General features: G+C 40.9%; 3 protein-coding genes across 13 annotated transcripts in view; 2 read left to right on the top strand and 1 right to left on the bottom strand.

Annotated features, from left to right (window-relative positions):
* Positions 1-13314: 13314 nt before the first annotated feature.
* On the top strand, positions 13315-76467 carry LOC134205611 (proton channel OtopLc). Of its 9 annotated transcripts, none has more exons than XM_062681018.1 (6): positions 13315-13642; positions 25358-25579; positions 73730-74206; positions 74271-74488; positions 74551-74940; positions 75248-76467. In XM_062681018.1, exons 2-6 carry the CDS (start codon positions 25485-25487, stop codon positions 76318-76320), a joined length of 2253 nt encoding a protein of 750 aa, XP_062537002.1. In that variant the 5' UTR covers positions 13315-13642; positions 25358-25484; the 3' UTR covers positions 76321-76467. The 9 variants fall into 9 exon arrangements, with proteins under 9 accessions (XP_062537002.1, XP_062537001.1, XP_062537000.1 ...); XM_062681017.1 differs by having other exon boundaries at positions 25195-25579; XM_062681016.1 differs by having other exon boundaries at positions 25138-25579.
* Positions 76468-113600: 37133 nt separating this feature from the next.
* LOC134209169 (RING-box protein 1A) lies at positions 113601-114824 on the bottom strand. 2 transcript variants are annotated; one of them, XM_062685154.1, is made up of 5 exons: positions 114689-114824; positions 114511-114615; positions 114416-114443; positions 114167-114288; positions 113601-113839 (listed from the first exon to the last, which is right to left on the bottom strand). In XM_062685154.1, the coding sequence occupies exons 2-5, from the start codon at positions 114589-114591 to the stop codon at positions 113741-113743; spliced, it is 330 nt and encodes a 109-aa protein (XP_062541138.1). In that variant the 5' UTR covers positions 114592-114615; positions 114689-114824; the 3' UTR covers positions 113601-113740. The 2 variants fall into 2 exon arrangements, with proteins under 2 accessions (XP_062541138.1, XP_062541145.1); XM_062685161.1 differs by having other exon boundaries at positions 114677-114695.
* A 7385-nt stretch (positions 114825-122209) lies between these two features.
* The window catches only part of LOC134205609 (fl(2)d-associated complex component-like), a 24790-nt gene continuing 14049 nt past the window's right edge, over positions 122210-132950 (top strand). For both annotated transcript variants that reach the window (XM_062681012.1, XM_062681011.1), the window contains exons 1-2: positions 122210-122668; positions 132067-132950. The exon at positions 132067-132950 is cut by the window's right edge and continues 749 nt beyond it. In XM_062681012.1, coding sequence (XP_062536996.1) covers positions 122504-122668; positions 132067-132950 — 1049 coding nt within the window. In that variant the 5' untranslated portion in view covers positions 122210-122503. The remainder of the gene's footprint in view (positions 122669-132066) is intronic.

The raw sequence follows: 132950 nt of genomic DNA, 5'->3' as shown, positions 1-132950 counted from the left end.
CAGGAAGCTTCTCCAAGAATTACTCCAGGAATTTCTCCGGAAGTTCCTCCAGGAATCTTCTCCAAGAATTACTCCAGAAATTTCTCCGGAACTTCCTCAAGGAGTTCCTCCGGAAGTTCCTCCAGCAATTCCTCCGGAAGTTCCTTCAGGAATTCCTCCGGAACTACCTCCAGAAATTCCTCCGAAACGTCCTCCAGGAATTCCTCCGGAACTTCCTCCATGAATTCCTCCGGAACTTCCTCCAGGAATTCCTCCGGAACTTCCTCCAGGAATTCCTCCGAATTTCCTCCAGGAATTCCTCGGGAACTTCCTCCAGGAATTCCTCCGGAACTTCCTCCAGGAATTCCTCCGGAACTTCCTCCAGGAATTCCTCCGGAACTTCCTCCAGGAATTCCTCCGGAACTTCCTCCAGGAATTCCTCCGGAACTTCCTCCAGGAATTCCTCTGGAACTTCCTCCAGGAATTCCTCCGGAAGTTCCTCCAGGAATTCCTCCGGAAGTTCCTCCAGGAGTTCCTCCGGAAGTTCCTCCAGGAATTCCTCCGGAAGTTCCTCCAGGAATTCCTCCGGAAGTTCCTCCAGGAATTCCTCCGGAAGTTCCTCCAGGAATTCCTCCGAAGTTCCTCCAGGAATTCCTCCGGCAGTTCCTCCAGGTATTCCTCCGGCAATCCCCCCGGACTTTCCTCCTGCAATTCCCTCCGAAGTTCCTCCCTGAATTCCTCCGGAAGTTCCTCCAGGAATTCCTCCGGAAGTTCCTCCAGGAATTCCTCCGGAAGTTCCTCCTCCAATTCCTCCCGAAGTTCCTCCAGGAATTCCTCCGGAAGTTCCTCCAAGAATTCCTCCGGAACTTCTACCAGGAAATCCTCCAGAAGTTCCTCCAGAAGTTCCTCCGGAAGTTCCTCCGGAAGTTCCTCCAGGAATTCCTCCAGAAGTTCCTCAAGGAATTCCTCCGGAAGTTCCTCCAGGAATTCCTCCGATGAGTACCTCCAAGAATTCCTTAGGAAGCTCCTCCAAGAATTCCTCCGAAAGTTCCTCCAGGAATTCCTCCGATAAGGACCTGCAGGAATTCCTACGGAAGTTCCTCCAGAATTCCTCTGAAGTTCCTCTGGAAGTTCCTCCAGGATTCCTCCGGAAGCTCCTCCAGGAATTCCTCCAGAAGTTCCTTCAGCAATTCCTCCATGAATTCCTCCAGAAGTACCTCCAGAAGTACCTCCAGGAATTTCTCCGGAAATTCCTCCGATGAGTACCTCCAGGAATTCCTTAGGAAGTTCCTCCAGGAATTCCTCCGAAGTTCCTCCAGGAATTCCTCCAGAAGTTCCTCCAGGAATTCCTTCTCAAGTTCTCCATGAATTCCTTCGGAAGTTCCACCAGGAATTCCTCCGGAAGTTCCACCAGGAATTCCTCGGGAAGTTCCACCAGGAATTCCTCCGGAAGTTCCTCCAGGAATTCCTCCGGAAGTTCCTCCAGGAATTCCTCCGGAAGTTCCTCCAGGAATTCCTCCGGAAGTTCCTCCAGGAATTCCTCCGGAAGTTCCTCCAGGAATTCCTCCGGAAGTTCCTCCAGGAGTTCCTCCAGGAATTCCTCCAGAAGTTCCTCCAGGAATTCCTCCGGAAGTTTCTCCAGGAATTCCTCAGGAAGTTCCTCCAGGAATTCCCCCAGAAGTTCCTCTAGGAATTCCACCGGAAGTTTCCAGGCGAAATCCAGGAGGAGTTTCTGGAGGAACTTCCCAGAGGCTATTACGGAGGAATGTCCAAAGGAATTTCTTGACGATCTTTTAAAAAATCTAGTGGAGGAACTTTTGGAAGAATTCCCTGACGAACTTTTGAAGAAATTTTGGCGCTTGAAACTGGTTCACGCCGATCCACGCCACCGCTGATCACCAACGGCGTGACGCCGCCGCCGCTGCCTGAAAATGATTTATCACGCCACTGCCGGTAAAATTTCAATCAGCGCACAGGCTTACCTGGAAGTACCCGGAGGTTGGCCAATTCGATCGAAAATCACCGAAATGGACTCCAGTGTACTTGTTTTGCAAAATCATGAAGTTTGACATGTCGCAAGATGGGTTCCAAGATTAAACGAAAATTGGCCACTTCCCCAAGGGAACCAGGTCCTGGAAGTACCCGGAGGGTGGCCAATTCGATCGAAAATCGCCGAAATGTACTCCAGTGTACTTGTTTTGCAAAATCATGAAGTTTGATATGTCACAAGATGGGTTCCAAGAGCGAATGAAAATTGGCCACTTCCCCAAGGGAACCAGGCCCTGGAAGTACCCGGAGGGTGGCCAATTCGATCGAAAGTCGCCGAAATGTACTCCAGTGTACTTGTTTTGCAAAATCATGAAGTTTGATATGTCACAAGATGGGTTCCAAGAGCGAATGAAATTTTGCCACTTCCCCAAGGGAACCAGGCCCTGGAAGTACCCGGATAGTGGTCAATTCGATCTAAAATCGCCGAAATGTACTCCAGTGTACTTGTTTTGCAAAATCATGAAGTTTGACATGTCGCAAGATGGGTTCCAAAAGCGAATGAAAATTGGCCACTTCCCCAAGGGAACCAGGCCCTGGAAGTACCCGGAGGGTGGCCAATTCGATCGAAAGTCGCCGAAATGTACTCCAGTGTACTTGTTTTGCAAAATCATGAAGTTTGATATGTCACAAGATGGGTTCCAAGAGCGAATGAAAATTGGCCTCTTCCCCAAGGGAACCAGGCCCTGGAAGTACCCGGAGGGTGGCCAATTCGATCGAAAATCACCGAAATGGACTCCAGTGTACTTGTTTTGCAAAATCATGAAGTTTGACATGTCGCAAGATGGGTTCCAAGATTGAATGAAAATTGGCCACTTCCCCAAGGGAACCAGGCCCTGGAAGTACCCGGAGGGTGGCCAATTCGATCGAAAATCAGCGAAATGGACTCCAGTGTACTTGTTTTGCAAAATCATGAAGTTTGATATGTCGCAATATGGGTTCCAAGAGCGAATGAAAATTGGCCACTTCCCCAAGGGAACCAGGCCCTGGAAGTACCCGGAGTGTGGCCAATTCGATCGAAAATCGCCAAAATGTACTCCAGTGTATTTGTTTTGCAAAATCATGAAGTTTGACATGTCGCACGATGGATTTCGAAGCCGATCTGCCAGTGACCATTTTTTCCGGGAGGGAGGTAACCCCAGTACTCCCCGGAATATATCCGGAACCATGGCCATTGCACAAAAATTGACATCGGTTCCTAAAACTATAGGAATTTTGTGATCGATTCCAGAAGATTGCTTGAAAATCCGTTAGAAATTGGCTGAGCTGCATGGTTTTGAATTTTGAGTTTTGTCGTAAAATGGGGGTTGGGGACGTACGTGTTAAATTTGTCTGTGCATATCGGGGTGGGTGGGGTGGTTGATTGTTTGACTGTGTTTGTGTGTTAGTAAGCCGCAAGGCAGCCATTCTGAATGACATGTCATGAAGCCTTAATTTTAACCTTTTGGACCACAACGACTGTACTTTTTTTTTACTTAAAATTCAAACTTTTTTACAAATACAGTCAGAAAATTTTAAAGGTCTACCGATCCGTTTTTGAGCCACATTTTTGCGAAAATTTTAGTTTTTTTGCTTATATACGTATGGAATAGCGTGCATGTCTCCATCACTTTAAAATGCCAATCAGTTGAATCAAGTTGTCGAGCTTGTAACTGACCAAGCATGATAAAGTTTTTCTTGTTCAATGTTGATTGTATGATAATGTGTCCATCGAAAATACGTTGAGGAGATAGAATTTTAATCTCTGAGTAAAAGATCAGATTTTAACCATAAAATATACTCTGCGATACAAGTATTTTTTTTGCAAGACACAAAACAAACCGAAATATTTTTTTTTGTCGAATATCGGAACGAAACAAACTTGTACCGTGGATAATCAAATTTCGTACGAGTATTATGGTCTCTGTTCCTTCCATACTAACTGTTAACGATAAGATGATACACATGGAAAACAAATATCTTACCTAACAATTGCGGCTCCACAAAGTGTCACACACGACTGAGCCTGCCAAATAATGAAATGGTAGAAAAAAATCAAATTTCGGACATATTCAAACTTCGAACGCTTCATTTTGAATGAGGGATTAACTGAAATATTTCAACGAAATGTTTCATTAAGCAGCAACTAAAGGAGTCATAATTCTAGCTTAATCACGGCTAGTTCCATCAAGTTTCGGTATAAATTATTACGTGTTTATTTAATGAGTCATTGAGTCAAATTGAAACCTTCCGCCAAATGAAGCTTCTTTGCTCAAGCTGCCATGTATGGAGTGAAAGTAATAGGAAGCTTGCCCCTAAACTCTATTAAAAGAAACGCTACAAAAGCAAGTTTACAGGTTTTATAACAACTGAAAACGATCTTTATTTATGGGCAATGTCAAAAATAGATTCTAAAATTTTAAGAACTTTTTTGTGGAAATTAAAATATTGATAAAACCAAATGTTGACCTTATTAAGAAAATTATTTTGAGCTTTTTAGAGGAATGTCTTCACTTGTCATAAGACGAGTTTGTACAATCCCATTGAATTCCACCACTTAATTGTATCTTGACAGATACGTATTTCGACCTCAACAGTAAGGCCGTGGTGGAATTAAGTGGTGGTGGGATACAATTAAGTGGTGGAATACAATGGGATTGTACAAACTCGTCTTATGACAAGTAAATGTTAACTTTTATTTCATGGCAAACTGAGAAAATCTGGAGTTGTAAATGTGTAACTTAGAGATTAAATATCCAATTCTTGAATATGTTTGGTCAGTTAGAACCCTAGCAGCACGCGTGATCCACATGGGTTACGACAACTCATATGTGACCAGCTTTGGTTACTATAAACTTGCTGCAACATTTTTTCTTGATATGTGGTTCTCGGGAAGGTCAACAACATTAATTAACTGACTCAGTTACTGTATATAAGCGTATATAAGCAAAAAACTAAAATTAAAAAAAAAAATGTCGTTCAAAAACGGCTTGGTGAACCTTTCCAATGTTTTGACTGTACTTTTCATTCGTACCAAAAGGTTGCAAATCGGTCTATTGGTTCAAAAGTTATGAAATTCTGAAGTTATGAAATTCTTAAAACACCTTTTTTTGTTTATGTATTTTCGACGGGCACATTATAATAAAATCAACATTGAACATGAAACCAATCATGCACATTTGAAGTACTTTGTTGAGTTTGGTTAGTTACAGCCTCGACAACTTGATTTAACTGATTGGCATTTGATGTAATGGAGACGCATGCCATTCCATTCGTATAAAAACAAAAAGCGAAATTTCAAAAAAAAATTGCTCAAAAACGGCTGGACGGTTTCAATGTTTTGACGTTTGAATTTTTATTTCAAAAAATAAAATAGTACGGTCGTTGTGGTCCAAAAGGTTGGAAAAGCTTACTATTTCCTTCGAGCGATATTTTTTCTACAATCTATAATTGAAAATCTTTTCATTCGTGCCAAAAGATTGCAAATGGTTCAGAAGTTATGGAAGTTTGAAAAAAATAATAATTTGAAAACGTCGTTTTTTTTTTACCACCCTATTCTGAAAATGGTCACCCTAAGAGCGAAACAAAAAAATACGGATCTAATTATTTTCGGTAGAGATCATTCATTCACGTTCTGAGCAAAATTGGAGAACTTTTTTTTCGACTCTATTATTTTTTATGGAATTTTATTGCTGTATAGCAATAGACAATTACAAAAATGTTCACAAAAAATGTCTTTAAAAAATTAAAAAAAAAACTTCCCACAAATAGCAATTACGAGCAATAAAAATAAGAAAAATTCCATGGAACAAAAAAGCAATAAAGTTGAATAAATTTCCCATGAACAATGAAAATTGAAAGGCTGCTGTACTTTCATTACATTCTTTTTTTTTGTTTTTTTTTGTCGTGACCTACTACTACTTTTTTGTCGTTGAAACTTGAAGCCTGCTTTTTGAGTTAATGTTCTCATTAGAACTGCCATAGTCATTGCATCAATGCTTACTATGGCTGCTATTGCATATATTGCTTTGATTTCTGAGTCTAAACTCATGAATGAAAACTTTCGAATATATAATGTTTGAAAAATAACATAATGACATGAAGACAGTGAATCCTGAAACCGAACACACCATGTTACATTGATATCGAAATAGGGAGGTTATTAAAATGTAGAAAGTTAAAATATATGCAGACAGATCGATCAATCAAAATAATATTTTAAAAGGGATGATTTCGTCTGGTATTGTACTGGATGTTTCAAGAGTTTGACAGTTTTTTTGTGTGGTTGTTAGAATGGCAGCTGTCCCTTGCTATTAATCTACACTGTACCCCGCCCATATTGGCTTCTATGAGCCTCCCGTTTTTCATCATCACACAGACGTTCCTAAGCGATGTTGCTCATGTGGTCACTGTTGTGGGCCGTGTTGATGAAAACAAGGATTTTTATAACAGCCCACCCTCATCATTATAAGCACTTAGTATTGTCAAACTACCATTACTAACATCAACATCACTCTTTTCTTCCTCTTTACCTTTACAAAAGTATATAAGTTTTTCTGCCACTACGAATCACTTCACTCAGTATAAGCAATGAAATCACTCATCATATTCATCTACTATCATTACGTTAATTTTAGCATAATCATCATGATCACCAAATATTATTGCGGTCATTCTTGCGGTATCGTTCTTTCTTCACTTTTACAACTATCATAACTCCCTTAAGCAGGAAACCAGCCTCAGGAACGAGTCACCGAAAAATCACCAAACAGTCAAAACCAAATTACTAAATCGTCGGAACCATCTTTGTTCATAATTCCGTTCAACCTTTCCAAATTCACGTCACGACTTATACTATGTTCACACTAGGGCCTTGTAACATGTTATTCGGCTATCTTGATGAGCTTTCTTTCGTCGATAATTTGAATAACATGTTATTCAGGCCGTAGTGCAAACTTAATTTTAATAAGTATATAAGTCACTGCTTACGATTTTGTTGAACATATATTGCAGTCGTGTGTTTAATGATGAGTCGATTCACTTAATGTAGACCCATGACTGCCAACACCATCTAACACCGCTACACCGCTACATCCTACCGTCCTAAACAAAACTTCAGCATAATTTTCCACCTATTTCCTTAATCAATTTTTAGGTTATTGTTTTGATAAAATATACACACACATTCACAGAACCATATATACATTTTTTCACAAATGTGCATATATATATATATATATATATAAACAAAGTATGGTTATCATTTACAAAGTAAACACATATGATATCCAGTATTTTGCGCTCGATAATGGCGGCCGAGTGAGTGCTTTTTTGACGTTCAAGAGGTAGAAAATATTTACATAATTCAATCAATGTATGCCTTGATTCACTGGAAAACATTGGCACTCATCCTGTATCAATAAACAAACTAACTGTCATAAATTCTTCACGATATTCATGGGTTTGTTCAAGAGTTTGAATAAAGTTCAGTACTTTTATCATTTAAATTTTAATTTGTCTCTAGGGATGTAGCATCGACAGAATATCGACAAATGTGTAATGATTATCATCAGTCTATTTGAGGGAAATGAAATCTGCAACCAGACACCTGAGTGAGTCTATCCAGGTAGTGTCAAAAAGGATTCACTATGTTCGACTCACTAAAACCAACTTCCCTTTGTACTAGCTAGTTTCCTCCGGCCCGCAATCAAGCAGAACTCGAAGAGGACTTTTTAGCATTCTGCACACTGGTTTGCGAGTACATAGACACCTGTTGTATTTCCCAAAAACATTCCGCCAGCACCAGTGCCACAATACTACTCTAGCAGTTGCTGGCTAACTGAAGGCACTTCCATTTCTATACCTCATGCAGCCATGCAGGTCACTTTTATGTGTGACACCTATTATTTATTTATTTAATCAGACTAAGGCCGAAGTGGCCTGTGCGGTATATAAGAGTCTTCTCCATTCGGCTCGGTCCATGGCTACACGTCGCCAACCACGCAGTCTACGGAGGGTCCGCAAGTCATCTTCCACCTGATCGATCCACCTTGTGTGACACCTACTATAGTTATAATGCTTAGCCCTGTTACAATTGGCATGCTACAAACCATTAATACCTGTAGTATCAAGTCATTTTTACTGATATTTGTAAAGGAATTCAATCAACATATTTATTTTCGTCGCAAACAAAACCAGCTGAAAATTCTGGAAAGTAAAGCCCCAAACGCAATACAACGGAACGGCGACGAAACGGCAAATTTGACAGAAAATACATGGGCTAACTGTCAAATTTTCCGTTTCCGTCGCCGTTCCGTTGTATTGCGTTTGGGGCTTAATTCCTGGTCTGATTTTGGACTGTTACTATTACTTTGATTCAGTGCGAATTCGGACATAATTCATGTTTTTATTCTGACACAAAACATGCACCCTAGCTTATAGACTTCGGCATCATTCGCCGACAGCCGATACGGAATTATATCCAAGCCACCTTCCTCTCCGTTGGTTCACCTTGTGGAAATCCGCCGACACCAACAAAGCCACCGCTACCCTTAATAATTCACAGTGATCCCTCGCGTCCGAACGCCTTGAGATCTGGGTTACCAAAGAGGTTTTGATCACCCATTCCAAAGATAGCCGTTGCATTGGCTCTTGACCAGCAGTTTGCTGCCGGTTTCCTTCCGAAACTGAGGTCTGAGGTCAAAAATAGTTCTTATAAAGCAGAAGAATGCTTGTAAACTTGCAGTTATCCTAGAAAATAAAATGAAATTATAACCTAAAATGCATAAGAAAATCGCCTACCAAATTCTAGAATGAAATAATGAAAATATTTGACATTTGATTTTTTGTTGATATCAGATGAGTGCCAATATTTTCCAAAGAATAAATGCCTACATTGATTAAAATATGTAAATATTTTCTACCTCTTGAATGTCAAAAAGGCACTCACTCGGCCGCCATTATCGAGCGCAAAATACTGGATAGGCAATGGAATAAAAATATGATAAAGTTATAAGTTATTTGCACTTACCATGTATGTATTCTTTTTATTTACTTACCACTTATTAGCTTTAAGATCACTCTGACGGAATCCAAGATTGAAAGTGCTCGTGTTTTCAGGGGCACACCACTCGATATGGAAGCAACGCACAACTGTCATTTTTATTATTTCACGCATGCTGCGACGCAGCAAAGCTAAATCAACTAAAATGACAGTTGTGCGTTGCTTCCATATCGAGTGGTGTGCCCTGAAAACGCGAGCACTTTTAATCTTGGATTCCGTCAGGAGTGACCTTAATAAGTGTTTACCGTTCCAGATTCTTCCGATTCCTGACGATATTAGTAGGATCATGCTGCATTTGGTGTTGGCTGGGAGTCTTGTTAATTTCGAAGCTCCATCATCGGGTTAGATAGTGAGGAAAATAATGAAAAGAATGTTTATTAGTAAATGTCATTCTATTTTTTATGAGGTTTTTAAATGGGATTCTCAAATTAGTGTAGTGTTATATTTAATATCAGTCGGATTTAATTAAGTAGCTTGTTTTTTTTTTAAATTTCGGTTAGAGATTTATATAATAAGTGATTAATTTGGTTACAGCATAGCTGGGCCTTTCGACGATAATATCGATTAATTGAATAATTTTTCCTCAATGTGGTCCACGTTGTCTTGTAACTGATCTAGCAGGAAATAATGAGCACTCCATTTTATAACTTATTTTTAACATAAACGTTGACTACGATAAAATTATGAGAAGTTTCTTCTAAAGTAACTCTCTAGTACAGGATGCTAGACTTGGATCAGCTAAATAGTATCTTCAAAACTATGTCGCATAGGACATTAAACTACGGAGCCAATGTTGAATACATTCAAATGAATTATAGATTGTTGTGAAAGGAGGTGTCTGTATCGATTACCTATTTTGACATTATTCAGTTACAACACAATAGGAGGCTAAGCACAATTGACTGACTATTAAAAGGCTCTTTATTCAATAAATTCAGTCGAATTATACCACACCTCCCTTAGCTTCTATCCGCGACATGTAGCACGCACCCTGTCGGTCATTGAGGAAACCGAATAGGAGTATACGAACTTACAATTCAATTCCCAAAATCTATACCACTTTCTTCATGTGTATTCAAATAGATTCCAACCCCCAGTTCGTAGACTCCTACCAGCACAGATTACAATTCTCCTAGAATATATCAATATTTGTGGAGAATTATAATCCAAAGCCCAGGGCGATCGATCAATCAAAATAATATTTTAAAAAGGGATGATTTCGTCTGGTATTGTACTGGATGTTTCAAGAGTTTGATAGTGTAATATTAAATGCAATTTTCGGCATGTCATCCAATGACCTGCCTTTCAATGTTTTTTTTCTATTTTAGAATCAGTCTTTCATTTAGGTTTGTTTTTCAAAGTCGAAAACAATTTAATTTAAGATTCGATGGATAACATACAGTGGCAAAATGGTACTGTGGTATTATATTTCAACAATCCGGAAATTAGATTCAAAGTTGCAGTCCTTCAAATTATAAAGGGCTCCTATAAAATTGTCCTATCATGCAGAATATCTCAAGTTGTTCAATAGGCATCGGTTCACTGAGGCCACAAGGTCTACAGCCTACCTCACGCACAGTATTGTCGGTTCGTGGAAGATAATATCATCAGCAAAGCGTGCGAGACAAACCGATCGATCACTTGAAAGCATGTCTTTGAGTAAACTTGCTTCAATCTGAAGTTGCGATTATTATGTCGGTACGCAGCGTCATTTGCATTCACGAACCTTATTCGCCGTATAAAACGCATTCGTAAAGTGAATGACGCCGAAGCTGAGTGAACCCACAATCAATCTATCAAGTACGCAGGGGCACTATGGGAAAATAGCAGTCAAACCGGTGACTCAAAATAATAGTTAACCTTTTGCTACTCAATATATTTTGCATAATTCATATCTACTCGGAAATTAATTCATTTACTGTGATAAATTTCCATGAGTTAAAGCATATTGTTTAATAAACAAAGAATCATATCCGATATCTTCCGGGAAAATCCCCGATCTCAACAACATACTCTTGTATATTTCCGGGAAAATTCAAATTTAATAATCTCTATATATAAAAATGAAATGGTCTGTGTTCGTATCCGCATAACTCGAAAACGGCTGGATGGATTTTCTTCATTCCTTCAGCAGATGTGTTCGTTATCGTTTCCGATGGGTTTATATAGTATTTCTTCATGCGAAAGTCAAGGGTAAGGTAGAGTAAATCGTGAAAAACTAAAATTAAGATTCGTTTGGATATTTCGCATGGGCAGTTCACAACGCGCATTTCCGCCTACTATGCAGGACAACGTCTGCCGGGTCGACTAGTATGTAATAATTATTGATTTTCCGACCATTTCAAATGACCTTTAGCAGAGTATAAGTTTATTTTATTTATTTCAAAAGGTGATTGTTTTGAAAAATAGTGATTTATGAAGCACAGTAACCAATTGATCCCAAACACATGCCACCTATCAAAGGTTAGTTTTCGAGAAATCTTACAGCTTTTACGTAAATGTACGTAAGCACATTGAGCACACAAGAAAGTAAAAAACATGCAGACTATCCAACCGGGAGCCTACCTTAAACTACTGATAAACTGCGCGGCTACAAAGTAAAACCTTACTGAAAGTAGCTGCAAGTGCTCCTGAAAATTTCCAACCTGGAAATTTACTTAACTCTCTGGCCATGACAGTATCAGTTTTAATATATGGAGAGATAATACCTATTCAACAATATTTATTTTATTCAATGAAGGGCAGCCACAACTATCTGGCGCCTGCTCGCCATATATCTTCCGTCTACACAGAGGTATGATCACTACAAGACACTCTACTGATTTCCCTGTGAAAGTCCTGCATCTCGGTATTCTTACCAGATCATATCGTCCCATATCACTCCGCACAAAACTATTTCTTCTGGTTCAATAATCCATTTCTTCTGCAAATGCTCGCATTTTGAATTATTGTTTATTGTTTATTGTTAATTGTTAATTGTTTATTGTTTATTGTTTATTGTTTATTGTTTATTGTTTATTGTTTATTGTTTATTGTTTATTGTTTATTGTTTATTGTTTATTGTTTATTGTTTATTGTTTATTGTTTATTGTTTATTGTTTATTGTTTATTGTTTATTGTTTATTGTTTATTGTTTATTGTTTATTGTTTTTTGTTTATTGTTTATTGTTTATTGTTTATTGTTTATTGTTTATTGTTTATTGTTTATTGTTTATTGTTTATTGTTTATTGTTTATTGTTTATTGTTTATTGTTTAATGTTTATTGTTTATTGTTTATTGTTTATTGTTTATTGTTTATTGTTTATTGTTTATTGTTTATTGTTTATTGTTTATTGTTTATTGTTTATTGTTTATTGTTTATTGTTTATTGTTTATTGTTTATTGTTTATTGTTTATTGTTTATTGTTTATTGTTTATTGTTTATTGTTTATTGTTTATTGTTTATTGTTTATTGTTTATTGTTTATTGTTTATTGTTTATTGTTTATTGTTTATTGTTTATTGTTTATTGTTTATTGTTTATTGTTTATTGTTTATTGTTTATTGTTTATTGTTTATTGTTTATTGTTTATTGTTTATTGTTTATTGTTTATTGTTTATTGTTTATTGTTTATTGTTTATTGTTTATTGTTTATTGTTTATTGTTTATTGTTTATTGTCGGTATGCAGTTCACATCGCTTACCATGGAACGATCTAGCCAACATTCCTCTATACCAAAACTGTTGTGCTTTGGTTGACTTGCAACCATTAGCAGACCGTCGAGTGATGCTTCAAAGGATGTTTATTTTCAACGTCATAACCTGCAATCATCATGCTAGCCTCATGGCAAATATATTATATTTATGTCTTAATGATGGTTATCCTAATTAATACTGATGAAGATCATGATGAGAAAACATTGAACATGGCAGAACTACCCCTTGTAAAATTACAACGAATCGTCTGTCGGGAAAGATTAAAATCAAATCCTGGGGCAACCTCATTGAATACCCTAGTTGTAGACCCACCAACGCTCCACGTTGTCGGTAATTCGTTCTCCGAAAAGGTATTGTTCGCACCAACGCGAAGCTTTTGTTTGACGTCCTGCTCCCCTTTCTCCTCCACCAGCACCAGACTTCCTCTGCACATCTGTCCACCGCCTGGCAGTAGTTGAGTTTTTCAACAGGTCTTTTCGAGCTGCTGAGGTAATGTCCCGCTTCAGTATCGCTCCATATCGACACTAAATTTGTCAGTTTATGGTAGTGCCTCGTTGGTTGTCTTGAATGAAACACGCTTCAAGTCTGTTTTTGGATAGTGTCGGCGTCGTCGTCGTTGTCGCGCAACCCCAGAACTCAGATCGATAGTTTTTTTTTTCGTTTTACATTTCGTGAGATTTCCGAACGTTATCGCGATATTTGCTGGCCATTTGTGACTAGTGGATTTATGATCAACACTTCTGTTGAGCGGGTGGTGTGAAATGACGTCGCGTGTTAATTCGATCGTACGCCCTTTGAGGACAAATGTGATAAATGAATTGTCGTGACATCAATATTAGGCTATCATTGCATGTATAATCACAACAATCAATTGTACAGGTACATCTAAATTTCGTGGAAAGCAAAAGTGATTGTGAACAGAGCTGGCATCTTCTGCAATGTTTTAGGGAATCCCAACGGTTGTTAAATGCCTATTAGATACTAGATTTTTATCGAAATCCGTTTTCAACACAGTTCGAACATAATATGAAGTTTTTGAAAAATAACTGAGTGTATGAGGGTATGTGTGTTGTTGCTAGAATCCAGTTCCGGTGACCCCGGTGGACTATTTTGCCAGGTGCACTTATAATGCATGACTAGGACGCAAAGACTACTACCCCTAACAAATTTACATTTGCCATTCACCTGAATCAACCATTAAGCCTAATTGATGAGTCAGTGGTAAGAAATTAATGGAAATTTTTACCTTTTTAATTTATACTTTTCACACGTGACATATAAACGCATACTTTTTCCTAGGACATGATTTTATCTGTCTGTTCTATTAAAGTTTGAAAGAATGGTATTATGTCGTTTCATTGAGCATCCAGAACATTAAACTCTCATGTGTAATTTATCCGTTTAATTTGTTTAGTGCACGCCTTTCTAATTCATTATCATTGAGTGGAAACGAATAATTCAAATTATTTTCAAACCTGATATGGAAGCACTTTAGAATTATGTTCCGCTAATTGCACATTTCTATATACAGACTTTCAAAGGCACACCGCTCTTTCAATTTTGTCTAATTGTGAGAAAAAAAGTGAGAAAATAATTATTTCGACCGTGAATCGATACTGAAGTTCAAATACATTCTTGGATCTTCTTATGAGGTCTGTTTTTTGCCCGAGAACTTAATTAGTTGCGTTTGGTATAACGGAATCTAATCGCCACACAGAGCTCAAATCAGTCAAGGTTTTCAGTAGATCCATCAAATATGTACCTATCCGCTTTATTCTCAATTTATGATCGCATTGGCGTTTGACGACTCATGTCGTCAGGTTTGAAATCAGCGCAAGGTAAAAAGCTTGCGTTTTTATAATTTACTCCATTAATTTCCTTAGCACAATAATTTGAAAAAAGAAACAAAACAAACAGCAAATTATAGTCGCACCATATTGTTCCGGTAATTAGTCATAATTATTGACAGTGTGAGGGATGTTTTCAAACTAACTTTATGGGAATTTTCACCTACCACGGACAATCTAAAGGATAAACCCCTTCTGTGGATCTCATTCGTCAATTAACTTTAATTTAATGAGACCAGCAAGCGTCCTGCGAAACGCGGGACGCCTATCTGGATTGCGTCACTGGTTTGAAAGTGGATCCTCCAAAAGTGCATTTCGCATAGATTTTGGCCTAAAAAAATTGGAAAAATGTATACCACAATTTGCACACAAATAATCAGTCTGGGATATTGAAGGATTCTTGTAATTTTTCTTCGAGCGTACCTATCTCAAAAACTCCCCAAAAATCTGAAAACATTGGACATTCCGAAAAAAGCCAAATTCAAAAAGCTTCTACAAGAATTCTCGGAAATCCTGAAGTAATTTTAGAACATCCTCCACTAATATTAACATATTACATGTAAGTTCTGAGTTCCCCCAGGAATTTATTCTGAATTCCTCAAGGAATTTATTTTAAATTCCCTCCGAGAAGTCACTCACTCAGGAACAACTCACGCCTGTTGAAATTCAGAAAGATTTTTTATTAATTCAGAATGAATTCCTGGGGGAATTCAGAATGAATTGCTGGAGGGAATTCAGAATGAATTCCTGGGGGGAATTCAGTATGAATTCCTGGGGGGAATTCAGAATGAATTCCTGGGGAATTCAGAATGAATTTCTGGGACAATTCAGAACGAATTCCTGGGGGTATTCAGAATGAATTCCTGGGGGAATACAGAATCAATTCTTGGAGGAATTCAGAATGATTTCCTGGGAGAATTCAGAATGAATTCCTGGGGGAATTCAGAATGAATTCCTGTGGGAATTCAGAATGAATTCCTAACGAAATTCAGAATGAATTCCTGGGGAATTCAGAATGAATTCCTGGGGAATTCAGAATGAATTCTGGGAATTCAGAATGAATTCCTGGGGAATTTAAGATGAATTCCTGGGGAATTCAGAAAGAATTTCTGGGGAATTCAGAATGAATTCCTGGGAATTCAGAAAGAATTCCTGGGGAATTCAGAAAGAATTCCTGGGGAATTCAGAATGAATTCCTGGGGATTTCAGATTGAATTCTGGGGGGAATTCAGAATGAATTCCTGGGGGAATTCAGAAAGAATTCCTGGGGGAATTCAGAAAGAATTCCTGGGGGAATTCAGAAAGAATTCCTGGGGGAATTCAGAAAGAATTCCTGGGGGAATTCAGAAAGAATTCCTGGGGGAATTCAGAATGAATTCCAGGGGGCATTCAGAATGAATTCCAGGGGGCATTCAGAATGAATTCCAGGGGAGATTCAGAATGAATTCCAGGGGGAATTCAGAATGAATTCTGGGGAATTCAGAATGAATTCTGGGAATTCAGAATGAATTCCTAGAATTCAGAATGAATTCCTGGGGAATTCAGAATGAATTCTGGGGAATTCAGAATGAATTCCTGGGGAATTCAGAATGAATTCCTGGGGAATTCAGAATGAATTCCTGGGAATTCAGAATGAATTCAGGGGAATTCAGAATGAATTCAGGGGAATTCAGAATGAATTCCAGAATTCAGAATAAATTCAGGGGAATTCAGAATGAATTCAGGAATTCAGAATAAATTCAGGGGAATTCAGAATGAATTCCAGAATTCAGAATGAATTCAGGGGAATTCAGAATGAATTCAGGAATTCAGAATGAATTCAGGGAATTCAGAATGAATTCAAGAAATTCAGAATGAATTCCTGGGGAATTCAGAATGAATTCTGGGGAATTCAGAATGAATTCCTGGAATTCAGAATGAATTCTGGGGAATTCAGAATGAATTCCTGGGAATTCAGAATGAATTCCTGGAATTCAGAATGAATTCTGGGAATTCAGAATGAATTCCTGGGAATTCAGAATGAATTCCTGGGGAATTCAGAATGAATTCCTGGGAATTCAGAATGGATTTCTGGGATAATTCAGAATGAATTCCTGTTCAGAATGAATTCCTGGAAAAATTCAGAATGAATTCCTGGGGGAATTCAGAATGAATTCCTGGGGGAATTCAGAATGAATTCCTGGGGGAATTCAGAATGAATTCCTGGGGGAATTCAGAATGAATTCCTGGGGGAATTCAGAATGAATTCCTGGGGGAGTTCAGAATGAATTCCTGGGGGAATTCAGAATGAATTCCTGGGGGAATTCAGAATGAATTCCTGGGGGAATTCAGAATAAATTCCTGGGGAATTCAGAATGAATTCCGATGGATATTCAGAATGAATTCCGGGGGGAATTCAGAATGAATTCTGGGGGGAATTCAGAATGAATTTCTGGGGAAATTCAGGATGAATTCCGGGGGAATTCAAATGAATTCCTGGGGGAATTCAGAATGAATTCCTGGGGAATTTAGAATGAATCCCTGGGGAGAATTCAGAATGAATTCCTGGGGGGAATTCAGAATGAATTCCTGGGGGGAAAATACCTGGGGGGAATTCAGAATGAATTCGTGGGGGGATTTCAGAATGAATTCCTGGGGGGAATTCAGAATGAATTCCTGGGGGGAATTCAGAATGAATTCCTGGGGGGAATTCAAAATGAATTCCTGGGGGGAATTCAGAATGAATTCCTGGGGGGAATTCAGAATGAATTCCTGGGGGGAATTCAGAATGAATTCCTGGGGGGAATTCAGAATGAATTCCTGGGGGGAATTCAGAATGAATTCCTGGGGGGAATTCAAAATGAATTCCTGGCGAGAATCCAGAATAAATTCCTGGGGGGAATTCAGAATGAATTCCTGGGGGGAATTCGGAATGAATTCCTGGGGGAATTTAGAATGAATTCCTGGGGGAATTTAGAATGAATTCCTGGGGAGAATTCAGAATGAATTCCTGGGGGGAATTCACAATTAATTTCCAAAGGAATTCAGAATGAATTGCCGGGAGAGTTCAAAATTAATTCCTAAGGGAGTTCAGAATGAATTCCTGGGGGAATTCAGAATGAATTCCTGGGGAATTTTAGTATGAATTCCTTGAGAAAACCAGAATCAATTGCTGGGGGAATTCAGAATGAATTCCTTGGGAAATTCAGAATGAATTCCTGGGGGAATTCAGAATGAATGCCTGTGGAAATTCAGAATGTATTCCTGGGGGATTCAGAATCAATTCCTGGGGAATTCAGAATCAATTCCTGGGGGAATTCAGAATGAGTTCCTGGGCTTGTTTAGAATGATTTTTTGAGGGAATTCAGAATGAATTTTCAGGGGAATTCAGAATGAACTTTTTGGGAATTCAGAATGATTTTTTGGAGGAATTCAAAATGAATGTTTGGGGGAATTCAGAATGAATTCCTACGGGAATTCAGAATGAATTCCTGGAGGAATTAAGAATGAATTCCTGAAGGAATTCAAAATGAATTCCTGAGGGAAATAAGAATGAATTTCTGGGGAAATTCAGAATCAACTCCTGGGAGAATTCAGAATCAATTCCCGGGGGGAATTCAGAATGAATTCCTGGGGAAATTCAGAATAAATTTTTGAGGGAAATCAGAACGAATTTTTGGGGGAATTCAGAATGAATTTTTGGGGGACCTCAGAATGAATTTTTGGGGGAATTCAAAATGAATTTTTGGGGGAATTCAGAATGAATGTTTGGGGGAATTCAGAATGAATTCCTGGGAGAATTCAGAATGAATGCCTGGGGGTTACCAGAATGAATTCCTGGGTAAATTCAGAATGAATTTCTGGGTTGATTTAGAATTAATACCTGGGAAAATTCAGGATGAATTTTAGGAGTTCTTCTTGGAGGTCTTCCAGGATTCCTTCCTGGAGTTTCTTCAAAAATTCTGCTTGGAGCTCCTCTAGAAATTACTCCTGTAGTTCCTCCAAATATTTCTCCTTTGATTTTTCAGGAATCCCACCTGAGGTTCCACCAGATGTTCTCCTAAAAATTCTAAATTTTAAATTTGGAAAATTCGGAAAGCAATTTAAGGAGGAAATTAAAAAGGATATGCTTGTGGAACTTTAGGATGCAAAAGCTTCAGGAGACATTCCTGAAGGGCCTCGAGGAGAAATTTCTGATGGAACCAAAGAAAAAATCACTGGAGAAGTTCCAGGATGATTTTCTGGAGGAACTCTCGAAAATATCTGGGAGGAGTTATCGTAGGTATTCCAGGAGGAATTTCTGGTGGGATTCGAGAAGGAATCCTTGGAAGAGTTTTATGACACATTTGTGGAAACAACTTCAGAGTGGAATTGTGCAGGAACTGCAGGAGAAATCATCAACAACATAAAATGAGCGAGAACAAAGCGGTCTATTAAACTCCCCCTTTCTTCTTCTTCTTCGTTTATGTTTGTGTGGTGCTGTTCTTTTGTACACACACCCATCTACCTGGACAAGCATCCCAGCTGGGCATCCCTAGGGCTATATGTCCAACCTATTTCTGATTTATACTCCGTAGCGTTTACAATCGTTTCGTTCTTCCACAGTCGGTACGGTTTTTATCCAGTGTTTTTTGTGTCATTTTGTCGGGAGACTCGCAATTTTTTTCAATTTTAACGTCTGTTAGACTTGCATTCTTGTAAAGCCCGTAGACTTTTCCCTATTATTAAAGGGATGTGGAAGAGGTGGGAATCGAACCCATGGCCATGGTTCAGAGTCACACGTGTAGACAACTAGCCTACGGACAAACCAACACCAACCTCCAACATCAAACCCCCTCGGTGGCGGCCGCCTATCCGAATTAGTTTTTTATACAAGTGTGATAGACTTGTTTTGATGGCATAACAAGCCGAAGAGGTTTTTGCCTCTTTCTTGTCGTTGTTCGTTATCTAATGAGAGCGATTTCTGCAAACCTTGCCTGGCGCAATAAAGAGCATACTGCTTCCGTGGTCAGCTTCACACACAGCGCAATAGATGTCCTACCGGTTCTGGCTCCTTACATAGTATGTTCCAACATTTAAATCTGGTAAACACATAGTGTCTTTATATCGATGACGCCTCTTCCTCGTACTGCACGTGGTAGGGTGACTCTTTCAATGGACGAATAAGGATGGCGCATGGTGTGATGCTTGGTGAACGCCACCAGTACTGCTCGTTCTATCGCCTTCAAGTCAGTCTTGGTCCACTTCAAACTGTAAGTTAACAAGAGCACAGTAAACGTGTTTAACGCCTTCACCTTATTGCTGGCCGACAAGAAGCTGTTCAAAATACCGTTGACACAATGCAGAAACGTTTCCTGCAACTCTTTCTTGATCATCGTGTGGCGAGTTCCCTTCAGTTCCGGGAAACCTAGAATCTTGAACGTTTCGCCACAGTTTTCGCTTTCAACCATATTTCAAATCTTCTCCTGTTCGATGACACGGAAACTGGTGGCTTTCTCCAGGTGACCCCGGCGTGGATGATGTATCAACATTCATCGATTCCAAACTCCATCCGGATGCCGTTGCTGTATACCGATTTAGCATATTAGTGCAGCTGCACCACAGATTCCGCAAACAACTTCAAATCTTTTTTTTTTTTAGACATGATGACCGTGCATTTCGTAGTTGCTACTCCGTGATCGACCAGAACAATCGCAATTGCACAAGGAACCAATGGATTAAAGCATGGGATTTGCTCTCCAACCTCAATGTGCATAGTCCGGGAGCTTCATTATTTTAAATGGTAGATAACGGCGCTGGCCACGTCCTCACGGTTGATCGGGGATGGGACGGGATTGATGATGCAGCACTCGCCCACTGCAAGCCGAGAACACCTCTGCACTCGCCACGAGTACCTGTGGAATTTTATTGGAATCTGGGGGTTAGGTTTTATGGCAGAGGTTAGTCTTGGTTAACGGGTTGCCAATGTGATAGTAATGAAAGAGTGGTATATTCTAATTGGATGCCAAAACGAGCTTTTTCGCTCATTTCGAATTCTAACAGTAACTTGCTAGAACTAATCAAGCTGTAGGTATAGGAATAGAAGATGGAAACGGTATGAAAGCTCATTTTCAGTTCTAGCGATTGCTAGAACATGAGAAATATATGAAAGATACAAAGTAGGAGGAATGGAACGGGCCTGGGATTGAACCCACGACCTCCTGCGTATGAGGCAGAAGCGGTAGCCATAGGACCACCAAGCCCGCTATTCCGCAAACAGCTTCAAATCTTCCATAAAGAAGGTGTGGGTAACGCTTGTACTGCTTTCCAAACTCTTTAAATTATAGTCTATCTTGTACAATACATTGTAGTACCTTAAAGAGGTACGAGTAGGGTACTGAGGTACGGTACGCCTTCTTAGGGAGCATCCATAAATTACGTAACGCTTAGAGGGGAGGTGGATTGCCCAAAGTGTGACAATCCATACAAAAAATTTAAATGATTCAAACAAAAAGCACAGACAAACAGACATAACACTCATGAAATTCTCATCGTTTACTGATTTACTGGCGAGTTTAAATAATTATTAGTTGTCCAATCGGTCACAAGTGGCGCGCATCGTATTTGCTCTAGTTTGACGTTTGCTCACTAACGCCATCTGGTTCGGGATTTGCCCAACTAAGTGAAAACAACAGATGTTGGTAGTGTTTGTAAGACGATAAATTGCATGAGTAAATGTACAATGTGTTATGCCTGTTTGTCTGTGCAAAAAGTGTTACATAGAGGGAAGGTGGGTTAAAAATGGCCAATTTTTGCGTTACGTTATTAATGGATCTTCTCTTATAGTCGGTATATGCCATGCTCAAGTTTCAATGCTTGTTGGTGGCCTGACCAACAACGACTGCACCAATGATGATGGGGCAGCGGGGACTACGCCCAAGGGCTTCAAGACCCCTCCTCACGGCCTCTGCGAGTTAGGGCTCCTGCCTAGGACGTGGTCTGGTTTGGCAGTGGACTCTGTTAAACCTCTACAAAAAGCTACTTCGCACACTGGTGCAGATTGCTACTTACGTTGGACAAAACCTCTAGCACTCTCTGTGTACGTTTTAGAGTTTTGAAGTCTTTAGCTTACTATCGTGGGTGATTCTAAGCTTCATTTTGATTACTTTTATTTTTATCTAGATAAGTTAAAACCAGAGTGTTAATGAATAAAGCTTCTAGTGAATGATTAAATTTGTTAAGATTAAATCATTCAACTCTATGATTAAAGATTATGAATAATGATTTATTCGTTTTAGACAATGATTATGATTAACGATTAAATTAATTTTTGACAATAACTTGACATAACTTTTTTGAAAATGAATTTTTGCAGTATGGTTTTTTCTAGAAAGTTGTTCATAATGACAAAAAACATGTTTTTCTAAAAGACTACTTTGATCTATCTTAACACCTGTCAAAGTTATTGCGGAATCTTTATAAAATAGTCAATTTTCACACAACACACCGTGTACGTCATCGGGGGTGACAATGGGTCAAGGGGGTGAGAATGGGTCAGCGCAGCGCCCTCACCGACAGTCTGGAGGTCGGATAACAAAACCGTTCAAAAAGGTCTCTTATAATTTAGTTTTCTTGTCCTCAGATTCATTAAATCTATTCCACAAGTATTCTATGTAGTTTTTTTTTTCAAATGTTTGTTTTATTAGGCTCAATTGTTTAATTTAAAACTCCACGGAGTCAAAGACTGTTTAATATTACATAACATTATTCTGAAGATGTTTCGGACAAGCGTCGTGAAACATTTTTACGAGATGTCTTCTTTGGAGGGGATTGATCTACGAGTTTAACCTCAGTAGGTTGAATTCTCAGCTGACTCGTTGTTGGCTTTTGCTGCTTCTTATCTTCCGTATTCAATTTATTTACACAGTCCGTGTATCCCATTATGCCTTTTTTCACGAACCACATCCGATCTGTTTTGTTTTTGAAAGTCATAGTCTCCGCCATTTTTTCCCGCTCTATCATTGAACATGGGATAGAATCTGGATCCATTTGACGTGTTCTCCTTGTTGGGTCGGTTTGCAATGCAACTACTTCCTCCTCTAGCACTTCTATCACGTCGTTCTCCGAGACTTCAACGTTTGGCTGTTCTGCTACTGTTCTTTCGAATCCAATTACAACTCCGGAATAACTTTTCTTTCCGTTTTTATTCTATGTAGTTGAAACAGTGACCCATTCTCACCCCCATTTGACCCATTGTCACCCCCGACGGCGGTACGTTTTTCAGTACAAGTGTTACGTAAACAATTAAAAAGTGGCTAACTTGATTGATTATTTATTGCATCTCAATTAAGAGGAAACAGTCTCCTCATTTAAGATTAACGGCTGTCATTAGTCGAGATGTAATAAATAACCAATTCACATTCTCTATAACATTGCAGAAAGCATTCACTGGTTTTGGGCATCTGCGTATTTTTTATCATTGATGTTTTCTTTTCAAAATAAAGCCTAAGAATTATCCTTAAACTCTTCTGAAGCACCGTGTCCACATATCGTGTCTTTAGTTTTCAGGTCGAAAACTAAAAAAACGCACGTTTTGGGGGCTTTTGAACCAGTGTGCACTGTACGTTATTCCCTTGAAAACAGCGATAATATGTTTCTCTTTCAGTTTCTTTCGCGTAAAACCTCTGGTAAAAGTGTTTTGATGTATGCTCTCAAAGGAGAATGATAATTAAGCTGATTGTGAGGTGTTACCAAACTTTTTAGGGCATTTATTAGTGGGTTTACTGATGTGTGATAGTATGTAAATTGTTGGTGTTATTGCTACACAATCTATTTTATGAAGTGCTGTCAAGAAACGTATTTGTAAATCTTCGAGGGGAATTGATCCGTCTTCAAGAACATGCATTGATAAAAAAAGGAAGGTACTCTGATTTCTTTTAAATATTTTTCTCCAAAATACGCAGATTTTCCAACTTGCTGTGCGAATTCATGAACAAGTTTTTTCGACAACAATTTCGATTCCGACATTTCCAGGATGCTTTTCAATACTGGCTGTGCATGTGCTAAGACAAGACAAGACAAGACAAGACAAGACAACAATTTCGATTCGAATTTGACAACGCATGATATCTTTGAATGTGATATCTACTCAATAAATATTATTTCGAATTTACTATTCAACAGACAGATATCAAATCTACACAAAAAATAGCCGCCTGAGAACAAATATGTTTATTTAATCATTTTTTTTTTACAAATTTTTGTATGGCTAACAAATGAGGTGTACAGGACCCATATATGTAAGTAAGAAAGTAACTAATGGGGAATCAAGTGCCTCTATATTGACGCAACAACTTAATTTCCAAATATCCTAAACTTGTGATCGAATGTTGACATTTTAGCCAGTTCATATCGTTTAGCGTCTTTATGGCTTTGCGCTGTGAAAAAATTTTTAGCATTTGGTCATTGTTAGGATAAGTTGTTCAAATTTTGCGTAGCCAAGATAAAAATCTTTAAGGTCAAAACAAACAAATCATCCTGCAGAATCAATACGATTGTCAATCCATATTATAACTCACCACATAACGATCATTTGTCCAAAGGAGCTTTACCAAGATCTTTACTTTAAAATACCCTAAAACAAAATGACTTTGGTTTTCAGTAAAACATGGGGATATCAAGTCTCCTCACCTCCCCCTGCTTCAAAGTGCTCCGATCCTTCGGCAGAAGATAAGTGAAATCCCTAGTGATGAATTCTGATAACTGCCTGGGGTTATCAAGTACCGTGTTGTGAGTGTTTTATACCAGAAATTATACACAAAATCCCTGTTCATGGTGGCCTCACGTACGTCTTGGACGGTTATGTGTCCAATTCCACCACAATATTGCTCTTCTTCTGCGATCCGCACCCCATCGCTGTATAACGGGGTTCTCCCACAGATTGGACCAAAACTGTATGACATTTCGAATCTCCGGGAAGCCTTCGCTAAGGTCAGCTTTGTCGTTTCGGATGTTGTTGTAGAAACCCTGGTGTTGGTGTTGAACATTCTGTTTTTTCCCTTCCTCTTCGAACATTATCCATAACCACAAAATCCTACAACAAACCTTCCAGTCTCTCTCGCCTGTATTATCCATATCGTCGCAACCGATTAACAAAAGCACTCAATCGCTGTACATGGATGTCAGTTATGTTGACCTCTGTCCTCGGTGAGATCACGGAGCTCAGGGGATTTGACAATTTCAGCAACATTCCGAACATCGATTACCCTGCTTGTACTGTGTTAATCAACCAATTTTCGACCACAGTCAGTGTGGTAATGCGGGTCTCCAGATTTCGCATCGGGTTTTGTACTCTGGAACAATCCAATAGAACTCCTTTCCGACGTTTCGCTCGATTTTGACTCTTCTTCCTCTCCATATTATTATTGAGAGTTTTGGCACTTCCTTAGTAAAAATACTTTTTGTATGAAAAATCTGAAATTGCTTTTAAGGATATTTTATATAGCCCAATCTCAAACCAATGGAAATATTTTAAAATTTAAAACGATAGATAAAATCTATTATCAATAGGTGAATTAATCGTCTAACATTTTTTGTTGATTCATCGATCCATCGATTTGGAAAAAGTGTGTACTATTGACGGTACAATAAGCTGCGCGCTCAGTAGTAAAAGATCGTGAAGAGAGAAAAAAAAAGTTGTGTTCTGTTCCAATTCTGGTGTCAGTATTAAGTACTTGAGTGGACAAAATTACGTAGCCTACCGGTTTCAGTTAAATGGTGATAAATTCAGTAGTCCGTAGTTGCTCTTCATATGAAGCGGATAGTCCCTTCCACCGTAAGCTAAAATTGAAAAGGAAGCGTGAACAACAACGATCAATCAACAGTGACAATAAAGAAAACGTGACCTAAGGCAAACAATGAGTTTCATCAACGTCGTTGGCGACAGCAATGGCAGCACCAGTGGCAGCTGCAACGGCAGTAAATACAACAAGAAGAATTCAGTGACCTTCAGGTAAGTATCGTAACCAACGACAGAATTTCGCAATTTATGTAAGTACTTTTTTGCAGCAAGTTTCAGTTGCCATGTGGGAACATGATTTTATATTTGCAACGCGTTGTATGCGCCATATTGATATGCGACTTTTTTCTTCAAGGTATTTGGCAGATTATTGTTCATGTAAATCAGCTTATAGCTGACAATTTACTTAACGTTGAAGCAATTTCCAGTTAGTTGATTGAGTGCGTCCGACTCCGACGCAAACACAATGATACTCTATGTCCAAAATCTGATAGATTGCTCTAAGGCAGCGTGTCTTTGTCGAATAGGCAACCAATGTGAGCTTTGTGGCCGTGTTGATAGCGGTAACAATCTTCTATGCGCATTTGCGTGCTGTGAAGTGTAGATTCGATTCTCACCCTAGTTATAATAAAACCTTTTTGTAGAAGCGGATAATTTTTCATTGGTCCACTAGATATGTTGTGTAAATGTCCGAAACTTTTAATTATTAATTAAAAACAGTTCCTAGACTCTAATTTGCATTCAAATTGTTGCATTTATTTGTGACACTGTAAATTTTACAAATTGGCACTTAGTACTTTGTTGGCCAAATTTTGTTAAGTCAGCTTTTGGCGCTGGAAAGAAATCAAATTGTACTTGCTTACACTGCGTTGAGCACTGCCCGAGGTTTCAAGATTATATATTTCTAAGAGCTATGGAAAGCGGTACCGGTCTGCAAACCAAAACGTGAATGGATCAATGTTGTTCGGAATGTTCATCCTGAACCATTAAGTTGCTGTCAGCATATTCTGGAAACTTCTTTTCCTCGTCAACAGACAAAAAAAACTTCGTTTCTTTCGATTCAGTATCGATCAGATCATAGAACTTCAAACCCGGTTAACTCGAGTTAGGTGTCGAGTACTTTTGCTTCATCGAATTCATCGAATAACATCATTAGACCAATTTTTCAAGGTGGTTTACACAGTAGCACAAGAAATGCAATGTATACTTTGGGCAGGTTGACCTTGAATAAAACAAGGAATCTAATGATAGTATAAAACAAGATAAAACTGTTGACAGGAAAGGTTGACTAGTGATGAACTCTTCAATATGTTGAAAAATCACTCAAATAAAGCATAAAAAAGGAAAGGTTGATTTAACGACTTTTCTAGACAATTATTAAATGTCGTGGCTAAAATCAAGTTACGTGGATTTCACGGTTTCCGCAAAATCGCGAATTTTCGCTACCTATAATTAAGTGGCAAATACAATGGATATACTTGGCCCAGAGAGTCGAGATTCCCCGAAAACTTCCGGATCGGACCGAGAATCGAACTCACCATCCCCGGGTTTGCTTGCAAGTCTAACAGGAGTCTGCCCCTCGTGCACAGACTAGAGTATGTATCACTAGAGTGATTCAAATTTTAACTTTTTTGCTCCCCTATACTTAAACGATGGCATTTGCTATTTTAATAATCGTCCTAAATTTTTAGCTAATTTGGATGTAATTTGACTGAGCACAAGCAATTTGAAGCTTGTATGAAAATAACTATAAAAATAGCAACTTTTGTGAAAAACCGTTTCCCATCATTGCCCATTAAGCTCTTAAAATGTATGAATACGTTAGCAATATAGGAAATTTAACAAGGAAAAATATCGTCGTTGTTGCTAAACGATTTGATACTGGCAACAAAAGTTATTAGGGAAATACTGAATTGTGGGAAATTCAATTTAATACGTAAAGGAATAACATCAATATCAATAATGAGGTTTTTTGTTTTCTTTATAATTTTGCTCACAAAAGTCAGATTGCTTCGCAACAACAACTAACTTTCAGCTTAGGATCTATTCTATGATAGTGATGCGTTAAATATATTCAAATAGATTCCGGGCTGCTTCACGAAACGATCCTTTACATAAGTGGCAATTTTCATAGTAATTTTCATATAACCTTCAAATGGCGATCAGAAGATCTGGCGTGCAGAGGAACGTCACTATCATCACACGGTCGTACATGCTCCTTGGCTTTGCGGACAACATCGACCTCATTAGAATCGATCACAAGGCAGTAATGGAGGCTTTTGTCCCAGTGAAGAGGGAGACGGTGAGAATAGAGAGAGAGACGCGCATCTACAAAACAAGACCATGCTGTGGCTGAGGGTGGCTGGGTTCGAATCCCGGTGCCTGACATCAGACTTAAGAAAATTGTGAAAATTGTAGAAAAAATGCATTTCAAACAAATGCAAATAATGGTCCAATTTGGGGAATTAATACACCGTTGAAAAGATAATTGTCTAAACTTTAAAATGGGTATGTTGTTGAGCTTACACGCGTGATTAAAATTAGTGAAAAATGAGTAATTATTTTAAAAAATGTGTTTTTTTTGCCTAAGTTGGACTATATCTAGCAAGCAGGGCCGAGCTGTCTCAAGAGACCACCATCACAGTTTAGTTTAGGGTCTATACTATCTGCGGAACGAGAATCCAGCTGCGGATAGCTGCGGATGAGCGTCATTTTGGCACGAATTCGAAAAAAAAGGATTTTTTTGTAATTAACAATTATCGAGCATAAGCAAAAAAATCGTACCAATCAAATAAGGTACACTGGGGGAAGTGGAAAAGGAAAAATCGATAGTGCATGTTTAAATTAGTGTAAAACCAATTTAAATGATCTAAATGTATTCCATCAAAATGGGCTATCAAAAACAGTCAATTTTGCACCAACTGTGCGGTAATTCACACCATTTTGGTCGCTTGAAATTTATGGAAATAGATTTTAAAATTAGGAGTTATTTTTCCACTTACTCTAGTGGGATGGGGTAGTGGAAAACCCATGTTACCTTGACCTTCCATAGTGATGAGTAGTTACATATAACTAAAATCAATACGATAATTGCTCTGAGTATCTTTTGCGGAATAATTTCATCATCTTAACGGAATAGATCCTCGTAATAGCTTGGGAGGGCTGCTTTTGCCTTCTCGAACACTAAGTGTAGGTAAAATCTATATGTTCGCCCCAAAGATGAACTTTTTAAAGGAAAAATGTGGACTTACAGGGTTATAAAATAATCAACTTATTCCAACGAATTGAGATGATGCCTGTATGTGTGTATTTGTATGTATGTGTGTGTGCGCAAAGCACGTACAAAATTATCAGCTATTCTTAAGCTCTTGTCCTTAACCAATTTGTTCGCAAAAAAATTGCATTCAACGGCAAAACTTGTTATGAATAACAATTAATGTGAAAATTATACAATATATTTACCTATCAGTGCTATTTTTAACTTTCTTATACATTTTTTTCATATGTAAAACATGTGAAAGGCATCAATACCGATAGGTGGATTAATCAGGCATTTTCTCATTTATATTAGTCCAATCACCACTGGAATCACAATGATAACAAAGAAGGAACATTTTAAGATTTACAGCTATCGAAATAAACCCTGGAGGGAAGACAAAAATTGCGTAATTAGAGCATTATCCACTTCCCCCGCTGTGTTTGATACCTGGGGTAAGTGTAAAATCTTTGAATTATTTGCTTTCTTGGTACAAACCACTACCAATTGAATGGGATTAGTTTAAGTGTATTGTAACGGTCACCTGTGATATAAATTCACTTGAAAAAAGGACAATTTGTTCAAATAAGAATTGATTTTATGAATGCAAAATCGACTTTTCATGAAACCCAAAATTACAGTTCAAGCGTTAACCGTGTTAGTGTATGTATTATACAAATTTCAACATAGTGTTAGTGTGAGCATCAAAGTATACTCTTCCATAATGTTATGATGTGGTAAAAACAGTTAAAGATGTACCATTTCCATTTTTGGGGGCGATTTTACACTTACCCCCCTTTTTCACCTCCCCCAGTGTACCTTACTGCTTTAAAGGTGGAACTGTTAAATGTCAAATTAAGTCTTAAAAATGTTACACACTTTATTATTATTTTTGATAAAAATGTGTAAAAACAAACCGAGAATTATCATTCCATATAGAAATTTTATCTACCCAACTGATCATCGATGCGGAAATCGAACTAATGGATGATGTTGACCAACTTGATGATGATTTTGCTCTTGATGAAAATGTAGAAAATGAGTAGAATTGCTTGTGAATTTGATTTAGTTTTAAGAGAAAGTTAATAAATAAAATTTATTATGACAATTTATCAATAAAAATTATGTTTTATTTTGTACGAAGCAATGATATTTATTTCTTATTTTTGTGATTTTTTTCAGCAGTGAGCACGCATGTTGACAAAAAGAAGCGACGAAATTGATGCCGTATTTCGATCGGAAAAAATATTTCCAGGGGGGGGGTCAGATAAGTTTGTAGGGGGGGGGAGGGGGGTGGGGTTTGGAAGACAAATAATTCATCATCAAAATACCTGATTGATAAAAAAATACTCTTATACAACATAATTTAAAAAATGGGGAAGGGGCCAAATCTTGGCCAGGAGAGGGGGGGTTTCCACCTCCACCTCTCCTATTTATTCTTATACATTGTAACCTGATTCCAGGTGTGATTTGCATTTAAACTATAGTACCCCTAAAATTAAAAACAATCGTTCAAGATTATTGTTCAGGAATACGCAGCTCATTACTGGGTTAAATACTAGTTACACCCTCCGGATGCGATGAAAATACATAAATATGATTAATTGTATGCTAATCTTACTAGAATACTATAAAAAAAATGCAGAAAAACCAAAAAAATATTTTTGGCCACCACTTTGTATAGTGAACGGCAGTTTAGGTCCCGCAACATGCAGCGAGATCAAAGTGTGCCGCGTCCGAGAGAGGATGCAATATTTTTATTTTCCGTTGCTTCCGTCATTTTTTTTAAAATAAATTTTGGTAAATGTTTTACTTTTACAAGAAAAATCGGAAGCTTTAAAACCAATGATTTGCGTGTGAAAATCTACCAAACTACAAGCATCAATCTACAGCAACGTTTGACTGAAAAAAAATGTGCAGGAACAGAAGCGCATGAAAATGGTGGTCCATGTCAAGGATTCACACGAGAAAATTGGAGGGGCACGTTATTGACAAGAACTCCGAATCTGGTGAGGTAGGGGGAAAGACGGCTTTGGCAGGTTTTGTTCTATTATTGTCAAGGGGTTTTTGTCGACCAAATTTTATGAAATTTGACCACAGTATTCTTTGATATGCAAAGAATGTTTAGGCCAAATTTGAGCATAGTCAGTCATGAAAAAACCCCTGCCAATAATAGAACAAAACCTGCCAAAGCCGTCACTCCCCCTATATCTGATTTACTTCTTCACTCTATTTTTGTATATTTTATTATTATCACTATCGATATTCCTGCAATTTGACGCTACTTATTGAAATTTTTCACGCAACAATTCACACGTTCCTGTTTTGCCTATATTTGCGAATCCCATTGTTTTCTAATGGAGCTCGCAACTATAGCAGCGGTTCTCAACCTAGGGTACATGTACCCTGGGGTACCTTCGCTGGTCCTAGGGTACCTCGGACAAAAATGCGTAATGGTGGACGTATTACAATTAGAATCGAAACTTTTTAATAATGTTTTGACAATTGTATATTTTCCATTTCAAAACTTTGTCTTGTACATAATATGCATTATTTATTTTTATTTTTCAGACTAACGCCGGAGTGGTCTATGCAGTGCAGAAAAGTATTCTCCATTCAGTTCAGTCCATGGCTGCATGTCGCCAACAACCTTGGCTTCTTGTTCTCGTAGGATCGTTGTCAAGAACCATTTTCACCAGATTACTACCCGGCATTCTGGCTACGTGCTCAGTCTACCGCAGTCTTCCGATATTTGCGGGGTGAACGATGGATGGTTATCCCAACAGCTGGTGCAACTCGTGGTTCATTCGCCTTCTCCACCATCTGCACCCCACCTAATGAGCGTTTTGTAAATAGTCAGTTTGGTAGGGCGGTGAAGTCTATTCAATCAAAGCGCTTTGCTTCTCGGAAGGATTCACCCAGACAGCTCGTAGGCCTCCTTTCAAGATGTTCAGAAGCCTTCTTTCGAGAGGCTTGGAAGCATCCTTTCAAGATGCTTGAAAATCCCCTTTCAAGAGGCTTGGCAGCCTCCTTTCAAGAGGTCTGCAAGCCTCGCTTTGAAATACCCGGAATCCTCTTTTCAATAGGCTCGGAAGCCCCCTTTTAAGAAAATCGGAAGCCTTCTTTCAAATAGCTCGGAGGACTCTTTTCAAGAGGCTTGGGATGCTACTGTCAAGAGGCTCGGAAGCCTCCTTTCGAGAGTCCTGGAAGTCTCGCTTTGAGAGACCCACTTCAAAAAGCTCAGAAGACTACTTTCAAGAAACTCGGAAAGTTCTTTTCAAAAGACTCGGAAACCTCCCTTTAAGAAGCTCGGAAGCCTCTTTAGAATAGGCTCACAAGCCTCTCTCCAGTGGGCTCGGAAACCTCCTTTCAGGAGGCCTGAAAGCCGTCTTCCAAGAAACCCGGAAGCCTGCTTTCAAGAGGCTGAGAAGCTTCTTTTCAACAGGCAGGGAAGTCTCTTTTCAAGAGGCCGGAAGCCTTGTTTTAAGACGCCCGGAAGTCTACTTTCAAGAGGCTCGGAAGCTGCCTTTTAAAATAGTCGGAAGCCTTCTTTCACAAAGTTCGGATGGCTCCTTTCAAGAGGCTCGGGAAGCTCCTTTCAAAATGCTTGTAAGCCTCCTTTTAACAGGCTCGGAAGCCTATTTTCAATAGTATCGCAAGCTTATTTTCAATAGGCTCGAAAGCCTACTTTCAAGTGGCTCGAAATCCTCCTTACAAGAGGCTCGTTTTCCAAGAAGCCCGGAAGCCTGCTTTCAAGAAGCTTCTTTTCAAGAGGCCAGAAGCCTTGTTTTAAGGCACCCTGAAGTGTAATTTCAAGAGGCTTGGAAGCCTCATTTTAACAGGTTCGGAGGCCTGTTTTCAAGAGGCTCGAAAGCCTACTTTCAAGTGGCTCGGAAGCCTATTTTCAAGAGGCTCGTAAGCCTCCTTTCAAGAGGCTCAGAAGCCTATCTCCAATAGGCTTGAAAGCATACTTTCAAAAGGCTCAGAAGCGTCCTTTCGAGATTCAAAGGAAGCCCCCTTTTAAGTGGCTCGAAAGCCGCCATGCAAGAGGTTCGAAAGCTATGCGGAGGCTCAGTAGCCTCTTATCAAGGTGCGGAAGCCTACTTTTAAGAGATTCAAGGGTTTGAAATTGTCCTTTCAAGAGAACTTGAAGCCTATTTTCAGGAGGGGTACCTCAATTAATGCAATACACCCAGGTTTTTTTTACACGGTTTGGTCTTAGTCGTTTAAGACCTTAAGCGTCAATGGAACAATGAGTTAACCCCACGAAAAAATTCACAAAAAAATCAAAGAATATTCAGGGGGTATTTAAGAAGCTGTGAAAGTTCAGGTTAACGGAGAAATTAATGAATTCCAACCGTGTAAAAAAAAACTGGGTGTATGTTTGAAAGGGGACCTCTGAAGAAAAAGGTTGAGAACCGCTGAACTATAGGAACACTACCGCAACTATTGGTGCAAAGGTGATAAAATAATAAAGTTATATAATGATATTTACCGATTTATAACAAATTTCACGTCTGCAATTTGTTGTTTTGAGTTATGGTATGTCAATAAATCGATCAACGAAGCAGGTCGTTGCGTTAAATCCGCAGTTTTTTGCGTAAAATGTACTACCGCAACTATTGGTACATCCACAACCATCGGACCGTTTACCCTATAGTTAGATCACTTTTTACTGGTTTTTCGAGTTTTTGCTATTCGGTTTGGAGGTTTTGAATGGGGTTCATCAACAAGTTTCGACAAATTACTATTGGGGCAATTCACAGATCATCATTCTGGGACATCTGGGCTGACTGCCAGTCACTGGCTGAATTCTCAAATATGGACACTATTACACATTAATACTGATACCGTGGGTGCACACCATATGAACAAAAAAAATGGTAATTCCGCTAATTTCGATGGGCATTTTACCAAACAGTACCATATCTAAAGTCATTAAATTTACAGAAACCGATTTTGTTTGATTAAATTTACAATTCAACAAATCTTTCATAGCAAATAAGCATTACCGTTAAAAAACAGTCTGAAATATGTGCGTATAGAATGAAATATATATTTTTCATTGTTCATATGAAATGATAGTTGAAGTAATTTAGCATTACTTGAAACGACAGTTTTTTTTTTCGAAAGATTCAGGATGTATTGAATGCTTTTGCAGTGAATGAAAAATGTGTCCTTAATAAAGTTTATGAAGTATAATTCTCAGTACATTCAAAGTTAATTGCCTAGTAGGGAAAGCACCTGTCTAGCGTACTGGTTTCGTGGGATCAAACCCCACCAAAGGGAGCGGTTACCCTCCAATACTTTTTTCGAACTAAATCTATCGTATGTTGTACATATGCATAATCGAGTTTCAGACATAGTATAATTCTCAGTTATCCAGTTTTTCTACTACCTTCTTAGTGTTTGATATTATCTAAGTGCGCGTTTACTAAATTGAACATTCCTGGAAAGCATTGTTCTTTTCGAACAAATTTGCCCCACACTAGTGTCAAAATGCAGGAGAAGCTGCATACATTTGCGCAGTAAATCGTATTTGCAGTTTTTTGCATTCCCTTTGGACGCATTGTTTTTTTGTGTACAGCTAAACAACTTTTTGCAATTCCTGATCATAATACCTGGTTTACAGTACGTCATTGAGTAATAAAACGGCATACTTTTCTATACCAACCAAATGAGTGCTTTAATGACCATTATGTAACTCAAATGGGTTGCATAAAATCCATTATAGCACTCATTTGGATGCTATAATGAAAAACTAGGTAAGTGATCAAATAGTGTATTCTCTGCGTCGCGTAATAAATGAAATAGTTTGATGGCTATGTCATCAGAATTTTCCAAAGGCAAGTTCATCTATCGCTTCAAGGCTTGTCGACCTATGCAATGTGGCACGATAACATGGAATATGATTGTTTCTGATTTATTTGGTGAAAATGATCATATGGAGTAAATCAGTTTGTACCGTTTTGCTACAAATGTACCATATTGAAGCCCATTTTTCGTCATCGTTTTGCAACTTGTTGGACAAACTACTATTTTCTATCTGTCCTTTACGTCCAATAACAACATAAAGCTATTAAGTTTCAATTCTATCAAACATGTTGTTATTATTTTTGCAAGTTCATTGCGCAATAGCCTAATAGTGTATTTAGACTACGAGGAATATCACTTTGATATTAAGTAGCTAGATATACCAATTATAGATTCGGTTATGGGCACCCTCTCAGTATGCCTACCTAGGAAAAACTCCGTTACCAGTGGCCCCTAACAGACATTGGTGTTAAAAGAGGCGTGTCGAAGAACTTCGGGGTTTTTAAGCGAAAAGTGCTCCGCACAATACTATGAAACACAAATACACAAATACTATAAGCAGACGTATGAAACAAGAGCTGTAAAAATATGATGAATCGTATAGAATATGTCAGACTTCAATGGGCTGGTCACTTATTGTGAATGTCGGAAGAAAAATACGAAAAAAAATATATAAGAGAGAACCGAATAGAGGTCAGCGACTTCGTGAAACGCCACGAACACGCTGACTGTACACGCTGGAATCGTACATGGGGACCCTAAACATTCAGGGAAACTGGAGGAACAGTGTTCAAGACCGACAATTATGGAGCTCTACAATACGCCAGGCATGGGTGTATAGACGCTAAGTCAACCAGGTATCCATGTATGTAACATTTTCCCTGATTTTTTCATCGATGAAAAAATCACATAAATGTACACACGGCTTATATACTTATGACAGTAAAAACCGTTTTTCAAAAAAGTCTAACCAGAATGATTACAAACGTTCCGAAATCTAAAATATGCCCACGTCTGAATTACGTGAACTACTTAAATTACGCTTCATTTTCAACGTTGACCATCACAAGTTAAATCATAGGCATAATTTTCCACACATCAACTATGTAAAACTGTTTGTTATCTATTATCTCACTGTACATAAACACTTTTCTTATTTTGAAATCTTTATATGTTTTTCATCATGTGAAAAGTTTTTGAACTTTTATAATTTTATTATTTTGATTATAAACTTGTAAAACAATAACAAATTGAACCAATTTTTAATAACCATAAATGTGAATTCCTGTTGAATTGAACTTGTTGCGTTCAAATAAATTAATAACGAAATCCACTTTTATTCGCGAAATTTTTAATTAGTTTCATATAAAAAAAGTACATTACGGCCTATGACACACTGAGATTAATTTGTCCGCACATCTGATTTAAAAATAAGCAAATGTAAACACACATTATATCGATTAGGAACCAGTATCTACCAGCGCCAGTGGATTATCACGATAATATCGATCGATAATTGCCGTAAGGCAAACCATGATAACGGCTCCTTATCGGAAAATGTCCACCGTTTGACATTGTGGATAGCTTTTATCACCCTTCGAATGCACTGTCAAAGTACTAATCTGATCTGGCTTCACATAACGGTGTGCCTACTCATCGTTCGTCCGAACCTAAGGCCATATAAAACAACTTGCCAATTTTCTACCACTTGTAGTACGGTAGTAACGTTCGTCATTGGTACCGCAATGACCGCGTCGGAGTTCTCGTTCGAATCGTCAAATGTCGCCAATTCAATCATTCTTGCGCCATCGATGCAATCTAAAACGCGTCAAGTCGATTCACCGGTCATCGTCACGTGGTCTCTCGGTGCCGACGATGAAGAAGATGACGGCGAACACCCTCACCACCACCCGCCGTCCGACGCTGGTGATCATCTTCCTCATCTGCATACGGCCACTTCACGGTAATTGCAGCTTAGGTGCTCCGTATCCTCCTAGGATTATGGCATGCGAGCGTGCCCAGCCCGTCGAGCAGTTAGTAGCTCTATTCACAGTACGTGTAGCTCCCCGTCCATTTGTAGGTACACGATAGATTTACCGATTCGTTAGAGAAATGATAAATGGACAATTAGCGCCAACGTGGAAAGATCGTAAAACTGAAGCCAGAAAATACTCGCAGAAAGTCACTAGTAGTAAACAGCGGGAGGCAGAAAGCGTGGTGATGGATAATTGGTTTTGACATATCAGAGTTTCCGGCAAATAATTGGTTAAGTAAAATGTATGTGTTTCTTCAACTGAAGTTAGTGTCCAATAAGGAGGATCCACATAATAGAAATAACAGCAGGTAAAAGTGTGATAATAGTGAAGTTTTTAACATGGAAGAAACAAACTTTAAATAACACAAATGCTGTTTTAAATACCCCTAAAGTACGCATTGTTCAAGAAAATACAATCCCAAACATATATTGATTCAAGAAATGACAGTGATGTGGAGGAAATATTTCAAGAACGTTCATATGGCTGAAATATGAGCTACACTGGAAGTGAGCAAACAGCTATATCCACCAAAATTTGTGAAAAAAGAAGCGATCACTCACATGCTTGAGCTTCAAGTTAGAGATGTTAGCGAAACCTATGTAGTGTCTTAAATTTTGTGAACTATTTAACATATGTAGGCCTTAGGGCGAAAGCATGGAAAATAACCTGAGTATAATGAAGGTGAAAATATGTCTTCGAAATAGTAAGCCTGAATATTTGTCATTGGAAATAATATCAAAAATTAGACTGTGGTTGTGTCCGACTGAAGGTGTAAGTTCACGTCAAAGCGTAAAACGTATTCGTATTTTGGGTATTTTTAATTTTATTATACACAATATTTAATATGCAACCAAAGCAGTCTGAATTACGCTGCTAGGAAGTGTTGACCTACTCTTGCTCTTCGAACTTTACACCACTCAAACGATTATAAAGGGTTGAATTGCATCGTTTATGAATACTCGCTAAAAAATAAGTCTATCAGCCGATTGTCATGAAATTTTCAGGGACTGAAATGCAATATGTAAACTTCATTTAGGCATAATAATTTCACTTTAATTCTTCAACGCATTGATTGACGCCGTGTTGCAGTGTGAACCTGCCTAAACAATTAGCTTGATGCTCTTCCAAACGCCAAGACATATGAGTTCTTTGGAAAATCGACTTGAAATCAGTCATGTTGAGTATGTTGACGTGTTATTGACATGTTATTAACTAATACATAAAAAAAAAGTTTACCCAAGTGATCTATTCAACATTTCATGATCCGTAATGAAAAAATCCTGGAGTAAGGCCTTTAGGTCCACAGGAGTATTCAAAGATCGACCGTACTGTTTCAAATATGATACAAAGAACAGAATGTGTTTACTCAAGTGTTCACTTCATAATTTCGTGGTAGATAAAAAATCCCTGAAACTGTTTCGGACTGTTTCGTATGATTTTTTGTTACCCGTATACATCTTTAGGCCTCACTCCAGGAATTTCTTGGGTGACTGAGAACCTTACACATTGTAATTAGGGATGAATCGATACTAGTAAATACGAGTAAATACTCGATACTTTTGATTCGATACCAAGTACTTTTGGAATCGATACTTTGATATCCGATACAAAGTAAGTATCGAATGTATGTACTTGAATCAATCAAGTACCCGATTTAAAGTCTATTAAATCTTTTAAACCTTAATAGAAACATTCCTATTTTCTTCGAAATCATCTTCTAGGTTTTAGTATTGTACGTGGATTTCCCTATTGGACCCGACCGTTCGAAATAGTCGCTCCTTGAACGGTCGTTGAAATCTCCGTTTTCACCTTCACACCCATCTTCATAGTAAAATCTGTCAAATCTGACAAGTCTTCCACGTGCTTTTTGTTGTTTCCCGTTCAAAACCTTCTTTGTGCTAAATGCGGTACCTATAATAACTGAAATGCACAAAAGTGAACTAAGCTTTATTTCATAGATTTCTTATGATTCACTTAAAATTGAAAATCGTAATTGTGGCCTATCCTCAATCCTAAAATGACCAGTCGTCTCATATTATGCGGTACAGTCCCAGACAGCGAATTCGAGACTATGGAATCCGTAGAAAATCTTGGGAATCTAAAAGTATTTGAATATCTGGAGAATATGGAAATATTGAAAATTAGTTTGATATACGAAATTGAAAATATGTCAAAATATTCTGAAAAGTTTAGATTATGACTATTGTTGAAGTTTGATTGGACACAACATTCTTTTGAAACGATTTGATGAAAATTTTAATAAATTATTTTCAATAAATTTATTTATTTATTATCAGACTAAGGCCGGAGTGGCCTGTGCTGCACATAAAAGTCTTCTCCATTCAGCTCGGTCCATGGCTGCATTTCGCCAAACACGCAGTCTGCGGAGAGTCCGCAAATCGTTCTCCACCTGATCGATCCACCTTGCCCGCTGTGCACCTCGCCTTCTTGTTCCCGTCGGATCGTTGTCGAGAACCATTTTCACCGGATTACTGCCCGACATTCTAGCTACGTGCCCGGCCCACCGAAGTCTTCCGATTTTCGCGGTGTGAACGATGGATGGTTCTCCCAACAGCTGATGCAACTCGTGGTTCATTCGCCTCCTCCACGTACCGTCCGCCATCTGCACCCCACCATAGATGGTACGCAACACTTTCCTTTCAAAAACGCCCAGTGCGCGTTGATCCTCCACGAGCATCGTCCAGGTCTCGTGTCCGTAGAGAACTACCGGTCTTATAAGCGTTTTGTAGATAGTCAGTTTGGTACGGCGGCGAACTCTATTCGATCGGAGCGTCTTACGGAGTCCAAAGTGCGTACGATTTCCAGCCACTATGCGCCTCCGAATTTCTCTGCTGGTATCGTTATCGGCGGTCACCAGTGAGCCCAAGTATACGAATTCTTCAACCACCTCGATTTCGTCACCACCGACAGAAACTCGTGGTGGGTGGCTTACATTGACATCTCTTGAGCCTCTTCCTATCATGTACTTCGTCTTCGACGTGTTGATGACTAGTCCAATCCGTTTAGCTTCGCTTTTCAGTCTGATGTAGGCTTCCTCCATCCTCTCAAAGTTACGTGCCATGATATCAATGTCGTCGGCGAAACCAAATAACTGGACGGACTTCGTGAAAATGGTACCACTCGTGTCAATCCCTGCCCTTCGTATTACTCCCTCCAAAGCGATGTTGAATAGCAGACACGAAAGACCATCACCTTGCTGTAACCCTCTGCGCGTTTCAAAGGGACTCGAGAAAGCCCCTGAAACTCGAACTACGCATATCACCCCATCCATCGTCGCCTTGATCAACTGTACAAGTTTATCCGGAAATCTGTTTTCATGCATTAGCTGCCATAGCTGGTCCCGATCGATTGTATCATATGCGGCTTTGAAGTCGATAAATAGATGATGTGTGGGTACGTTGTATTCGCGGCATTTCTGCAATACCTGACGTATGGCGACCACCTGGTCTGTGGTAGAGCGTTCACCCATAAATCCCGCCTGGTACTGCCCCACGAACTCTCTTGCAATTGGTGTTAGTCGGCGGCATAAAATTTGGGAGAGTACCTTGTAGGCGGCGTTCAGCAATGTGATTGCGCGGTAGTTGCTACAATTCAGCTTATCGCCCTTTTGTAGATGGGACACACGACACCTTCCATCCACTCCTGCGGCAGAACCTCATCCTCCCAAACCTTGGTAATCACCCAGTGCAGCGCTCTAGCCAATGCCTCACCACCGTGTTTAAACAGCTCTCCTGGTAGTTGGTCAACTCCAGGGGCTTTGTTGTTTTTCAGCCGGCCGATCTCCTCCTGGATTTCCTGGAGATTCGGAGCCGGAAGTCGTATGTCCTGCGCGCGTGCTCCTAGGTTCATTACCATGCCGCCACCGTTGTCTGCTACATCGCCATTCAGGTGCTCTTCGTAGTGCTGCCGCCACCTTTGGATCAGCTCACGCTCGTTTGTAAAAAGGTTCCCGTTTATGTCCTTACACATATCGGGCTGTGGCACGTGGCCCTTACGTGAACGGTTCAACTTCTCATAGAACTTTCGTGCGTTATTAGCGCGGTCCAGTTCCTCCGTCTCTTCACGGTCTCGATCTTCCTGCTGGCGCTTTTTCCTCCGGAAAATCGAGTTTTGTCTGTTCCGCGCTCGTTTGTATCGTGCCTCGTTCGCCCTCGTGCGGTGTTGCAGCAATCTCGCCCATGCTGCATTCTTCTCCTCAACTAACTGCTCACATTCGCCGTCATACCAGTCGTTCCTCTGATCCGGAGCCACCGTGCCTAGTGCAGCGGTTGCGGTGCTTCCAATGGCGGATCGAATATCTCTCCAGCCATCTTCAAGAGATGCTGCGCCTAGCTGCTCTTCCGTTGGGAGTGCCACTTCCAGCTGCTGCGCGTAGTCTTGGGCTAGTCTACCGTCTTGTAGCCTCCCAATGTTTAGCCGCGGCGGACGACTCCGACGCGTGTTGATCACCGTCGAGAGTTATGAGCGCAGACATACTGCAACGAGGTAGTGGTCGGATTCAATATTCGCACTGCGGTAAGTGCGGACGTTTGTGATGTCGGAGAAGAATTTACCGTAGATTAGAACGTAGTCGATTTGGTTTTCCGTTACTTGATTAGGTGATTTCCATGTGGCCTTGTGGATATTCTTGCGGGGAAGAAAGTGCTTCGGACTACCATTCCGCGGGAGGCTGCAAAGTTTATGCATCGTTGGCGGTTGTCGTTCGATACGGTATGCAAACTATCTATCCTACCTTCCTATTTTCAATAAATACTCAAATATTTACTCATAACATATTCTATTACATAAAAAAGAATTTGTGTCTGGCTGACCCTTATAGACTGGGAAACTACTGAATCGATCGACGTGAAAATTTGTATGCAGAGGTTTTTGGGGCCGGGAAGGTTCTTAAGATGGTTCGAGACCCTTCCCCCCTTTGGAAAAGGAGCTCCCTTACAAATGAAAAAGAAATTTCTGCATAACTCGAGAACTAATCAAAGAATAAATCAGTTTTAGGCGAAACAAAGTTTGTCGGGTCTGCTAGTAACTCAATAAATTGATTGGATTGATCCAAGAAAAAAAACTGGTCCTCTACTCAATCCTATATCGGTTTAAAATTTCCTCAAACTCGACAGTAAATAGCTAAAACATCTCGGATTATCTCGGCTTTGCACTACTATTTGCAACTGTGTTGCATAAGTTCCATCCCATTGAAGAAGCATTAGACAGAATCGCATTTTTAGGAACATGAATTAAAAATACCGAAAAATATATTTAATGATCAAAAGATGCAATTGGTTTACATATTAAATGTTTCACGTGAAATAAAGTTTAACAGCTTTTAATACACTCCCAAGACAAAAGAATTATGTAAAGAATCGAAGAACAAATAGTAATGAAATGTGCTTAATTCTTCCACTCTTTATTGCTTCATCAAACAAAAATAAGGAATAACAACTTGACAGTGACAAATCAACCGTTTTTGAATTTTACTTCAAATATATGAGTACTCATATGATACGAGTAGGTATCGATACTTTTAATTCGATATTTCGTGGAATCGATACTTTTATACGATACTACTTTGAAGTAAAAGTATCGATACCTCAGTGGTATCGTTTCATCTTTAATTGTAGTATAATAATAATAATCAAAAAGAGTATATACCACATTTAAAACAGTCCGATTGATATTTAATTACGCGTGTAGATCTCAAGGACTTACTTCAGGAATTTGTTGGATGACTATTAGAATGGGGCGTCATGGTCAATGATCAAATCAATGGTTTTTCAAAGCTATCCTGAGTCCTAAACAACTGTGCAGAATTTGAGCCCGATTGGTTGCTTCCTCGCTTTCCAAATCGCGTTTGAAGTTTGTATGAAAATTAGTATGGGAGAACGTTTTAGTACATCGTACGTAAACCAAGTGGCACATTGCGTTAAAGTATAACCTAAGGGATGCCGAAAAACTTTGCCGAAGAAGGTAAGTTGCTGGAACGTCCACGAAAAAAAGTTATAGCGCTTCGAAGATTGAGTGTTCAAACCATATGCGAAAAAACGTTTATTCTGCCAGCACTGCCGAACAATGTGAATAATCAGAATGTTTTTGCCTTTCTCGTACAACAAAGTTGTACCGAAAAGCTATCATTTCACTCCAAAATCGAACTTTTTATAGAAGTCTCGGAAACCCATGATGTTAAATACCAATCGACTCAGCTCGTCGAACTGAACAAATGTCTGTCTGTCCGTGTGTATGTGTGTGTGTGTGTGTGCACACGAAAACCGAAAAACATTAGCATTATTTTCATATAGTAATTATTAACCGATTTTCTCGCAACAAATTGCATTCGACAGGGGACAATTTGCTAACGATCGACCATTGCGTTTAAAAGTTATTAAGAAAATGGAATCGAACTATATAAGCGCCATATAAGGTTGGTGTCTTAGCTAAATGCGAGAAAGGCAGTATCACCACTCGGTGAATTAAGTTGGGTTTTTTTCAAAATAATTGAGCTTTGAAGCTAATGGGAGTTATTCGGAATCATTTCTCAAAGTAAAAATTCTAACAAGAAAGAATATCGGTTTTGCCCTCTGACAACCATAGGTTGTCCGGTAGTGCTGGCACAAATATTGATTTATTGCATAGGGAACGACCACAAATAACGAAACGCTAAGAGGGGGAGGGGTTTGAGTATATATTTGTTACATTTGGCTTGAATGCCTTCAATGTTATTTTTAAAAGTTAATATTTGAACCTGCAGAAGTCCTAAATATTTAGCTTCGTTAGACCATTTAATTGGAACCCCATTCATAGTGACAATATAGAAAATATCCTAACTTTTTTTGCAATCTACTACAAATAACACGAAGGCTTCGCCCTTTGCTGAAAGGCCCGTGTCATATGCAAACAAAGATTTTTAACACCCTGTTGGTAAATCAGGTAAGTCAGAAGTAAAAATGTTATACAATATGGGCCCCAGTATGCCGCCTTGAGGAACACCAGCTCTTACAGGTAATCTATCAGATTTAGAATTCTGATAGTTTACTTGCAGTGAGCGATCTGATAAATAATTTTGGATCAGCTTAATAATGTACAGAGGAAAATTAAAATTCATCAATTTTACAATCAAACCTTCATGCCAAACACTGTCAAATGCTTTCTCTATATCAAGAAGAGCAACTTCTGTCGAATATCCTTCAGATTTGTTGAGCCGAATTAAATTCGTAACTCATAACAGATGAGTGATTGAATGCCCATGGCGAAAACCAAATTGCTCATCAGCAAAAATATCATTAATATGAACCATCATTCTATTTAAAATAATCTTTTCAAACAGTTTGCTTTTAAAATAAAGCAAACTGATTGGGGATAACTAGAAGCCTCAGCTGGGTTTTGTCCGGCTTCGAAATTGGAACAAGTTTGTCGTTTTTCCATTTATCTGGAAAGTATGCCAATTGAAAACATTTGTTAAATAAATTTAAAAAAGGATAAAGAGCTCTCAGGAAGTTTTTTGATAAGTATGTAGAAAATACCATCATCACCCGGTGTTTTCTTTTTTTTAATCTTTCGTTTATTTGGAAGGCTCATTTGCCGTGAAGCGTTACGGAGCCGGAATCAGGTTTAACAATACATTTCTTGATTCTTGTACATAGTGTTAGTTTTGGGGAACCGAAAGACTCACGGTTTAGTCGAGGTTAGGGAATACAATAATACAGTAGGAAAGGAAAGTATTTAGGGTACTTAAGTAATTACAATGTTGATGTTCACAAAGTTGATATTCCTCACATCTGTTTCACATCTGTAACGGACAAACCAACTTTTTTTTAGAGACAACGACGAGAGGAAGACATACGGAAGGGATTAACGACAGACATTGAAATGCACAATAAGAGGAAGACATTCGTAATGGGGTTCGACAGACAAGGGAATGGGCAGACAATGATTACAGTCTTACATCAGCAACTTTCAAAAATGGGTGGACCAGGGACATGTACTCAAGATCAAGGCCCGACAACACTTCCCTAATAGTGTAGCGGTATTCTAGATTAGTTAATTATGTTTGCGTTGTATTGTACCTAATTGTAGAGTCAATACCGGAATTCAGTAAAGTTATCACGAACAGCAGTATAATATCACTCGCATACAATAAATGAATTCATGTCACTTACTGCATGGAAGTTCACTATGAAAATTCTTATCGTTCACTCACTTGGCGCGCCTGTCTACTCATCCAGAGAAATATGCTCTGGAGCCAAAGGAAAGGAGAAATACCTCCTATTTGGACCACTTGTTGTTCTATGGGTTAAGAATAAGAAATCGGTGGAAAGGTCCTGAATAGGCTAGATAGAGGCGAAGGATTCAAGAAAGAAAGGGACAAAACTAATAATTGATCAAAAGGTAATCCGAAATCGTCTTTTGATAGAATCGGCCCACGATTTCCGGAACGAATGCGAAAACCCCCATTGCGACTTATCTGAGGCATTCCAAGTTCTGACTCGTCCACTTTATTCTGACCCGTGGAAGAGGCAGCAGTGTGAAGAATCTAATTTTTATACTCGCGGTGTGTTTAGGAGGCAGTGCTAAATATTAATAAATTAGCAAGTGCGGTACTGTGCGTGATTGTAGATAAGAAAACAAAAAGCCGTCCAACGGCTTTTTGTTCCCAGTATTTTTTTGGACCACCGCTCCTCTCCTGCTCGGCACACCGCCCCTTTAGCGACACGTTTTTCCACACTGTTGACCCCACGCGCCAGCTATAAAGTTCCCCAACGCCCGGCCGGAGTTGGAAGGAGTCGCGCCGACAACATCGCACTCCGGAAGAGCATAAATTTGCGCCTGAAGACCGTTCACGCGACGACGTCGAGATTGGCCCACCAACCGCCTCGATTTAGGTGCCATTCACTCCACACGCTTTGTTCACTGGGTGAACCAGCGCGGTCACAGCGACGCGACGCAGGAGGAAGACTTCGGTAAAGTAGAAGCACGTGAGTAAGCTTGTGATCGGAGACCTACAAATGTAGTGTATGGATGAAAGTGTTTTCGAGAAAGCGAAGCTTGGAAGAGTTTTCTTATTGGAATAGCCTAGGTTAAAGCATGTAGAAAATCCGCACAGTTAGGTAGTTATGCTGAAGTTTAAATTAATGGAAAGGAAGTGAGACATAGGGTACCCGATTAAAAAGTATGACGACTAGCTGTAATAAATAAATGTTAATAGTCTGTTATAGGTGTTTGATGATATATGTAGACTTCCTTCCGATGATTGCACTGGTCTAAAGGTTATTTTCACGTTTCGTTCGGTTCGTTTGTTGTAGTTTTGTTGTTGTTGTACTCCGAGTTGGGACTGCTTGGGAAACTCAGTCCTCCACTCTGTCTCTGAAGCTTTCGGATAGGGTTAACGGAAAGAACTTGGCCAGTGATGATAAACCGTCGCTCATGTGCATCGTCTGGTAGAAAAACGTACTTTGGATTACTTTTCTGAAACTGTTAGGGGTTGCGAACCGAGTATTTCGAGAACTAGAGCCTCTACTAGCACGTTCGGGTAGTTAATTAAATTCGAACCCGCCCTGAAGCGGAGTTTAGCCGGGCAACAACAACGACAAGTGGTCCTCTGAAGAGGTGGCACTTAAGCCATTTGTTAAAACAATTACTAGCGCACTAGTAGAGGGTTAGTCCGCCGTCAGGCGGGCTACAATAGGCTTTGGTTGTTTTCCTCGGACCCGAGATGATAAGGCACTCAAAGCTTCTCGTATCCCATTCAGAAGATACGCTGAGTGCTTAACTGAGTTTCATTGACCGAACAGCCTCCAAGGAACTTAGACTGTCGGTGAAGATGAAGAAGTGGTCAGGAGGTAGGGATGCGATTTGCTCGAGTGAGTAGTGTATAACTGCTTGCTCAGCAATATACACGGAACTAGGCTCTTTGAGCTTAAAGTAGGCGCTATGAAAAACATTGAAAACACCGAAATCAGTGGACTCATGCATTTTATAACCCATCTGTGTAAAATCTTCTCTCCTCGCTGGCGTGCCCGTATTTGCTTGCAAACAATGGAGGTATGACCTCCGCTCAAAGGAAGTCTGGTATTCCATGAACCTCCTGCTTCATGGACAGATCAAAAGTAACAGAGGAACTGTAAGAGTCTAAGAAGTTAGCACGATTGGTGTCAACCGAAGATGGGCTTACCTCCAGCGTCATATACCAGTGGTAAATACTCATGAATCGAGATTGAGGGTTTTGTTCGAGCAGCTTCTCGAAGTTGTCAATGACCAATGGATTGAGAACCTCACAGCGGATGAGGAACCGGAGCGATAATTCCGCGAAACGATCTGTCAACGGCAGTACTCCCGCAAGTACTTCCAGGCTCATCGTATGAGTCGAATTCATACAACCTAACGCGATACGGAGACAGCCGCGGACTGAAAACAGAAACTACCGTATTCGAGGACCGACAGAATGGTTGTTCGGTATAACGCACAGATAGAAAATCCACACTGAAATTTACGCTAAAATCATGCACATAATGGAACGTCATTATTAGCGTACTTCCACACGAGATGTAGCCTAAAGGTATACAATATTTGACGTGAATCGTCAATATTGCATACAAGTTGTAAGCAATCTTGTTAGGAAGAAGTCCATTTCAGCGTAAAATAGCGTAAATTTTCGCATGTCAAGTTTTACGCGCTGTTTATTTTTCATTATTTTTTTCTGTGCGTGATAAGATCTTCGGGGTGCGCACCCCACCATGTTCCGGTTATTGATCGCATGAAGTTGACCCGTTTCTGGCATTTTTGTGTCAGATACACAATGTGCTTCCCGAAGGTGCATTTTGAGTCGAACCAGACCCCGAGGTATTTACACAGAACAAAATAATGAAAAGTAAACAGCGCGTAAAACTTGTCATGTAGAAATTTACGCTATTCTTCGCTGAAATGGCCATCTTCCTAACAAGATTGCTTACAACTTGCACGCAATATGGACGACTAATGTCAAATATTGTATACATTCGGGCTATATCCCGTGTGGAATTACGCTAATAATGATGTTCCGTTTATGTGCATGATTTATAGCGTAAATTTTAGTGGATTTTTCTATCTGTGTAGAAGACATGCTATGACTTATGAGTGATTGTCTTACCCATCAATTGAAGCGAGAACTTAGCCGGCTTGTGTTTTTTGAAAAGACAACCATCTCAGTTTTCTCCGGGAGAATTCGATACCCAGCTTTAAAGCCCAAACAGACAAATTGTCGAAAGTATCTTGCAATGATCCTTGCAGATCAACTGCTGTTGGCCCCGGAATGGATACAACACAATCATCTGCAAGCTGTCTCAACGAGCATTTGGCACGAGACATTCATCAATGTCTCTGACGTAAAAATTGTAAAGTAGGGGCTCAAACATGAGCCCTGGGGAGACCCATGTAGCATTCGTGAAGTTGCCGAGTCACCATGAGAAAAACTCATACGCTTCTCTGACAACAAATTGTACAAAAATTGTTTAAAATTGGTGAAAGTCCACACGAGTGGAGTTCGTCGGATAAGACATCAACGCAAACTGAATCAAAAGCCCCTTAATGTCCAAAACACTGAGCCCATTTGCTCTTTTTAGCGAAAGTAAGCTGAATTTCTGAAGAAAGCAACGCAAGACAGTCGTTCGTTCCCTTGCCCCTGCGGAAACCAAATTGTGTATCTGACAAAAAACTATTCGATTCAACCCATTTGTCTAGCCGGAAGAGAATCATCTTCTCCAACAACTTCCGAAGACAGGACAGCATCGCGATTGGGCGATACGAATTATAATCCGACGCAGGTTTTCCGGGCTTCTGGATGGCTATCACCCTCACTTGCCTCCAATCATCCGGAACAATGTTGCACTCCAGTAACTGGTTGAACAAGCTCAATAAGCGCCTCTTCGCGACGTCTGGGAGGTTTTTAAGCAAATTGAACCTGATTCGATCCATCCCTGGAGCGGAATTGTTACATGAAAGGAGAGCAAGTGAGAATTCAATCATCGAAAAGGGACGATCCATATCATCCCTGTCAGCAAAAGCATCACGTAGCTCTTGCCTCATTGCTACCGAATCCGGACAAACTTTCTTTGCGAAGTCGAGTATCCACCGCGACGAGCTTTCACGATCTTCGTTTACGGACGACGCGTTGCGCATTCTTCTCCCGACGGTCCACAGAGTTTTCATTGAGGTCTCGCGCGATAAACCTTCAACAAAAGTGCGCCAATATCCACGCTTCTTCACTTTGACCAGTTTCTTGAACTGGATCTCGTGTGCAATGTACCGTTTGTGAAGTACGATCGAACCGTGTTTTCGAAATTCTTTGAACGCGACGGATTTCTTGCGATAAAGTTGTGTACACTCCACATCCCACCACGGACTGTGTGGTTTCCTACGAACCGAAGCTCCTAGCATTGGCCAACGTTGTGCCTGAAGAGCGCTGTCAAGAATCAACTGGGATAGAAACTCATACTCTTCTCGCAGGGGAAGTGTTTCTTTTCTATCGACATTTCGCCATCAATGATGGCCTCCGTATATGATCCCCAATCGATGTGCTTTGTGAGGTCATATGAGAGGTCGACAGAAACAGATTGATTACGTCCATTGGAAATCGAAACTTCGATCGGCAAATGATCACTACCATGGGGATCTTGGGCCACCTTCCAAGTACAGTCCAACGATAATGAGCTCGAACAAATGGAAAGATCAAGACGGCTATCTCTTGCTGGAGGAGCCACTCGTGTCGTGTAACTTCTCCTGTATTCAAAATTGACATATTGAAGTCGTCGCAGAGGTCGTATATCATTGATAAACGGTTGTCGTCGTACAGTTCCCCCCAGCCTGTTCCGTGGGAGTTACAATCTCCCAAGAGCAACCGTGGGCATAACCGAGCAGATGTGCGAGAGATCTCTGCGAGATATCGCGGTGTTTGGAGGAAGATATATCGAGGCGATACTGAGGTCTTTTCCTCGAATAGTCACCAGACATGCGACAGCTTCGGTGCCAGACATCAGGGCAAGATCGACTCTATAGAAGGAGTGCTGTTTTTGATCCCTAAAAGCACCCTCCATATCGATTTGCCCGATCGCGGCGGATTATGTTGAAATCAGGAAAATGAAAGTTCACATCTGGTGTTAGCCATGTTTAAAATTTAAAATATCTAATTTTGGAAGAATCCTTCGACAGTTCCACTGTAGAATCGAAATCATGTTACCCTGATTGACTAAGTTAGCCATCGAAGGATACAAATGACTCGAAGAGGGGCATTTTTGAAGCCAGCTGCTTCAGGAGAGGAGTCAGAATAGGAAGAACAGTTTTGACCATGTTCTTCGCGGGGTCGGAAGCATCAAAGAAGTTGAGGATGAGCTGAAAGAAAGTGTGAACATTGGAGCGCTCGGGAGTTCTTCTACTCGCTCTCTATGCTCTCTTTCTGGCTGAGAAATCGCAAAAATTGGGGCATCTGGGATTTTAGATGTTTCCGGAAGCGGTGGAAACTCTCGATCATCCCGATGTGAAACCACAAAAGTTGAACGTTTTTGAGTATTTCCACCCGCTTTGAATTTGACCATGTTGGATTGGGGCTCACTTTGAGGCTGTTTTCTAGGCTTTTTTGAGGGTCGCTGGCTCTGTTTTATTCTCTTCCTCGTTGAGCCATTGAAAACAAAGGGAACCCCATTTCCAACCTCGGAGTCAGAGCTACCTTGATCGTCCAAAGGAAGAGACGAGTAGATGGTGTCAGAAACGAGTGGAGGAGCGGCCTTCCTCAACATTTCGGCGTAACTTCGCCGAGAACGCTGCTGAAGAGACCGCTTCTGGTGGATTCGCTGCTGTATGTACGTTGGGCAAGCTTCAAGAGCATGTGGAGGGCTTTCGTTACAATAGACACATTTCGGTGCTGTCTTGCTCGCGCCCTCCACATGCTTCTCTCCGCATGATGCACAGCGAGGTTTATTGCAGCAGTACTGAGCGGCGTGGCCCAGCTGAGTGCAATTAACACAATTCATCACCTTCGGTACATACAGCCGAACAGGTAGACGAAGTTTGCCAATCACTACGTAGTCAGGCAGGGCGGACCCGGAAAAGTGACGCAGAAAGAGTCAGACGGGGAATAACTCCGCTTCTCTCCTCCGAATAAATTTGTTTGCAATCCAGTATCGCAACAGGAGGCAAAGAAACGTTCTTGAAACGACCGAAAGCTTGTTTCAAATCGTCGCATGTCATACTTCCTCCGTCACCACCCCGCGATCTCACACACTGCTGACGGTAAATACACCTTATATTCGAGAGTGAAAAGCTCACAGGTGGCAATCTCGTTGGCCTGTTTGCGATCACTGACCGTGACACGGAGTTTACTGGACCCAACCATGTCAATGGTCATGACAGATGAGAATCGCTTTTCCAGATCTTTGCTGATCTGGCTGATATTCAAACGTTTGCCTTTGGGTCGAAACGTCGAAAGAAAACAACATACGGTCCACCAGAGTCGTGAGGGTAGACCTTGGGACGGGGCTCGAAGAAGAAATTTTAGCGTTGCTGGTATCCATGTCGTTTTGGTTTGGAACACCCGAATGCAACGAAACATCTGACATGGAATACGAAGTACCCCCGCCAATTTCGCCAATGCGCCGCTGCAGCGAGGCACACACGCTTAAAATCAATAACACAGAGGTATGTTTGCTTTACACAAAACGGACCTAATGCAGAACTACCCCTAGATGAGCGACAGTTACACAGCCACAAAATAGCTCGTGTGATTTTGTTGAAGCTTGGATTTCAATATTTTCAACAGTATTTGGTTCCTCATGAAACAAGGAATCTGTACAAACGTTTACATGTTAAAGACCGATATCACGACCGTATGAGGCATTTTCGTGCCTGTGTAACTGTCGCTCATCTAGGGGTTGTTCTGCATTAGGTCCGTTTTGTGTGAAGCAAACACATCTCTGTGTTATTGATTTTAAGCGTGCAATCTATTTTAAAACTTAACAATTATCACAAGGGCAGTAAAAACACACACACACAAACAAAATAATGATTTGGGACAGAGGGGAAGACGAGTAAAAAGAAAGAAAAACTATTCCAATAAGATGGAGAAGAGAGGGAACAATGAGAGGGAGCTCAATTAAACACTTGCGTTCACACTGCTGTGTAGCCGACTAACAGTTCTGGCAGCACACACTAGCTCGATGGACACTCGCCGGTGGTGCGGTCGAAGCGAACCACGCTATTGTTGGTGTTCTCGCCGCACACAACACTGCAACTGGGTGGATGGATGGTGGCAGGACGACAGCGTCTGTGTTGGTGGAGACGCACGATGGATGATGACTGTCGGCGTGGGACGATGACGCCTGCGCTTGCGATGGACGCCGAATAAACTGCAAAGTTTTGCGTAGTTGCAAAACCAACGAAATGGCTACTTAACTGCTATAGCTAAGCACCACTTCCACTCAAGCACTATGCTTCAAAACACTTTCGGAAAAAAACGCTAACTGTACTCCAGGAAAAAACCAATGAGAAGCCGACCGTACGCGGATTTACAACCGTCTCGCTCGGATGCTCGACGTGGAATGACCCGGTGCTTTCATATTTTTAAATTTTCTAGAAATAGATCTCACTTCATCCAAATTAGTTCCCAACGAAGGGTCAAAAACATTTTCTTGATTGAGAATGTCTTCGAAGCTCTGTGTCCTCCTCCTCTATTGGACTAGTGAGACCTAGACTAAAATTATTTATTTATTTATTATCAGACTAAGGCCGGAGTGGCCTGTGCTGCACATAAAAGTCTTCTCCATTCAGCTCGGTCCATGGCTGCACTTCGCCAACCACGCAGTCTGCGGAGGGTCCTCCACCTGATCGATCCACCTTGCCCGCTGTGCACCTCGCCTTCTTGTTCCCGTCGGATCGTTGTCGAGAACCATTTTCACCGGATTACTGTCCGACATTCTGGCTACGTGCCCGGCCCACCGCAGTATTCCTATTTTCGCGGTGTGAACGATGGATGTTTCTCCCAACAGCTGATGCAACTCGTGGTCCATTCGCCTCCTCCACGTACCGTCCGCCATCTGCACCCCACCATAGATGGTACGCAACACTTTCCTTTCAAAAACTCCCAGTGCAAGCGTTGGTCTTCCACGAGCATCGTCCAGGTCTCGTGTCCGTAGAGAACTACCGGTCTTATAAGCGTTTTGTAGATAGTTAGTTTGGTACGGCGGCGAACACTATTCGATCGGAGCATCTTGCGGAGTCCAAAGTACGTACGATTTCCAGCCACTATGCGCCTCCGAATTTCTCTGCTGGTATCGTTATCGGCGGTCACCAGTGAGTCCAAGTACACGATTCTTCAACCACCTCGATTTCGTCATCACCGATAGAAACTCGTGGTGGGTGGCTTACATTGACCTCTCTTGAGCCTCTTCCTATCATGTACTTTGTCTTCGACGTGTTGATGAATAGTCCAATCCGATGAGCTTCGCTTTTTAGTCTGATGTAGGCTTCCTCCATCCTCTCAAAGTTACGTGCCATGATATCAATGTCGTCGGCGAAACCAAATAACTGGACGGACTTCGTGAAAATCGTACCACTCGTGTCAATCCCTGCCCTTCGTATTACTCCCTGCAAAGCGATGTTGAATAGCAGACACGAAAGACCATCACCTTGCCGTAACCCTCTACGCGTTTCGAAGGGACTCGAGAATGCCCCTGAAACTCGAACTACGCACATCACCCGATCCATCGTCGCCTTGATCAACCGTATCAGTTTATCCGGAAATCCGTTTTCGTGCTTTAGCTGCCATAGCTGGTCCCGATCGATTGTATCATATGCGGCTTTGAAGTCGATAAATAGATGATGTGTGGGCACGTTGTATTCGCGGCATTTCTGCAATACCTGACGTATGGCGAACACCTGGTCTGTGGTAGAGCGTTCACCCATAAATCCCGCCTGGTACTGCCCCACGAACTCTCTAAACTAAAATTATGGGCATTCTCGAACTGCTGAGCAAGTTTTTGAGCCTTTTCGCCATTTGTTAATAAAATTTTATTTCCCTCTTTAAGCGCTGGAATTGGCTTTTGAGGCTTTTTTTAAAAGAATTTTCGTTAATTTCCAAAAGGGTTTCGAACTGGGATCCAATTTCGAGACATTATTCTCAAAGTTGGTATTTCTCAGAATAACGAAATGGTTTTTTATTTTAATTTCATTATGCAAATCACGCCAAATAACTTTCAACGCCTTAGCCTCACATTTTTAAGACGGATCAGTAGCTGAAGATCATCGTCAATAGTAATGGAGTTGAATTTAATTTCACATTTAGGAATTGCAATGCCTCTGGCATCGACAATTAAATTTGTCAAAGATACAAGAGCATTATCAATATCACTTTTGGTATCGAGAGGAATATCAACATCAAAATTCCTATCGATAACGTTTTATATAAATTCCAACCAGCTCTTTGATAATTAAAAGTATAGCTGATTGGATTATTAATGGCTTCTTTTGAGTTTTCAATCGTCATAGGAAGGTGATCAGAGTCAAAGTCAGCATGAGTTACCAATTGGCCACACAGCTGACTTGAATCCGTTAAAACTAAATCAATTGTTTCATGAATCAATCGCATCAATTCAAAGCGATAATAATTTAACATTCCAAAAGACCAGACATTATTATGTATTATCTGGAGTTCGGAGATTATTTTTCATTGCTATATACGGAACATAAGTTGTTTTGTTGTGTACATTTATCACCGATCCTATCTACTTGTATGTATCAATTGATTTTTGATAATGAAAAAAATCCCATAATCATTTCATCATCTACATAGGGTGAGAATGAAAATGGACGGTATTAGTATTGACTTGGATTTCAAAACGACTTTGCGCTGTAAACAAACCATGTCAATCAATTAATGATACTAGTTAGTTATTCTAGTCAATATGTCTGTCGTAGCCTCAAAATTCAAATTTGTAAAAAAAAATATTGCTCTTCTGAAAAAGAACTCTAGTAATAGATTATTCACCCTCAAAGCCTTCAGATAACCAAAACAAAGCCCCAAAACTGGAGCATTACTGAGCCGTACGGTAATATGATGATACAAAATTCGCAAAATATTGCGTTTCATAATTGATAAGAACACGTACAGTCAACCGCCTTTTCGGGTTGATATTTTATTTATCTATCAATTACCGCTTCGTCTACGTAGCGATTGGTCATCAGTAGATGTTTGCTTTAAAAAAAAATCAAAAACCGGTACGAAGGTGTTCTCCGTCAACATCATACCATGCAGAGATATCGCACATGGTAGTTTAACATTTGTGGGCTGCAATAAGAGAATATTTCCAAAGTTGGAGATACTAATTGAATTTGTAAATCGTCCATCAATTATTTAACTATAAATAAATCCTTTCGGACCATAAAAGGCTTTCTCGCTGAAAATGAGCTTTTTACAGGAGGAACAAAGATTCATATTTTATTCAATGTTTGCAGTTTTCAAGAAGGGGTTATTAAATACTTCGACTCTTATGGCTCTCATGTTCATCCTATCAAGATCAAAGAAACAAAAAAGATGGGGTTGTTACTTAGCTAAAAGTACCGAATAAATCTTGAGATGGAAAAACTAACTAGAAAATGTAAGATGCAGTAGTCTTGAACCATTTAAATGCAAGAAATTTCAAGATGGTAAAAGTTGCTGCAATATGTAGCTAGAGTCACGGGAGGTAATTAGTTTTTTAGACTTAGTTTTTATTTCTGCAGTTCGGCAAAAATCCGCACAGCCGTGCGCCAGCAAAAGTAAAAACTGATATTCCGGCAAAAATGTCGTTTGTTAGCTGATTTCGGCAAATTATTTGCTGACAGCTTTGACAGAAATCTCGACAAAAAAACATGTTTGCTGGGGCACGGCTGTGCGAATCTCGGTAAAAGTTCAACATTTTGCTGAGATCCCGGTAAAAAAAATTAAGTTTGTAGGATGTAGCGTTGGCTCACAAGGGCTTTTTTGGGTGGAGTTATCCCTCGTTTTCGTTTACATGGAGCTGGTGTGCTTGATGAAGGCTTTGGTTCCCTACGAGACCGCATCTCACCCGAAAGCAGGAGGCGGAGGGTGGTCTGAATATGGCAGGTGATGATCGTTGAGCGTTTGATGTAGTGCGCCAGACGGGAGGTCTCAGCCTCGATACGCTCGAAGATGTCGTTTACGCAGTTGTTCATGATGCTCATCGCCTTCGAGTGGCCTCCGTTCCGGTAGCTTGTCCCCTTGACGATGTTTTTTCTGAGCCTTGCTACCGCTGCCTGAAGCAGCCATCGACGACTTTTTCGCTGTGTCGCCACCGCCGGCTTACTGTGCCATGATTTTTGGTTGTTTAGTGCTTCGTTCCAGTCGTTATGCCGATTCTGTCGCGAAAACTGGACCTTCTCTTAGGCCCCATCCCTTCGACGGACGCTACCATTGGCATTAGCTCGCTGGCTCCGCCTTTTGTTCGCTCGATGCCAGTGCCTCCGTGCAAAAACAGGGTTAAAGCATTTTCTTTAAAGTGCAAATTATAAAAGCCTGGCGTCAGCAGCAGCGCAAGCGCTCGTTTGAGGGAGATGCTGCAAAAATTTACTTGAATGGATGACGTCGCAAGCTATCGAGTGCCTCACGTTGGCGTCAGTAACAATAAAGTGAAAATTTTCTCGAAATTTTAGTTTTATTTCTGTTAGTGATTGGAAAGGGGCGGCCTTACTGAAAATGAATCGGTTCTTTTAGGGCCACTATTTCATATTATGAATACTGTTCAAAAAGAATTTTCTTCGAAGTACAACTACAACCACCTGATAACAGCAATTCATTCGTAAGATGGTATCAATAACGATTCATTTTCAATATTTAAAAATTAAATCTTGTCATAAGACAAGTTCGTACTATCCCATCAAATTCCACCACTTGATGGTACAAACAAATACATATTTCGACCTCAACAGTAAGGTGTCTTCAGTATTCAGTGTCTCGTACTTATGACAAGTGAAGACATTCCACTAAAAACTTAAAATAATTTTTTTTATCTAAATTAAATATTTTGTTCTTTACGTAATCCTACGTCCGATTGGCGGTTGTGTCTCGGATACAATCTTCTACTTTTTTAGCAGAAAAAGAAATTTTTTGATTATATGTATAAGCCCTTTTCACGTTTCCAATGTTTGTTGGAAATAATTTAGCGAAAATATTCATAGAAATCCCTAATAAGCAATAAAAAGAAAAGTTTCTCTTAACAACCCTAGAGAATTCCTTAAATCAAGTGACAAATTTGTCATTGCTCTTATTATGATTATTAAGGATACCAAGTTAGATTATCACAGTACTCCCCCTTAATTATTCCAATATCGGTGGGCAATCCTTACAGCCGGACCGTTTTTGGTAGGTTTGAGCTTAGTATCGTTATGACGATCGATGCACTTGGATGGGAGTTTGTCGGCTCAATAAGGCTCAAAGGTCCCAAAAATTTTCTAAGACTCAAAAAGCCATTCTTTTCTGGTATCAAAAATAAAAATTCATTTCAAAATTTTTCTATATCAACCGGGAAATTTTAGTGTTTCAAAAAGGTCAAACTTTGACCGCTTTGGTCAAACACTTAACCTTCTGTCTGTGCTTCAAATAACTTACGTTGGCTGTGCTTTGGGGTCAAATTGACCCCAAATTGAAATTACTATAACTTTTTTATTGTTTGACCAATTTTAGATTTTTTGGGATGTTTCAAAAGACAATTTAATCATCTTTCACGTCGTAACCAAAGATTGATCATAGGTGGGTGGGTAGCTCGCGAGAGGGGCTTTCGTGATAAAGGGTACAAAAACAGTGATTTTTTATGCTTATTTTACTTATATCTGAAAATCCTACCTATTTCGAACAGCACCTTTTCGACCTTTTGTTCCTTTCTACCTATTGTCCTTTTCGACATTTTGTCCCGTTCCACCTTCTGTGCCTTTAGACCTTTTGTCCTTTCGACCTTCTGTCCCTTCCGACATTTTGTCTTTTCGACCTTTTGTCCTTTCGACATTTTGTCTTTCGACCTTTTTTTCATAGATTCTACCAAACTATCGAAAATTAGGAGAATCGGTTAAAAATTAAAAAAAATGGCAGCCTTTGAAAGTGGCCTGGGGTCATATTGACCCCAGAGCACAGATAAAAGGTTAACGAAGTCCGATTGAGCTGAAATTTTGCATAGAGACTTTTTTCGAGGAGATGAAACTTTTGAGCACTACCCGTTATTGAAATTTGAAAAGTCAGTTTTTCATTGGCACCCTATTGTATAGTCGGAATCCCTAGCTTGGATTCATTTTAGAAAGTTTATGATCCCAAAAAAGTGGTCTTAGACTATCAGCTATCTCAATGAAAAAGATAATGAAAGACAATAGCTTGTTTTGCTACCACATGTTCGAAATCACATCTCAAGTTGTTAAAGTCCTGAATGACAATCATCGTAGTTCTACAGTGATCGATAGATTGCCAAATCTGTCGCCAAGTGTTATCACCGTTGGCAATATTCAAACCAACACTAATAGGTGCTGACAGATAGGCTGTTGAACATTACACTCCCATAATGCATTGGTACCGTGAAACAATTTAAAGATAAGAGTAATGCAAGCACATTTATCTGCTATTTCGTCTGGAAGCATCAAAGGAAAACGATGTCACGACGGGCTCACCCGTCATCGCCGTAGCTTCGAGCAATTTAGATTACATACATCACGACAGCAACACAACGGTAGCTACTTACTGAACTTGCTGACCGCCGCACCGTGAGAACGGCGTCGAAACCAGTTCAGTGCTCGCTCGGCTCCAGCGAGGATTAGATACCGTTTGTCAAGCGTGGTCATTCGCGCCGATCTGTGATAGCCAATCGAAGGATTAAAAGACTTGCGAGTCGCGTGCAATATTTTTACACTTGCGTTTAAGAGCGCATCGTCTAATCTGGGTGTTACACGTGAGAGGTTCGTACACATGTATAAATAGTGCGTGCTTTACAATGCCATTGACTCATATCACAGAATTTGCTAGACAGAATGTGATGATATAACTATGCTAAAGTTTATACAACATAAAAATGAATAGTCAAATTTGTCACAAGACTCAAATTATAGTCATTTGACGTTGACGTAGTGTAGTATGTCTTTATTCAATTCAAATCGGTGCTGTAAGCCGTTTCAAGACGAAAAATGTTTGATCACATCTTCCCTCAAGTGATAATTAATTGCTCTGGTAAGTCTCTTGTGACAACGTGATAGAATAAACGGAATAAACGATTTAAAAAGTAAATAAGCATGAAAACGTGAATGTGAAGCAAAAATCGTTTCAAGTTCAACACAACTCCACCAATCAAGATAAAACAACATTGGTGCGACTAGTAGTGTAGGTGCCTTTCATGTTTATTGGAAAAAGCAAACAGTATATAAAAAGATTAAGAGGATAGGCCTTATCATTTTTACAATACCCTAATTCATATTTTTATCGCAGTTTTTACAATCAAAAATCCAAATTAATTCAGCTACTGCCTTTCTCGCATTTAGCCGAGACACCAACCGTTTTGGAAAGAACCATCATTTTCTTCATATAGCTTTTGAACACAACGGCCAATTTATATCAAATTCGACAGTGATCAAATAACATTACCTTCTTTCCTAACTAACTATAAGGACTTGGCCAGCGTCGCAATTGATCTACATTCGAGAGCTGCTGAAACGTGCACTTCGAGATCAGGTGGTACATCCTCAACTCTATTCGTGAAGTGAAGCCTGAACTTCTCATTGAGCTGAATCTAACTTTTCTTTCTCTATTGCTCTACATTAGAACTGGAACTTAGCATTTACACTATTATCAATTGAAAGCTTTTCTATGCCCGCCATTGCATGAGAATGTATCTTGTGTGGAGAGGCGTAGCGTAGATTACCGGCGCCCTTTGCGAAATCTTTTTGGAGTACCCCTCTCTAACTAAGGAGAAACATATGCAATATATATTTTTCATTTAATCTATACATTTCGAATTTCAACTGAAAGTTGAGATAAAATGAAAAAGTTTAGTGGATTGAATTGCCCATGATTGCAAATTTGTGACATTTGTGAGATAAGCGGCTGACCAGGTGAAATAAGAAAGTTCGTTACAACATTTCGTTTTGTAACATTAAGCAAAATGGCCGAACCGTAACACTGAAAAACCAGGTGCTGCGCACAAAATTTTTCGAATAAAGTTTGCAGTCCGCCCACCTTATGAGATATAAATAAATTCAAAGGGATTTAAGGTAATTAATTTACAAATAATTTATCTTATTTATTTATTTATTTATTTATTTGCTTGATCACCTTCATCTGACCTATGTCTTAATGAAGTAAAAAACTAAATTAAATTAAAAAAATATTCGGTACAATCATAAGTCATGGAATCAGTCAGAATAAATCGTCATTAAAAACAAACAAACAGTTAAACGAATAATGTTTTCAGAAGAATCATTATGCTAATAGCAAAAAACATTCATGATCAGTATACGGTACCCTAGCCTAGGTAAAAAAGTCGAATTAATGGAACTTTTCGTTGAACCTGGATACCATCAACCTAATGAGGTCATGTTGTCCGTATCGGGTGTTGCGAGTGTCCGTCAGCAGGAAGTTTCGCCGTCTCAAGGATCTCTTCAGGACATAAATATTCATCTCAGAGAGAATAGCTGGAGCATTGAGCTCACCTCTCAGAACTTTACCGATAAAAGCGGCTTGCATTACAGATCTCCTGCTTTCTAGCGATGTCAGGCCAATTAAGTTGCATCGATGTTCATATGGAAGAAGACGTACAGGATCACGCCAGGGAAGGTTCCGGAGTGCCAGTCGAACAAATTTTCTCTGAACAGCCTCAATACGGACAATCCAATTCTTGTTGTATGGGCACCACACCAGTATGGAAGATTCCAAAATGGCACGAACTAAAGCACAGTAGAGTGATTTGAGGCAGAGAGGATCACGAAAATCATTGGATATCTTGAAGATAAAACCAAGCTGCTTGTGCGCCCTCGAAATCACATCTTCATAGTGAGACCGAAATGTCAGCTCCTTATCCATTATTACACCAAGATCTTTAACTTCAGTTTTACGCTGAAGTACTTCGCCAAGCAGAGTGTAGTCGAATATAATCGGGCGCCTCATTCTACAGAAAGTAATGGTGTTGCATTTTCCCACGCAGAGGTTCAAACTATTCCGTTTGCTCCAGCTCTCAAAAGAATCCAAGGTAGCCTGAAGTTCCAGACAATCATCTCTGCTTGTAACGACCATGTACATTTTTACATCATCCGCATAAAACACTCGCATACCGCGAGGCAATACAAACGCTGCATCGTTGATGAATAACGAAAAAAGCAATGGTCCTAAATTACTCCCCTGTGGCACTCCTGAAGCGATATGGAAGGAATCTGAATACTCCGAACTAATTCGCTCTTTCATACACCGGTCTGATAGGAAAGATTTAAACCAGCTCACAAGTCCAGGCGACATTCCGAGTTTGTATTTTCCAAGTATGTGAAGAAGAATGCAGTGATTCACGTGATCAAACGCTGACTTAAAGTCTGTATATACCACGTCAACTTGTTTACCTGCATTCATTGAGCGGATGCACAAAGACGAGAACTCGACAAGGTTAGTAGTCACGGACCGTTTTGGAAAGAACCCATGTTGAGCAGTAGAGATGTAAGCCTTGCAGGTACCGAAGAGAGCTTTGTTCATGATTATTTCGAAAACTTTCGAACAGGCGCTTAACGATGTTATACCCCTATAGTTCGCAATGTCACATCTGTTTCCCTTCTTGTAGATTGGAGATAGGAATGACGTTTTCCACGGGAAAGGCCGCAATTTCCACGCGATGGGAAAGGTCGCCCTCTGAGTGGAACGATTGAATAACTTCGCCAATGGTACCAGTAAAGCAGCAAAGTACTTTTTAAGTAGAGACGATGGAATGCTATCCGGTCCGGGTGTTGTACTTGAGCTTTCGGAGTGCCTGTAGTACTTGTTCTTCGGAAATTTCAAAAATTCCAAAATCGAAACGATCCAACGGAGTATCTCGGAGGATCTACTTGAGATGGGCCGAGTTCTGCATTCATAAAAGCCTTCTTGAAATGCTGGGCAAATAGTACCTATGCACTTTTCAGATGCCGTGTCTACAGATAAATCACCATAATGCATGCTTGTAGGTAGCCCGTTTTCTTTGCGTTTCGTTTGGACAAAGAACCAAAACTTTTTAGAATCGCAGACTCCTCTGCGTACGATCAATATACCTTACATATAATAAACGGTTAAAGGTAGTATATTTGTTGCTAGCCAACACAAAACAACGCTTGGAGTGCGGAGTACGATTATGTCTGTACTTCCGAAGGGCATCCTGTTCATACACTTGACTGCAGGCTTTCAGGTCATTGAGATGACAACACAAATCGCAATCCACCAAACGCCAAGTTTCTGGCGCCATTTGTTTGCGTGTAGAACATAATTGCACCAAAAGTAACTGTGTTTTAATTGCAAATTTCGATTAATAAAATAAACTTAGCAGAATCTAAATCAAAGGGATCGCTTCTCAAGGTGCGTATTTAACTATTCACAGTGGTAGTTTAGTAAATTAGTCTGCTTGAATTTGAATATTTATTTAAAAACCAACTTAATTCACCTAGTGGTGATACTGCCTTTCTCGCATTTAGCCAAGACACCAACGTTATATGGCGTTTGTATAGTTCGATTTCATTTTCTTAAAAACTTTTGAACGCAATGGTCGATCGTTATTAAATTCAATAGTGATCAATAAGGCTTTGTCCTCTGTCGAATGCAACTCGAATCTAGAAAATCGATTAACGAGCTGAATCGATTGGTATATAACACCATGGGTCTCTGAAACTTCTATTCATTTCATTCATTTATTTAGTTAACATCTAAACAGATAACACTGAATCAACAATTTGACGCCACAATACACGGTTCGAGGCCGCATCTCTCCATCCTCGGATACGCCCCACGCTCGCCAAGTCGTTCTGCACCTGGTCTGCCCATCTAGCTCGCTGCGCTCCACGCCGTCTCGTACCTGCCGGATCGGAAGCGAACACCATCTTTGCAGGGTTGCTGTCCGGCATTCTTGCAAAATGTCCTGCCCATCGTACCCTTCCGGCTTTAGCTACCTTCTGGATACTGGGTTCGCCGTAGAGTTGGGCGAGCTCATGGTTCATTCTTCGCCGCCACACACCGTCTTCTTGCACACCGCCAAAGATGGTCCTAAGCACCCGTCTCTCGAATACTCCGAGTGCTTGCAAGTCCTCCTCGAGCATTGTCCATGTTTCATGTCCGTAGAGGACAACCGGCCTTATAAGCGTCTTGTACATGACACATTTGGTGCGGTGGCGAATCTTTTTCGACCACAGTTTCTTCTGGAGCCCGTAGTAGGCCCGACTTCCACAGATGATGCGCCTTCGTATTTCACGACTAACATTGTTATCAGCCGTTAGCAAGGATCCGAGGTAGACGAATTCCTCGACCACTTCGAATGTATCCCCGTCTATCGTAGCACTGCTTCCCAGGCGGGTCCTGTCGCGCTCGGTTCCGCCCACAAGCATGTACTTTGTCTTTGACGCATTCACCACCAGTCCAACTTTTGTTGCTTCACTTTTCAGGAGGGTGTACAATTCTCCCACCTTTGCAAATGTTCGGCCGACAATGTCCATGTCATCCGCGAAGCAAATAAATTGACTGGATCTGTTGAAAATCGTACCCCGGCTGTTACACCCGGCTCTCCGCATGACACCTTCTAGCTCAATGTTGAACAACAGGCACGAAAGTCCATCACCTTGTCTTAGTCCCCGGCGCGATTCGAACGAACTGGAGTGTTCGCCCGAAATCTTCACACAGTTTTGCACACCATCCACCGTTGCTTTGATCAGTCTGGTAAGCTTCCCGAGGAATCTGTTCTCGTCCATAATTTTCCATAGCTCTACGCGGTCTATACTGTCGTATGCCGCCTTGAAATCAACGAACAGATGGTGCGTTGGGACCTGGTATTCACGGCATTTTTGAAGGATTTGCCGTACAGTAAAGATCTGGTCCGTTGTCGAGCGGCCGTCAACGAAGCCGGCTTGATAACTTCCCATGAACTTGTTCACTAATGGTGACAGACGACGGAAGATGATCTGGGATATCACTTTGTAGGCGGCATTAAGGATTGTGATCGCTCGAAAGTTCTCACACTCCAGTTTGTCGCCTTTCTTGTAGATGGGGCATATAACCCCTTCCTTCCACTCCTCCGGTAGCTGTTCGGTTTCCCAGATTCTGACTATCAGTTTGTGCAGGCAAGTGGCCAGCTTTTCCGGCCCCATCTTGATGAGCTCAGCTCCGATACCATCCTTACCAGCTGCTTTATTGGTCTTTAGCTGTTGAATGGCATCCTTAACTTCCCTCAAGGTGGGGGCTGGTTGGCTTCCATCGTCCACTGAATTGACGTAGTCATCTCCTCCGCTGCCTTGACTTTCACTGCCTGTACTCTCAGCGCCATTCATATGTTCCTCGTAGTGCTGCTTCCACCTTTCGATCACCACACGTTCGTCAGTCAAGATGCTCCCATCCTTATCCCGGCACATTTCGGCTCGCGGCACGAAGCCTTTGCGGGATGCGTTGAGCTTCTGATAGAACTTGCGTGTTTCTTGAGAACGGCACAGCTGTTACATCTCCTCGCACTCCGCTTCTTCCAGGCGGCGTTTCTTCTCCTGAAAAAGGCGGGTCTGCTGTCTCCACTTCCGTCTATAACGTTCCACGTTCTGCCGGGTACCTTGCTGCTGCGCGACTGCTCGCGCTGCGTCCTTCTCCTCCAGAATCTGTCTGCACTCTTCGTCGAACCAATCGTTCCGTCGACTTCGACCCATATACCCGACGTTGTTCTCCGCTGCGTCGTTAATGGCTGCTTTGACTGTATTCCAGCAGTCCTCAAGAGGGGCCCCATCGAGCCCACCCTCTTCCGGCAACGCTGCCTCGAGATGCTGCGCGTATACAGTGGCGACATCAGGTTGCTTCAGTCGCTCTAGGTCGTACCGGGGCGGTCGTCGGTACCGAACATTGTTGATGACGGATAGTTTTGGGCGCAGTTTAACCATCACCAGATAGTGGTCCGAGTCGATGTTAGCGCCACGATATGTCCTGACGTCGATAATGTCGGAGAAGTGCCGTCCATCAATCAGAGCGTGGTCGATTTGTGATTCTGTCTGCAGTGGTGATCTCCAGGTGTACCGATACGGGAGGCTGTGTTGGAAGTAGGTGCTACGAATGGCCATATTCTTGGAGGCGGCGAAATCAATTAGTCGTAGGCCGTTTTCGTTCGTCAGCCGGTGAGCGCTGAACTTTCCAATAGTCGGTCTAAACTCCTCCTCTTGGCCAACCTGAGCGTTCAAATCTCCTATGATGATTTTGACGTCGTGGCTTGGGCAGCTGTCGTACTCACGTTCCAGCTGCGCGTAGAATGGGTCCTTATCATCATCAGTGCTTCCAGAATGTGGGCTATGGACGTTGATTATGCTGAAGTTGAAGAACCGGCCTTTGATCCTCAACCTGCACATTCTTTCATTGATCGGCCACCACCCGATCACGCGCCTTTGCATATCGCCCATCACTATGAAAGCTGTTCCCAGCTCATGTGTGCTGCCGCAGCTCTGGTAGATGGTATGATTACCTCTAAACGTTCGCACCATTGATCCCTTCCAACAAACCTCCTGCAGCGCTACGATGCCGAATCCACGGTCCTTGAGCACATCGGCGAGTATGCGTGTGCTCCCGATGAAGTTGAGAGATTTGCAGTTCCACGAACCGAGTTTCCAATCGCTAGTCCCTTTTCGTCGCAGTGGTCTTCGTCGATGGTTCCGGTCCGTACTCTCTTGTTGATTGTTCGTTGCTTATGATTTTTTAAAGGCTGGCTTGCAGGGCCTGACACCAAACCCCCTAAATTTCCGGAGGGCCATTCCTTCTTATTTCCGGTGGACCATGGTGCACAGTTTCACTTAGAGTCCCTCGCTGGCACTCGGACGATGATCAGCCGCCCCTAACATGGAGAACAGACGCTGTTGTGAGCCGATCCTGACATGTAGAACAGACGCTCAATAAGATTTGCACCTCCGGAGAGGGGGGGGGCTTCCCTGTCAGCATATGACCATAGTTCCCACCGAGGTTGGTTAGCCGATTTTTCCCTTAGGTTGCTCATATCCCGGCCAGCACCACGATGAGGAGTTGCTGGATAAGAGGCTAAGAACCGCGAGATGGTGTCTATTTTATTCCTTCAGGTACGCGAAGTACCAATGGTACGCTTTACCCAGCATTTGCCGTGCCCCGAAACTTCTATAAAAAGCTCAATTTTGGAGTGAAATGATAGCCTTTTGGTACAGGAAAGGCAAAAATAGCTGTACTGATTTCCACGGATCCGTCCACTGTGTTAGTTAGTTAGTTAGTTTCATATACTAAGATGCTTAAGTGTACGGATTTCGATGCCCCACGGTACGCCCTCAAATTTGTTGCAAATATTGTGATATTTTTCCAGTATTTGCTGATATCTCACGAAGTGGACGGATTTCGGTCCCCCACTTTAACTTTCTTTACGTGATTTTTTTATCTTTAAAAATAAGTGGCAATATGTGGATCTTTGTATGGAATCTATAAAAACATTATTTATTTATTTATTTATTTATTTATTTATTTATTTATTTATTTATTTATTCAGACTAAGGCCGAAGTGGCCTATGCAGTACATAAGAGTCTTCTCTATTCCACGAAACAAATCGGTTTCCGTTTTCATGATTTCATGAACTATCTTTTTCATGAAATCATGAGTTTGACTCACGATTTCATGATCGAATCGACTTAAATCATGAGTCATAACAGCCTGAACATGACCGTAATTCATGATTGTGGCTAGCGTTACTTATATCAGTCAAATTGCGTTCATAAGTTTTTGGCGTTCATAACGTTTGGCTTTCGTAGAAATTAAAAAAAAGGTTTGTAAGTGATCAAATATTCTGCACAATTGCATGACGTAAATAAAGGTTCGTTGTGAATTTAACACTCGCAGTTTTGTTTGGGCTGCTAATTTCCATGACCTGGGCTAGGGATAAACCAACAATTTATACTTACGGTTGCTGGTAAGTGAAAATGCATATATTTAAATCTTTTATTTGTAGATCACATAATGAGTTTGAATTTTATTTCTTTCACAATTGGATTTTTGCACATCAGGTTATAGATACATGCTTTATTTCCCGGAAATGGCTGCTCTTTGCAAGTTGGTGGAATAACCATGAGAACTCTTGGAGATTTACATGAAGGGCATCTTTTATCATGGGTCTAAATGCATCAAGCACTGGGAAGCTTAGCAAAAGTGTACGACACAAAACTATATTCGAATATGATTTGGAGCCATGCATTTCTGTGAAAGCTAGTTGTTAAGGAACGATTATAGAGATGCCGGTTCTGATATTCTTCTCCACAAATCGTAGTTATTATGAAAAATCGTTCAATAAAAATTTTCTAGTGAACCTTTTTAAAACGCCTTGGACAAAAAAGCGTAATGACTGATGTACTACAATTGAAATTTAAACTTTTGATAAATGTGTATTTTTTATTCTTAACTATGTATTGTACCCAATAAGCATGCCGATCAGTACATCAAAGCTTATTGAACAAAGTGTGAAGAGCTGCGGGACAAGAAGAGCAAGTAGCTAAAATCTAGAATCTAAAGGTTCGGAAACCTCCATATTAGAGGAATTAGGGCTTTTCTGAAAAAGCTCAGTAGCTTCGCTGCAAGAGGCTTGGAAGACTCCCTAAAAGTGTCTGGGAAGCCTTTTTCCAAGAAGCTCGTAATCTTTCTTTCGGGAGGCTCCGTATCCTCCTTTCGATGAGGTCAGAAGCGTTTTTCCAAGAGGCTTGAAAGCCTCCTTTGAAGAGGCTCGGAGGCTTTCTTTCCAGAGGCTTTGAAATCTCCGTTGAAGAGGTTTGGAAGCCTCCCTTCCAAAGGCTCAGAAGCCACCTTTCAAATAGCTAAGAAGCCTCATTTAAAGAGGCTCGGAAACCTGATTTCAAAAGGAAACCTCCTTTTAAAAGGCTCGGAAGTCTCCTTTCCAGAGGAAGCCTCCTTTCAAAAGGCACGGTAGCCTGCTTTCAAGCGCCTCGGAAGCTTGCTTTCAAGCGGCTTGGAAGCCTCCTTTCAAGAGGCTCGCAAGCTTTCTTTCCTCTAAAATTTTAATTGAAGAGGCTTGGAAATTTCCTTTCAAAAGGCTCGTAAGCCTCGTTTCAAGAGGCTTGGAAGCCTCCTTTCAAGAGGCTCGAAAGTCTCATTTCAAGAGGCTCGGAAGCGTCTCATCAAGAGGCTCGAAAGTCTCATTTCAAGAGGCTCGGAAGCTTGTAAGGCTCGGAAGCCTCCAAAAGTCCTCAAAGTCTTATAGAAAGCTTGATGAATAACATGAATTTGCATTCAAGAAAATTTAAACAACTTTTTGGATTTCTATATCTTGTTAGCTGTCTTGAAAACTGACCTGAACAGTTTTTCATATGGTCGGGGTTCTACCAAAATGCACCAAGCGGCTTTTTGACTGAATTGTGATATTTTGTTCGTACAAGGATAATGGAAACCATTTTATATCAATTTATACATTATATTTGTTGTAGGATAATCTCAGTTATGGGGTTGCGGGATATCTGATACGATTCACGATCAACTGAATCTGCTAAACAAAAGCTTTGGCAGAAAAATGGGTATTTTTTTGTTGGCGCATGGTGCGATTTGACCGAACCCCGACTGTATGTTATGCTTTTTTTTTCATATACAGCGAAAAAATGGGGGGTACCTCAATGAATGTAAAAGTTCAAAGGGGTATCTCTAAAAAAACGTTGAGAACCGCTGGAATAGAGCAATAAAGAAGATTAAAATGTGGTTATTTCGTATTACACTGCATCTTAAAAAAAATAAGGTAGTGTCAAGTGTCTCATCCACCGATCGGTGGGAAAATCAGGAGTGTTTAGTGATCCTAGCAATAACTTTTACTTAGTTTACGAGACAGGAGAAGAAAGGAACTCTGAGTTTAAAAATTTAAACAAAAATTTAGGTTCTGCTGAGCCAAAATCCTCGGATTCATTTCAGAAACTCCGTTTCATTCGCTGTCGTCCTCAGTGCTGTACTCTTCACCTTCATCAGAATCATGGAGATTTTTAAAATCATCACTCTTGCCCCCTTCATACACAGATTGTTCGAATTCCAAAAAAGGAACCCATCTGTCGTTCAAATTAGAGAAAGCCGAGACAACCGTGATCGAATGTTACTGACAATGGGGTAGATTGCGAGGTAGACTGCAGATTGAAATTCGAGACCGACACGAAAACCGTATTTATCGATCGACAAACTATTTAAGATTTTGCTCAAGTATCAAAAAAATGCATTCAAGGCGCTAAACTAATGAAAAATTGAATTTCACCAGGCACTGTCAAAAATCGGTAAACCAACAAATCGAACTCTAATCCTCGATTCAATTAAGTTTTCTCGGAGAATGGAGACGTAATATCGCAACGATGACGCCCGTAGTATTAGTCTCAGCAGAAAGCGGATCATCGAGAGGCCGTCGCCAATAGCAGCAATCTTCGGACTATCGTTTGGTTGCTGTTAGTGGCGCACTGTAAAACGAAAAACGGTTCTTTTCCATTCGGCTCGAGCCATGACTCAACGTCGCCAAACACGCAGTATACGGAGGGTCTGCAAATCATCTTCCACCTGATCGATCCACCTTGCCCGCTGCACGCCTCGCCTTCTTGTGCCCGTCGGATCGTTGTCGAGAACCATTTTCACCGGGTTACTGTCCGACATTCTGGCTACATGCCCGGCCCACTGCCGTACATGCCGTACATGCCCGGCCGTACTGCAGTCGTCCGATTTCCGCGGTGTGAACGATGGATGGTTCTCCCAGCAGCCCATACAACTCGTGGTTCTTCTTATTACCCTTCCCAAAGCGATGTTGAATATCAGACACGAAATACCTTGCCGTAACCCTCAGCGCGTTTCGAAGGAACTCGAGAATGCCCTTGAAACTCGAACTACGCACATCACCCGATCCATCGTAGCTGGTCCCGATCGATTGTATCATATGCGGCTTTAAAGTCGATGTGGATGATGTGTGGACACGTTGTATTCGCGGCATTTCTGCAGTACTTGGCGAATGGCGAACACCTGGTCCGTGGGACACGCTTCCATCCACTCTTGCGGCAAAACTACCTCTTCATAAAGTCCCAAATCTTGGTAATGGTAATGGCGCTCTAGCCAGTGCCTTACCACCGTGTTTAAATAGCTGGTCAACCCCAGGGGCTTTGTTGTTTTTCAGCCGGCTAATCTCCTCCTGGATTTCCTGGAGATCCGGAGCCGGTAAAATTATGTCCTGCGCGCGTTCTCCCAGGTCCATCACCATACCGTCATCTTCGTCTTCCGCATCGCCATTCAGGTGTTCTTCGTAGTGCTGCCGCCACCTCACACTCGTTCGTAAGAAGGTTCCCGTTTATGTCCTTACACATATCAGGCTGTGGCACGTGGCCCTTACGTGAACGGTTCAACTTCTCATAGAACTTTCGTGCGTTGTTAGCACGATACAGTTGCTCCGTTTCTTCACGGTCTCGATCTTCCTGTTGGCGCTTTTTCCTCCGGAAAATCTGGTTTTGTCTGTTCCGCGCCTGTTTATATCGTGCCTCGTTCGCCCTCGTGCGGTGCGGTGTTACAGCAATCTCGCCCATGCTGCATTCTTCTCTTCCACTAACTGCTCACATTCGCCGTCATACCAGTCGTTTCTCTGATCCGTGCCAAGTGCAGTGGTTGCGGTGCTACCAATGCAATGGCGGATCGAATATCTCTCCAGCCATCTTCAAGAGACGTTGCGCCTAGCTGCTCTTCCGTTGTGAGTGCCACTTCCAGCTGCTGCGCGTATCCTTGGGCTAGTCTACCGCCTTGTAGCCGCCCAATGGCGTCAGTTACGGTCCCCTGATATCAGTGGCGTTACTGAAAATGTATTCTTAATGGGGGCGACTGGCGACTTAGCAGAAAATCATCGAGTGACTGTCCGACAGCAGCAGCAGTCAAGTGAAAAATTTACGCAAGGTACGGACTATCGTTTGTTTGCTATGAGTGATTAGAAAAGCGCATTGTGGATTAAAAATCGATTCTTGTCAAATTACCATTTTATACAAGAGAAGGTAGAGCCGATATATTTTCTCCAAAGTGCAAATCATAAGCGCTCGTCGGAAGTAAACGATGCACACAAATATTCGCATGGATGATGTCTCAAATCATTGAGTGGCGTCGTTAGCAGTCAAATTAAATTTTCTCTAGATTCTGATTTCAGTATTTTTGCTGTTCGATCTGAGCAAATGTCGGTTTGATCGTGTGTGTATGTTTGTGTGGGTATGTGTATGTGTGTAGTAATCAGAGCCTTAATGATTAATCATGATTATTCATGATCATGATTAATCATATCGATCGTTAATAATTAATCATACACATATCGTTTCAACATTTAATCAGGATCGGTAATCGTTTATTATACTCCAAACGTTATACTCATTAATCATTGTCGAAAATGTATTTAATTGTTAATCATAATCATTAATGAGCCTACCAAATAAACGAAAGATTAAAAAAAAAATCATTAATCATTGTCTAAAATAATTAGGTCATTAATCATAATCTTTAATTATAGAGTTGAATGATTTAATCATAACAAATTTAATCATTCATTGGAAGCTTTATTCATTAACGCTCTGGTAGTAATCCTTACCCGATATTCTCGTAACAAGTTGCATTGAATTTTATAACTACCGGCCATTTTTTGCAAAAGTTTCACTTTGCTACGTATATAAAACAAGCGTTTGTAAACGCCTTAAGGTAGGCAATTATAATTGAAATGCCTTACATTGAGGCGAAGTGCATCTGGGGCTGTTTCGAATGAGTTTTTCAAGTTGAGCGTAGAGATCTTTTCCGCATCCTGCTTTCTGGAAGATTGAGCTATGCTGCTGATCAATCGTATCTTCTTCGTCAAATCTTGATTATAATTAAATAGCAGCAAACCCGGGATAGCAGCAAAATTCGGTGGGTCAGCCAGAAGTGTCCGAGCCATGTTTCCATTGCTCGAAGATCCACTTCCTATACAATTGGTGGTCTATTGACCGTGTACCGTTTTCAAACAGCAATGAAAATATAAAAGGCCAAAGCGAGCATCAACTCCAGCAATGCATGTAGCGCAGTCATGTGTATTTCGGTTGTTCACGATAGCGTTTTTGCTTCACCATGCAAAAAAATGGCTGAAATACTGATTCGTAACATTTTTCCTTGCTAACGTAGAAATACCTTAGTTCGAACAACTGCTGGATGATCCGCAACTTGATCAACTTCAGCGCAGAAGCTATTGAAAATTCGCTTTGTAACCGATTCCGTTTCCTTCTGCCAGCTCATGGACTTTGCTATGCAAAACTTGTCTGACTGTGGTTTAGGATTAAACTACTGTTTTTGTTTCATTTTTGTTTCCTGAATCAGGGGAATCTTCCATGAGAAGAGAATCGTCATTCGCCAAAATTTTCATCTGATTATAATGACTGAACCTAATCGCGAAGTCTACGCCAGATGATAGCATTAAACAGCAGTCTAGTTCAGCGCCGGTGAGATCTGAAATTTTTCTTTGAACTTTTTCTAAGCACTGTAATCTTGTAATGGTATTTGAAACTATGTCTTGCAGCATCACTCTGCAGTCTGCATCCCAGTACCATTTCTTCCCAAATCGGAGGAACAAATGCCGAAATAATTGTATTTCGATACTGCATTGCTTTTGGTCATGGCGAGCTCATGGTTTATTGGCCACCACCAAATAATGATACTAAGCACCCGTCTCTCGAGTGCTTGCAACTTGCAAGTCCTCCTCGACCATGGTCCAAGTCAATGCAAGTCTCATGTCCGTAGAGGACCACCAGTCTTACGAGCGTTCTGTGCGTGATATATTTGGTGCGGGTGTGAATCTTTTTTGATAAACCAGTTTCTTCTGGTTCCCGTAGTAGTTATAGAACAAAACCTCCTGAAACCGCTCCTTTACAGGTCGATTTTTGATTGGGGTGGGTCATGTGGGTAACAGTGTTCCAGTTTGTACTCGTAAGAGTACACAAACTAATCAACCCCGCACCGAAAGTCGTCAGTATCTCAACGGATTTTGGTAATGTAACTTAAAAAGCGATAATAAACAATGGTCCTGTACTGCGCAATAAACCTCTCTCCAATTTCTCGTCGGCCGTTTTTTTGGATACAATTTTTATTTGTATGTAATCTGAACCTTACCCAATTTTTCCCCTTCACGAGACATTACAAAGCTAAGCACGTGCTTTGAATGTTTTCGGTAAAAGCTGGTTCAATATAGATCGCGACGCATTGTTCTCGCAATCTTATCGCATTGATAGGCGATACATACCAATGTCCGAGTCCGAGAAACAAGAAATAACTGATGATGGCTTTACGCATATCATAACGTATTGAAAAAAAGAGATTATAAACTAAAAAGAAAGATTGTGAATGACGACGCAAAATTCATTTAATTTGACAGAAAAGGTGAAGCCGAGTTTTGAAAAGATGGCCCCGCAACATTTGCAGTAAAATGTATTTCCATGTATGGATAATTCACTCATTCTCACCAACTACCTACGTATCGCATAAGTGACATGAAATCTAGCACTGCAAAAATTTTCAGCGTTTTCTACGGTACCATAACAATCGAGTTTCAATTACAAACCATAACAAATTCGACATTCAATTCAGATATGTAGATCCTATAATCATGGGTTTTATTATGAGAATTACCGACAAACGAAATGTTATAAAAAAGCCGAATAACATGTCTCAAGCGGATAATCTGGACGGCTAAATGAAATACTAATGTCTTTTATAGTTGTAGAATATGCCTCATATATTTTATTCAAAACACCTTAATTCTGTAAAAGAGTATCGAATAATGTACAGAATTGCCTGCCTATTCAATTATTTCGAAGGTATTGCCTCCTGCTCGGGTAAGCCCAATTTGAAGTGACGTATACGTTCCATTCCGACGCGTCTATATTCATTATCTTCTTCAACTAGCCAATTGAAATTACTATTGATAAATGTAAATCAAGAGACGATTATGAGCTGGTTCAAACTTTGACTGACGATTGACACCCTCGTTCATATTCTTCTTCCACAGTGAGCAGGTCGAAATCGACTCTGACGATAGATCTGCCATCAGAGAGAAGCAACAACTTCTGCTTGTTCCGAAAACAGATGGAGAGTCCAGTCAAGTAATCCCGAAAGCTGCTACCTTTGCCACTATGCCCGTTAAATATAACCACAATGGATCGACCTCTCTGCTGGATCAAATCCCCGAGGATACACAACCGGGACAGAGGCCCACTTCTGGAACACACACCAACGGATCGACGCCCCGGAGACCTTCGGTAGTAATGCAGGACATCCTTTCAACTCACCGACCTTCCGCAATAATGTCCGCCTTGCGCAGGGGCTCTTTGGCATGGTTGCCTGGTAGAAACAAAGCTACCAATCACGGCCAGGATAGCGAGTCCAATATGGGTAGCCGGGCATCACTCAGTCAAATTCCCCACGGAACTGGCGCACATAGTGACTTGGCAATGGAGTCTCGACGAAAAAATCGACGAGTTGGAGAGTAGGTAACATTTTCTGTTGTTAAACAGTTGGTAGTATTGACTAATTCAACGTTTTGATTTCAGTGATGCTCTGAGTACGGCTCTCTCGGCGTTATATGCCAAGGTTATTGTGATACTTGGCATAGCTCTACCCGTAACGGAGATCCTTTCCTCTCAAATCCCGGCCAACGTTTACCAAGGGTTCTACTTGTACCTCTACACTGTGAGCATACTGTTTGTGGTATTTGTCTATGCATCAAACATGAGGCGAAGAGCAGTCATGACTTTGATCAAGACATATCGTAAGTGCTTTCGAATCATTGCTATTTTCAATTGTCAATTAAAAATTTATCTGTTTTTGTAGATGAAAAGACAAACGCATATCCAACAAAAAAGCGTGTTCCTCATTTTGGAAGCTTCTATCTTCGAGTTGGTGCCATTGCATTCGGTATCGGAACCATGGTGTACTCGGGACTTGAGTTTGGACAGTACTTCGAGTTGAACGCTTCACCTGGCTGTTCGAGTATCTACGTGGCCTTAACCCCGGCCACACGCATGTTTTTATCCATTGTACAGATGCAGTTTATTTTTCTGAATAGCGCAGAACTGGACATGGCCCGCCACAAAGTGTTTGCCCGGTTTGGTCTTATGCACATGATTGCAACGAATCTCTGCGAATGGTTGTACATACTGGTCGAAGAAACGAAACATGAAATACACCATCTAGCACATATGTACAATGACAATAAGATTGGTAAGTGTTTTAATTCGTTCCATACTTTTCTATCTGTCTATTTCACGCTAGCAGTATACATATCTTTCATTTATAATCCCTTGTTAATACTCGTCTACACCGATACATAAAAATTAACGCCTAAGTCACTCTGCCAGATAATGGCTTTTAGGTCTACCGTCTACCTTTCATGTGCGGAGTAAACAAAATCACCTATTTTCCCATGAGCAATCAAACAAATATTTTTCCTTATCTCAGATTATTCATTTGGCCTCTTGGATTAACACATAATATTCGATTTACATTTTACCTTCCCTTTTCATCACAGTATCAACGATCAGCAATACCACACTTACCACACTCGCTTCCGCGACAGCAAGCGGCGAAAGCAGCGAAGAAGATACAAGCCTGCTGCTCAGCGATACCTTCCAGAACCGCACCAAACGAGCTGCTAGCCATGATGCCGCTGATTTGATTGAGTGCCAGCGTACCAACATTATGGGAACCCTAGTGCAAAACGCTTCACCATTCCTGTTTCCCTGCACCATTGAATACTCGCTCATTTGCGCCGTAATACTGTACGAAATGTGGAAAAAAGTCAAAACCATCGCTGAAATAGATCGAACCAGGCGAAATTCGCAAAAAGTGAACTCCACAACCCATACGAAAAGTGCCCACCACTTCTCCGTAGACTGTTCGCGAGCTCACCGTGGAATGTTCGGAGGAATCATAATTACCGTGCTGACCATTATCTGTTTGATTATGTACTTCGTACTGCACGACGAGCCTGGTTATGAATTTTTCGCCCTACTGGAAGTAACCATTGCTGAAACCGTACTGTATTCCATAACGGCAGCGGGCGTAATCCTGGCAATGATCAAAATGCGGGATCTTAAATACTGCAAGAAGCACAACGACAAGCATGCAAGTTCCGTCAGCCTCGATTGCACCCTTCTGGTTTTAGCGCAGACGGGAGTCTACGTCTACGGAATGTTCAGTATTGTCGGAAGCTATTTCGCAATTCAGCAAGGCATCTACGGGGCTCTTGAAGGTCTCATAGCTGAAGTTTTCAGTTTAGTACAAACATCCATGCAAACACTTTTCATTCTGAATGCGGTTTGGCGTAAGTGTCGTGGTGCCCAGCAGAATCGCACGAAACCTGGTCGTGAAATCGTCACATTCCTTCTGGTGGCAAATATGGCGATGTGGTTTATAAACACCTTAGTGAAGGGACGAGCTAGCTTCCGGCCGACGCATTTGGAGTTTTTCGGTACATGGGCGTGGACAGTCATAACTCACGTGTCGATGCCTTTGGCGATCTTTTATCGTTTCCATTCAACAATTTGTCTATTTGAAATATGGAAGTCAACGTATAAGGTTAAGAATGGAGATCATCATTAGGAAACCAGAGCAGAATACTAAGTTATAATACTTAATTTACTAAGTACTTATATGTGATAAGAATCGATCATTTCGTGAGGCAAACCAGTGATTTGTGTAAGAACGAGATTATTTATTTCTAATCGTAAATACATTTATTTGACCGCAAACTGCTGTACGACTCTTGTACAAATGATCTCACGCAAAAATTTATTATAGGTACAGCATCCGTTCGCTAACTGGGCTAAAACATCAGCCCAGTTAACGAACGCTCGCTTTAACTGGGCTGACAAGGGAATTCACGATGCATTGTTGTGATCGTGTTTTACATGAAGCTTAAAGAATATGCCATTCAGAGTCCCCTCGTCAACGAGTCTTTGTTGTTGTTTTTTGACGGATAACTGCTTTTTAACTGGGCTTTGGCCCAGTTAGCGAACGCCCAGTTAAAAAACAGTCCAGTTAAAACGCGCCCAGTTAGCGAACTGTTGCTGTACTTTATCGCCCATCTACCCGCATGTCACATTTTTATCAGGAAAACCTTAACATTCTGAATAAGTTGTAACATTTTACAAAACCAGCTCCAATCCTATAAAGGTGGCATCATTTGTACATAAGCCTACAGAACAATGATTTTAAATTTAAGGAAGTTACCGTGAGTACCCTAATTTCGTGCACTTAAGATTTAAATATGAAGTTGAAACGTCAATTGAAAACCATGTATGTAGGGGAAGGTGGGGAGACTTGATCCCCGAGGAGACTTGATCACCACCTGTTTTATCGATAACTAAAGTAGTTTTGCTCTAGCGTATTTTTTAGTATAGATCCTCTAGACAAATGACCTTTATGTGGTGAGTTATTTTTTGGATTGAAAGCCTTATTAATTCTGCAGGGCGGTTTGTATGTTTTGACCTTCCTAAATATTTTTTTATTGGCCACGCAAAATTTGAACAACCTTTCATAACAATGACCAAATGCTTTCGTTTTTTTACAGCAACAAGCTATAAATATGGTTATTGATCTGTACTGATGAAAATGTCAACATTCCATCAAAGTTTTAGGATATTTATATTTGAAGTCATTGCCTCAATATGGGGACACTTGATCCCCGTTAGTCACCATACAAAATTTGGCGAAAAATTAAAAATAAATAAAAACCGTTCTTAGGCTTCTAATTTTCTGTAGATTTGACGGATTTGATGAAGGGTTGGCAAGAAAAATTATTTATTGCGCAGATCTCATAGAAAGGGGATCAAGTCTCCCCAAATTTAAAAATTGCATGTGCTGTCGAATTCAATAACAAAAAATTTTCAAGTATACGCACAGCAATTCGATAATTCCGCGTATTTTGAAGGGAAAATATTTAAAAAATCTGAGGGCACCTTTCTAATTTTATCAAAGCAAGTTCTTGGAGAGGGATCAATTTCCCCCGAATATTTTCAAAGTCGATTTTTGACAGCACTCCAAAAAATCGATTGTGTATCAATAACAACAATAATTTAAGGACTGTCTTACATCAGTAAAGTTAAATACTATATTTATTAGAGAGTCTGTGAGGAAATCGCGTATGTTTATTTATTTTTGGTTGTGATACATCGGAAATCAGAAAAGGGGATCAAGTCTACCCAGTCTCCCCTATGTAGTGCTTTACTTCGAAAAGGCGTCCACAATGACCAGGTGGTAGAATAAGTCGACCAGTCCAGCATAATCAATGTGATTCGGTTCCAAGATTTGTTTGGAATCGGACAGGATTCGAGAGTGGTCTTCCTTGGTGACTTTGCAGTAGCAGAAACGGCTTTTCCCTGTCTTAGTGCTCCAATTCGTCGAGCAACGGATTTCATTCGGCCCATCCATACCCAGGATGAGTGCGGTGAAGCTGTCGGATAACTTGCTTGCGGTACTTTTGGGGAACGACGATTCGCCGAATATCACAAAGCTAACTTTGAGCCGGAGTCCATCATGGCGGGCGTGAAATTCGGTAAGTTTTTCCCGATCGATAGGAATCCTTTAAGAAGGAATCCGGTTATCTTTTCGAGAGTGACATCTTTCAGTGTATCAGCTGCTATCGATATTGTTTCAAGATCCGCAAGGTTAATTTAAAAATCGTTTTAGATTCGGCTTCCACGTGTACGGCTGCAGTCGCGTAGTCTTGATAATGTATGTTCTGGTTTGCAATTAATCGAGATAGGACGTGACCGAAATTTGTTGTTGAAACATGTTGAATGTCGAAGTTGTACAGAAAAACCCAGATCGATCCACCTAGCGGCGGGGATGCTTTTCTCGTGCATCGTAAAATGTACTGAAAAAATCACATAAGAAAGGCTAAAAAGCACTTTAGAATAGATCGCATATTTTCTATCATTCTGCATGTTTTTGCATTAATTACTATGCATTCCCACCATCCTTGAGACATTTTTTATTTTCGATTTTGAAATTTTTTTTTTCCAAGGGGGGACCCTTGGGGAAAAACAATGATTTTTCAATAATTCCGAAAGGCAATGTCCGATCGGGCCAATTTTCAATAGCAAACAATGGGACCGCATTCCCCGTCGAATGCAATTTGTTGCGAGTAAATCGGGTAATGCTAAGTTCCAAAAAGTGTGTCTACAAAATTTGTACACATACACACACACATACATACGCACATACAGACATCACCTCGATTCGTCGAACTGAGTCGATCAGTATATAACACTATGGGTCTCCGGGCCTTCTATCAAAAGTTGTTTTTTGGAGTAGTCCTATAGCCTTTCGGTACAACTTTGTTGTACAAGAAAGGCAAAAAGAGAGACCCAATTGCTGTATTCTGCAGGTGTTTACATTCTGTGCTATTGAAAATTATTGATTCATCACCTTCGATCGCATCCAAAATCCTCTGCCCACCGATACGCTAATACACCGATAAACCGTCCTCCAATCGCAGCTTCAAAAACAACGACAATTGAATCGTTTTTTTGGACGAGGATTCAGAATATATAAAAATCTCATTTTAGCCAAAAATGTTACATATGCAGTTTCTCAAACAAACGGTTCAATTGTGATCAAGCAAGATTGTGAAATTCATATATTTCCAAGTCGGCTCGAGTGCGGAGGAATCTGATCAAATCTGCGCCAAAGCCAATATTCCCACCTCGCCGCTTCCCTTCCTGTACGCATCATCCAATGTTCAATAAATGCTACTTTCACTGCTGCTGTTTTCATTCATCCAAGCCAAAACACCCCAAATCCTGGTCATCAAACAATCATCGATTGTGAATATATGATGAATATTCAAAAGGACGTATGTGATTATGTAAACAAAGATTCAAACGTCGATTTGTCCAATCTGATGGCACTCACACGCAAATCAACACCACCAACAGGTAGCCGAAGGCTCCCCCTACCTGTCTGTGGTGATGGTTTGCGTGGGAGTGCCATCAGATTGGACTAATCGACGTTTGAATCTTTGTTTACAAAATCACATACGTCCTTTTGAATAAGTACCCGAGCATTTGACTTTCTTCGAGCGTGTACATATTGACTTCTCCAAATGAATAAAAGTGTGCGAGATGCCTCTGTAAACCTCTCAAAGTGTTTGTAATATTTTTGCTACAACTTTTATTTTATACATCCTACACAGTAACATTAGCGTTGGTGATTCTGGCTTTGGAGAACTCAATACCGCGCAAACTCAAAGTTCGGACGCATACTAACTTCGTACACTTAATGGCAGGAGCGCCTGGAATGGGTAGGACAAGTAGGACATGTCATACGCATGAATATTCCTGGGTGGGCAGTCAAGGCGTTGTCCTACCCAGGATTATATAATCCAGGTAATTAATTACAGTTAATGCAGTGCTGTCTGATCGGTCTGATTTCTAGATCCACAAATATTGTACGTGGATTTCCCTTTTAAACCCGACCGTTTGCTCCGCATGGTGTCGCGTTACGCTGGAATGTGCCTTATTGTCGGCGTAGCACCAACTTAGAATTCGGAAACATCCAAACCAAACTTTTTTCCGGAGTTTTATCGGTCAAACTAATTGATGCGTTGTTTACTGCATCTTTAGGCAAATCCAGCGCACTACTTCCGAAGTTGGGAAAATTGATTGTATCTGGAGAAAAATCCAACTTTGGTATAAAAAGCGTTCTATCTCCGGATAAACAATATATCACTTGTATATATAGGGGGTATATATAGGGCGGGTGCTTAGGACCATCTTTGGCGGTGTACAAGAAGACGGTGTGTGGCGGCGAAGAATGAACCACGAGCTCGCCCAGCTCTACGGCGAACCCAGTATCTAGAAGTTAGCTAAAGCTGGAAGGGTACGATGGGCAGGGCATGTTGCAAGAATGCCGGACAGCAACCCTGCAAAGATGGTGTTCGCTTCCGATCCGGCAGGTACGAGACGACGTGGAGCGCAGCGAGCGAGATGGGCAGACCAGGTGCAGAACGACTTGGCGAGCGTGGGGCGTATTCGAGGATGGAGAGATGCGGCCTCGAACCGTGTATTGTGGCGTCAAATTGTTGATTCAGTGTTATCTGTATAGATGTAGACTAAATAAATGAAATGAATGAATATAGGGGAACTGTACCGGTTTTTGCCATGTTCCTAATTTGGCCAATTTTGCGAATAACTCCGAAAATGAAGCAATTCGCGAGGGTTTTATTAGTTCCAACAAAAGATATATCCCTCACGGTTCAACGTTGCTTCCAACTGATCGATTATTTCGGAAAAATATGTATTTTCCCGGGTTGGCCAAATTAGGCACTAAGTTGGCCAAAACCGATGCACTTCCCCTAGTAGCCCGTTGTTGGGCACATATAGTGCGATCCTCTCGTTTAATAAACAATGTGCACTCGCTTGACTGTGGATATACAACAGTAAAGCACATGTGGAGATTGGACAAATCAAGCATCCGAAAAATATTCAATTTGCAAGAAAGAACTAACCGCGGTGGAGGTTGGTACTCGGATTCTGATGGCTCTCCCGCAAACGTGACCTTTAAGTGGTCTATCTGAAGAGTATGAGGTTGAGGGTTCGAGTCCCTCCAAGACACGTGGAATCTTTTTCGCAAATTTCATATCAATTTGTCCATTTGTCCATGCATATGCACAGCCAAGATATTTAACGATAAATTGAAGCCGCTAAGAGCAAAAATGTAAAAAAAATACGTTTTCCCATACTAATTTCCATGTAAATTTAAAATGCGATGCGGCATGCGAGGTTGCAATCAATCGAGCCCATATTTTGCACAGTTGATTGAGGTCCCAAAACGATTCAGAAAAACCTTGATCTCACTTGATCGGAGGAAGTTTGCATTTTTTCATACAACTGCGCCCCACTCTAATATATAGGGATTATAATAGAACCAAAAATCGTGTTTTTCTGCTCCATATTAGCAATATGAGTATCAAACTTCAGGTGTCAGGCCGTTAAGCCGAAGGTCGTTAGGCCGAATGGTCATTAGGCCGAATGGCCTTTAGGTCGAATGAGCAGAAATACGCAAAAAGTAAAAAATGAGAAATTATTCCTTCGTCTTACCCCTTCTTCCTTTTGCTTGCTCCTTCTTTTATCTCTTCTTTTTCTATATTTTCCTTCTTCTTTACCCTTATTTCTTTATTAATTTTTCTTCTTTCTTCCTTCTTCTTTCTTTATTTTTCTATCCTTCTTTCTCTTCCTTATCTATTCTTTCTTTTCCCTTTTTCTCCGTTCTTCCTTCTTTTCTCTTTTCTCCTTTCTCCTTTCTTCATTCTTCCTTCGTCCTTCTTCCTTCATCTTTATTTTTCTATTCTTCCTTTCTTTTTGCTTCTTCCTTAATTCTTGCTTCTTCCTTCCTCCTCGTTTTTCCTTCTTCCTTTTTCCTTTTTTCTTCTTCTTTTTTTCTTCCTTCTTCCTTCTTCCTTCTTCCGGTGACCTAATGATAGGTCGGCCTAATGACCCAGCATCCAAATTTCAAAATTTTGCAAGACAAGTTGTATTATGACATCCGGATATAATTCTGGCCATATTGGCCACCCTGAGGTCAGTTTTGAGGACATGAAGAATTACGATATCCAATCTTAATGTCTTCAGCGGTTCCTACAGGGGCCTTGGGACTGTCCTCCGGGTGGCCAATATCCCCAGAATCATATTTGGATGTCATAATTTCACTTGTCTTTCAAAATGCTGAAGTTTGATACCCACATTGCCATAGTTTGTGATACTTTGAAAATCATCGATTCCAATGGTTTCGGAGGCTTCCTCAAGGGCCTCCAAACAGGTCCCAGGGAGGCCAATTTTCCTAGAATCATATCCAGATATCATAAGCCACTTGTCTTGCAAAATACTAAAGTTTGTTATAGGGGTGATCGGGGCAATATGGGCCACATAAGGAAATCGTTCCGGAAAGCACTGGAAAACTTAAAATATCATCATTCGAATGTAGTTGACTTATACTAGGGGGTGTTCCCTTTCATATAGGGGGTCGTACACATATTACGTAAGCACTTATGGGGGAGGAGGGGTATGTCAATATCTTACGCGCCATATAAATAAAAAATCTTACATGGGGGGAGGTGGGTCGAAAAACCCAGAAAAATTGCTTACGTAATAAGTGTACGGCCCCTAACGTCCATGAATGATGAAAAATACGTTTGGAAATTGTGAATGCACTTTTGAAAATGTATTGATTTTGATGTGTGCTTCCGACTATACGGGGCAAAATGAGCCATTATTTGGGGCAGTATGGGCCACCCATCCAAAATGTTCTTCTGGGAGAGAAAAGTGTTGTAATATGTATGATAATGTGACCAGCAAACGTCCTGCGAAACGCCTATCTGGATTGCGTCACTAGCTCGAAAATGAATTCTTCAAAAGTGCATTTCGCATAGATTTTGGCCCAAAAGAATGGAAAAATGTTTGTAAGGCTGTATGAATTGTAATAAATTTGTAAGACGGAGTTGAAAAATGCAGCGTCCCGCGAAACGCGGGACGTCTGGTCACATTAATGTATGAATATGATATTCCTACAACAGTTTAGAGCAGAGGTTCCTAAACCTTTGTGTATGCGACCCACCTAGCAAAATTCTATATGTCTCACGACCCATCCTACCCACCTATGAAAAATGCATTTTACCAAGTAGTATTAAGCAATAATTGAATTAGAATGTCATCTGTTTCGGCAAGTTTTACAAAAATATTCACGTTACCTTCATGTACAAATGCAAAAAATGACATACATGATATTGTTTGTCAAAATGTTTTTATTTTACTTCATTAGAGGGGACAGCTTTTACGCATAAATGTTTTCTAAAATAAGGTGGTGATGAATATTTAAAATAAAATGCGGTTTGAACTTGAAATTATGTTCCTGAAAAAAAAAATGATCAAAAGGTTCGGCATTCGAGCTGCAATTAATATTTGTTCTACGCGATCCACCAACTATCCGCTCGCGACCCCCCTGGGTGTCGGGACCCACAGTTTGGGAAACCATGGTTTAGAGTATTCTATACAAAATAAGGGTATTATAAATTCAGTAGAAAACCGAATTATAGCCGCTAACGAAATTGGATTTTTCTCACAATCCATACGTTAAACCTAATTTCGGAAGTGGTGCGCTGTATAGCACATCACCAAATGAAAACAGCGCACCACTTCCGAAGTTAGGTTTAACGTATGGATTGTGAGAAAAATCCAACTTCGTTAGCGGCTATAATTCGGTTTTGCACTGAATTGATAATAATTAACCGCACAACAGCGAGCCGATTTGCCACTCTTCACCGTTTGCACAGACACATTTCAATTGATCAATAGTCATTTTTTCTGTTCCGATCGCAGTAATGCGGTGTTATAATTTGTCCGTAATAAATCTAACATAGATGAAAATATTCTTGTATCCGGCAACTGAAATATGAACTAATTCGCATATTAAAGCCTAATATTTTGCTCTGTGCAGTTATGTCCATATTGTGTGGTTTTTGAAAAAACAAGTTTTATGATCAATTCAGATTTTTATCAGTACAAACATGTGTGCACAATATTCAATTATAATAGATCTTTCGATTGAGATGCAATTTTGACCTGTATTTTAATCAATTTTGTGTCAAAACCTTATTTATTAACTTCAAATCTTATAATAATTCTACCTATGCAGCGAAAATTTACATTTTCTTGTATATTTCCATTTTCATAACTTTTACATGATAAAACTTGTCAATAAGAGTGGGTGGCTCATATTGCCCCGTATGTTCATATTGCCCCTACCGCCCCTATTGTCATAGCGAAATTGTGAAAATGGCCGATTTTGATGCTTCTAAAGAAAAGATATTTTAGTTACTAGATAAAGATTGTCGCTGTCGTCGCTGTCCGGAACATCTTTTGCTGGCGAGGATAGGGGAGCTAAATGTCAAAGAAGGAAAATCCATACGATTTGACAGGTATGTACTAGAAATACTAGAATAAGAGATCGGCGAAGACGCCATCTTGTTTCCAATCGAACCGTCAAAAGCGGTTCCATTTCGACTTGTTTACTTTTTGCATCCATAAGAAGCAAGCAAAAAGTTCAAGTGCTGCCAGTATTATTTTCACGATTTCATGCATTTTCATACGTTGCCATTTCGACAGTTTTTCACTCCGCCGGTCTCTGGTTATAGGGTTGCTAGTATGTACCACACATGTTTCGGACAGCAGAACAAAGGGAACCGAAGCGACAATCTTTATCTAGTAACTAAAATATCTTTTGCTAAAAGCCTCCTGATTCCAGGGTGGCCAACATGTCCAGAATAATATCCGGATGTCATAATCCAACTTGTTTTGCAAAATGCTGAAGTTTAATACCCATATTGCCAATATGAAGCAAAAATATTGATCTGGCCATTTTGGGGTCGGTTCTCAAAGGGTTACTTTGAAGAAACCTGTTATTGGCCACTTCTGGAACAAGCCTCACTACGATTTTTGGTTCTGTTATATTCCCCATGTACAAATCTACCTAAATGGTATGAATAGAGACGGGAAAAGTGACATTTTAATGGACCTATATCTATAGAGCAAAAGTATCATTGATGTTCAGGTTGAAAACTAAAATAAATTGATAAAAATAAAACACTACTCTTTGTACGAATCACCGAACAACTAGCACGTGGTTTCCTGGAAATCCGAAACGTGGCCATCGTTATAGCAGGTACTGGCGACGAGCCGGATGAATTGATTGAGTAATACAAAGCTACGGTGCGATTTTTGCTTCGAATAACCCAACACAGGAACGTTGGTTTGCTGCTCGGTGAAGCCGTGCAATTCTGCTCGTACAAAGCGGGAGGCACTTAGCGCTACGCATTGGAGTCCTTCAAGATTGCTGGGATTGCTGCTATAGCAAACAACTTTTTTAATTTCCTGTTTGGACGATGTGGTAACATGCCAGGAGGACGACGAAACTCGGCTGCAGCCAGTGGAACGGAGGCTGTAGGTCAAGTAGTGCTGCCAGCTGTGGTACCAAATTTTTCTATCGACCCATTTGATCGAGACAAAACAAAATGGGCCCGGTGGATCAAGCGGCTTGAAGGCGCATTCAGAATATTTGGGGTTCAAGACGACTGTAAGAAGGATTATTTACTTCATTACATGGAGGCGCAAACTTATGATTTACTATGCGACCATATTACTCCTACTGAACCGGAAAACAAGACGTACTTGGAGCTGATGACTGCCATGGGGGAATTGCTCGACCCGGGCCCACTAGAGATGGTCGAAGTATGGAAGTTTAGGTCCCGCACCCAAAAAGAAGATGAAACGATTACGGAGTTCATCGCGGAACTGCAAAGAAGCGCAAAATTCTGCAAATTCGAAGCGTATCTGGAAAACGAGTTGAGGAACCAGCTGGTATCGGGATGAGATCCAAAAGGATTCGTTCTCATCTTATCGAAGAGACTTTGACCTTCATCAAAGCCAAGGAAATAGCCATTTCCATGGAGGCCTCGGGAGCAGGACTCAGGAGCTAAAGTGAAATAGGATTTCGGATTGGTACGGAAAAACGGGAATAAAAGAATACTGTTTGAAGAGACAAGATTAAACACGTTTATATTGTTCGGAATGATTTTACATTATGTTGAAAAACGAAGGAAAGGTTGACAGCTACCACAGTGACGCCTATCCGGTAGGGGCACACCACAGTAGTAACGATAGACGAATCCAAGTAAAAATAAGAAGAAGACACACGACGGTGTTAACTTTGACAGATCCTACAGCACAGCATAGAGAGATCATTTTAAAATGCTTATAATAAATTCTAGACAAAATGTAATTAAAATCTGATTGATGTATGATACGGAAAAAGTTCTGAACTGTATGATAGGTACATTTTTGGAAAATATTCAAAAAATTAATCAGATTATAATTACATTTTGTCTAGAATTTATTATAACCATTTTAAAATGATCTCCCTATGCTGAGCTGTAGGATCTGTCAAAGTTAACACCGTCGTGTGTCTTCTTCTTATTTTTACTTGGATTCGTCTATTGTATAAGATACAACCAGGTTGCCAGATGTTGTTCTTTAACATAAAGTACTGGATGTAAGCTAATTACGAGTTAATCAAAGTATCTTTATTGACAGGTAGAATACATTACAAATGTCGGGTACAAGGTATTGGATAGCAAGGTCAATATATAAATGTTACGCTTATACGTTACATCTTCCCCTCTTAATAATATTCAAATTCACTCAAGATCTTAGGTTTCACTGTGCGTCCAGAACGCGTCACTCGAGATGGCACTGCTGTTACTTCTTCACTTGAGGGCTCGACTGACGAGCTTCGATTCTGTACGGTACTGGTTTCAGCTGTCATTTCATCAGGAACACCGTCATCTATTTGTGAGTTCTCCTGCACCGCTTCTTCCACCCAATCGGATCCACGTAGCTTGTGTGTAAATGATGAGCATTCCTCCTTATAGTTCTCTCGTCATCCGTTACTAGATACGAACCGTTTTCTCGAAGTTGTTTAACTACTGTTCCTGGGGTCCATTTTCTGGACGACCGAACTTGAAGAAGGATTTTCCCCCTCTCGGCGAATTGCGGCGCCTCCAGTCCTCCTTTATCTGCGTAATCCTTCTGCATCTCCCGTTCGCGTTCCATAAGCTGTTGAACATTCACTGCCACCCTCGGCCTAAGCGCTTCTAGTGTCATTGGCATGTTTGAACGTACTAATCGGCCCATAAGTCTTTCATTGGGTGACGGTAAGGAACTACTACGAGGTGTGTTCCTCACGTTGAGTAATGCCAGATGTATGTCAGACTGATCTTCAGCACATTTCTTCAGTATGGATTTGGCTACTTGCACATATCGCTCAGCTAACCCGTTTGCTCTCGGGAAGTGAGGACTGGACGTTTGGTGTTCAAACCCCCATTGACGACTAAATTGACGAAACTCTGCAGAAGCATATTGTGGACCGTTGTCAGTTTCCAAAACTTGAGGAATGCCATGAACCGAGAACCATTCTTTCATCTGATGGATGTGGTTTCCGACAGCAATTTCATGTCGAAAAAATCAGAATAACTGTCGACGAGCAAAGATACTCCTTTCCTTTCAGATGGAATAGATCTGACGCAACCCGTTCGAATGGAAGACCTGGAATGTCCTTCAGAAGAATCGTATTTTTTGTATTGCTCCGTTGATGACGTTGACAAATTGTTCAAGCTTCCACCATCTCCTGAATATTGCTACTCATACCAATCCAGAATAGCACTTGCCTTGCTCGGCGAATGCAGCTTTGAATCCCTGCGTGTCCACTGTGAACCTTCTCCAGCATAGCCTTCCTCAGCGATTGTGGAATGAGTAATTGGTTCGACTTGAATATCAGCCCATCATATACAGCCGTTTCATCTCGAAAACCCCAGTATTTTCGCAACTCCGGCAACAATTCGCTTCTGGTTTCCGGCCAACCCTACATTATCACTGACTTTAGGGACTGCATTTCTAGATCCGCTTCGGTGTGCTGCTTCAACTCTGCACTGGCAGTTTTGGTCATCTGCAATACAACATGAACTTCAAGCTGTTCATTGTCGTTAGTGGATAAAGAGTTAGCGACATCACGACTCAATATGTCGGGGATCGGAATGTTAGCTCCTTTGACATACACGACTGTAGGATCATACTGGGCTACTTCTAGTATTATTCTACGTAAACAAAGCTTTATCTAACAGCTTTCGAAAGATTGATTCTAACGGTTTATGATCGGTTTCAATTGTAAGCTTTTTCCCGTATATGTATTGGTGAAATTTTGAGCAAGCAAATCGTATGGCGGTAGCTTCTTTTTCTATCTGGGGATAGTTCATTTCAGTAGCTGTTAAAGCTTTAGATGCATACGCTACTGGGCGACCCTGTTGTAGGAGAACAGCTCCCAGGGCGTGCGAACTCGCATCCACCGAAAGTGTTACTGGTAGATTCAGATAATAATATCTAAGTACGGGAGGCGATTGCGTGAGATTTTTAATTTGCTGAAACGCAGCCTCTTGCTCGCAACCCCATTCCCAGACAACATTTTGACTAACAGACTTCTTAGAGGAGCTGTTATGTCTGTCAAGTTAGCCACAAATTTTCCCATGTATGTTATCATTCCTAGAGCTCGCTGTAGCTCAGATTTGTTGGTGGGAGATTTGAGTCTGATTATTGCTTCCAATTTCTCTGGATCCGCTTTTAAGCCACCGTCAGTAACAATATGACCCAGAAATTTCAAACTAGTTTGATTGAACAAGCATTTATCTTTGTTCAACTTCAGCCCAGCAGAATGTAGTCGTTTCACAACCTTTTCCGTAATTTTGGTTAGTTTTCTGAGCTTTCCGCATGAATTAAGATGTCATCCATAGAAACCTCCACCCCTCAATACCTTCTAGTGTGTCGTGATTAACTTTTGGAACACCTCCGGAGCTGAGGCAAGTCCGAAAGGTTGTCGCTTGCAGATGTATCGTCCCCAAGGAGTACCAAAAGCCAAAACTTTGCCGTCCTTTCTGAAACCCTAATCTGCCAGAATCCCTTTTTACAATCGAGGATTGTGAAATATTTCGAATTTCTTAATCGGGTTGCTATATCTTCTACTGTGGTGAGAGGATGATGCCGCCGTAATAAATTTTGATTTACCTGAGATGGGTCAATGCAGATGCGAATCCTTTCATTGCGTTTGACCAGCACCATTGCGTTGACCACCGGGGTTGGTGCGTGAATCCTCTCAATTACACCAAGACGCTCCATTGAATCCAGTTCATCTTTCACAGCTGCTCTGATGCTGTGCGGAACGTGTCGTGCCGGTCTCGCTTCCCACTGTGGATCCTTGATCAGATCAATGTCATACACATAGTCTTTCACACAACCTAATCCATCGTACACTGCCTCATCCAAAACTGCATCTACAGGAGCTATTAACCGTTGCGAAATACACGTTTCTTTGCCAAGCACCGGTACCACTGATTCTTCTACTACTCTGAACGTGATATGACTATCTTTGTTCTTGATGCGACACACGGGGTCAATTTCACCGATGACCTTCAAACGATGGTTGGAAAACGAAACAAGCCATATCGTTTTGGACGGACGTAGACTGATGTCGAGTTGTTTAGCTAACCACAACGGAACGACGTTGCAGTGGGCACCCGAGCCAAGTTTCACCGAAATTTTTTTGTTTTGCACTTTAACCACTTCAAACCAATCGTTTTCGTTCTTTGCGCTTTCCACCGAACCGATAAACAGATCTTCTGAGTCCTCGTCGGAACTAAGTTCATTATGCTCTGATGATTGCACTGTATGTACTGCACTTTTCGATTTGCACATTGCAGCGAAGTGGTTGGATAATCCACATTTCCGACACGATTTACCGAATGCTGGACAGGACCGCTTGCTATGCTTTCTACCGCACTTTCTGCATTGAAATACATCTTCCTTTTCTTCAGATCGAGCGCTTATCAACTTTTTCTTCACTGTTTTCACCACATCTATCTTCGCTTCTCCAGACAATGCTTTAGACTGCATTGCTGTCAACTCAAAATTGCGACACGTCTCGATCGTTTTCTGCAGTGTTAAATCGTCATTTAACAGCTGCGGCACTAAACTTGTGTATCTGACACCGATAATTATTCGATCTTTTATAAGCGAATCGTGAAGCACAATGAAAGAGCATTTTTTTGCTTGTTCTTTTACTCGGGTTACAAAACTTTCAAACTGTTCGTCTTCTCGCTGAACGATTTGATTAAAGTTATAGCGCTCGAACGTAACGCACGACTTTGGTGTGAAATATTCCTCAAATTTCGATTTGATCACGTCAACATCTTTTTCTTCGTCCGGCCGCAGACCGAACGTGTCGTATATCCGCACACAATCTTCCCTATAGCGCTCATGAAGGTTGCTGCCTGCACCTCGTCAGATTTTTCAGACAGCTGCGTAGCCGTCGCAAACCACGAATATTGCCGAACCCAACTTTTCCATTGGGCGGCCATGTTCTCTCACGGCGTGTGTATGGGGACCGTTATGACACAAAAAAATGAGCATTGCTAAAACTTTCACTACACGGAGAAACACGTTTACTCATTAATGGGTACTTTTTCTTTGCTATCTCTTTTCCTCTGCTGAAAAATTTACCCATTTTGGGAGAATAAGTGGATCTACTCATTTAAATGAGTAAATCTACTTATTCTCCCAAAATGGGTAAGTTTTTCAGCAGAGAGAAAGAGATAGCAGAGAAAAAGTACCCATTAATGAGTAAACGATTTTTACCGGGTACGTGAAAATATAGCTCTTAAGCTTTCATTTCGTGACTATTTGAAAAAAATCTACCGAGGGGTCTCGAACAACTTTTTTTTCCTCCCTGAAACGGATCTTTGTAGTTGGAAGACCAACGATTATTATTTATCGCGTCCCATTTAAAATGAGATTCCTGGATTTTTTTATTCCAATAATTGTATATAAACTCAGGGGTACCGAAATTACCAAGTTATAGTCTAAATTAATAGTTTGTTGGAGCTCAAGCGTCAAAGTGCATGACGAAACCGAACTCGATATATTTATGTTATCCCCTGCAAACAGCTAAGAAAGGCTTGGATGGAGATTATGCTCTGCATCGTCATCTTATGCACATATACACCCAATATATACCAAAATTGAAACTTTTATGGTAAAAAAATGGTAACTTGGCTTAGAAACCTCGCAGTTAATAACTGTGGAAGTGCTGATTGAACACTCAACTGTGAGGCGGCAATGTCTTAGTGGGGAATGTAATGCCAAAACGAAGAAGGAGAAGTAATGTAGATACACATAATTCACTTTTTAGATTTTTTTCTGTCGTGATTTGGATTGTGTGACTTCAATTCATCACTGAAAACTATGCAACATGCTCATAGAAATCCTTAATACCTCATTCAAATAGAAATCAGATATCAATTGATATACGGTAAACAGATGAGCGCAAAAATGAGTCATGCTAAGTGCACAATAAAGGCAAAATGGAAGTAAATATTTAGTTTTTAGTTTAAAATAAAATCTCTTCTGATTTCAACAAAAAGTGACATGGGTATAAAAACTTAAAAATATGTACTGTATTTTGTCCTAAAGATCATATCGTTGCGATGCATAGTTGATGAGAACGGGTATTTCACTGCTGCACTGCGTGAGCTTGGAGAAATACTCATTCGAAAAGATTATTTTCACTCGAAATTCATTACCAATTTAAAAATTAGTCCACTTTTCATAGTGTTGTCGCATTATTGCTATTTTGCTTTTGGCAATCACTTTCAATAACGTTCAATTATTTGGTCAAGCCGAATACCACCAACATAAAACGCAAACACAAAACCTGGACGATCAGAACCAGGGTAGTTTTAGAAATTTTTGGAGAAGAGTTTGAAACACAAAAATCGTGCTGAAGGGATGACTCTAATAAAATCTAAATTGCCTAAGAGTTCAGAAAAGTTAACCAGTAAACGAAAATCAATCTCCTGCCCTATGCATCAAATGCATCTTCTTCTAAAAAGACACTTATTTTCATGACTCTTGGTACAACCACCAGACTTTGAAGTAATCGATGAGCTTTACTTTTATTCATCTATCTAGTGGAAAAAATCTAGCTCAACAATGATCAGAAGCGTAATTTAGAAAATCTTTACTAATTATTAAGCCCCGTTAATATTTATAAAAACTCCATAGAATAAAATGTATTCCTTACTTTCAAAACCAAAAATATCTTTATAAAACCATCCCACATAGAAATGCCGAGGAAATGTCCAACCTAAACATTTCCTAGACCGAACCGGGAATACAACTCAGCCACCTGCAGCATGGTCTTGGCATGCTTATCTCGGTAGGTTAAAATAGTTTTATATTATCTTGGAAATGTTATAAGAAATCATTAGGTTTTCAGAAATCGTTATGTCTTGAATGTCGGAATCCTGTCATTTTTTAGCTCAAACAAACAATTTGAAATTTCTCAATTATCTGGAATAATTTCTACGAATTTCGCTAATTTTTATTTAAATCCAAAAAGTATAAAATTGAAACTAAACAAACACTGTTAAAAATATTAGTGGGTTCAACCCTTGCGAACAAGTATGTTTGCTAGCCAAATGTTGAACTTAATAATTTTGGCTCCGTCATGCTTTTCCATATTTGAGCCTTTTAAATTAGGTTCAAAATAAAAGAACATGAAGAATATTCATTCCTTGCATTTAATTCATGAAAAATAGTTAAAAAAAATAAATGACGAGTCAACTCGTGAGGGACTCGTGACTGGCAGCTGGTATTAGATTAGAATGCAGGTTCCATTTGGAAAGGAAAAAAAAAGTTGTTCGGGACCCCCCGGTAGATTTTTTTAAAATACCCAGGAAATGAAAGATAAGAAGCTATATGTTCACGTAGTTGAAATTTTAGCCATGCTCATTTTTGTGATAATGTTGTTCTACTGAACAAGCCGTGCTCTCCCAACACAATCGGTTTTGGTGGCTTCAAGCCCGAAGACGACGCCATTTTTTCGGATCGCGGTAGAGTTTGATTTTATTTCACAAATTAATCGTTTTCACTCCCGCCGCTACTCAATATTCCAACTTGTACCGCACAACCGACAACTAAACTGCATTGCTGCTTTGTTTTTACGCGATTCCACCGGTGTTTATCATGGATATCGAACAATATCGCTAGCTTAATTTTCTTTCTGACACCATGCAAGCTAATTACGAGTTATTAAAAGTATCTTTATTGACAGGTAGAAATACATTACAAATGTCGGGTACAAGGTATTGGATAGCAAGGTCAATATATAAATGTTACGCTTATACGTTACACTGGAAAGGAAGCACGAAGTAAATTATGCTGACCGTATGAAGAACGTACCGTGGACCGGACAGCAAGGTAATTAAACATACTAACAGACAGTGCTACCGATGTGGAAGTGGGGCCCACTTGGCGAGTACCTGCCAACACATGAACACATGGACATCTCCAGCGGGTGTGCCTCTAATTTGCATCTCAGAGCATGGGTGCAAGCAGCACCAAAAATGATAAATTGCCCAAATCCAAAACAAAGCTACATGCGAATATGATCGAACAACAGGATCAGGATAGTTCTGTTTCAGATGTTAAAGAGATCTTTTTTTTTATTCGTATATTCGTATATTTATTTGGTAGGCACTCTGTGTTCTTAACCGCTACTGTGCCGTGATCTACTGTGGTACTCTGCTCTATAGAGAAGTATACAGAATCCACACAGAATCTATTTTTAGATGTCCATAATTCGTCATTGTTGTCGTTGCCAGTTCATATCATCGTGTGTCCATTGTGTTCATTTGTCCATGTGGTGAGTATCCAGTGATCGTTGCTCTGTTCGATTGCAATTAATTGAAATACGTTGGAGGAGTGCCTCCAAGAAGAACAGTTTTGTCAGTCGTCATCAGGCAGCCGTATCGGTGAGGCGCGTTCCCCAAAACGCCACCATACGGACTGCGCTTCTATCGACTGACGAAGGTTTGGTGGAGGGGCTGGGAATCGAACCCATGACCATGAGCTTTTAAGGCGAACGTGTAGCCAACTACGCTACGGAACCCCATGTTGAAGAGATCTGTGTGTTAGATATTTGTACAGTACATAATGATAAGTAGGGGTGGTGGAAATTCGCGGCAAAATTTTCAAAATTTCGCGTACGGCCAATTCAGAAAATCTGAAAATTCGCAGCAATTTCGCGGTAAATTATATTTCGGTACAAAAAATAGAAACGACAATTTAGATTCCATATATATTTAAATTGTTGTGTTTATTAATTTCAAATTATTATTTTTTAATTTTTTTTGCATTACTGATCAAAAGCCATTTTTTTTGCGTCAACTTTTGGCGCTGGGAAGTGTTGATTAAATTGTACAAGCGAGTAGAAGTAAGCACCGTAGTAAATGTAACTAGATAAGTACCTAGATAAATTATTATACCTACGCATAGTATAAATAGTGTAAGCTGAGATCATTTTCTTCAAGTCGAGTCAAGTACGAGACACTGAAGACGGCCTTACTGTTGAGGTCGAAATACGTATCTGTCAAGATACAATTAAGTGGTGGAATTCAATGAGATTGTATTGCTGTATAAGCTGCGAGGCGGCTCTGTCCCAGTGTGGGGATGTAATGCCAATAAGAAGAAGAAGATGTAATCCGTGACTCGAACTTGATTGTAAACACTATCGCGTGTCGTACATCTCTGCCGGGTGCAGTTTGTACCTACTCTTCTTGATAAGTTTCCTAAGGTGTTTGAAGACTCTGGTACAATGAAAAATATTCAGGCGTCATTGATTCTCAAACCAAACTCAAATCCGGTATTCTTGAAAGCTCGTACGTTACCCTTCTTGTAGTATATTAGGGCGCGCATTACCGTACAATTTATGATAAAATGCACGATATGTAAACAGTCATTAAATGTGTAGCTCTTGCATTTGTTATGTGTTCGGCAACACTGTTCATGATGATGATTGCTGTTGAGATGGTGACAGCTCAGTCTTATTTAGTCGCAGCCGCAGGCGGACGCGATCTCACAACTGGCGACGAGGATGGGATCGTAAAGGTAAATATTGCAGATTTTCTTCGAAAAAGAACCAGTGGATACTGGTTAGCCGTTATATTACGAAAGTAATGGTTTCGTTTGAAAAATGTTGGAACCAGTGGAACCTTTTTCTTGGTTGGGTTTTGCGGAGTGAAAATGATAGTTTCACTGCCGACTGGATGAGAAAAAGACGCGAGAATTTGCGAGAATTCTCCGTGGCGAACTTTGCGAGAATCAGAGTGATTCTCTTGGAGTAGGCGGGAATCTGAAGGATTCCTAGTATTAGATGCGAGAATTTTAAGAATTCTCCAGGGGCAAAGTTCGAGAGAATGTTTGACATTCTCGTGGAGAAGCGGAAATATTCAGTATTTCCCAGATGAAGCAAATCTGGCAGAATCTGTGGATTCTGAAGGTATAGAGAAAATGTTTGGCATTTTCGCGGAGCAAGCGGAAGTTTATAGGATTTCCCGGACGATGAGTTGTCAGGCGGAATCTGTGAATTCTGCAGTAGTCATTGTGGTGCGGAGAGTTTCCCTGAAATGTGAAAGGGCGGAAGACTTCTGGTTTTCCGGATGAAGTTTCGTTGATTTGGATAGTTGTTGTTTTTCTCAGAGAGCGCGGAGTTAATGAGATTTACTGAAGCAGGAAAATGTAGAATTTTGATGAGAATGACATGCAAATGTTACATGGATTTCCTCTGAGCACTTGGAAGTTAGAGGAGTAATACATGTTGATGACAGTGAGTGTCGGCCTCGGAGAGAAAAGAAATAAAATAATGAATGAATTATGATAAGTGGAGGATCAGTATTCATACGGAAAAGTTCATTGTTGGCACTACAATGAAAATGAAGAGATCAGTATTTAAAAGATGCTCCTGTTGCATAACATAAGCCTTCTTGACATTTGGTTGCATTTAAGAGGAAAGATTAGTTGGAGGTTAAAAAAAGAAGAGATGGCAGAGTGTGCAGAGGTGCACTCATGGGCGTTTATCGGTGTGTTTCGCAAAGTTCTGTTCTAAGGTATTGCCGAGCATCGAATGCTAAGAAGCTAAATTTTGGAAATTTGGAGAAAATATGGTCATGAATTGACAGTGATGTATTCACTTACTGAAGACCAATTTTTAGTTTGGTGCATAGTAGACATTATTTGATTTCGGAAGTAAAGTGATATTTAGATTAATCGGAAGTTTCTCGACTGAGTATAGTCTTTATTGAGACCCTCGGAACTTCGCTTGGATTACCAGTAAGATGTATGGCTACAACGTTGAATGTGTTGAAGGCGGCTGGATTCTATTACGACCCTATCTTGAGATTTGTGAGGTTGGAAATTATCAAACTCTTGACTATCACCATGTAGATATCTGACAAGTGCTGGAGGCAACGATGTCCCGGTTTGAGATGTAAAGTCATTAAAGTGGAAAGATGGAGATTGCGCTTCTTCTTTGGCTGAGGAATATGATACGCAGCTGCAATTTGCGAGTGGGCGGTGTTTGATTCTTGTTCCGGTGTAAAGAACTTCAGAATGATAGATTCATCGATGGGTAAAGGTAGAGTCCTGTAGGAGTAGGAAGAGTACTGACATGTGGATAGGTCTCCTGATCGTTTGGAACACAATTTCGTATGGGAATGGACGATGAATATTGTTCTAATTCTGACAGTGTCGACACTTTGTAATACACGCTCTTCAAAGTAATGCCCCATCGTGTAGGCTGCACGATGAGTGTATGTATTATAAAAGCAGGTGAATATCATTATTTTGCAATACCTTCATGCTTGGAAATTGTGGAAATACTTGATGAGGACTGGGTTTCGATGGGAGTGGCTTCAGTTGTGCATTTCAACGAGACGGTTGATACATGGCGTTGGTAGGTGTGATAAGGCATGCTGATTTGTGCGTTTAGAGTTCTTTTCCGACTATGTGGCTGGTCAGACTGGTTTTATCCTAATTGAAAATTCAGAAGATGTAGTGAAACAACACAGCCTTGCGAGCGAAGGCGTACCGTTCCCAGTCCGGAGATGACGAGTTCGATTCGAAACATTCTCGATCCCTGGGAATAGTATACCCATTGTGCTCTCCATACAAGATACATACTTATGCAATGGTGGGCATAGAAAAGCTTCCAATTAAGGAAGTGCAGATAGAATACTAAGTTCCAGTTGGAATATTGAGTCTTTGAAGAAAAAGAAGAAGAAGAAGTGTGTTATAAGATGGGTTGTGATGTAGCAACGAAGAGGCTAGACCTGACTATTTGTGATTTAATGTGATCTTTGGATTCGGTAGTTTCACATGAGAGGTACATTTTTGTTGGTGGCTGTGAAGAAGACAATTTCTGTCTGCAATTGCTTGAGCCCTGTAGAAGAAGGGTCGAATTCTTTATCCGAGGGCATATGTCATAATATAGTAAAGTTTCTTTTAAAATACGTGGAACTGTATATAATGAGAGTCGATGCATAAAAATTCATAGTAGTTCGAACCGGTGTGTGGTCGTGGTGTAACGGTTAATTTGTAGTATGTTGGAGGTATGCCCGCTGGTGTTAGTATGATTATGGTTTGTTCGTCACATTTTACTGTTTTGCGCTAAAATTCACTAATTGCCACTCAGTTCTGGAGTTTCTTGGTTTGTGAAGTATATACCTACACAAGTGTTTGTTAATAATGAGATTGAATGCCGGGCAGTTCACGTTAGCAGGGGATTCATTCCAATATTGGCAAGTATTCTATAAACACTTGTTCACCATGTTTGTTCGTGTATAAATCGGTCGACATAAGAGGAGCTAAGAAAGAAAGAGATTACATCGGTCGAGTACGACTTTTGAACGGCAAAGTTAGGGTTAAGGTACGGATTTACTTCATATGACCGGAGGTTTAGAGGGAGGTTTAGGCTTGATGTGTGCGCAATGTAGGTGGGAGACTGTTATTGAATCCATACCCTTGACGATGTATTGTGTGATAGGTTGACGAAACGCACTATTCGAGGAGGATAGATATGAAGTTGTGAAGAGGAGGTGTTTATACTTGCCCTTGAGTTCGCCCTGAGGCGAGCATATTTTCACGTTGTGCTATGTTTGTGTATAATTATTAGGTCATCAATAACTTGAAATGTGGGTACAAGTTTAAATGTCGAAGACGTTGCATGAAACGTTTGCTTCATCAGCTTCTCAGCTTCATCCTTTATATCGAATCAGACTACATTGGATACTGTTTGGTCGAAAAGTGGTCTGCGTTGGATAGCGCTTTTGGGTTCATACCCTAGGCAAGATAAGCACAAAAGCCGCATATACTGATATGTTTTGAATGCTATTTACGGTTTTTGAAGAAGTACATGGAAACATGCCAGGTATACTAGTACTTATAGAAATAGTTAACAATATCTGGATTAACAATATTATGACCATTATTGATTGGATTGTGGTGAGCGGTGAACATTATTGATTAAACTATGATGATTTGTATCACAAGCAGGCTTATGTAGCGAAAGTTGAATAATTTCAGAAAAAGATTTGAAAGATCCATTCGAAAGTTTCATCTACAGGAATAGTGCAGGAATCAGCATCTGGGCGCTTCATGAGACATTCAGATGATGGGGTAATTATCAAAAATAGATGCTAATTGTGAAAAATCACCGGACATGGTCGCCAATTTCGAAAGAAGAGGAAGGAAGGGCATGCAGCAATAGGATTACACTGTAAAAGGTGGATATATAGTGCCAGTCATTCATGGCATAAGGGTTGGTAAAAATAAGTCGTGACTAAGACAGTTCTTGTATCGAAATTCAGTTGGTGATTTGAAGTGAAGCGAAGTTAAAGATGGAATCTATTATCAAGACACTGAAATTAATTTTGAAATCTTTGTGGGATTGCAGTAATGATTAGAACGCGTGTATTGTAGTTTATTCAAGTCTGTTTGGACTATAATAATGTATCATATGGTAACAAGTTCAATCAAATGGTGGTGAATTTATACTAGAGACATTTACCACATGACAACAGAAGATACAATGACCATTTACTTAAATTTAGCCTGAAGTTCGTCTGGCATAACTTGCGATGATATCTTGAGTTGGTGTGAAACCGTTAAGTAATTCAATATGTATAACCCAAACATGTTGGCCATTTTTATATCAAAAGGGGGATTGTAGTATATTAGGCGCGCATTACCGTACAATTTATGATAAAATGCACGATATGTAAACAGTCATTAAATGTGTAGCTCTTGCATTTGTTATGTGTTCGGCAACACTGTTCATGATGATGATTGCTGTTGAGATGGTGACAGCTCAGTCTTATTTAGTCGCAGCCGCGGGCGGACGCGATCTCACACTTCTCCATCTGTAATATTGTGGAACAGGAGATCGAGAGTATGGTGTTCCTTCGGTAATCGTTAGTGATAGGGGCGTTCAGTTTACGTCTGATGAATTTTAATCATTTCTAAACAAAAACGGCATTACTCATAAAATGGATGCACCATACCATCCTGCCACGAACGGGTTGGCAGAAAGATTCGTTCAGACATTTAAAGATAAGCTTAAATCGTTTAAATGTGACCGAAAGGATGTTCTTTTAGAACTTTACAAGATTCTCATGGCCTACAGACGAACAATTCATCCTGTGACGGGTAAGTCACCCTCAATGTTGGTTTTTGGTCGACAAATGAAATCACGACTCGATCTTATTGTTCCTAAGGTCGGAGAGGAGAAAATTGACCATGGACAAGAGGGTGATGTACGTTGCTTCGCGGTAAATGATAGAGTGGCAGCACGTGACTTTTTGAGTTCCTCGAACTGGAAGTTTGGAACCGTTACTGAACGGATGGGAAAGCTGCATTATATGATTGAACTAGATGATGGACGTGTTTGGAAACGACATATTGATTAGTTGAGGGTCGGACCAGCTGCCGAATTAATTGAGACAGAGTCTTATCCTTTCAACATCGAGATTCATAACCGTAACCACTTTGAAAAACCAATAGCTTCACTACCGCTACAGCTTTCGTCTAAACACACACCAGCAACTGTTCAAAACAGACAGACAGCGTCTACACTCTACAGGTACTGCTGCCGTCATTCAGGATACTATCGAAGCGAAAGTAACTAACACAGAGACAGATCAGTTGAGTCCAGAGTTAGGGTGTGAACAAGATACACACAGAGCAGTAGTTACTCCCAGGCGATCCGCAAGAATCAGTGTTGTAACGAAATGATAATGAATATGCCCAATGTTAAACATTTGTTTGCGAGGTCGCCCATTGCTACGTTACCGAGCGCAAGGTGAACAGGAAGTGAAGAAAATTCGCCATTTTTTTATTTTGTTCAAATCGATCTTTGAACATGAGAAGTCGCAGTTAAGTTTTCAGTGCTTGAGGACGATTAAAATAGACTGTATGGAAGGAGGAACTAAAATGTAAGATTTTATTGGTAGCGTAATGTTTATGTAACTATTAATGTTAACCTTTTTAATGAAATACAGCTTTGAAGCAACTCCAACTACAATAACGAGTTTGACCAAAAGAGTTTCTGAAATTCCAACAGTCAGGAATCCCCCAAAAAGGCTAGATCTTTGATTTTGAATGATAAGATACATTTCAAATCACGTTTATAGTAAGTTACAGTGTAAGCTGATTGCTTCAATTTAAGGAGGGGGAAATATGTTAGGATTTACCCAAAAGCTCTTATGTTACTATGTTCATGTTACCAGTCTATAGAGCAAAAGTATCATTGATGTTCAGGTTGAAAACTTGATGAAAATAAAACACTACTCTTTGTACGAATCACCGAACAAGTTGCACGTGGTTTATTTCATTCCTGGAAATCCGAAACGTGGCCATCGTTATAGCAGTTATATATCAATCGAGCTCGACGAACTGAGCACAGGTCTGACTTTTTTTTTTTTTCTTCCTAAGCAATGGAGGGGGAATCTGCTCAACAGACATCCTGGGTTGACCAGGAAGTGCGGGGTTAGGGGCCACCTCCAACGAGGCAGGACTGCATCCCCGACCCGCTAAACCGTTTCCATTGCCGCCAAGCCCATCGTCCCTTCGGTACAACCATAAAGTAATGCTTTAAAGGGGGCCAGTGCATAACGCACCCTCGAGGTTAGCTGCGTGTCCTTGCAGCATCGAACATCGTGACTCGCTTTTTTAGAAGAACACCATGGTATCGTGCCAGCGCAGGTGGCCTTACCACGCCCTATGTCCTCGGATGGTGGGCAGGGTTGACTTCGCGCCTGCTTCCCTCTGCACGACTGGTATCAAGAATGATGATGCCGCCTGCAACCCAAATTAACCTTTCTGCGACCTATTCGCCAGCACACAGAGGGACTTGCCGAAGCGGTGCCTACGCCTGCCCCAGCCTTGACGAGGACCCCTTTCCGTCCTCGGGCTCGGAACCCGCCCGGTTGACCGACGCCGCGAAAGCGACGATACCATGTTGTTCTTCGCGCGGCCACTTGTTCGATAAAAGGATCGAGTTCGACCACAGGGCACCGGTATGACCCATGAAGCCGACTCCGAACCCTTGGACCACCTCTCATTTGCGCCTGAACTAGCCATTCCTCGAGTCCATGCGCCACCTTCTGTGTAGCTCCGAGACGATTTGAACGATAGCCGATAAAACGGTGTTCAGCCAACTTCATCTTTACACATCCTCCGGACTAGGTTGTCCGGGGTAGTGTCCAGACCACATGTGGCAAGCCGTTTCGTCTAAACCTGCGCACACCGGACACTGGGGCGAGGCCGAGTGTCCGAACCGGTGTAGGTACTGTCTGAAGCAACCATGGCCTGTAAGGACCTGGGTCAGGTGGAAAGTGATTATCTTAGTTCACCTTTCACCATCATACGATGGTGAAAGGTGAACTAAGTAGTTTGTTTCTGCCGTGCAGTGATAAATTATAATTAATTTGCGTGTGAAATAGTGATAGTGCCGCGGGAAATTACATTTCTTTGTGCGCCCAATAGTGCTTTCAACGAAATAACCAAAAGACAGATCGTTTCTGCTGGTTGTTTTCGTTTAATTTTGGATTTTTCTGCCCCAGCAGCAGCTGGCGGCCGGTAAATTTTTGCACGTTTTATTGTTTCTTTGTGTCTTGTGTCGTCTGCATGGTACCGTTTGCTGGCTGTGTTAGGCATAGGCGAGATGGTTGAGTGCAGTGAGTGTGGCATGGGGGTCCTGCCTAGTGATTTGCCGATGAGTTGTTCTGGTTGTGGATGCGCTAAAGTGTACCACTACAAGTGCACTTCCATGACGAAACCATCGGCAAAGCTAGTCACGGAGAACGTAAATGTAGTATTCAAGTGCGACAGTTGTTTATCAAGCCAGTGTTGTGGCGAGCAAAATGTATTGATCTCGAACGTCCAAAGGTTCGAAGAGGAGGTGAAGAAGATCTCTTCTGTCTCTGATACGATCGGTGGCATTCGAGATCACATTACTGCTCAGATGAACATCGCGTTACAAGCCGGGATTGAACAATTGGGGAGAAATGTACAAAATGCACTAGACGGTGCAATTATTGGTTTTCGGATTTAATTAATAAAGAGTTGGAAAATATGAAGGGTTCATTTTTCAATTTAGTGCGAATAACAAGTTAGCTGCAATGAATGTGAATCAAGGTACATCTCTACCGACTACGGAGTCAACCCAAAATCCAGGGGTAAAAACGAAAGGTTCAAGAAGACGCTACCGATGCGCTCGAAAATGGTTGTGATGAAAGAATTAGCTTCGCGGATGTAGTGAAACACAGTTCTGGGAGTAAAAACAAGATCAACAAAGAAATGAAAATTAGTACAAATGAAGTAAAAGTAACTCGTAAGGCTCGCCCGGTCATTGTGATAAAACCGAAGAGTCCAATCAGAGTAACGATGATACTCGGAAGTTTTTGAACAAAAAACTGGATCCAAAAACACACAAAATCAGTAACTTTAGGAACGGTAAAAACGGCTCTATTATTGCTGAGTGTGCAACAGGTTACAATATCAAAGCTACAACGCTGTTGTCCCCTCATCGGTGCCACGACTTAAAGTAATGGGTATGTGTGATCAATTTTCCTCCGATGAATTCATTCAGCTTTTGAAATACATCGCAATTAATGATGTAAAAGTAATCAGAATGTTTGAAAATCCCCGCTTCAAGTACAACAAGTACAACGTTGTTATTGAAGTCGACAAGTCGACTTATAGTTGTCTTTTGACTGGTTCTTGGGCATTACAGTTGTTCGTGGCATGAAGATGGGTAATTATGGTGTTTTATATCACTCTCCCAGTTCAAGTGACCAGCGTTTTATTGAAATTTTGGAAAATTGGCTGGAGACATTTATAGATTCTAGTAAATTAAATATTCTTGCTGGTGATTTTAATATTAATTGGTGTGACGACTATAATTCGAATCATTTGAAACGATTAGGAGATTTCTTCAATTTAAAACAAACGGTTTTAGATTATACGCGTATTTCTCAGCACAGTAGAACTTTGATTGATCATGTTTATTCGAATTTTCATTCGGTGAAATCTGATCCAAAAAGTGAGTTAAAAATAACCGATCATGAAACTTTAGTAATTAACATAGTTGATGAAAACAATATTGATAGTAACATTAAAAATTTAAGTGCTGGAGAAAGTATTCTAAACAAGCTGTTTCGGGTCTTGTAGAAAGAAACGTGGATTTTCAAACAATCACCGGTTCTATAGATCAAAAATCAGCTGTTCTTACTGACGTTTTGAAAACCTGTGCCAATCAATTAATTGAACATAAATTCGTTTCTGTAAAGAATTCAAACAGCTGGTACAATTTAGATGTGCTACGTCTCAAGCGTAAAAGAGATAAATTGTACAAAAAGTTTTGCAGAAGTAATAGTGAAAATCATTGGAATAGGTATCAGGTCGCGTGGAATAGGTATTCGCAGTCGTTGAAGCAAACGCGTTGCGAATATATTCAGAGAAAATTGATCAGCACCAAAACAACAGCAAAGAGTTATGGAAAATTTTGAAATCATTATTGAAACCTAGTACTAGTAAACCGCGATCCATAACCTTCAATGGCACATTAGAACATTCAGAACAAATAATTGCAGAACAATTTAATGAATTTTTCGTTAATAGCGTTTCATTGATTAATCAATCTATTGATTTAGTTGATGAACCTGACGAAATAAAACAGCCGTTTAATGCTAACTGTAGTTTTGAATGCTTTCACCCAATAACGATCGAAGAGCTTAGGGATGTTTGCTTTGGTATAGGAAAATCGGCTGGCGTAGACAATGTAAATGCTAAAGTTATACAAGACTGCTTTGATGTCATCGGACACAACTTGCTGGGCCTTATAAATGAATCGTTACAAACTGGGCAGTGGGCACGTGCCAAAAGTTTGGAAGGAATCTTTAGTGATTCCAATACAAAAGTTGCTGGGACGATTAAAGCCGAAGAGTTTCGCCCCATCAATATGTTGCACACATTAGAGAAAATTTTAGAACTTGTTGTAAAAGGCCAGCTGCTTGAGTATTTAAATAGTAATAACTTGCTGATACCGGAACAATCGGGATATCGAGAAGGCCATTCTTGTGAAACCGCATTGAACTTGGTATTAACTAAATGGAAAGAAAGTGTAGAGCGTAAAGATACGATTGTTGCGGTGTTTTGGATCTCAAACGCGCTTTTGAAACAATTTCTCAGCCCTTATTGTTGACCACAATCAAGCGCTTTGGAATTTCGGGTTCTGCATACAAATGGTTTGAAAGCTATTTGTGTGACAGAACTCAACGGACTGCTTTTAATGATTCTGTATCAAGTCCCGTGGAGAACACGCTAGGAGTGCCACAGGGAAGTGTATTAGGCCTATTCTATTCATTATGTACATAAATGACATGCGACGAGTTTTACGATTTTGCGATATAAACCTCAGTACATTCAAAGTTAATTGCCTATATGCCGGGTATTAAGCCACCCGGAGTGGAAATTAATTACTAGGTCTGAACTTGATTATGCATATGTACAACATGTGATCGATTTAGTTCAGGTAACCGCCCCTTCGGTGGGGTTTGATCCCACGACCCCAGTTGGGGGCTCCAACTGGGGTCGTGGGATCAAACCCCACCGAAGGGGCGGTTACCCTCCAATACCTTCTCCGAACTAAATCGATCACATGTTGTACATATGCATAATCAAGTTTCAGACATAGTGATATAAACCTTTTTGCTGATGATACCGTGCTATCATTGCTGCTAAAAACCTAAAAGATGCCGTTTTGCACTTGAATGAAGATTTGCGTTCTCTAAGTAGATGGTTGAAATACAAACAGTTGAAATTGAACATAAATAAAACTAAATATATGATTATTTCGCGAAACCGAGTAAATGAAGATGTCTCAGTAAACATTGATGATGAGACAATTGAGCGCGTCCGCGAGATTAAATATCTTGGCGTGATTATTGATGACAAGCTAAAGTTTGACAAGCACATTGACAATGTTATCAAGAAAATAGCCAAGAAGTATGGAATTCTCTGCCGGCTGAAAACGACTTTACTATTGCAAGTAAGATACATTCGTATAAATCAATCATCTACCTCATCTAGACTTTTGCCCTTCCATTTTATTTTGTCGAACGCGACACAAATATCGAGATTACAGCGTTTGCAGAATAAAATAATGCGTTTAGTTTTAAGGTGCAACAGATTCACTTCCTCAATTTTTTGTTGGACGCCTTTACAGTGGTTGTCAGTGAAGCAACGGATTGTATATCTAACAATGGTGTTTATTTTAAAGTAATTAATGGTTTTGCTGCCTCGATATTTGTGTGATCGAATTGAAAGAGGAAGTGACGTCCATAGACATAATACTAGATCCGCGAATGATGTACGAACACCATATTTCTTGAATAGCGCTTCACAAAATTCGTTATTTTTCAAAGGAATAAATGTTTTCAATTCGATGCCTACGCACATCAAACGTGCAGCGACACTAACACAGTTTAAGCGACAATGTATTTCGCACGTGAAAGCTGCCTTTTGAACAGCTACTCGATCAACTTTTTATTATTGACTTATTTTGTATCTTGACGAAGTTGTTTTTAAACGGATATTTTGTATGAACAAGTTTATTTACCTAATTATTGGGGCTTTAATGATCTATTAGTTCGCCTCGATGATGATGATGGATTTTTATATAGTTGACGTAATTTTAATTTAACTTTTTTTGTAGTCTACAAAAGTTTGAGTTCGCGCGCGTATTACAGATATAGATGATTTTTTCACATTTATTTACAATTGTGCAAGTTTCGAGCTGTTTGAAGGATTCTTTAGATTAGTAGTATGCCATCTGGTAGATGATTTAACACGCGACTGTACTCAGAACTTGTGATAGCGACGGTGAGGTAGCACAAGTTTTGGATTTTGTAATATTGTTACGTCTTAGAAAAGTATGATGCTTACGAGTTGTAGATTGCGGTCTTATAAAATGACATGAATACGGTTTTGGTGAAACTTATGAAATCTGTGCGAGAGGTTTCACAAGTATTGCCTTTTGTGGAGCTCGAAGTATCACTACTGATGCTTGCAAAAGTTTAAAGTTGATATCAGCAGTTAATTTTTAAATTTATGTTTTTGCTGTATAGTAATGGAAAGTTACATGCAAATTTATATCTGTAGAAATAATCGGATCGTTTTTTATTTGTTTGCAAATCTGATTAAATTGATCTTAATTAATTATCTTAAAGATAACTCGTCCAGCTCAAACCTTTGTAGGGGTATGTGGCGGGACCATCATCATCATCATCATCATCATTTCCCCATGGCGCCTCTTGACCCACGTACCGGTACCTATCTCCGGTATCAACCTATGTGTCCATCTACCCTTAGTGGAACTGTCCCACGCACGCTGCCATTTGACCATTGAGGCCAACCTGACAGTCCTACGGATGCCTCTCGTGCCGCGCATTTCGAAGCACTCTATGTCTTCACCGATAACGATGTCAATAGGCATCATACCCGACAGAGCAACGCTAGCCAGAAGCTTGCGCTTGCTGGCATAAACCGCAGAGCACGCTTGCAGGCGTAATTGACGTGGCTACCAAAGGTGAGCTTATCGTCGATCATTACCCCCGATCACTACCCCCGTGCAGTTGCCTGCCCTTATCACCGCTTGTTGCTCCGACTTTCGGTTGTTAACAACAACCACCTCAGTTTTGTGGTGAGCTAGTTCTAACTTCCTGGAACTCATCCACTCCTCCACAATTGCGATCGAGTGGGCTGCAGTCAACTCCACCTCTTCGATCGATTCGCCGTAGATCTCCAGCGTAATATCGTCAGCGAAGCCGACGCGAAGCGAAGCCACGCCTACCGGGAACTTCAACCTCAAGACACCGTCGTACATGACGTTCCATAACACCGGACCCAGTATGGAACCTTGCGGAGCCCCTGAGGTTATGTCAACGCACTTCCGACCCGCCTCCGTGTCGTATACCAGTACTCGATTCTGGAAGTACCTTCCGAGAATCTTGTACAGGTTCTCGGGAATTCCAAGACGCAGGAGCGCATCTGCAATAGCTGCCCAACTGGCACTATTGAAAGCATTCCTCACGTCGAGAGTCACTACTGCACAATAGCGAACTCCCCTCCTCTTACACTGGATAGCTATCTCCGCGGATTTGGTAACCGACAAGATAGCGTCTACGGTCGACTTACCCTTTCGGAAGCCAAACTGGTTACTCGATAGACCATCCGCACCCTCCGTGCGTATCAACAACCTGTTGAGGATGATCTTCTCGAGCACCTTCCCCGCCGTATCAAGCAGGCATATTGGTCTATATGCCGACGGATCCCCCGGTGGTTTTCCCGCTTTTGGCAATAGGACAAACGTGGGAAGAGCCCCGCGATGATCCTCTCCAGCATCTCTGGAGACCGCTCTGTAGGGGCCATCGCCCCACGTGTCTTGGCTATTACGACCCTATAGGCGTCACCCCATGGATTCGCGTTGGCACTTTGACACAGGCCCTCGAAGCAGGCTTTTTTTGCTTGATCTAATTTCAGTCTTCAGAGCGGCTCTAGCAGCCATGAACGCCACCCGTCGTTCAACACGCTCCTCTTCTGTGCGCGCTCGCTGCATCCGCCTCCGTGCCCGTAGGCAGACGCGGCGCAGGTTCGCAATTGCTTGAGTCTACCAGTAAGCCGGTGGTCTCCCATTCCTAGAGTGGACTTTCCTAGGCATGGTGGCATCGCATGCACGCGAGAGTACTGTTACCAGCTGCTCGCCGCTCAGACCGAGAGTATTGTGCTCGCGGCAGAGCGCTTCCTTAAACACCCCGTCCTCGACGTATGATGTCTTCCACATACGAGGACTAGGCCCTGCCCCCTCCGACCGCTGCATGCCGGTCGTATAGTCCATACTGTAGCGACCCGCCAGGTGGTCGCTGTGAGTGTAGCCATCATCTACCCTCCAGTTCGAACTACTCGTTTGGCCAGGGCTCCACATGTCTGTCTGTCCGTGTGTATGTGTGTGTATGTGTGAGCACAAAAGCTAAGAAAAACATTAGACAACTTTTCATATAGTAATTTTTAACCGCTTTACTCGCAACAAGTTGCATTCAACAGAGGGTAAATTCTAGTTGATCACTTTAGAATTTGATAACGATCGACCATTGCGTTTAGAAGTTATTAAGAAAATAGTACATGGAATTATATTAGCTCCATATAAGGTTGGTGTCTTGGCTAAATGCGAGACCCGTTACGCTGGGATATGGATACTCTGAAGTAGTGCGTAACGGTGTAAATCCGGTCATATCACAAGGCTCGGTACAAAACTGAACCTGACAATATGACGTCCGTAACCCCGATTCCCATGGTGTCAGGCGACCCATGCCGAGGGGATGAATGGCCTGGGGGTGAAACAATTAGTCATGCAGTTAACGGAGTCTGTAATGCTTGGTAGACACTTTTTCGTGCTGCATTACGGAGAAAGATACTTATGAGTGATGGATGGTCGGAAGATATGGAACGACTATAATTTTCTTTTAGATGACCCACCTTTTTACTCCTTTTGAATGGAGTCAATGGAGTAAACTATAAAAACGTAACTCAATCTTAGATTATCGCTGATTAATTAGGAAAGAAGCGGATACGAATTTGGTGGATATGCTGAACCCTCTGAGCTGTAAAGTTGAGATTCAGAAATGCCAAACGCAATGAAATCAGATCTGTGTACAAAAACGAATTCGGAACTCAAAAGAAGAAGCAAAAATATGTTAGAACTACTACAGTACCGATGTATGGTCAAAATCAGTATTATCTCACTTATTGTTGAAGCCGAAACTGATTGAAGGGCGCGCCTTTGAGAGTTGGTATAAGCCATTTCTTGAAGGCAGGGCTGGTAGCGATGAATGCCGTTCAAAATAGTGACTTTAGTGACCAGCGATGACGAAAAAGTGACCAAATAGTGACTTTCGATTGCAGAAAAAGTGACCAAATAGTGACTTTTTTATTGAAGTTTTGAACCGGGTATACCCAAGTAACCGTAGCTGCACGTAATGCTATCCATAAAATGCTTACCAGCTTTTGGTGCAGATATAATGCTAATATAATGCCGGAAAAGGCGAATTATCATGCTATTAAAATGCAGAGATAATAGCTCCATTACTGCATTAGTGATGCCAATATATAGGGCTATGAGAAAAATGTCAAATTGTTTTCGCCCGTTGTTTCGAAAAATTCGAGCAGAACAAAATTTTGTTTTTATCCACCTTTTTAATATTTCTTAGCTATTCAATTTGTATATTATGTTTATTCAACAGATGGTAATGTTTTGAAAATTTTCCTGGAAGTTGATGGTAGGAATGTTCTCATATGGGTCTCGATCCTGGAAGCATAGCACAGCGATCGCAAAGTTGTCCTCCTTTGCTGTTTCGGCCACGAATTATATGCTTTACCTTGCTGCCGAAATGCATATTTAAACTATTGTCTTTATATTTCAGGATATTCTTAGCTGTGTTGGTGATGCTCCCATCCGCGGGAATTCTTCCACCACTACATACAAACGCTGAACACGTGGTCAATCGTTCATAATATTTGATAGCATCGACCACTGCTATTAATATGCATATAATGCTAAAGTAATGCCTATTCAATGCTTATAAACATTTGAGCATGCAGCATTATCGATGCTGATATGATGCTATGTAAAAGTTTCGAAGCATTTGCAGTGCTGCTACATTAGCATTGTTATGGTATAATTCGTAGATTGCAAACTTGTGTTTTATTTTTGAAATCCTTATCTAGAATGCTATCAGAAATCAAGAAAAGACAAAAACAACAGAAGCATGAGGATTACTTACTATTGGCCACGCCCATCTTCATTGTACAAAGGGGGAAGATGCATGCAAGAGGCCAGTGACTGCGACACTTTCATAAGTAACACAGAGTTGAATATTGAGGATGGTATTTATTGGATCAGCCAGAAGCTAGCAATGTTACCATGGTACCTCATATTAAGTAACACACCACGAGAAGGTATTCATGAGCCGTCACGGGAACGAGTAGTGAGTTACAAGTTGTGTAACAAAATTATGTTGATAATTACAACAATTTTTTTTTAATATAATAGCAAAAGAATGATATAAAATGATCTTATTGACTCCTAGCCAGTGAAATATTTGGAATCAAGATTTGGAAATTTGTTTGAAAAATATAAAGTACACTGGATTCTGTTTTTACACGATTTACAATGTTTAACTCATGTGAATTATCATGTGATTTTTCTTTGATTTGTTCAGGATTTTTGAAACATGTTGCAAAGATTTTGGTGGTAAATTAAAATCACACGATCAAAAATACGAGCGAAAATCGAAAAAAAAAGAATCCTGTGTAATTAAAATAATGAAGAAATTTAAAAAAATATTTTACTTGTTATTAAACTATGTTTTAATAACAAATTTAAATGAAGTTTTTAAAATTTGAGTTTTTGAAATCCAGAAATTCTAATAAACTTTAATTTCTAAATTGCAGAATCTTTTTATAAAAATGCGATATTTCTGAAATAATTTAAATAAAAAATTTTGAATTTAGTTGCTTGTGCCAGAACTACTTTTGACATATCTTGGTCAATTTTACAATCGTACAATTTTTGTAAGCGGCTTACTCGGAGGGTCGCAAGACGGATTTAACAATCATAAATGAATTTAACAATCATATTGTACTTACTGTTACGACGCACTTTTCGCTCATTATTCTCCCTGACGTTGAGAAACATCAAACATCATTGTCATGTGACAAAACTAAAGCCTATCTTTGTCACTGGAGGGTATTGAAGCTCACCAACAGACGTGGTTCTGGTTCCAATACACCTGAATTCTGTACCCTTTACTTGGGATTAGCTTTTCACATTTTAACAAATTCCATTCGTGAAAAAAAAATATCATAGTTGATATAAATCGAAAAAAGCCTCACGATTTTCACAAGACACTTGGAACTTCTTTGGTGCATATTTCCCAAATTTAATATATTGCTACCAGATTCACATTTGGTTTGGTTGATAATAATACAAATACAAAGTACAAATGATTTTTATTTTGAACTTTTCTACCACAGGCAATGCAAAAATAGTGACTTTAGTGACCATTTTCCGAAAAATAGTGACTTTAGTGACTTTTGGATGTAAATAGTGACTTTTTAGTGACTAGACTAAAAATAGTGACCAAGTCACTAAAAAGTGACTCGCTACCAGGCCTGTGAAGGTTAAAAATAGCGGTACCTTAATCTAGGGTCCTCCTTAGCCGTGCGGTAAGACGCGCGGCTACAAAGCAAGACCATGCTGAGGGTGGCTGGGTTTGATTCCAGGTGCCGGTCTAGGCAATTTTCGGATTGGAAATAGTCTCGACTTCCCTGGGCATAAAAGTATCATCGTGCTAGCCTCATGATATACGAATGCAAAAATGGTAACCTGGTTTAGAAACATCGCAGTTAATAAGTGTGGAAGTGCTTAATGAACACTAAGTTGCGAGGCGGCTCTGTCCCAGTGTGGGGATGTAATGCCAATAAGAAGAAGAAGAAGAACCTTAATCTAAAGAGGCTTTACATTAAGTTGAGAAATATCTGAATAAAAAACGACTTCTTCATTTCTTCTTAATAGAAATGGAGCAGAAAGACATGTAAACAAATGACACAAGTATACTATAGTATACTACATAGTATAGTATAGTATAGTATAGTATAGTATACAAGTATACTATAGTATACTACAAAAGTTCAATGAAATGAACGCAGTGGTTCATCCCGAACAAAAAAAAAGCGAGGAAGGCAGTATCACTACTCGGTGAATAAAGTTGGGTTTTTATTTCATGTTCGGACACTTACTTGAACTGTATTCTTATTTTGGACACTTGATTCAAACTTCGGACAGCTACAACAACACTGCGAAAAAAAACTCATTCTGGTCAAAGTCAAACTGGTAGATTCCACTGACCAAATATTCGATGATGTTTCGGCGCCGTCAGTCGTTCCGTTCGTCCGGGGAAGGACGGAAATCTTTATTCTTGTCGCCTGATGTTAAATCCTGCTATCAGCTGTTTATTGAATGACATCAGTAAAACTCAACGCTATCCTACTAAAGTTCTTCACTTGCAGTATAGCAACGATATGGCATGCTGCTCTGCTACACGTTCCAACAGGGCTGATAACGGCTCTCAAGTAACGACTGTCGTGCAATATTGTTTCGTAATGCGAAAAAGGGCCGAATTGCTATACTTTGGTTGCTCTGATCGGAGAGATGTTTTTGATATCATCTGCCAGACATTGACAGTTATGTACTGGTGAAATCCTCAGTAATAGCGATTGAAAAGCTTGACGCCCATTTCGAACCGTCTCGGTGGCGTACATATGAGCGGAATAATTTCCATCTGAGCGGTTGTCTGGCTTATTGTTGGAACAAACCTTGAAAGCGACTATACAAGAAATCGCATCAACGATCCAGAAATCGTTTTTCTTTGTATGTTGATTGATATCGAAGACCACTTTGGTGGATAATGTGGTCTTCGTTGATATGCCTATGGTATGATAGGCGATGATATGGCATGATAAATACTGGGCAATTGGGTGATCGTTAGCCTATTGCACAGCAACTCCTATCTCTATCTCCTGGTGGTGCAAGGCGGGGTACGACTAATATTAGGGAAGTTCGAAGAAATAAACCATAGTGGAAACCTTGATAGTATGAAAGGAAGAGCGGATGCTCCTCTCCGGAGGTGCAAATCTTATCGAGCGTCTGTCCAATAAAAACATGTTGATCACTAAAAACACAATAAATAAGGATTTTTCTAACAATATATCAATTCATCTTTTTCATCTTTTAGTCTTTAATGTTTGATTTATTCAACTTAAGTTTTGTTGTTTTGAAACATAAGTCCGTTATTTCTTTCTTTCTGAACCAATCGACAATATCTTAAAGCTGTTAAGAAGAATACGAGTTCAACATCCTAGTGTCCATATTTCTGGAACTCCCATTCCCTGTTATCCAAAGGACAGACTTGTCGTGTCTTTAGCCAACGGGAGATGCAGTGGAAATGGAATGCATGCTGTTTTGAAATAAAAGGTAAATTAATTTCGATTGTTAATATCAAGAGAGAGTAATTAAACTTGTTGTAAAATTTAGTATCAAAGTTACTCTAAGGGCCGAATATCTCGTTAATAAAGATTATATTAGGTTTAGAACATTATTGAGCAATTATTTCTACAATTTGAATTCGGCGGGCTCATGGCCCATTTCTTCTCCTCGGCTAGACTCATACGCTTAAACAAGGTTCAAGGCCTAAGCGGATGTGAATAAATCAACCTTTAGAAATTCTAAATAGAAATAGGACCTACACGATTTGAATTATGTACTTGAAACAGACTCTACTTACATTGCAGACACCCCAGGCCACTGTGCACTCTTCGCTGGTAGCAGAAGCTTGATTTGCCTGGCATTCGATGCATAAATCCATAATATGATTTCGACAAATAGCGCAGTTGTCCACCACAATGTCTGTAAAATAATGAACAACGCAAAGTTAACACAAACCGAACCAGGAAATCGAATAAAAGGTTATATCGTTACATCTACAAGGTCAACATTAAAATACAAATGAAATATGTAACGGAACTGAACTTACCCCAAGCCCACAACGCTACAGCATTCCACTGAATACAGAAAAAGAAAAATGATTATTACATATTTTATATTAGAATAATGTGAACATTTTTATACCTTTTTCACCTCGAACCGCTTCCGCTCTCCGCGACTGCTGCTAGATGTGGGTTGCTCAAACTCTTCCTCATCGATTTCCATCGCAGGACCGGATTTTTAAATTTCCTAGGATAGATATAAGAACTGTAATAATTATCAAAACTACAAAAATGAGAACAAAATGAACTTTAAATCTCACAAAATTCGAAAAAAAAGATGACGGTGCTTTCTTTTGTTTGTAAGCCGTGCCCGAAATTGTGCTGATGAAGAGCCGAGCCGACGAGGCGAGGAAACAAAAACGGAATGACATGAAAATGTCATACACGCTCATTTGAATCTACTCAAAAGTGAGTCAAATTTGACTCACTTTGAAAAAAGTGGAACAGCTCACTTTTGAGTAACCGTATGTTTACTCACTTATGAGTAATGTAGCATCATGTCAAAATTAGAGTAGCTCTTACTCACTCTTTTTCAACAAAAAGTGAGTAGATCTTACTCACTTTAGAAAATGCCGGGTGCTTTGCGCTTGATTATGGAATGTCATTTTATTTTAATGAAAGGAAGGCTACCCGCCTCGCTTTTATTTATTAATTTAAATATTAGTTGATGTACACTACTAAAAATCCACACATATTTATTGGCAAAAATCCATAGATTTAACTTATAATGTATATCAGTGCACACATAACCATTTTCCTCGCGAACTACTAATAACAGATATATCCCAATAAGCTTTATGTGTGGTCTCGAATTAACAATTTTTTACTTTCTGTGTGGTTCTATATCGATTATATTAGGATGAAGCTTTTGCAAAAATTTATAACGGCAACACATATATCTTATATAGATATTTTTGGCAGTGTACAGTTCATAATGCTAAGTATAAATAACAAATATGGTTGGTAGTCGCAAAAATCATCGTCTCTCGGGCGCTGAGTAAGACCTTTGTCAGGGAAATGCAAGGGGAAATGAGTCCGTCGGTGTGCACATCAGCACCGTCTTGGAAGAAGTAGCGACTATTCTCTAGACTGTGAATAATTATAAAATTAAAACATAGACTAACGAGCCCAGTTCTTAGCAACTTACTTGCTTGAAGGGCTACAGCTCTTCGATAAACCTACGCCGAATGGAGTATCCTTCTCCACTGGACTCGATCCTGGGCAAATCGCTTCCAGTCGCCCTGAACATTGAGCGCCCTCAGGTCCTCTTCGGCGGATGTAATGAACAGGTCCTTACTTGGATGTAATGAACAGTTCCTTGTTTCCCACGATCATTCACACCTTCTGCTCTTCCTCAATCCCGGCCAGCACTGGGATGGTTACTCGCTTTCGCTGAACCGTCTACCATTTGAAGACAACTCCTGGCAAGGCTAATATATTTCATTCCGTTTCCGTTCATTTGTATCCATCACATGATCGTCTATATATTGTTGATACTGCAGGACAAAGTTCTAGTTCATCATTGCTTCCTGATGGGCATCGTCAATGCCATACCGCTAAATCCTCCGTCGCCGACAATCTAACGGAACAGCACCTCCGGATCGATCATGCTGTGGAACTACCAGATCAGTGAGAATCCTTGCGGGCCATACACAGCGGGATCACCACCGCCAAATCCGTCCACATGCTCCGATATTTATCAAGTGTCGTACTTACGTTCGTTACATTTCCGAGTCGTTAGAAACACGAGTTTTTCCGTTTTTCATTAAACAAAACTTTTTTCAAAAATACGCGAATATTTTTCACGGAAAATTTTCAAACTGTTTGACAGTTGAGTTGAACAATTACGCAAAAGTGAGTAAACCCCAAAATTATAAGAAGTGAGTGAAAATTGACTCACTTGCTAAATATAATGTTACTCACTTTTTGACATTTCCATTAAAATTTGAAAGTGAGTCATTTTGACTCACTTTTGAGTAGATTCAAATGAGCGTGTAAGCCATTTTATGAGACAGATTCGAACAGCTGATCGAAATTTTGAGTGGACGACTCGGTCTTTGTTTTGGTAAATTTGCATGCAAATCATCATCATTTCGTCATCATCATCATCATTTCATTTCATTTTCGCAAATGTTCCTTGTAAAATGTAAATATTAGTATTTGGTCTCCTGTCATTTGAGCTTTCTATAAAATGGCTTCTTGTTTACAACCGCTGAACAGGCCCACAAACCCGAAGCTGTCACTTTCATAAAAGAACTGTCAATTAACGATAAAATCAACTTATTTTAAGGTCACTCCTGACGGAATCCAAGTTTCAAAGTGCTCGCGTTTTTGGGGGCACACCACTCGATACGGAAGCAACGCACAACTGTCATTTTTATTGTTTCACGCATGCTGCGACGCAGCAAAGCTAAATCAACAAAAATGTCAGTTCAAGACAAAATTTTCAAAACGACTTATCTGCTTTTGTAAACAAAGATTCAAACGATGATTTGACGAATCTGATAGCTCTCCCACGCAAACCAACACCAACAACAGGTAGGTAAAGGTTTCCGTTACCTGTTGATGATGTTGGTTTGCGTGGGAGAGCTATCAGATTCGCCAAATCGTCGTTTGAATCTTTGTTTACAAAAGCAGATAAGTCGTTTTGAAAGTTTTGTCTTGAGTTGTGCGCCGCCTCCGTATCGAGTGGTGTGCCCCCGAAAACGCGAGCACTTTGAAACTTGGATTCCGTCAGGAGTGACCTTAAACGTCTCGTGAAAGGGTATAATGACTCATTTTTGTCGAACAGGGGGAATGACAGCTTAAGGCTACCTTACACCTCGGGAAAATTTTCCGCCGGATTTTTGCCCCCGTGTATTTTAAAGGGGGCCGGGATTTTGATTTTCCGTGCCCAAATCCCAAAAACATCGCATATGCAAAAATGCATGGGGAAAAAAATCCGCGGACTAAATTCCCGAGGTGTGAGGCTACCTTTAGGCAGGTTTAGTTCTATTATTGTCAGGGTTTTTTTTATAACTGATTATGCTCAAAATTGGCCTAAACATTATTTACATATCAAAGAATATTGTGGCCAAATTTCATAAAGATGGTCGACAAAAACCCCCCTGCCAATAATAGAACAAAACCTGCCAAAGCCGGCTTTTCCCCTACACTGAGGAAACTGGACGTATGATTTCCAATCAAACGCCTTATGAAAATTTGCCACAAGAAATCGGTATGAATTTCAATATGTTGACTTATTATGAATGATGATTTACATTTGAAAAAAAGTAAAGTGCGGCAGACTGGGTTCGAACCACGGACGTCGGGATCGGGAGGGCGGTATGTAGACCACACGCCCATCGACGCTTGAAGACTTGGAAAGGGAACTGCGTATAAACAGCACTGTTGGTTGAATATTTAGTCGAAGCTTCATAAGGCGCCAGTTATGAATTTCGCTAGTCCAGTTCGCTGAGTGTAGGCCTTCTCACGGGACGTTTTAAATCAGCTGGTTTCATTGTCAATAGACAGTTCTTCAATCAAACGCCTGTTCTCTTGTGCGTTCTATCCTAGAGTACTGCTCTGCAGTTTGGAGCCCAGCGTACAATAATGGCGCCGAACGTATCGAATCGGTCCAACGTCGGTTCCTGCGATTTGCACTTCGGAAGTTGCCATGGAGGGATCCGTTTTGCCTACCGAGCTATGAGAGCCGATGCCAGTTGATCGATCTGGAACTTCTTCGTGCTAGGAGAGATACCACCCGGGCGATGACGATCGCCGATATACTACAGGGACGAATCGACTGCGAAGGTATTCTAGAGCAGATTGATTTGAATGTTCGACCAAGGACACTCCGCAATAGCGGAATGCTTAGACCACCACTGCAAAGGACGAATTACGGACTATATGGGGCAATCGGTGGCTTGCAACGCGTATTCAACAGAGTTGCAACATTGTTTGACTTCCATTTATCGCGTAATATGTTACGTCGGAGGTTTTTGTCTTTTTTTAACACACCTAACAATTTTACTACTTGATACTTGATACTTGATGGGCTACAGCTCTTCGATGAACCTACGCCGAATGGAGTATCCTTCTCCACTGGACTCGATCCTGGGCCAATCGATTCCAGTCGCCTTGAACGTTGAGCGCCCTAGGTCCTCTTCAACTGCAAAAGGCCATCGTGTAAGCGGCCTTCCACGAAGCCTACGGCCTTCTCCGGGTTCTCTACTAAATATTATCTTCGCTTGACGTTCTTCCGGCATACGAACAACGTGTTCAGCCCACCGTAGTCTGCGTGTTGTGTAAGCTTAACAATATCCAGCCCGTTATACACCTGGTACAATTCGTGATTCATGCGACGCCGCCAGATACCATTCTCCTGTTTACCGCCGAGTATTGTCCGCAGCACCTTACGCTCAAACACTCCGAGAGCTCTCCGATCAGCCTCCTTTAACGTCCATGTCTCATGGCCGTATAAAGCCACCGGAAGAATCAGAGTAGTATACAGCGCGAGTTTTGTTTTCGTTTGCAGACTACGGGACTTAAGCTGGTTACGAAGTCCGTAATAAGCCCTATTTGCAGCTGCAATACGCCTTTTCACCTCGCGGGTAACATCATTATCGCACGTCACTAATGTTCCAAGATACACAAATTCTTCTACCACTTCAAATTTTTCACCATCCAGCACTATTTCGCTACCACCACCACTAATGAACCCACGTTGATTGCCAGCGACCATGTACTTCGTTTTGCTCGTATTGATCGTGAGTCCAATCCTCGCTGTCTCCCTCTTACAAGGCGCAAAAGCCTCTTCCACGGCACGGCGATCAATTCCGATAATATCGATATCGTCCGCAAATCCCAGGAGCATATGCGATTTTGTGATAATGGTACCGCTTCTTTGCACACCAGCTCTCCTAATCGCTCCCTCGAGCGCTATATTGAACAGTAGGTTCGAGAGTGCATCACCCTGCTTTAATCCATCTAAGGTAACAAATGACGTCGATATTTCATCCGCAACCCTTACACTTGATTTCGATCCGTCCAACGTTATACGAATCAGCTGTATCAGTTTCGCCGGAAAACCATGTTCAAGCATAATTTGCCATAATTTATTCCGTTTCACTGAATCATACGCCGCCTTGAAATCAATAAACAGATGGTGTGTCTGCAAGTTGTACTCCCGGAATTTATCAAGGATTTGTCTCAGGGTAAACATTTGATCCGTCGTTGATCGGCCCTCACGAAAACCTGCTTGGTATTCGCCGACGAAGGACTCTTTAAGCGGTCTCAATCTGTTGAACAGAATACGGGACATAATTTTGTACGCCGAATTAAGGAGGGTTATTCCTCGGTAATTGGCGCACTCCAGTCTGTGCCCTTTCTTAAAGAGAGGGCAAATGAGGCCGTCCAACCAGCTAGCAGGCATTTCCTCGTCTTCCCATATTTTCGACATAATATGGTGCAGAATTTCATAAAGCTGCTCACTGCCATGTTTGAGAAGTTCAGCCGGGAGCTGGTCCTTCCCCGCAGCCTTATTGTTTTTCATTTCTTTGACAGCTTTTTTAACCTCATCTAGTGTAGGTGACTCCACAGCTTGTCCATCGTCGCTAATATTTATTCTGTTCACCGATGCACCGTCACTTCCTCCATTCAACAAAGTCTCGAAGTGTTGCTTCCACCTGGCAGCCACTTCAGTTTTATTTGTCAGCAAATTCCCTTGTTGGTCGTTGCACATGACGGGAGATGGCGCTGTCTTTCTCCGCACGCCATTGACAGACTCATAAAACCTCCGCATATCGTTCTGCTCCATTTTTTCCTGCGCCTCACTATAGTCACTTGTTCTTCGTACTCTTTTCTTCCTGCGGTGGGTTCGTTTTCGGCTGCTCTTGCTTCCTTGTACCGATCTCTATTCGATCGGGTACCTGACACCAACATCCGGCTTCTGGCAACGTTCTTCTCGTCTGTCACTCTCTGACACTCCACATCGAACCAACCCGTCCTGGGTCGCCTCTGTGCAGTGCCTACCACTTCTCGTGCTGTTGTACTCACCGCTCCATGGATCGACTCCCACAGATCGTTGATGTTGTCGCTAAATTCGATTGCACTTATCCGTTCGTCGAGCTTCTGGCGGTACTCAGCTGATACTCCTTCCGCCGACAATCGCTGGATGTTGTAACGCATCGTAAGCTATGATCTTTCGTTCGATACAGTTGCCAACCGTGATCGAATTTTACTGCCAACGAGATAGTGATCAGAGTCAATGTTCGGACCTCTGAATGTCCGCACATCGATAACATCCGAGAAATGGCGCCCATCCACCAGAACATGGTCTATCTGGTTGCAAGTTTCACCATTTGGGTGTCTCCAGGTGTGCTTTCGGATGTTCTTTCGTGCAAAGTAGGTGCTACTGATGGCCATCCCTCTGGCAGCAGCAAAATTTACTAGCCGTAGGCCGTTGTCATTGGTGGCGGAGTGAAGGCTCTCCCTACCGATTATGGGACGGAAAAGCTCCTCTCTACCGACCTGAGCGTTAGCGTCTCCGATAACAATTTTCACGTCATGCTTTGGGCACTCTCCATAGGCACAATTTTACTACTGTGACTTTTTTTAATTGATTGTGATTTCTAAATGTACTTTATATTTTAAGACAATCATTGGGGCCTCACAGAGCCTGTTGATGTTGTAAACAAACAAATAAACCAACCCCCCCTCCCCCTTATGAAAATTTGCCACAAGGAATCGGTATGAATTTGGGATTGGGAGGCCGGTATGTAGACCACACGCCCATCGACGCTTGAATACAAGGTTACGGCGTATAAGAAGCACTGTTGGTCGAAGATTCATAAGGCAGCAGTTATGAATTTCGATTGTCCTGTTCGCTGGGTAAACCCCAGTCAGTAGTTATGATAATTGTTTTTTTTTTTTTCGCGTTACGTTATATTTGAGCAGACCCTTATACCATTTCATATCCATGGAGCTTTCCACGCTCGGTAAAGGTAGCCTCACACCTCGGGAATTTGGTCCGCGGATTTTTTCCCCATGCATTTTTGCATATGCGATGTTTTTAGGATTTGGGCACGGAAAATCAAAATCCCGGCCCCCTTTAAAATACACGGGGGCAAAAATCCAGCGGAAAATTTTCCCGAGGTTTTAGGTAGCCTTAATGGCGGCTTGGTCGATGTGTAAACATTATTCGATCACTATGTACTTTTTGACACTAGCTGGAGGAAAAATCTCTGACATGGCCTTTTATCCCTTCCCCTCATCCAGGAACACCACTGAGTTTTCTTCTAGCTAATGTCTAAAAGTACAGTGACCGATTGATTTTTACACACCGACAAGCCGCCATTACCTAAAGGTAGCCTCACACCTCGGGAATTTGATTCGCGGATTTTTTCCCCATGCATTTTTGCATATGCGATGTTTTCGGGATTTGGGCACGGAAAATCAAAATCCCGGCCCCATTTAAAATACACGGGGACCAAATTCCGGCGGAAAATTTTCCCGAGGTGTAATGGGGCGAACACAATGCTGCGTCATCGCAGACTTCAACTTCATCGCATATGGCCGGATCCATATGCGATGAAGTTGAAGTCTGCGATGACGCAGCATTGTGTTCGACCCTTAAGGCAGCCTTAACGTGGAAAGCTGAATACTTTATCCGGCCTACCGATAACTACCGATTTTCATAGAGTCAAGCTACCGATGTTTATCAAAATATAATCTGGCCACCCTGGCCTTAACTAAGTTGCGCTTACCTGGCTGGTACAGCCCTGATGGTACACTGTCAATAAACGTCAAAAGTGATTTTTTCTGGTGGCATCGATCGGCATTTAGAAAAGTTTGTTTTTCGGAAAATTTTGTGATAAAATAAATTGCATGTTCAGTAAATTCCTTGTTCATGTGCGATAGGGTTTATTAAACTGCTCTTCGAGAAACACAGTGGCGGAACGTTATGCCAGTGAAGCAGAAGTTTTGATTTTAGACCGTAGCCTGATCCAACGAATTGGTTTCCTTTTTCGACTTTATCCCCTTGGAAAGAAGTGCGAAATTATGTGCGATCCACTGCGGCGGGTGTCGAAAATAAGATGTCTACACCTGTAAAGCGTAAAATTACACTCGAGCTAAACCCAAACAAAAAAGTTCTCCCCAAAGATCGGCCCAGCGTGTTCCAGCGGCTCGGCACCAAAAAATTCCAATCGACGCTCATCAGCGGAAGCGGACCCGTGAAACTACATACGGAACAAGATTCGGTAAGTAAAATGTAAATACTTAATTGACCTAAGTCCTGTAAATTGTAGCCTGTCCTTACATACAAATGTACTTATATACAATTACAAGATTAGGTAAGATTCACAATTAATATTTGTGATGGTATGAAAAAAGGTTTTATTGACGTAGGACTACGCCTTTATTTGCGAGACGGATTCCCTCACCCACAGTTCAAAATTTTGGAAAAATTAGTCACAAGAAAATGATAGGGTTTGAGTCAATTCGATAATTATATACGGATATTCCTGAGTTTGTGATCAATCGATTGCAAGTTTATCTAGGATTTAAAATCACTATTGAAATCAATTTTTTTTTTCAGTAATCTATTGATTTAAAACACTATTTGTTCCTACAATCAGTAAATTATCCCATGATTTCATTCCCCTCTAATAGTTTCTACCCGTCTATTCGGTTCATTAATGGCATATGTTCAAGAGAAGAGAATGATTTTAACGCACTTCCAGGCACAGATGTCCTAAACAGTTGGCAAAAAAATCTGCTCTTTTACCTACATGGATACCTGGTTGGCTATTAGGCTTTAGTTGAAAACCGAAGTGAGCTCTCGCGACGATTGAGTTTTCCTTATTTCCTGATGTAGCAACTGCATCGCGACTAGTGCGCATCTATGCAACCGACGTGTGCCATCATGCGCACTAGTCGCGGCGTAGCTGCGACATAAGGAAATGGAAGAAAACTTGATTGTCGCGAGAGCTTACTTCGGTTTTCCACTGGAAGTACAATACAGCATCGTATCACCTATGTCTGGCGTATTATAGAACTCCATAATCGTCAGTCTTTTTTCTAATACGTTTATTTAAAGGCTCACTCGCCGTAACCAGCTTTGATACTTGATACTTGATGGGCTACAGCTCTTCGATGAACCTACGCCGAATGGAGTATCCTTCTCCACTGGAGTCGATCCTGGGCCAACATTGAGCGCTCGCAGGTCCTCTTCAACTGCCATCTGCCAAAAGCCATCGTGTACGCGGCCTTCCACGAAGCCTGCGGCCTCTTCCGGGCTCTCTACTACATATTATCTTCGCTTGACGTTCTTCCGGCATACGAACAACGTGACCAGCCCACCGTAGTCTGCCGTGTTGTATAAGCTTAATAATATCCAGCCCTTTATACACCTGGTACAATTCGTGATTCATGCGACGCCGCCAGATACCGTTCTCCTGTTTACCGCCGAGTATTGTCCGCAGCACCTTACGCTCAAACACTCCGAGAGTGTTTAGCCTCCTTTAACGTCCATGTCTCGTCGTAACCAGCTTTACGGAGCCAAAATCTTGATTACCAATTTCTGGTGTAACCAGTCCCGCTTTTATTTTTCTTCAATAATATTCTTTCTTTGCGTAAAACATAAACAACCCTGTCGTTGTGTTCCGTGTTTGAGAAACACTGATTTTTTTGAACTTTTTTGGATTTATTTTCTTCCTTCCTTTTTGAACGCCGTCGCTTGTGTGAAACCTCAGTGTAGTCGGCAGATGAGCTCGATGTGTATTCGTCTATGTCAGTCCATTCGTCTTCCTTCTCTTGTCGTCGTTCTTCAACAATAGATTCGTTCGGCGGCGATAATGTTTGCAGTTTGCACAACGGTTTGCACAACGGTTCACGGGAGGAAAATCGGCTTGTGTAAACAACTCGTCGGATGGCTTGGGATGTAGAGAAATCTTTACATTTTACTCCCCGATGGACCGGTTGGCTACATTGCAAACAGGATTTGGGCTGGTTTTTGTATGTTAGCATAGTAGTTTCGTTTCCAATAGTGATGAACGATGGAATGTGTCGGAGCAAATTCATCCTTATCACACGCACCCCATTCGATATTCCGGGAAAATAGTGTTTCCACGTTTCATCCCTGATCGAAATAACTTTTCCGAATTTCAACATGAAATCGGTTATTGTAGTGTGGCTTACTGATGGCGGAAGATCGTGTACCCGAATGGTCACCGCCTCACAGTCGACGAAAACAGGAATACGAAACTCACTATTTCCACAACGCATTATTGGCGATTAAAGGTTGCATGAAGAAGAAGAAGCCGAAGAATAAAAATAGACGGGGAAGCACACGGGAAATTTTTAAAAACTCTTCTCAAAAATTTTAGAAGCATTTTATTCAAAACGGAAAGCAGTACGGGGTTGGACTTTTTTTGTACTGTATCAAGGGTGATATCACAAAATAAAATTTGAAATCGGAAAATTGCGTTTATTATGCAGTAGAAGGAAAGTCCAACCCCGTACTGCTAACCGTTTTTAATTAAATTATTCCTAGAATGTTTGAGACGAGTTTTAAAAAACTTCCCGTATGCTTCCCCGTGCAATTTTTTTTTCAAATTTCATCCTTCGACTTCTTCTTCTTCGTGCAACCTTTATTTGCCAATTTGCTTCCAGTTGTGCTCCGTCTGATAACGTAACACAACTTCTGCTAAATGCATTTCGATTAGCACACAGTTATGCAAGAGTTATGCAACTGTATGCTTTTCACATTAAATTCCTATAAAAAAGCTGCATGTATCCGCAAGTAGGTCCCACCAAAGCGACCGTGTGCCCCTCAAAGCGCATAAGCCCAAGTCCTGGTGTTAGGTGGGAAGCTAAACAGCCCTGACACGACGGCCCTCCGACGAGACAGGAGGTTTGCGCAGGCCCAATAAGCCGCCTGGAAAACCAATAATTACGAACAATATAAGAGATAATGCGACTCGATATAATCGGCAAAGACCTAGGCGACGAATAAAGGATCACGATTGGAAGCTTGGAACATGGAACTGCAAGTCGCTAGGTTTCGCATGTTGCGACAGGATGATCTACGATGAATTACATTCCCGCCGACATCCCATTCGACGTCGTGGCGCTGCAGGAGATGGACAGGACAGAAAGTGTGGAAAAGCGGGCATCGAGCGGCTACCTTCTACCAAAGCTGTGGCACCACGAACGAGCTGGGAACCGGCTTCATAGTTCAAGATGCGCCAACGCGTGGTTGGGTGGAAGCCAATCAACGCAAGGTGTGCAAGCTAGGATTAAAAGGCCATTTCTTCAACTATAGCATCATCAACGTACACTGCTCACACGAAGGGAGACCCGACGACGAGACAGAAACATTCAATGCACAGCTGGAGCAGACGTACTATGGATGCCCACTGCGGGGCTTCAAAATCGTCATCGGTGACATGAACGCTCAGGTAGGAAGGGAAGAAATGTATAGACCGGTCATCGAACCGGATAGTCTGCATACCGTATCGAACGACAACGGCCAATGATGCATTAACTTTGCAGCCTCCCGAGGAATGGTAGTCCGAAACACTTTCTTCCCCCGCAAGAATATAACAAGGCCACATGGAAATCACCTAATCAAGTAACGGAAAACCAAGTCGACCACGTTCTAATCGACGGTAAATTCTCCTTCGACATCACGAACGTACGCTCTTACCGCAGTGCGAATATTGAATCCGATCACTACCTCGTTGCAGTATGTCTGCGCTTAAAACTCTCGACGGTGTACGATACGCGTCGGAGTCGTCCGCCGCGGCTAAACATTTGGCGGCTACAAGACGGTAAGCTAGCCCAAGACTACGCGCAGCAGCTGGAAGTGGCACTCCCAACGGAAGAGCAGCTATGCGCAGCATCTCTTGAAGATGGCTGGAGAGATATTCGATCCGCCATTGGAAGCACCGCAACCGCTGCACCAGGCACGATGGCTCCAGATTAGAGAAACGACTGGTATAACGGCGAATGTGAGCAGTTAGTTGAGGAGAAGAATGCAACATGGGTGAGATTGCTGCAACACCGCACGAGGGCCAACTAGGCACGATACAAACGGGCGCGGAACAGACAAAACTCGATTTTCCGGAGGAAAAAGCGCCAGCAGGAAGATCGAGACCGTGAAGAGACGGAGGAACTGTACCGCGCTAATAACGTACAAAAGTTCTATGAGAAGTTGAACCGTTCACGTAAGGGCCACGTGACACAGCCCGATATGTGTAAGGACCTAAGCGGGAACCTTCTTACAAACGAGCGTGAGGTGATCCAAAGGTGGCGGCAGCACTACGAAGAGCACCTGAATGGCGATATGGCAGACAACGGTGGCGGTATGGAAATGAACCTAGGAGCACGCGCGCAGGACATGCGACTTCCGGCTCCGAATCTCCAGGAAATCCAGGAGGAGATCGGCCGGCTGAAAAACAACAAAGCCCCTGGAGTTGACCAACTACCAGGAGAGCTGTTTAAACACGGTGGTGAGGCACTGGCTAGAGCGCTGCACTAGGTGATTACCAAGGTTTGGGAGGATGAGGTTCTGCCGCAGGAGTGGATGGAAGGTGTCGTGTGTCCCATCTACAAAAAGGGTGATAAGCTGGATTGTAGCAACTACCGCGCAATCACATTGCTGAACGCCGCCTACAAGGTACTCTCCCAAATTTTATGCCGCCGACTAACACCAAATGCAAGAGAATTCGTGGGGCAGTACCAGGCGGGATTTATGGGTGAACGCTCTACCACAGATCAGGTGTTCGCCATACGTCAGGTATTGCTGAAATGCCGCAAAAACAACGTGCCAACACATCTATTTATAGACTTCAAAGCCGCATATGATACAATCGATCGGGACCAGCTTTGGCAGCTAATGCACGAAAACGGATTTCCGGATAAACTGATACGGTTGATCAAGGCGACGATGGATTGGGTGATGTGCGTAGTTCGAGTTTCAGGGGCAATCTCGAGTCCCTTCGAAACGCGTAGAGGGTTACGGCAAGGTGTTGGTCTTTCGTGTCTGCAATTCAACATCGCTTTGGAGGGAGTAATACGAAGGGCAGAATTTGACACGAGTGGTGCGATTTTCACGAAATCCGTCCAGTTATTTGGTTTCGCCGACGACATTGATATTATAGCACGTAACTTTGAGAGGATGGAGGAAGCCTACATCAGACTGAAAAGCGAAGCTAAACGGATTGGACTAGTCATCAACACGTCGAAGACGAAATACATGATAGGAAGAGGCTCAAGAGAGGTCAATGTAAGCCACCCACCACGAGTTTCTATCGGTGGTGACGAAATCGAGGTGGTTGAAGAATCGTGTACTTGGGCTCACTGGTGACCACCGATAACGATACCAGCAGAGAAATTCGAAGACGCATAGTGGCTGGAAATCGTACGTACTTTGAACTCCGCAAGACGCTCCGATCGAATAAAATTCGCCGCCGTACCAAACTGACTATATTCATTTATTTAGTTAACATCTAAACAAGAAGCATAATCTTCAACATTATTTAGAGGAGTATCTTAATATTTGTGATCAACTGAACTGTGCTATAAATATCGCATACAATGAATATAATTTAAAAACTGAACGTGAAATCAAGACAAGTCCAAATCATTTTTTCAGCTATGTGAACACTAAATTAAAATCAACCAATTTTCCATCGAAACTTTATTAAATGGTAGAACAGGTAATGGTCCAGAGGAAATATGTAATTTGTTTGCCCAATTCTTTAAAGAAGTATACACTACCCACTCAGAAGGTGATCGAGATCGCGACTTTTTCGATTTTTATCCTGAGTTTTCAAATGACGTTTGCGTGAACCATCTGAATGTACACGAAATTTGTGATGCCCTGAAACATCTAGATGGGTCTAAGAGCTCCGGACCCGATGGAATACCTCCACTGTTTATTAAGACTCTAGCAATTGAACTTACTGCTCCATTATTCTGGATTTTCAACACTGGAATCAGGATGTTTTCCGTTAATATGGAAAAATCATTTCTAGTTCCAATTTTTAAATCTGGTATAAAATCCAATGTTCGTAACTATCGTAGAATTGCTCATGTAGATTCGATTTTTAATTTGAACAAATATTTTTTCATTAACACTTGCTTCGAACAATTTCGGTATGCAAGATACCGAAATTGTTCGAAGCAAGTGTTAATGAAAAAATATTTGTTCAAATTAAAATCGAATCACATCTAAGCAACACGGTCTCTTTAAAACTCCTTCGACAGCAACAAATCTAACAGGATTCGGTAATGATTTTTGGATGCAATGGATAGTGGTCACCATGTAGAAGCCTTGTACACAGATTTTAGCATAGCTTTTGATCGCGTTGATTTACCCATGCTTTTGTTCAAACTGCAGAAGATGGAATTCAACCAAAACTTCTTCATTGGCTTGAATCGTATCTAACAGGTCGGGTTCAAATTGTAAGATTCAAAGGAAAATTATCAACCCCAATACAAGCCGCTGCTGGAGTTCCTCAAGGATCTCATTTAGGTCCGTTACTTTTATTTTATTTGTAAATGACCTCCTTCTTGTGCTTCATAAATTAAATGTCTTAATTTATGCAGATGACATGGAACTTTTCCTAAAAATCAAAACTGTCGAGGATATCGATACATTCAAAGATGAAATATTGGTATTCCATACATGGTGTAGTCTTCTACAGTTGAATATAAAAAAATGCAACTCAATAACCTTCAGCAGAAAACGAAACATACTCAGCGCAAATATTAGTTTTGATGATCAGAACGTAGTAAGAAGCAATAGAGTAAGAGATTTGGGAGTAATATTGGATTCAAAACTAACTTTCACCGATCATTATAACTTAATTGTAAGCAAATCCAACAACATGTTAGGTTTTATAAAACGATTCTGTTACAATTTCCAGGACCCATACACAATAAAAACACTATATACAGCTTATGTAAGGCCAATCTTAGAATATTGCAGCATAGTTTGGTCCCCATTTTCAGCTATTCATGCCAACAGAATTGAGTCAGTTCAAAACAATTTTATTATATGCACTACGAAAGTTAGGTGGACCGAATTTCCATTGCCACCATATGTAGCTCGTTGTAAGCTCATCAATATTCATTCACTGAAAGTGCGTCGAGATTTAGCAATGGTAACTTTTATAAACAATATTGTTTCAAACAGAATTGACTCAACGGAGCTATTATCAAAACTTAATTTTTATGTTCCATTACGATCTTTACGACATCGTCTAATATTCTCCGTAAATTATCATCGAACAAACTATGCAAAAAATGGCCCAATGAATCAAATGATGATCACTTATAATAAACATTGTGACACTATTGACTTATCGATGTCCAAAACACAGCTGAAACAGATCTTCTCTCGTATTATAAGCTAATGACACTTTACAATAAGTTTAAACAGTATCAACATTATTTAATGTTATTTAGAATAGTTAAGAATACAAATGTAAATAGGTCTACAATTATGATTGACGACAATAAATAAATAAATAGATAACACTGAATCAACAATTTGACGCCACAATGCACGGTTCGAGGCCGCATCTCTCCATCCTTGGATACGCCCCACGGTCGCCAAGTCGTTTTGCACCTGGTCTGCCCATCTCGCTCGCTGCGCTCCACGCCGTCTCGTACCTGTCGGATCGGAAGCGAACACCATCTTTGCAGGGTTGCTGTCCGGCATTCTTGCAACATGTCCTGCCCATCGTACCCTTCCGGCTTTAGCTGACTATCTACAAAACGTTTATTAGACCGGTAGTTCTGTACGGACACGAGACCTGGACGATGCTCGTGGGGCACCAACGCGCACTTGGAGTTTTCGAAAGGAAAGTGCTGCGTACAATCTTTGGTGGTGTGCAGATGGCGGACGGTACGTGGAGGAGGCGAATGAACCACGAGCTGCACCAGCTGTTGGGAGAACCATCCATTGTTCACATCGTGAAAATCAGAAGACTGCGGTGGGCCGGGCACGTAGCCAGAATGTCGGACAGTAATCCGATGAAAACGGTTCTCAACAACGATCTGACGGGAAGAAGAATGCGAGGTGCACAGCGGGCAAGGTGGATCGATCAGCTGAATGGAGAAGACTTTTATGTGCAGCACAGGCCACTCCGGCCTTAGTCTGGTAATAAATAAATAAATACAAAAACGGAAAAGCAACGCGTGTCTTACGTATTTTTCCGAAGACTGATTCGATATCTACGATAACTACTTCGCGACGACTAAAACATGCACTGCACAACGCTTGCTCGATAGCTACTCGCACTGAACACGCACTGAACCGATTAACTTTATTACCGGCCGCACAATACAGAACGCAATATTTCGGTAGATTACGCGATCGTTCTGCTGTCCGAAACAAGAGAAAACACGCACCGAACTCAGAAAGGGTTCACTTCATTTCCCATACCTTCTAAACGCTGCGATAATTACATTATACTTTCGATGTGATCGGCCATGTTTCCACCTTCCTCAAGCTTTAAGCGCAGTAGCTTTTGCAACAAGTGTATTTTATTCACCAATGATGACCGGTGGTGTACACTTTCCGCAAAGCCTCGCATATGCCTTTTGCGGTTTCAGCTTTCATAACGTGCGTTAGCTGATTGTTCTCCAATGCAAGTCCGATGATTGCTCGAGCTTTTCCATCTTTTTCCAACCAAGCAGCGTCTGGTAGAACCGGCTTCTGGCAAGAGACCATGTCGTGCACTGCATATGAGCGCATATTTGTAACATATGCATTTTTTTTAAGAATTTAGATTACGTCTGTGAATTGTTCAATACAATTAGTAAGTCACTGCTAACGCAAGGGGAGCAATATAGACAATACTATCTTTCTTACATGTGGTAAGCCCGAATTTGTTGGGGCGATTTACAGACAATTTACAAAAACGAAAACGCAAATGTTACATTCATGCGATGGGGGGCAGTGCAGTTCTTCCTTAATCAAAACCAGCTCCAATCGGAAACGCCACGTAGCATAGTTTGTTTTATTCAACTTTTCCACAACGATTTTTGCGTTCGTCATTTTGAATTTTTCAAGCGCACCGATCTGGGCCCATAACATGTTAGTCAAAACTATGAAATAAAACACAATTATTATTGAACAAAAAACTAACAACTATTTATTATTACCGAGTCGTTTTAAAGTACACATTCGATTGACTGAAAAATTAACCGAAGCTTCAAGGCCATTACAAACCGTCTTTACATAGAAAAAGTCTACGCCGGAATATCTCGGAACAAGAAAAATGAGAAAAAGCAGATAAATGCCAAACGTATGAGCTTTGCCGTTCATTCCATGTTGCCTATTTGCAAATGTTCCTCTACTAATGTATTGTTTTTTATTACTAAAACCGGGTCAAACTATTAACTAACTCCTGAATATGTTGTTCAACTTTCAGGTATTTCTGAAAATATTTGAAAACGAAAACATGTTAGTATGAAAGGAGGACATTCCATTTTTTTAAAACTCCTTTAGGATATCACATGATCACCCTACTTACAAGGAATTCGAACCCAAGTACGCAATACTAGTGCCGAAACTAACTAATTTACGAAGGGCTTTGTAATTAATTATCTCAACGATATATTTCTTCTTTTTTTGTTACAGACCGTCAACAAGGAAGAAATCGTCAAGCGTATTGTTGGCTGTGACGAACCCGAACCGGTTCCGCCTCCCAAGGTTGTGGTTGTGCCGGAAAGCGTTTCGGCTCACGCCAGACTTATCGAGCAGCAACTTGCGGCCAAACTTGGCAAAGTCATCGTTAGCAGAGGGGAAACTATTGGAGCCACTGGTCCAGCAAATCTTGTGTCCGTTCCTAGCCGTAGCGAGACCAAAGCTAGCGGTGGTGGAGCACATAGCAGTTCGTCAGTCATTGAACGCCAAGCACCAGGTGTCGGCAGCAGTTCGGACCCATCGAGAGGGGGCGGCGGTGCTAGCGGAAGTGGTGGCTGGGATCAGTCCAGCCTGGAGAATGCTGATCAAGACATTCTAGAGCGCAAACGTAAAGAGTTACAGCACGAGCTGAAATTAGAGATGGATGCCAGTGGCGGTGGAAACAGCCACCATCATCACCATCACCACTCGTCGTTGATGAAACAAAAGTCGGCCAAGGAAACTTTGGTGGTGAAAAAGGTCCGAAAAGTACCAGCCCCACGGAGGTCTTCTTCTAGTTCGGACAGTTCTAGCAGCAGCGGTTCGGATTCATCCGATTCCGATTCAAGCTCTAGCTCCAGCAGTTCCAGCCGTGATTCTAGACGCGTTAAAAAGCGAAATATTCGACAGAGACGTGATTCCAGTTCAAGTTCGGACGGGGGAGCCGGCAAAAAGATAATAAAAAAGCACACTAAAAAGGTGTCGGCCGATGCAACTAAACGAATTGTAACTAAGAAAATCGGTGGCCATTTGACCAAGATTCGCGTAAAGAAAGTTACAAGTCCTGGTGGAACTACCAGCCACATAAGGAAAGTTGCACGTGAAGTATCCCCCAGCGG

The sequence above is a fragment of the Armigeres subalbatus genome, chromosome 1, assembly GCF_024139115.2.
Source record: "Armigeres subalbatus isolate Guangzhou_Male chromosome 1, GZ_Asu_2, whole genome shotgun sequence".
Classification (NCBI taxonomy): Eukaryota; Metazoa; Arthropoda; class Insecta; order Diptera; family Culicidae; genus Armigeres; species Armigeres subalbatus.
The sequence above is the reverse complement of the archived record's forward strand: the minus strand, read 5'-3'. Positions and strand labels throughout refer to the sequence as shown.

Excerpts from the sequence above, each read along its gene's own strand:
- LOC134209169 (XM_062685154.1), bottom strand. The coding sequence starts at position 114,591 with ATGGAAATCGATGAGGAAGAGTTTGAGCAACCCACATCTAGCAGCAGT. Across the intron at positions 114,444-114,510 it reads AGCGGTTCGAGGTGAAAAAG|TGGAATGCTGTAGCGTTGTG; the intron begins GTATAAAAATGT and ends TTCTGTATTCAG. Across the intron at positions 114,289-114,415 it reads TGTAGCGTTGTGGGCTTGGG|ACATTGTGGTGGACAACTGC; the intron begins GTAAGTTCAGTT and ends ATTATTTTACAG.
- LOC134205611 (XM_062681015.1), top strand. The coding sequence starts at position 36,182 with ATGACCGCGTCGGAGTTCTCGTTCGAATCGTCAAATGTCGCCAATTCA. Across the intron at positions 74,489-74,550 it reads GACTTTGATCAAGACATATC|ATGAAAAGACAAACGCATAT; the intron begins GTAAGTGCTTTC and ends CTGTTTTTGTAG. Across the intron at positions 74,941-75,247 it reads GTACAATGACAATAAGATTG|TATCAACGATCAGCAATACC; the intron begins GTAAGTGTTTTA and ends TTTTCATCACAG.